General features: G+C 40.5%; 3 protein-coding genes across 3 annotated transcripts in view; all 3 read left to right on the top strand.

The window, feature by feature from the left end:
- LOC131462070 (acetylcholinesterase-like) overlaps nucleotides 1–5,287 on the top strand; it is an 8,185-nt gene extending 2,898 nt beyond the window's left edge. The window contains exons 3-10 of the mRNA XM_058632977.1: nucleotides 620–854; nucleotides 954–1,086; nucleotides 1,178–1,329; nucleotides 1,819–1,975; nucleotides 2,480–2,790; nucleotides 3,862–4,071; nucleotides 4,166–4,323; nucleotides 4,652–5,287. Of these exons, the coding sequence (XP_058488960.1) occupies nucleotides 620–854; nucleotides 954–1,086; nucleotides 1,178–1,329; nucleotides 1,819–1,975; nucleotides 2,480–2,790; nucleotides 3,862–4,071; nucleotides 4,166–4,323; nucleotides 4,652–4,743 (1,448 nt within the window). The 3' untranslated portion in view covers nucleotides 4,744–5,287. The remainder of the gene's footprint in view (nucleotides 1–619; nucleotides 855–953; nucleotides 1,087–1,177; nucleotides 1,330–1,818; nucleotides 1,976–2,479; nucleotides 2,791–3,861; nucleotides 4,072–4,165; nucleotides 4,324–4,651) is intronic.
- Nucleotides 5,288–42,908: 37,621 nt separating this feature from the next.
- On the top strand, nucleotides 42,909–51,837 carry slitrk3a (SLIT and NTRK-like family, member 3a). The gene is made up of 3 exons (XM_058634547.1): nucleotides 42,909–43,760; nucleotides 44,421–44,510; nucleotides 45,947–51,837. The coding sequence occupies exon 3, from the start codon at nucleotides 46,005–46,007 to the stop codon at nucleotides 48,714–48,716; it is 2,712 nt and encodes a 903-aa protein (XP_058490530.1). The 5' UTR covers nucleotides 42,909–43,760; nucleotides 44,421–44,510; nucleotides 45,947–46,004; the 3' UTR covers nucleotides 48,717–51,837.
- A 21,256-nt stretch (nucleotides 51,838–73,093) lies between these two features.
- Nucleotides 73,094–132,793, top strand: si (sucrase-isomaltase). The gene is made up of 48 exons (XM_058634016.1): nucleotides 73,094–73,187; nucleotides 74,443–74,566; nucleotides 75,367–75,452; nucleotides 75,626–75,746; nucleotides 77,231–77,340; nucleotides 77,581–77,732; nucleotides 80,567–80,738; nucleotides 81,421–81,520; nucleotides 82,031–82,143; nucleotides 82,246–82,371; nucleotides 84,578–84,709; nucleotides 85,480–85,599; nucleotides 88,460–88,573; nucleotides 89,506–89,590; nucleotides 90,442–90,559; nucleotides 92,492–92,663; nucleotides 93,526–93,642; nucleotides 95,690–95,844; nucleotides 98,748–98,832; nucleotides 104,348–104,404; nucleotides 106,397–106,521; nucleotides 106,635–106,723; nucleotides 106,982–107,031; nucleotides 107,724–107,897; nucleotides 109,204–109,353; nucleotides 109,444–109,650; nucleotides 109,846–110,000; nucleotides 110,423–110,591; nucleotides 112,353–112,449; nucleotides 113,506–113,618; nucleotides 113,879–114,004; nucleotides 115,472–115,600; nucleotides 115,745–115,861; nucleotides 115,976–116,038; nucleotides 116,179–116,295; nucleotides 116,389–116,479; nucleotides 116,579–116,717; nucleotides 117,379–117,512; nucleotides 117,671–117,705; nucleotides 118,305–118,421; nucleotides 123,260–123,408; nucleotides 124,237–124,321; nucleotides 124,435–124,491; nucleotides 125,061–125,185; nucleotides 125,513–125,601; nucleotides 126,952–127,001; nucleotides 129,558–129,728; nucleotides 132,368–132,793. The coding sequence occupies exons 2-48, from the start codon at nucleotides 74,443–74,445 to the stop codon at nucleotides 132,440–132,442; spliced, it is 5,457 nt and encodes a 1,818-aa protein (XP_058489999.1). The 5' UTR covers nucleotides 73,094–73,187; the 3' UTR covers nucleotides 132,443–132,793.
- The last annotated feature ends 11,386 nt before the right edge of the window (nucleotides 132,794–144,179 follow it).

Here is a 144,179-nt window from a genome sequence, read left to right as displayed (position 1 = left end):
TAGTACCTGCTCTGGCGAGGTTCCAAGCGAGCTTAGGCGATACTATGCGTGACATCACTAGACTGCCGGCCACTGATTGGCCAGAGTGCCGTCACAGGAAGAGTTGTCCGACACAAGAATCAAGCTGAACAATGCGGAACTGTAGATCAGTTAAAAAGAGTTAACAATCCTACATTTTTAATGAACTGATTCTAATGATTCAGTTACACTGAAAACAACTGCTTTATAAGTCTCTATCCACTCATTTGTGTGTGTCGTGTGTAAAACGAAGTCAAGGCAGTTTCATGCAGCCGTGTAGTGATGACTCCGCCCACATGGAGTAGGTGCTTTTTATGTAGTGGAAAACCAACTTAAGCCGTGCCGTGGTGAGTCAAGGCGAGTTGGGACCACAGTGGAAAAGGGCCATATAACACTCGATCTACATTGCACATTCTTATACTCTGTATGTTTTAACATAGTAATGGAAAAAACAGCCTAAATGCTCTCTGTGTTCTAAGGGTTAACATCTAGTCATAAAATATATCCTGCAATAATGTATTAGAGAAAACTATGCAATGCTGCAAGAATGTCGTCCTAGTCATTCTCTGTTGCCAATTATTGATGTGATCATTCTTTTCAGGGTTCAAAGGTGCAGAGATGTGGAACCCAAACACTCCTCTGAGTGAGGACTGTCTGTATCTAAATGTCTGGACCCCACATTTCAATAAAACCCAGACTCCGCCTCCACCGCTCGCTCCAGTTCTCGTCTGGATCTATGGTGGCGGGTTCCTGACTGGAACAAGCTCTCTGGATGTTTATGATGGCCGCCTCTTGAGTAAATCAGAAGGTGTTGTTGTAGTGTCAATGAATTACAGGTAAGGAAATCGAAGATACTGTTGTACAGTTATGTCTAGCCTAGCTTATCATTCATCACAATGAATATCTTTCCTCATTCTTGTGATTGTGAATTTTAGAGTTGGAGTTTTTGGCTTCCTGTCTCTTCCTGACAACAAGAACATCCAAGGCAATGCTGGTCTACTGGACCAGCGCTTAGCCGTCCAATGGGTCACCGATAATATTGCTGCTTTTGGAGGGGATCCTTCAAAGGTGAATTGTGTTTTGACCTTTATCTTGTTTAAAACAGGAATAAAAGGTGATTTTACTGATATAAACAGTTCTGATTTGCTGATCTATCTAGGTGACTCTGTTTGGGGAGAGTGCCGGGGCAGCATCAGTAGGCCTTCACCTCTTGTCCCCAGGGAGCCATCGTCTTTTTCACAGAGCTGTGATGGAGAGTGGCTCTCCCACTGCACCGTGGGCCATGGTTAGTCAGACTGAGTCCTGGAGCAGGTACTTTCTATATGTGTTTTTCAACTTGAAGCGTCACCAGAAGCATACTCAAAAACGGAAGTGCTTGGGTCTGTAGGAGCGCTCATTTTCGTGCAGCTCTACAACCAGCTGTTACGATGCTCAGGGACTACTTAATTCTTACTTTATTAAAAGACCTTTATTAAGAGGTTATCCTCCTGTAACCAGTGCTGTGTGTATTAACCCTGCAGACTTTTGTTACACCATGAGATCCGCAGCATTAGACATCCGGGTCCCCTCAGTATGATTACTATCCTGAAACTAGTTGGTACTACAATGTTGACATAGTTATAATATGTTCACAGCTATATAAATGTATAGCTAAATTTTTTGAAAGTATAATGGGAACATACACATGGTGGTGAATCAAACATTCCTGGAAACACTACTTAGTACTTGCTGTCCATCATTCACTGTCATTATGCCCATTTCTGTCATCCCTCCATTGCTCTGTTTATTGTCAATACCCAGGGCCCTAAGTCTGGCAAAATCACTGGGGTGTCCCACGTCCAACTCAGCTAAACTGGAGGCTTGTTTGCAACAAGTGGATACTGGAAAAATCTCATCGGCTATCTCATCACCTTTTATCCCTATTGTTGATGGGAACTTCCTCCCGGATAAACCTGAAGTAGGTGAACCCTTCTGTACATTTTCTCTTCCTTATCTCTTCTGACCTAAACCCATGCTAATCAGTTGAGAAGGATTACAGCCTGGGTGGCGTCAGGTGGGTAAGGAGGATATGGCTAATTTGATTGAAAAGCAAAATTCCTGGCTGTCTACAATGTAGTTGGAGTGTCTGCATTGACAGCAGCAGTGTGACAGTAAATAACTGTTAGGACACACTGGACGTGGAAGTGTCATGTTTGAAATAAGCACTCGTGATAGCCCACACTGGGCACCACTATGATGCTCTGCAGGGCACAGGCTCTAATAACCTACAATCAGTTTTAGCCTCTTGTCTTGCCATGTGATACGAGGTAATCGGACTAGAAAAATAAACTCAAAATCTCTTTTTAATCATTGCATTTCATGATATGATTAGATGAGATTCTGATAACTGATCGACTTACTCCTCCCCCCCATTTATCCATCCACAATATGAGTGTGAACATGTGTTCTGTTTGTTCTGTAGGTGCTGTTAAGGACTGGTGTACTTCCAAAGAAAGATTTGCTGATTGGCGTAAACAAAGATGAAGGGACCTACTCGGTGGTTTATGGGGTGCCTGGATTTAGCAATATTGGTCACAGTCTCATAACCAGGAATCAGTTCCTGCATGGAGTGAACCTCTCACTGCCAAACGCAAGTCATGTCACAAGAGAAGCAGTCACTTTACAGTACACTGACTGGACAGATGTGGACAACAGGGTGAAAAACCGTGACTTCCTGAGTCGTCTGAATGGAGACTACATGTTCGATTGTCCTGTGATGGAGTTTGCTCAATGGTAAACAGAAAATCTGGGATTTTAATGTTGCGATCTGATTGACAGTCATGAGTTATGATCATTTCTAGTGAGAAGACTAGAAATGAATGCATTTCACTGTGTGATACATGATATACATACAACAGCCTTTATGTTAGTTGTCACAAGAAAATGCAGAAACCAGTGATCGTGGTTTAATCCAAAACTCTCAGCACTCAGACCATACTCATGGTCAGCATAGTCCGTCTTTGCTTGGAGGACATTTTTAGCAAGTTGCTCAGCAAAAGGCACATAAGCCTGTTCTGCTCGCACTCTTCACATGAAAGTGATCAGGATAAGCAGTGGCAAAATGAATGGAAAAGAAAATATGTCAGTGCATTACTTGCACCTTACATCTTCAGCTCAGGAAACATGGTAGTTTAGATTCAATCAATTTAGGTTCAAATAATGGATGTGTGTCAGTATTGAATAGAAACTAAATGTGTGCCTAAAAATAAACGTAAAATGGTTCAATAATGTTGTTTCTCTGAACAAGTGGGATAATGTTTTAATGGAAAAACATTTTGTCTGTGAATATTCTACAGATTCAGCACATCCACATGTCATGAAGAAACACACTTCAGTCAAAATGATCATATGCTGAATTGTGGTTTAGTCATATTGAAAGAAACTCTTCTGGGACATTGGCAAATTATAGACTTAAATTAAACAGTGCACTTCCTGGTCTACAGGCCCTGGTTAGTTTACAGATTCTTCTCCCAAGCACTCCACTGTTGCAGCTTCTGCACTCTAGCAAATGCCTTTATTGATGCCAGTCCTCCACATAAAAACTTCTTTTTCTTTTGTTCCTTTTGGCCAGAGCTCTCTGCATTGGCGCCTTCACTGTGAGAGTGCAATAAAGTGCTAATCAAATTAATGAGGTTTTCAAACCATTTGTTTTCCCATCTAGCTGGATGTTTAGAATTAATGAATTAATTTTAGGGGGGGAAAAAAGGGCTGTTTTCATTCGTCCTTATTGTTCCTGCACTTACAGTATGTTTGTTAATTAACCCCCGACCATGTTTGACATAAGCCCCATGTTTTTTTTTTCAGGTATTCACTACGCGGTGGCAAGACGTTCCTTTATTTGTTTGATCACCGGTCATCTGTCAATCCTTGGCCAGAATGGATGGGCACGATGCACGGATATGAGATTGAATTCGTCTTTGGAATGCCACTGAACGCATCGCTGGGTTACACGAAGAATGAAGTGAACATCACTAAGACGATTATGAAGCACTGGACCAACTTTGCCCGGACAGGGTAAACTTAATCCAACAGTCAGCCACTCTGTCAGACGGTGTAAGAACCCTCCGAGCTGAATTGTCTTAAATTTGCTTCTTTTTTTTTTTCTCAGGGACCCAAAGATTGATGGAGCCAACTGGCCGGTGTTCACCACTGATCAGCAGAACTATATCACTCTGAGCTCCAACCCTCCAGAACAGAAGACAATGATGAAGGCTCAGGAGTGTCAGCTTTGGAACCAATTAGTAACAACTGTACAGAGAGTCTCAGGTTAGACACACACTAATTGTCTGTCTGTCTGTCTGTCTGTCTGTCTGTCTAGACCTTTCAATCACACAAACAAACATACACATCTGCACATTTTGCACACGTATCATTTTATGGCAATATTCACAGTACTTAATGCTTAATTTATTTAAAAATGAGTTTTGTATTTTTGGTCATAGAGGTTGTAGCCCTGATCATACAAAACACTGTATTGCTTGAGATTAATTTTATTCCAGAGAACACACTCAAGGACACACACACACAAGGTTGCATACCACTTTGTGCAGAATGATTAAGTGAAAGTCTCTGTCTCCCTTCTTTTTCTCCACAGATGATCTCCAGGCCTGTGTGAACGCAAGTGGATTTTTACTCTGTAATGAGTTACTTCTAATTTTACTGGTTATTGGTTTACTGGTTTACTAGAGTGTTGATTTTTTTTCCTCATTATAAGGTAAATAAATGGTCTGAAATAGTTAATCACAGTGGATCTTTACTACTTTTGTTTGACTACTGCATGTTTTTAAAATATACACAGTTTACCACGTTGTATTCAACAGCAGAAGATGTTTTTTGTTGTATTGTTGAATAAATATTACTTGAGTAATGTTTAGAAATTACTTGAATAGTCAGTAATTGTCAATTTTAACTCTACTGTCGTATGTTTGCAGTATTTTACATTAAAATGGAGTACAAAGTTGTTTTAAACACACAATTGAAAGTCAAGTACTTTAGAACTGCACTTGTGTACAGTTTTTAAATAAACCTGCCTATACCACTAATTACAATTATAGAGTGTGTTATTGACAAAGAAACACAAATCATTGCTGTGGCATGTGTTTGTCTTTTTTTTCCCAAACATGCATGTAAAGGGAAACAAAAACTGAAACCTGACGTTTGGGATATATTAAGAATGTTCTGGATTTGTATTCACTGTTGCCCTGATCATTAAAGTCCCTCATGTCAGTTCCCTCATGTTTATGTTATTTCTATTGAAGACTCATTCTTCCCATGCACTAAATGACTTCCTTTTACGCACTCTATTGTATTATAATGTTTACCACGTATAAGCAACGTGTCATGAAAAATGTGATTTTCATTGCATTGTTGCAGTGTAAGGGAACGGCACAAAAAACTGAGACGAGTTGGTCGGTCAGTCAGTCTTGTTAAATAACGCAGCAACAGAAAACATCGTAAAACCACACGTTATTTATTGTGTCACTATACCAAACAATCTCAGCGACCATTAGCGCTTGTTTATTCATGTCGTCGCGTGTGTTTCGCAGTTTAGCAAACAGCGTTATCGTGCTCATAATTCTGACACTGAACGACAGTAAAGTGACAATAAACACTGTCGCCTTGCAAAGGTCATGGTGTTACAAATAAAGCTACCGAGAGAAAAGAGCTGGTGGGAAATGAACTGCTATTTAAAATACTTTGCTGTGCATTGGAATTCAGGCACAATGAGAGCAGGGAAAACCGAGGCAGCATTTGGTAGGGATGACCTTTGTTATTTTTCTAGTTAACACAAGATTATAACATGATTTAGTGAAGTAATTCTTAAATCATAAAGTTTAACATAAGGATAGTGTTTAATTGCATGCAAATTCCACAAACCCTGTGTTCAGCTGATATGGACGGGGAAGCAAGATATTTACTCTGTACTTAAAAAGAAAAAACTTGTTTTGTTAACCATTTCATTGCCACACTCTCTGAACTGCTTCCACAAGCTTTTATGACGGGCCCCTTGAGTTACTAAGAACAAACATTGTCAGAGTGCTGAGAGAGTGAAAACATGCGTGAGCCAGAACAGAGGAGAAGTTCAGTGTGAGCACTCCTACTTGATAAATAAACAAGCAATTGTATAGTAATATAAAGTCCATAGGGCACAGTCTGCATAAACCACATCAAATGATGATTTTACTGCAGAGAACCGCTTTATTTTTGCCATTTACTGTATAGGTCATGCACACACAACCCCAGTGCGAGCCACTATGTAACTGCCATGTCGCTAAAAATTGATGAAATTTAAATTATAAGCAGGAGGTCAGTGTCATACAAAAGTCAAACTTTTCCTGCGCCTCACTCTTATCTTCATACATAATGTGTCATTTTAATGAAGTAGGTTTAAATGCACAGTAATGACCACATATTCAAATTGTGATCATTATCAGCCAACATTTAGTTTCAACTGAAACCTGAAAATATTCAGTGACTTAAGGACACACACTCATTTGGAGTGAGTATATACTGTATATTAAGACAGCCATGATGTGCCCTCTCTGATCGTAAAGTTTAAAAACAATAAATAAATGTTTCTGTGAGTTCCCTTCCTAATGTGCATATTCAGACCAACTCATAAAAGTTAGAACTCTAAGTTAGCTGCTTTGAGGTCACTGTCCAAAAAGGGAAAAAACAACTTAGCACCTTAGTCTGGCCCCTAATCCAATATAATACTTCATATTTTACTTAATTTTGTTGTACTAATGTTGATTAATCAACAAGTTTAGTTAATTATTTGTAAGAAAACTAAATGATGAATAGGTAAATAGGTAACAAGATAGTTAGGTAGGTAGGATTTACTGTAAGTACACCAGCTGTTGTGGCACTATGTAACTTTGATGTGTAAAATCTGGAGTTACAGACATGCTAGGTCTATTTTTGGAAAATAACATCGCATGCCAGTTGGACAATTTTTGAGAAATGTCATGTTTTGCGAGCTAAAACAGCAGTGCACAGGGCGTCATTTTTATAACTGCTGTAAGGCTCAAAATAACGTTTCGCTTCAGTGGCAGTGAGGAGAGGGTTCCTACAGACGAACCAAAGTGTACATAACTTCGCAAGTGCAGACGGACTCTAAAGAAGCCAGCACTTTAGCCAAAGTTGTTTTGTCTGACATCATCAAAGTCGGTAACTATTATCGGAAAATCTCAACCTGGAATGTTTATAACTCTGGATTTTTCCTTTAAGTGATTTGGGTCATGTGTTTTACTGACATTTATATATACAGTAGATACAGTACATAGACAGATAAGAAAAGACAATCAATTATGAATGTAATGTAACAATATTAAGACAAATAGCAGGCAGTGCAGTACAAAATGGTGAGATTGGGAATATGGAATAGTGTGACATGATGATATTAGTTTGAGCGTGAACTTCAATAACTTAAATATATAACAACTCGGAACAAATAATCCAATAATTTCACTAAGCTATTTCAAAAGTTAAGGACAGACCAAATAAATAATTGCGTTTAGTTCCCTAAAACATTACACATTAAAAATCTCTATGAGGCTTGTGGCCAAAGCCATGATGCACATGTTCATCTTTTGGGCCTAGAATAGTATACTTTAGTATCGTATAGTATAGTATTGAAACAAAATGCTCAAATACCCCCTTGAGGTAATCCAGAAAACACTGAATGAATCTGACCTCAGCTGTCACATAAGACAGAGACACCCATCATTCAAATGAGACAGGCAATTATGGGAAGGACAAAATCAGACAACTAAAGAGAAACAGAGAGTAGGAGAAGCACATATAGGAAAAGAGGCCACAGTGATGTGGCATAAAATCAAAATGATGGAAGTTGTTTGGAATAAAGCAGCAGCTGGTGAGGGGCTGACAGAACAGAGAAGGGTTGGCGGGAAAAAAAGACCAAGGTATTGAAGGGAGTTGGCAACATGTTGAGGATAAAGCCAGAAAATGCAAATAAACAAAAAAAAGAGAGAGAGGATGATTTTCTGGAAAAGAAAAAAAAAATGAATATAAAAGTCTGGGAGGAGAGACAAAGAGAGAAAAATATGTGATAAAGGAACACAAGGAGCCCATAATGAAAAACTACAAACTTTCAAAATAAGAACGGATTTAGTGAAAGTGAATGATACAAGGAGAGGCAGCCAGCTTTCATCAGGCTATTGACGAGTGGAAGTGAGAAAAATATAATAGCATCATTCCATGAAAATTGAAAACGGTCCTGAAAATGTTATTTGAAATCATTTCTATGCACATTGTGGTTTATCACGGGGCATGAAGATAATATTTAGGTGTGGAGAAGGAGAAATAAACACAACCTTGTCTGAAAGCAGATGTCAAAGCCTGTCATTTACCTGATGTCAGCTTTTCATTCGCCTCCCTTTCTCCTGAGCCAACAAGAGACATTCACAATTTATATATTCAGGATAATACTGTGGTGCTGCGGTGGAAGTGTCACTTCAGTAGCTCTTTCAAAAACTGATCATATACAGAAAGATGTTTTTTTTTTTGTTTTTTTTTCTCCTCCTCTCTGGGTGGAAACTTTAAGTAATTATTTCCACTTTACCCACTTTACAGACTGGATTGTGCGAAAGTGGGACTTGTGAAATGTGTGTATACGCTAATGTCTCCTGGGTCACAATGAAGGAGCATTTCCTCAAATGACTGATGTTTCAAAAATACTATTCTAGTAATACAACGCTTAATCCAAATTGGTGAAGCATTCCTTTAAGAGAAGTTAACCCATGATCTGATTATCACCCTTCCGGTAACTGCTGCTGCTGATCTGCTGTCACATTTCATTTATCACTCAATCTTGTTGTGTTTTAGAGGAGCAGTAGCAATTATTCCCCACAAGGCGTAAACCTGCAACTGTGCATAAGCCATCCTAATTATGCAGCATGCAAAATAAATTGTTCTCAATATCCTTAATGTCTAGTCGTGATGAAATTAATTTTCTTGTTCAATATTGCTGTTTTTGCATAACACTCGTACTATAAAAGGAACAGTGATTAATGAGTGTTGAACTCCCGATATAATATGTACAATATGCATCAACACAAATTGGAAATAGAATTGTTTTGCGTGCATATTTCAACACACACACACACACACACAATCTGCTTACACACACGTAGCTTTAGTATCTTTTTGTGCCTTGGAGAAAAGAAAAAAAAAAGAGTATGGCATTGCCAAAAATATACAATAATATAGCTTTAGTGTTGATTAATTTGCAATTGTTAGAGTTAAATTGGATTCCTGGAATGCAGTTTTTGGCTGGTGGTGCCAACCTCTTACTATTATGTGTTATCCATGATAAAAGGACACAGTCGGGATTATTAATGTTTCCCCACAGGAAAGCATCTTAAATCTAAGTAAAGAAGAGGAAAATGAAAATATAGCATATTCTCAATCAATGCGCACTTGTACACTTGTGTTTACCTCACAGGAGAATTGATTCAAAGAGTGGGACAGAACCAGGTCTCAGCTCTTTCTTTTTTTGTTCTCTTTTATCTTTTTTTTGTGACTTTTTCATAATCATTCCTTAAACAGCAGTAATTCAAAGTAAACTTTGCTGATGACAGCGCTGATCCCATTCATCATGGTCTTGGAGAAAAAAAAAAAAGTAACCTTTTTTTTTTTTTTCTCTTCACTTCTCTCCACGGAAGAGTGTTAAATCATTTTCAGTAAATCATTACAAAGAGCGGGGATGCATTGCTTCACCGGCTAAAGATGCCCTCTCCTTATCACTCCATCCTCTCCTCTCCTGCCTTGGCCAAGCTCTTTACTGTTGAGCTGCTCTCTTTTCAGTACCGCTGATTAAAAATGTCTGATGCATCAACACGACTAAGCTGATTACAGAATTAGTTTCCCTGGGCAAAGGTTCCCAAAGAGTGCTGAAGAAAAAATGGGAAGGAAGTGAGAAATAACAGAACACAGATGCACAGTAACTGGATTGCAAAAGCGTGTGTAATTTTCTTTTAAAGCATTTGCAACTGAGAGTGCACGCTCCTCTGTATCTGTATGAATTGCTTTGAGTGTGGCTGATTATAAAGTGTGGACTTTTAAAAAGCAAACCTCCCAGGCAGGGGGAGGTGAAAAGAGATTGTATGCATGCGTGTGTGTGTTTATGTGGGTAATGACTACTAGCCGAGAAGCCCTTTATTGTGGTCGTAGGGACCACAAATGTGACTCTACTTCCTTTGATCTTCCGTCTCTTTCAACCATTTATTTCAGGTGTTCAAGAGTTGGAAAAATCCAGTCAGAGAGGAGCGACTGAGCGATAGTAGCAGAAGATGGAGAGAGGTCAGGGATTAATAAACCATTAATAAAACAATAATAAAACTAACTGGGTGTCGTGGTCATGTCGTGAATTCCTCCACTTCGCATTGGAAAGGCAGAGAGTGCCCATAATATGCTGGCAGCTGCCCGGCTCATGACAAATGTGAATGTCTGAGTTTCTAAGGACATTCTCAGGTGGATTTTGTGGTCGTGATGTTAACACATGTTCTTGTTGCAATCATCCATGTTGAGCCTTTATTTTAAGATGACCTGGTTGAGTAGGCATTATTTTATAGTGGAAAACCAACCTAAACCACGCCGTGGCGAGGCAAGTCGTGTCAAGCTGGGACCATAGGTGGAAAAGGGGCTACAGTTCTATGTGTTTAAAAATAATATAATGTCATTTGTTAATGTAATAAGTTTAATTGTAAACTGGTGTCTGAAATGCACACTGTCTGATTCCTCATTAATTTAGTCATTAGAATAGAAGCAAACTTTTAATCGTGATTAATGTAGATGAACAAATTTCAAAATGTGTCATTAATTAGTTAATCTTTTTTTTTTTATCTATTGACAGCCCTAAAGTTTATAGATGCCAATTGCCATTAAACACCACTATTAACCAACCAACCAATACAACATTTAACTCCCTCTCCAGTGTTGTCTGAGTCAAGTGGCTTAACACTTGCTTTAACCAAAGCCTCCAACCAAATCTGTCAGCTTTTGGTGCCCCCGCAGTGCTGCAGCAACATCACACAGAATGTAATGTTGCATCTCTCCTGTTTCCGTAACAGCTGTGCTCCGTGGATCATGGAAAAGAATGTCATATGGCCCTCTGGCTAAAGAGGTTGGAAACAAGAAGCATCAGTAAACTCTGCCCTGAAGCCATGTGCACCCTGGTCCCCGCTCCATGCAGAAAATGGATGCTGCTGATGGGGGATGATAAGGGGAATGATCTGACCTATTAAACCCAACGTCTCTGCCTCCAACTCTGTTTGTCATTAAGTCGAAGGAAATTTTACGGGTCGTGCTCATAAATGTTGCAGATTACACGGCTCAGATTGTAACTCAGAATCCACTGTGATGGTTGTGATGCAGATTAAGGTAAAAAAAAAATATATATATATATATATGTATATATATAAATAAATAACAACAAAAAAAACAGCTATCACTTGGCACTGCCTTCAGCACAAGACGTGTTCACATGCTTTGTTTCTGAAATTGGACTCGCTGCAAATGACCCCCAGCAACGGCAGAAAATACGTTCATGCTGTTGTTAAAAGAAACAGCTGAATGTCATCAAAGTCAGCCTCCCATTCCGTTTGCTCCCTCAAGGCTTTGCGTTGGCAGGACATCACAGATCCTGTCATTACTGGCTGTCTATAAATGCTACATTGTGATATTCTGTCTGAAACAGGAGGGAAGGTTATTAAAATCTGGCAAATGATGAGATAATATGTTATATTCTTTTTTGTTAAGGGGTGTTACTTTGGAAGTGACTGTGGGGTCCAGCTTTCAGTGTGGAAAGCTGGTAAAAGTTTGTATAGTAGGGACGTCATAGTGCGTAGTATCACCGAGTGAGGCATCTCACTTTTCCCAAATCTTCGATGCACTGACAGCATGTGCGCACTAGTGAACAGAATGGGAAGCACCAGCATGGAAGCGGCTAAAGCGAGGCAGACGAGAAACAAGCGGTCCACAGATTGGGAACCGAATATATAAACTAGGGCTGTCACTTTTTGTTTGAATGTGGGATTAAAAGTTTGCATTCAAACTCTTATTACGTGTTCGAAAGCGGGTACATCACATAAATACCTGTGTAATACCTGCTCCTCTCTTGTGTTTTCTTATCCACGGGTAATAATGTAAATAAAAAGGTGCCAAACTCGATCCCAATCAAGTTGACAGACTTGGAAACTTGGAATAGCCGTGTAGGTAAGACGATCCAAAGGAGTGTGATATAAGAGTGGTCCCCTTTGTGTAAATGTTTGCGAGAGCACTGACACAGGGTTAATGATTGAAATAAATATACACGGTATTTAAAAACAAACAGCACTATAATTAAAATAAATACAGCAAACAACTTGGCAAGTGTTTCATGTGCGACAGTGGGCCAGTTTGTGCATATGTGCACGTCTTCTTGACGGTGGATTAAGTGACTTGTGGTTTCCAGAAAATATTCTTCGTTTTTTTACCCAAATCTGTGTTTTTTTTTCTTTTTTTAAACAGTTTATGAAAGTAAATATATACATGTGACATTGACGAATTAAATACTTCAGCACTACTTCACGGAAACAATGCATTCCGTTTGTCACGTCTACGTGCATTTTTCTGAGCCGAGGTTTTTATTTAATATCAGACAAGAGTGTTTTCTGCTACTTATTGGTCTAAGTGACAGATTACATTTTTTTGCCAGCTCAGAGCTGAACATTCATATTACAGAATAAACAGTGACACATAAACACAAAGCGTATACAGTTTGTGACAGATCGTATACTGCGGCAATAAAGTGCTGCTCTTCTGTGCAACAAGGGCAAAAAGAAAAAAGACCTAACCGTGAATGAGAAGAATATATCCATTTTAACCCTCACTCCATATTAAAGCACATAATCAGAAGAGCACTTTTAAGAGGGAAAGGACATTTTGTGTTAATTTGTGACAATGACTAATTTAAAGGCCTCGTGATGGGGTTTTAAGAGAATGCAGAAAACACAATTCATCAATGTAGAATCCCAGTTCTCTGGTAATTCATCACCATCTACTTCATTATCCAGGTCACTCATTGCTGAACTACTTATCAAAGTTTCATTAATTTTCAGGTCATTTCTGAATCATTCCTCACTTGTTCCTTGGTATCCATTCAGAATTTATGTTCCGTTATATTATAATAATCATTTCATAAGCCGTGATCCGGTCCGAAAACATTTGTAAGAATGCACACATTTCCATGCTGCCACTTTCTGGTCTGATTTTGACATGACCCAGACATGAAATGCTGTTTTTTTTGTTGTACAATGTTTGTGAATATAACTAATTGTCAATTAGTTCTACTGCACGATCAGAGATCAATGAAGTTTCTCCAGAAAATTAGGTTCTAAGCCATAATTCCAAATATGTCTCAATCTTGAATCTGTGAATATTTTCTACTTTTACTTACGGTAATAATGATTCCTTGCAATGTCAGGCTTTAGAGAATATCTTTGTGACTCATTCCCAACCTAAAATAAAACACTATCTCTGTCCATCGTGCATCTTTAGCTCGCTGTTATGCCCTTTCTTCTTATGCAGCTCTCAAGGCAACTCATGGGAATGATATTAATATTATTGATTAGTATTTCATGTGCACATTATTCCTATTTCATGGCCACACATTAGAGCTCCCCCCCCCCATGTCATGCCTGGGGCTCCATACTTATGGAGTATATTTGCACTATAATACATCCCTGAATGCATTTGAATGATTGTGTCACCAAAGACGTGTGAGGTCACAGTGACGTGAACAGTTGAACAGATGCCTATACTGTATGTCTTCTATTCTATGTGATGATATTGCAAATAGACTGATGGGCATCACAATGACTTGGCCTTCAACGCGACCTGTAATTGTCACAGAAGCGCAAAAAAATAAATTAGACAAACAGAATAAAGACCGAAGTAGCCAAGACATGGAAAGTGCCGATAAGTCAGTCACACAAGACATAGTCTGATGAAGGCCAGCACTGAAAAAAGAAGAGACCATGAGTCAGCCTCGGCCTCTTCTTCATACAGTATGTGAAAAGGAAATCAATTGTGCTATAGAAGCTGAGATTTCAGATAAAAGCTTGGCGACAAATGTAAATATGTTATAGCCATGCAGGGTTGTTGTAAAGTGCAGAGTGAAGGACAGAGAGAAATAGGACAAGGAAACCAGAATTAGATTTAGTGAGAGAGAGAAGGTAAGGGAATAGCTCCAGATAGAAAGAGTAAAGAAGACAAATAAAACAAAAAGAGAGAGAGAAAGTAGAAAGAGGAGAGGGTGTCTGTGCCCTCATCCCATCACCTGCTGTATAAAGTCAGGCTCTGGGTCATTAATCAGACTATCACAGCAAAATCTGAGCAAATTAACCATCTGTACAGAAGGGAACCTGAACACATACACACACATATCACAGGTTTATGTGGTTTAAGTCGTTTGCACTTGTACCCCTGGCTTCCTCGCTTGTCCTTGGTTGCCCTGTGTTGCCATCTCACCCCTAGGAGATGTCACAACATAAAGTAAAATCACCCCTGCAAACGGCTGACAATTTCTCTCTCCGACTCAATATAGCATGTATAGTAAAGGTTTCAAAGTGCTGCAATGAGTTTATCTTCTGATTTATAACAGGGATGAACTGTATCAGTGGAGACCCATCCATGTTTAATTGATGCACAAACCATTAATGAAACTTGTTTCACCAAGAACACAAACGGTAAATTGCCCGTGAACACACCTTCAGCTTTTGCTGAGCAGTGATAACAGTGGAATGTGCTGTGGATTCCCAGTGCACACAGTTACTCAGGATATTGGAAGGAGGAGTTTGTGCAGAGACAGAGATTATTAAACACAAATACAAAACGATCATCTCCGTATGAGTCACAACTGTGGTTGCACAGTGAACATCATCCTCAACAACAACACTACCGCTGTGCACTATGTGTACAGTTTTTCATTAAGTGGATGTCATAAATGTATAGGCATGAACTGACTAAATTAATTTAATCTGGGGCAAAGTTTAATCTCATGATGGCATTAAATGAGAAAGTTCACTGAAAATCAAACAGCTGTTGCAAGGTTCCACAAAACACACACACACACACACAGTAGTCAACAAAGCCAATAAGGAATCTTTATTAGTTCTATTGTATAATATACGCATATGCTTACATGTTCCCTTATACCCATATGGTCTGACGTACATATAAGAAATCAAATTAAATGTAAAACTCCTGAGGGAATAATCAGAAATGGTAATCTTGCTGATGCTGAGGTAGAAATCATGGTTCATGGTTTCATTTTTCAGAGAATAGACAAAGACTAAGACTAATCCCAATCTCCCGGGCTGCAATTTAACCAAACCATTGTCGCAGAGGGTCAGTGGCTAGATTTACAACTTAGATTGATGATACATGACGTGTTTATTGGGATGTTGTTATGCCGATTATTTCTTCCCTCCCGTACCATAACTTGGTTAATAGAGATGAGTTGGCTGAGTGATTTATTTTGTTTGGAAAATAGAAGCATATATTATATGCACTTTGTTCTTTTGAGTCGTTGGACTGATCATCTTAATGAACGTTTGTTGTTCACTGTGACTGACTGACAGTAAATATTTATGGTTATGCAAGCGGTTGTCCTTCAATCTAATACGTAGATGACAAGCATCATCTACTTAAGTACTATTATATGAGGATTGATCGGAGTGACGGCTCTTCCATGACGGACCTTAAAAAAAAAAGCTTGCGATATGTGGTGTATAACCAGGTACACCACATCTGCCCGCGTCTTTAAGTATTATTTGTGACCACTTAAGTGTCCAGTAAGGCCATCTGCTTGAAGGTTTGACATATTTTAAGATGATATTCTGGCTACCTTGGTTGTCACAAGTGGTTATTTCAGTTACTGTTGCCCGTCTATCATTTCAAACCAGTCTGACCCGTCTCCTCTGGTATCAACAAGGCACGCTGACCCTCATTGGATATTCTTTTCAATTTTCAGACTATTCTCTGTGAACCCTGGAGATGGTTTTGCCTTGTTCAGAGTCACTTAAATCACATTTCTTCCACATGCTGATGCTCAGTTTGAAATTCAGCATTGATTGCTGCCATATCCTTTGGAGACCCATCTTCACCTTCAGTCATGCAGCTTGTTTTGTTCTGGAGTGTTTGGAGTTCCTCTTCTCCCATCTCAGACTTGTCACAAAGGTTAGGTGCCCCTGCTAAAATCACGTCTTCTTTGGGGGTTGAAATGAAATCAAATTAATTTGAAAACCAAGTGTCTGGGGCAGCTTATGTTGTGATCAGGACTTAAGTCAGATCGTGTTGGAGTAGATGTTTTGTGATGGTCAGTGTCCATGAGCTGTAATTTATTTAACTCCATTCTCTAATAAATTTAAATGGTGCAACAAAGCACAGGACCATCAGCAAGAGACATTGTCCTTGAGAGGACATTGCGTGTCATCCGTTAACAACACCACCTCAATGGAGAGGAATGACAGCTAAGAGAACCACCATCATTCCTGGAAGTACTTTAGTGAGTCAAATGTATAGGTTAAGGAGATACATGGCTACACTCTGAATCACTGCTGTCATGTCAGACCTTCATTCCAGAAGACATACGGCATCATTGCATGTGATCAAATTATGGCTGGTGGTCGCCGCCTACATTTTCCTTTGTGCATTCGAGTGTGTCTGTCACTCTCCAATGCAAATTATTATAGTTCGGAGGAACAAGAAGGCTCGTAAAAACGGAATTTGCTGTTGGGGGGTCAGAAGCTAACTGTGCTAATCTTAGTGTGATAAAAAGGTTAACTATATGCATTTAAGAGTTGTTGAAGTACAATTGCTCTGCAGCCACAAGGGACAGGAACATCAGTATGTCTGATGTCTGATCTCTCTCTGCTATTATTCACAAAACAAACAAAAAACAGACAAGTGGATTGTACATAAAAGGGATGAGAAACATATCGACTGTATAACTCACAGAACAGAGGCCAAATGGTAAGAAGAAACACGTAAGAAATGGGGGAGATGTGGTGACAGTTTCTGTGCATGAAAGCATTCCTAATAAGCATTCAAATAAATAAAAAACCTCACACTGAATCACTGGTAGGCTCATAGACATATGCAGAAAATGTGGATGTCTAAAGGCAAGGCTGTTTGTAGCATGGCTAATGAAATACCAAGGCCGGGCTGACCTTTGTAGCAGCTTATTCTATAAATGATGGACCACACACACACACACACACACAACTGTGAGGGGCATGTGAAGGGATACACACACACACACAGGTTTAAACAGCTACTCTTCTTGGAACCTGCATTGACTTCCACTCACTTGTGCAGCCTTATGATAGCCTTATCCTTAACTTTAACCATTACAATTCAGTGCCCAACCCAAACCCTCAATTCACATCTGAGCCCTAAGACCAGGCTTTGACACACATAAAGCCATTATGTGGTCCGGTTTAAACCAGAAAAGGCCCTGGAGAGGTAACAAACGGGAGTGTTTACGCACACGCACATGCATGCCAGTTTGACTCGCGCAACCATGTGCCAACACGCACATATCGTGCACTAATACACATTCAGTCAAAGATGTGCGGATCACCACGTCCCGTCAGAGGTCTGGAGCATTTTAATCAGAGGGCTCTGCCAGCACATCCTTGTCACACTGCAGTCATAAGCATTTCTCTCCATAAGGATATGGACACATACAGACAAGCAGACACACATACACATACAGTAAGACACACACATAGACACACAAAAAGAAACTATTTACCACAAGTGGTTGCCAGCATAATATGGGTCACTGCTCTCTTTGCTATGTCCTCACTTTCGAGAGGCAGCAAGAGAGAGAAAGCGACAGGGAGAGTGAAAGAGGCGGAATTAGGAGAGCGAAAGAACAGATGGGATGGTGGAGGTGGTGGAGAACTTTGGCACAGACATTTGTTTTTTACCTGAGGGCCTGACTGTATGTTGCCTGGTTTGGCAAATGGGGAAGAAAAGTTGCACCGAATGAAGGAAGTTATGCAGATTAAGGAAAGGGAAAAGGGGACACTGTGGGAAAAAGTGAGATATACAAAACAAGTAGTTGCACGTATGTGGATTCTGTCACATTTATGCTTTCTAAATTTACATTGAGACATGCACACACTGTTAATGTCCACTCATCACTTCACCTAGAGTATTAACTCCAAAATGGGGGAAATGCACTTTCAGGAGTTGAGCAGTATAAGCCCAGAGTGTAACACTGTTGACATGATGACGGAATAACCTCACTAAGCCATTCACAGCAGGCTTCCTAAATGCAGAATGTGGCTGAGCTGAAGTAGTTCTGTCAAAATAATAATTTAAATTCCTCCTCAACATGTTTGGTGGTCTGATCTGCAGCTACAGGAAACACTTCATTGAGGTTATTGCTGCCAAAGTGGTTTTAAAAGCAAAGGTTCACTTGTTTCTATTTTCTTAAAGTTACTGAACAAGAAAGGAAAGATGGGTGATAAAGTCTGTGGGAACTGTCCATTCAGCACCACAATCAAATCTGCAATGGGAGTATGCCATTGTGTTGTTTCACTGCTCAAACACACCAAAAGGCTGTGGTGAAAAAGGCCCATCGCCTTCTCAGTCATGGAAAAAGTGTGTTTTTCTCACAACATGAAGAATTTTAAGTTCAAGGTGCACCATTTCAGGTCTGTAAACACCAGTAATCTTAAGGTTATGCAGTTGAGCACCAGATTCATCCATATTATATCCAAAGGCAATGATGTGCACTACATGAGGAAAGACTTGATCAATTATCTTGATTAATAAAAGGGTACATTGTAGAGGGAAGTGAGGACAATTTCACATTGGAGATCATACTGTTAGCTACAATCTTGCATTGAACATTGTGGTGCCGCAGGTGCACCCTTGGTAAATTGCCGTGGGAATAATACACAACTCCTTATATGGACATTGTTGGGGCGTGTGTTTATAGCTCACATATTGAGAATACAAAATGCATTTTTATGTGTTGTTGAGTCAAAGTTGTGATTTATTTTATATTGCACATTCAAGGACAAACTAAAAGATTAGAAGTCACAAAACAGACCGTTTTTATTTAATTTTTGTTCATAAAAACGTTCAAAGTGAACTTTGAACTGTGACAATTTTCCAGATTTCACAAATTCAATACTAACAATAATAATAATAAAAAAATTGTAAATAATTGTAAATGTTTTATAGCCTTTGTATATGTTTTAACATAGTAATAGAAAAAGCAGCCTACATGCTCTGTGTTCTCGTATTTGTGGATATATTCCAAAATAACAACAACAATAAGTTACTAGTAATGTTCATTTTTTGACTGGGGCTGTAAAACAGACCACTCCAAGTCAAACGTAACCATAGACAATAGTTGAATATATTATAGTATCTGCATTACTCCATGTCCTCATCCATTCACATTCCCAGATCCCTTCTTTAATTATTTGACTGTCGCCTTCATAATGACCTATCCCACTCACATCCTAGAGGCTTGTGCTGTAATTGTGTGCCTCTCACTTTTCTGTTTGAGATTAATTTATCTATTAAAAAATGCCATCATTCTCGTTATTATTCTCGACAACCAGACAAATTGATGGATGCAATTACTACAGAAGCCACACAAAGTGTCATAGGACGTTAGGCTTGCTTGTTGTTGTTTTTCTTTGTTTGTTTTGAAATATAGAAATGCTCTGAAGGAAACACGTGAGAAGAGCAACTCAATTATCTTCCAGAATCACAGCCTGATTAACTATGATAATGAGATTTTTAGACTAATACAAGATGAGATGTCTTATTATAACACAAGTGATGGGAACGTGAGAGGATATTGTTATAACTGAGTAATGAAACATCTCGTTTCCTGTTTGTTTTCTGACTGTATAATCACAACAACACCGTTAAAAACCTTTAACACCGGGTTTATCGCAGACGACATGTTTATGCAAGTGCAATTTGCATTAGAGTAATTACGCGATGGTTTGTGCAATTGGAAAGGTTCTAAAGGTTTCTGAAAGCTGAGAAGTTGCACTTCAAATTTCATTGGTGCTGTTGCAGGAAGCCAGCGAATCAGCGTCTATGTCACCAGAGAGGAGAGAGTTGGAAAAACGTCTGTCCATAGTTTCCATTTTCTGCCCTGTTTTTGGACATTGAGACAAAAGCTCAACTATATGTAACTAAATATGTTTTATACTGTTCAAATTTTAAATTTTGCATGCAAAATGTCTGAATAAAACTTTTTGTTTGTCTTCATTTTAAATTGTTAATTCACTATTTTAACATGAAAGTAAATTGTAAACAACTGCCAGATATTGAAAGTTACTCTGGAAAAATGGGCAAAAGCACTTGGTTACAGGACATTTTCTGGCCCCTTTATGTTTAAAATAAGCAAAACAAATTCCAGACGGACATTTTGAGGCTTAGGTGTTACAGAGTTAATAATAATAATAGGTAATATAAAAAAAGAAAAACTAAATTATACATATTGTCACACAATTTCTAGGCAAATAATCACATATGTCATGGAAGGTCCACTGCATTATTATTATCATTAATCATAATTATTATTTGATAAACAAATGTGCTGTGTTCAGTCACGTAAAAAAAAAAATACCCGCTGTCTGCAATAACATCTTGTAACCTTTTGACATCTGTGAGACCACACTAAAGGATGCCTCCACTGTTTAACAGAATGGCACCTGCTAAAAAAGATTGTTTTTTTTTGTAATTGTAATTTCCAGTATTAAATGTATGCTTTCAAATAAACCATTTTTTTGTACAGTGATGATAAATCCAAAGGGAGCATATGGGGGAAAAAAAGGGGATTCCCTCCATCCAATTAGTAATCACTGAGGCAGCAGCATTAATGACAATGTAGGTGTGCAGGGTCACACTAAGATTCTCATTGCTGCACATGTCAAGAGACTGAGTCTAATGCAATGAAGAGTGTTACTCAAATAGAGAAGTCCAACAGTAGGATTTCCCTCATAAGCCAGTATGTCCTTGAACCCTCTGAAGTACAAGCGTATATCCACAGCTCCCCTGAGGGGAACATATGCTTCTTTTGAAGAACATGAGAGATGCTGATTATCATGTGACACAGCAACCACTCTACCGCTCTCTCTTTCTCTCTCTCTGTTGGACTTTCTGTCTTTGTCCTTGTAGCATACTGTGTGTGTGTGTGTGTGTGTGTGTGTGTGTGTGTGTACTTGTATTTGTTCCCTCTTTAGGACCTTATGGGGTGCCACACTGTGTAGTGGTGAGTACTCTTGCTAAGACCCGGGTGCACAACCTGGTCGGAACAAGGGCCTTTCTGCATAGAGTTTGCCTGTTCTCCCTGTTTGTGCGTGGGTTTTCTCCGGGTTCTCCGGTTTCCTCCCACAGTCCAAAAACATGCAATATGGGGATTAGGTCAACAGGACACTCACACACTGAATTGACCGTAGGTGTGAGTGTGTGAGTAAATAATTGTTTGTCTCTATGTGTAGCCCTGTGATGGACTGGTGATCTGTCCAGGGTGTACCCTACACTGCCTATCGCCCTATGTCAGCTGAGATTGGCACAGTGCCCCCGGCTACCCTCCTGTGGAGGATAAAGCGGTAGAAGATGGATGGATGGATAGTCCTTATGGGGACCAAAACCTGGTCCTGATGAGACGGAACCTCATTTCTGAGGAACCGGTTACGTTGAGGGCTGTCAAACCTATCTGTGGTCCCTCAGGCTGAATAATGAGGCCCAGTGGTCAAATGTTGCTGGGATGCAAGCTGGGGACTGATCACCCCCGGCTGTGTCGCCTGGAGGGTGTTTGAAAAACACCCATTGACCCCAGGATACATTACTGGAGATGCATCCCAGTGCTTCCAAATGAAGTATTCCAATAGTTAGGGATACAATGTGAATTGTGGTCAGCATAAGGTCAGGGTTAGGCATAGGTTGTCCAAATGAATGAAAGGCTTTGGTCTCCATGTGGACTACTGGTCCTGATAAGGTCAGAGTTTGGTCCTAAAGAGGTAACAAACACAAACACACACACACACATACCATTTTGCCCGTGCAACAAACATCACAGAAGGTGTACTTTTTCAGTTTCCAGACCACTGAAACATAATATTGGTTTTAGTGTCCACTTGATTGTCTCATTTGGAGAGAGGCCTAAGTTTACCTCCTGAGCCCCTTGAGGCCTGTATCTCACAATGCATCTTAAACAAACTCGTAGCTCCTACATGACGGGGAAGTTAGAAGAAACTCCAAGAAAAAAACAAAAAACAATGAGCGTAAAGTCCAAACTTTACAACTCCTTTGTGGAACACTAATTCAGGTTGCATCGCAGCATTCCCTTAGAACAATCTTACTCAACTTGCAGTGGATAATTGCAGTAACAAAACTTTGTTTTAATCTTGAAAAGTCAGAGACAAGTACCTATACACTATCTGGTGCCAACATTATTCAGCTAAAGAACCCTTGCTCTATTTTAGTATGTCACAGAAGCGAACGACATGCCGTGTATAAAACTAACAGGGGAAAAGTTCAACATCCACACACACAGTGTTTGTTTTACTACTCTTTATTTATCTGTAGATTGCTTTGAAAATGCACTAAAAAATTATTTTAATATAAGACGCAGCATCACAATGATTGCAAAGCTTTTGAAATATCCACTCACTTCACGGTGCGCAATAAATTCATGAAATTGCAGACAAATATTAGGGTTATGTTTCTTCATATGACACACACACACACACACACACACAAAGAGTCTCCCTCCAGTCCAACACGAATAATAAATCCTCTCTCAGTGAAGCCACAAATGGAAATTTTAGAAGCGATCAGCATTTTGCCGCCCGGCTGAAATAAATGAGGAAGCCCATAAATAGCCATGCAGTTCCAAATGAAAGGGTAATTGTTGAGTACTGGGGTGCGTTGTGATCACCACTTTGCCTCTTTTGAGAGGGTTGGCGACGGGGTGGGGTGTTGGTAATGTGCTACAGACACAGTAACTGCAAGAGCGGGCAGACACATGCAGTAAACATCACTAAATATTTATGAATACAAACATAAAAGCAACTACTGACCTGTTCTGTACCAACATATGCAATACACAATGTTTAGAGAGATGCATGGGAAGAGGGCATGGACGAGGAGGAGGAGAAAGAGGAAACAAAAACCGGACAATACCAGTTGTGTATAGGGTGAATTTGGGTTTCAATATGGATGCACACAGACAAGCTGTGGTTGCCCTTATATTTCAGCACTCAGTGTCCTGTAAACTGAGGCTAGCAACAGATGAATAAATTAAGAAGTGGCTATAAAGGGTATAATAAGCACATGTGTTCTTAACCACTTTTACTGTGGTGATGTAAGCCACGGACCATTGTTCCTTATCTAACAGCCAGCTTATTTCTCAGAAAGTAAAGCCATTGTATCAGCCAAATCACAGTTGCTTGCTTTTTATTCTTTCAAAAATAAAGCCATTATCTCTTCCTTAGGTCTGATTTGTGGGCGCAACATCTCGACAACCCTGTTATTTGAAACTTCAGGATTCTTCTGGCTTATTTTTTCTCCAAACCCTTTAGAATTATTTTTCTCCACTTCTTCACACTTCTTTTCTTCTCCCGGTAACCTTACTAGTTACCTCTCCCTCCCTCCTCCTTTAGTCTCCAGATTCATTTTTCTCCGGCACATATTATGCCCTTGAGTGTGACTCACTCGGGGACATGAACTTCCTACCGTCAGCAGTTCTCTGGGTAAATAAAGAAACACACGTGGATACCAAAATGACTATTCCTGCATAAGCACCAATAACCGTATCATGGGTTCTGACTCCAGCATCCCTCACTGAGTTTGTGTGCAGACAGCATTATTATTATGATTACTGTTCCTTTTTTTATTTGGTAATTATTGGATGATATAACAGTACAATCATTATTTGGTATTATTGTGTTTATGGCAAAAGTGTAAGAATAGCCTTGTCAAGCCTTAACTTTGTCAACCTGGCTGAGGTTTGTAACTGAAACTGTGATGCTGAAGAAAGAAGAGAAGGAGGAGAGACTATTGTATTTGTTCATGGAGCCCACAGTTTCCAGCAGCACCCCTGCTTACATACACCCTGTACCCTCAATAAAATAATAAGGAAGATCCTAGTGGTCCATTTATAATACATTTGCTGGGAGTACAGTAAGTACCTTTGCATCATTTGGTACAAAAGAGTGCAGAAGGTCTGTTTCTCTTGAAACTTTACAAATGTAAAGTTTAGAACTTTAAATTGAGATTCCATTGCCAACTTCAACTATAATAAGTATGTATGTATAGGTACATTTTATTTATATAGCACCTGTCACAAAGTGCTTCACAATAAAAATATAACAATATAATAAAAACAACCAAAGTACTTAACATAATACACTACACTATATATATGTGTTTATATATATATATATATATACAATAAAAATACAACTGATCAGTTGAGGCATTAACAGATGAGGAGAGGTTGATCTGTCAAACCACATGTGCTCAGCCGCATCACGTGCTCAAGGTGGACAAATCCACATGCGTGCATTCGACGTGACATGTGATGTTGTGTTAGCCGAACATGAAACGCAAACATTAAGCGATAGAGTTGGGCACTTTGATGCTCTGTCTCAAAAACATTCAATGTATCTCTTTAGTGTAATCATGTTGACATGCGGACAACACTTTTACCACAACAAAGACAACTCACACGTGTGCAAACACGCTTCCGTGCCATGACTAATAATGTGCCATTTAGCCTCGAGTTGCACGAACCCTCATGTTCCTCATTTGTGTGCAAATTCATACAGAATTCTCAAAAAACAAAAAAGTATTCCATGTAAGTCAGTATTTTACGCGCAAATAAAACCTAATTATCAAAAAAAGAGCACTCCTTAGTAGCTTGATGGTTGACAAAGATGCACAATCAGGACAAAGTTCAAAAGCAGCAAAGGCCATGATGATCCTGATATTTCCAGCATACTGCTTTTGCCCGCCTCAACCTTCACTAACCTCCACCTTCACAAGTCAAGAAATAAACTGCAGTTGTGCTTCACAGAGCATACAAAACACCAAACTTTAATGTATGACATTTTAAAACAAAGCACCAGCGCCATTTGTATAAATTATGAACCTCTTTCAATGTGATCTGTCATGGTTTTAGATGACAGTATCTTCTCTCGCTGTATTTGCTCCCCTTGGGGTCCATATTTAAAAATCCATCTTTTTGCACATGATTTACTGGTGTTTCTTCCCTTAATGTTCATTCAGTCTCTGCTGGACTGTCCGAGGGACGTAAAGACATGGTTGGACTTCCTAACCCTCGACAAAAAGAAAACTGAAATGAGTTTATTTGGACAACCTGAGCTTTTAGATGTTATCACAGTGTCATTGACTAATTTAGCTCATTCTGTCACACGTGCAGAAAACACTGGTATGGACAGCACTTTTAAACTTGAGAAACAGATGAGCACATTTGTTAAAAAATAAAAAAAAAGCTTCTTCCAATTAAGGCTTCTTGCTAAATTGAAGGCCCACCTTCCCTTGAAAGATTTTTTAAGGGGGCAATTCACACCTTCATTATGTCTCGACTGGATTTAGCGTAATTCCCTCTACATTGGTCTCGATCAGTCAGCTCTCTGAAGCCTTCTGTCTGAGAGAGAACTTACACTTACTCCATGTCTATTCATTCATTAATTTTACGATCTTATTACTAAACACACGCCCCTTTGTCCCCCACCTCTCCTCTGTCCCCCATTTTTCCTTTTGTAATTTTTACCTTTTTGGTTTTATTGCACAGGCTTAGTCTACTTTAGCTTGCTTATTTAATTGTTCAATTGTTTGTCCTTTTGCTGCGTCATTCTCTTTGTGTTCTCGCTTTCTCTTATCTTGACTAACCTATTCAATCGTTTTACTGTCTCACCATTGTGTCATTATTATGTGTCCTTGTGTACTAAACTTAATGTCATCTCCCTTACAATGATTTTAACTTGCTTTTTTAATTGTTTTATTGTGTTATCATGTTACTGTGTGACTGTTATGTGTACTCCCTCTCTGTCTTATTGCTCCTTCTCTCTTTTTTCTCTCACCCCCCATTTTTTGTCCCCCACCATTTTTCATTTCTATTGCTGGTTATGTTGTGTAGATCTGTTTTAGCTTGATTTTGTAATTGTTCGATTGCTTTGTCCTTTTTGATGTGTTGTGTTTGGGAGTTCTTTGCACTGGCCTTGACTTGTTGATCTGTTTTCCCTCCGTCTCTCATCTCTACCTGTTGCTCCTATACAAGGGACTGTCCATTACTGTCCCGCAGATTGATAATGCATCATAAAGTATTCCATAAATCAATATAAAAATCTATAGATTTCTCTAAATTCCATAATAACCACACACACTGGAGGCAGAGAATGCACACCGTGTGAGCTCTGTGTTACATGGGGGCAGCTTTATGATGCCAGACTTGTACATGCAGGTTTCTGTAATCTGAACCATGTGATGTCAACACCCACAACAGGATTAAGAGGTAAAGACAGCACAGACGTGCCCTACATTCACACGGCTATATAAAAAAAAAAAAAAAACACAACATTTATGGCATATTTACAGTTTGTACAAAAGGAGAGATGTTATTATATTGAATATTTGCATCCTTGATTTACAGGATATTGAATCTGCATGAGTATATTTATAGGTCTGTGTGTCCAGACACTGGTCCAGGCCTCAGTCCTGCAACTGACAGATACTTCACTGGATGGTAAGAAAGCATAGAGTGACTCCCTTTGCTGTAATGAGCTATCTCACAAATGTTTCAACCGGCAAGCTTTCAGAAAACGAAAACGACCTCTTTTATTCACCATTAGATCGGTGATGTGTAACTGTGACTATGAGTCATTATCTCTGTTTACTTCGCCCGGTGAGATTGATCCATATCCATCTCAATAATCCCAGCATCCTGCGGCAGATATCAACTGATGGATTGGGAGTTGTTGTGCTATTATGGCGAGATCTCGCTGCGGATGCGGGGTTCTAAATGCACTGCTAAATCTTGGAAGCTGCTGGATTTACCCAGACAAATCTAATTTTAACCTGGTTTGACCTTGATTTTTTTTTTAATGGTGGTTTGCCATGTTGAGCTGATGATGTGAAAACTACATCTGTGTCACGGCGGGTGTTAAAATCAGATCTGTCTGGTTGCTCATGTCTAAATCCACTCTTGAGCCGTTAGGCTTCCTACTCTGGTCACCCCAGCATTCGGTTACACTCCCGCCGACACTAATATACTGCGGCAGAGAAGAGCACAGACAAGGAAAAGAGTCGGTTACTTTTACCTTCAACAGCCTTTTACTTTCATAAAGGAAATGTGCTGATCTTTAGGAAAGATCCTGATTCAAATGTAAAAAATTAAGTGGTTGATGGCCAAGCTACAGAAAACAGAGCAAGAGAAACTGTGGGTGGAGGTGAAAACCCTGTCATTGCAAACTCAACAGAGGTCACAGAGTTGGGATTTCTGGAACAACGTGACATACTTGTAATATACACTGGGATGGAAAAGGGCTAAGAAGGTCTAAACCCCAGCAGTACTTTTAGTATACAGAACAGCTTGTGGTGTTTGTTCTTTCTATACATGACAACAAATCACTGTTAAAGAACAAATACAGTAACTTTACCCTTCATGATGTGGCAATGTTGCGGCAATAGTTATTTATAATGGAAGATTAGACACAAATGTGCTTCCATTTAGAAAAAAAACAAGATAGCAGTTTTGGTACCGATAAGCCTTTGAGGTTATATGAAAAAGATCTACGTTAACCATGATGACTCGTAAAAAACGTGCCAAGAGGCAAGTTTTGGGTGTTTTCTGCAACTACATCGAAATACCTGAAGGCCCTTTTCTCTGTTTTTTCTGTGTCACAAGAAGTCGCCACAAAAACTGGACCCTAAACAGGGAGCTCAGTCCACATTTGACTAACAACAGTAGCTGTCTGTGAGCAGAAGGCCAAAACTGATCACAGCATCAACTGTAGAGAGTAATAAAATCAGGTTGCCCTCTGTGAAGACAGTGAGATGCTGTTATAAGCTAGCAGATTCACACTGCTATAAAAAAAATAACATATGGCATATTTACAGTGTAGATCTTATGTGATTGTAAATGCATCGGTTTGTACAAGGGAGAGATGCAATTCCAAGTCAGCATTGATGCTATAATGAGGATTTGCATCCATTTGATTCCTTGGATATCAAATGGATGGATGTGTGAGGGAATGTATAGGTCTATGTGTCGAAACACTTGTCCATGCCTCGGTCCTGCAACTGACTCAATACTTTACTGGATGGTAAGAAAGTATACAGTGACCTCTCAGAAAAAGAGAAACATTTATTTTATTCACCGCTAGATCGGCGATGTGAAACTGTGACTGGGTCATTATCTTTATTTACTTCTCTCGGTGAGATTGATCCACATCAATCTCAATAATCCCAGCATCCTGCTGCAGATATCAACTGATGGATGAAGACGGTGAGATGCTCTCATGAATTGAGAACGCTATCCCATCATACCCGGGCGAGCAGCCCCAGGCAGCCCCACCCAAACCCAACCAAGGGTTGGCTATAATTCTTACTGCGGATGTGGATCTGCTTTTTCACACAGGTCTGAATAGAGGATCAATGTAACTGGAAACTTAGGATGCCCTACTTGGTTGGCAGAGAGAGAGATTGGTGTAAGTGTGTGTGGGTCACTGCAGAGCCTTGTTGCTTCAACATCACGACTACAGCAGTGCAGGTTTGTTTATCAATCGACTTTATGTGATGTGTTCATTTTTACTGTCATTCTAATCATTGTGGCGAGCTGGGATAACAACGGGTTGGAGGCAACAGTTACTCAGGCTGTTACTGTAAGTCAAGCCCCTTTTCCACAAGAACGGCACGCCTCGCCTTGGCCCGACACGGTTATTTTGCGTTTCCATTAGCGAATCCTAAAAATGTGGATTAATCTCCAACAATTACCAGGGAAATGTCTAAAATCTCATCATTTAACAGAGGAGTCTGGTGTATTTAGTCACAGCATTGCTGAAAGCCTGTGACGGTGTCAGACGGAGTCTGTGCTCTGGTCATGGAGGAAGTATTGAACTAATCTTTTTATTTAACCGATTCTAATGATTCAGTACACTGAAAACAACTGCTTTACAAGTCACAAGTTTGTGTGTGTCACGTGTAAAACAAAGTCACGTCAGTTTCGCGCAGCCGTGCAGTGATGACTCCACCCACGTTGAGGAGGAATGGAAACACAACCAAACCGTGTAGCGGAAAACGCGGCTTTCGTTACAAAGCATCGTTATAGAAGCTGCTCACACTCATATTTTTTGTACACACATTCACAAATTATAATCTCCTACACAACGATTACACATCATGAGCGTTTGCTTTTGCTGTGTCTTTCTTTTGCTTGCATCATTTCCACATATCTGGTCACAAGCTACATAACTGAAGCATCAGTTGTGAACTTCAGTTTCCAACCAGACAAAGTCCAACTCTCTGGACACACACATATGGACACACATCAATTTTCACACTCCTTCCCCTGGGTTGTCATCACTCTGCTCATGTATATTCATGTGGAGCCCTGCAGCTGAACAGCACTGTTTAGAGTAAAGTCAAAAAATAGCTCTGGCTGAGACTCAGAGAGTCACGTGCACTCACACAGATGCAGGGCTGTTTTTCCTCATTGTCATTCTTATAAGTTCTAAAAGCACTAAGTAAAAGTGAAACCAATATGGATTTTCTGCCATGGTCGTATAGGGGGGTGAGCTGTACAATATCCACATGCCCTTTACTCTCCATGCAGAAATATTCCTACGGAGATTAATGACGACACTCTTTTTGGGTCCATTGTGTAAGATTAAGGGGAAATGATTTCCATTTGGCAGAAATGGCATTTTAAAATAATTGCACACACCAATGTTAGCATTTTGGCCAGAACAACAATAGTGAAGTCCAACACCCACCCACACCGTTGCAGACTCCCGTCTCTCCCCTCGTTCACACTTCGTCTCAGGTAAAACCAACAACCTGAAACAGGGAGGTGTGAATGCTCTGCATTGTTCAACTTAACCACTCTCCCACCAGTTATGGCGCGTTTCCACAGGCTCGTCTTGTTATTTTTGCGTTTCCATTAACGATAGTACCTGGTACTTTTTTTTTTAGTACCTGCTCTGAAGAAGGTTCCAAGCAAGCTGAGCTGATACTATGTGTGATGTCATCAGAGGAAGAGGCACGAGTACAGTCTGACACAAGAATCAAGCCGAACTATGCCGAACTGTAGATCAGTTAAAAAGACTTAACAATCCTAAAAATGTGGGTTAATCTGCATCAGTTACCAGGTAAATGTCTGAAATCTCATCATTTAACAGAGGACTCTGGTGTATTTAGTGTGTATCGCTGACGACACGTTTGTGCAAGTGCACTTTGCATTGCCGTACTCACACGACAGTTTGTGCTATCGGAAACATTCCAACTGCTTCTGAAATTTGAATTTGCACGTCAATGCCAACATGTGGTTATCGGTTATTCTGGTGATTTCACTAATGCTGTTGCAGGAAGCCGGAGAATCCGCGCCTTTGTCACCAGAGAAGAGAGAGTTGGGAAAACGCCTGTACATAGTTTTCATTGTTTGCCCTGCTTAAATCTGTTGAAAAACGTTTTGGTTTTCTTCATTTTAAAATTGTTAAAACACTATTTTAACAAGCAGTAAATTGTTATTAACTACCAGATATTGAAAGCTAGTCTGGAAAAATGGGCAAACGCTCACAGGACATTTTCTGGCCCTTTTGTGGTTAAAATAAGCAATAAAAAACAAAAGTCCAGACGGACACTTTGAGGCTTAGGTGTTAAAGGGTTAAGAAGTAGATTAGCAGTATAGGAACATTATGTATGTTGGGCATTTGGACACAAACCTGTTTTTTTCTACCTTTGGTTTCGCAGGAAATGTCTTGCAGAAAAATATATTTGTAATGCTCAGATATTGAATACAGTTCTCACACTAGTACAATAAAAAAAAATCACTTACTGTAGGCAGAGCCTAGCTGCATGAGTCACATTCATTTATTTGTTTCATTTCTCTTACCATAGCACCTTTCAACAAAGACCTCAGTCATTCCCTGATCTTCTGCCTCCCTCTTGTCTCTCTTTCTTGTTGTTGCGTCTGCTTACGGGAAGATAATCATGCAAATGACTCTTATACCTTTCATCTCGAGTCACACCCCTTTGGATGGGGATCACAGGACACCCTAGCGAGTCAACTCCATACTGGCCTGGGTATAAGTGGCTGCACTGTTTTTGAGTTAGTGTGTAGACTGTGTAGATTCATTCACACGAACATCTCCCTGGCACGCAGTGCAAATGCTTCTCTGCCACATGTATAATTCTAAACCCATCCAGACACAAAGTCGTACTCGTTTTTATATGTACATGAACCCATTTTTATGGCAAAAACCAGGCTTGCTATTTTTGTCATGACCTTCCCTGAATATAACTTGATTGCAGACATGATAGACCACTGTGCTGTTAAATGAGTTGTGACGTGCCACACACAGCCGATTTCTGTTTTTCCTTTTTTTCCTTTTTCTCTCACTCTCATTCGACCCTGCTGTGTGTGTGTGAGTCCTAATGCTCAGACTGGCTGGTTGAATATATACATAAGTACATCTCATGAGGCTTTTTTATGATAGATCAGTAACCAGAGACATGCAGTCAAACTGTTCGCGAGGGAACTCAGATAGAGGGATGCCGCCCAAACATGTTTTTCTTTGACATGAAACAAAAAAGAGAAGTAGTTACTTATTAAAAAATAATGCACCGCTCGTGTAGAGTATTACACATTGCTCCCTCGTGTCAACATTAAATCTACATAGTGATATTCATTAGTGTGTTTGGTGCAATTATGTCGAGGGGGATTATGCTAGCTCTCTCTGCTAATAAAGGATGACACCCACAGTCCATGATTCTTATATTACTGCATGAGTCATGTCGCCCTCACTGTTTCGGTCTCAGCACTGTGAGTGTGTGTGTGTGTGTATTTTGCTCCTACTCACTCCTGCTTTTCTTAGAAAGCATCTCACTTATAGATTGGACTAGATTGCACAAACAATGATGCTCACGATTTTAGGTGCCAGTAAAGTATCATACATCCAGCAGCACGTCAGTACCAGTGCATTTTTAGAACATCGACAAAAATACCCAGAAGATGGGCAATAATCCACTGACTCACAACTGTGACATCAACACACCGCAGCAATATAACCTGCAGTTAGACACAAACAACAGTTAGTGGCTAGTGTTGTACATTCAGTGGGATATTGCATGCATGCAAAAACATTGTGACAAAGATACAGGGGTGGGGTGGGGGTCAATGCATTTGCTATTCTCCTGCAGAACAGAGGACGGCAAAGTGCTAAATATTTGAAGAACCATATGTTTGAATGAAAATGCCGAAGTAGGCTTCAGCAAGTACTGCATGAATGTTGGCCCAAAGTATCAAATAAAATGACTGTACCCAGTCGCATCGTTGGCATATTTACTGGCACCAACCCACAGAGACGCACCCAAGTCTTATATTTTGACTATTTTAGAGCTGTAATGTAATACTACTAACTGCAAATGAAAGCTTTTATGTACATTGTCCTAAATAATTGACATGGATTTGAAAAATAGAATGTTTTAAACGTACTTACTTTGAGAAAAAAACTGATCATAGTAAAAAAAGAAAATATACGTGTGAGAGGAAATAGAAAGAATGGCACACAAAAGAGTATTGTAAGAGTAGAGGGAGTGGTTTAGACAATACATTGACTCAATTGGGGCAGTTACTGTAAAAGTGCTGATGTTTTCATGGTTTAGATCTAAAAATATGTGTCCTTGATTTTCATACTCATCCACAAGATATTTTGTGTGTGTGGTGGTGGGCTGTGGTCGTGGGTGTTGCATGCGTGTATGAAAAGCAGATGGCTGAAAATACTCTGTTAACGTCATCAAATTGCTGTTGGAGTCCAATTTCTTCACTTATTTACATTTTTTGCCATGTCGCTGTATACTTTATCGGTCCTTGAGTGTACAGTAATTCCATTGAACTGAGCAGTTTCTGTTGGTAGTGAGTGGTATTTATGCTGCCTATGTGATGTACCATCTTGTGCCAAACCTTTTCCTTTTGCTAATGTGTTTTGCACCTCATTGGCAAAAGCCAATTGGGAGTCACTGTGTCTTCAAAGATGCAATTAGAGTGGTTTGCAGATGCATCGCCAATTTGACTGCGAACAATTCAAGCCAACTTCAACTATAGGACAAGAATGCAACACGAACCCACCAGTCATGCAACATAAAAAACCTGGACATAAGAAAACCAGAGAACTCGTCTTTACTTTCTAGCAAAATGTGTCAGTTACAACACGGTCAGTTGGTCAGAAAAGGTACTGTATGTCATCCAGTCTGTAACGTTGGTCCATACAGATCTATAACAAAGCAGAAAGAACACTATAATCTACACCATCTACTGGCAAAGTAGTGGGGCTCAAATTGCCATTTACTTTCATAGTCCCTGGAGATTGGGTTTTTAGCCTGGTGTTCAAGACCACAAGGGCTGAAAGAGTGTTTGGAATGGAAAAGCAATTACCACCTCTCATGACTGTAGAAAGTATAATACAAACTGGGGGGGGGGGGGGGGGGGAGTTGCCATATATCTTCCTCAGACCAAATGGTTTAAGGCACTGATCACTGACCATTTATCTTCACCATCTTCCTACAGGCAACATATTTAAACAGACATCTGCTCTCAAGGATTCAGGCGCACTTTAACGAGTGATTGTGGGCAACACTTTCAAACAGCAACAACATCCACGAAATTCTCCACCCCAAAAATCAGAAAGGCGTAAGACACGGCACAGTGTATATTGTGGTATAGCTCTCGCTTACAACAGGTGACTGTGGCTTCAAATGACAAATCCTAATTAAACTACAAATATTTAATAATATTTATATTTAATTTTTGTTTTTATAAATGATCGTGTGGAATTTTAGCAGCGTCACTCAATGTTTCAGCAGGAGGAAACGCACAGTGCTTTTTATCCATTGTGAGATTATCCCGTTCTGTATGTATGTACTGTATGTGGGGGGGATGGGGGTTAGCTACAAATAATCCCTGGATTATAGTACTGAATTGTAAATCATTCTTTTTTATTTACAATAAGACATCACCGTAGATCAGCATAGACATTAACAGAAAAAAAAGTCATTTGAAAATAAAGCAGTAACATGAGAGAAGATGTTCGAATTTCATATAAATATAAAATAGGAGAGAGACAGAGGAGTGGAAAGAGAGAGGATTTGACACCAGATTGCATGAGGTTGCAATTCTGGGTAGTGAGGATGGGTTTGGCCCAAAGGATGGGCCCTAAGTGAGCCGGGGTCAGCGCTCTGATATCCAACTGGAATGCAAAAATGTACTATGTGTCATTGTGTCAGGGAACAATAAGACAAAGATAAGAAAGAATGAGATAGCAAAGCTTTAAGATGAAAATAAAAAGTGGAAACTATCAAAGCCTCTGACAATGTATCACCCAAAACCATTAATGTGCATTTACAGTGTGGATGTAAAATGGATTTGTTGCAAAAATAGTGATTAGAAACTAAGGTCCTCAAACCACTATGCTTGCTAAAAAATAAACACATACAACTACTTTGCAATTCCAGCCACATCTACATAATGCATTTCATAATGTGTGTCTGTCTGACCACTATGACTGGATTTGTATGTACAAAAGGCTCATCTGCAGAAAATGATCAACCATGGATTGGTAAACCATTAGCACCATTTAGAAAGCCCCCTTTTGAACTTACAGTATAATGGTTACAAACATGTTTCCCCAACATACACTACTTTTGAAACAACAAAATGCACTTTATTTGCACATCCAGCCATTTCATATATTCCAGCCAAATCCCATTTATATTCGGTCAGAGCAAAGTGTATCTATCTCTCTATCTCGCTCTCTCATACAAGCTCCATGGCAAGTGTTCTTATTGTTTGTGAGGTCAGTGTATATTATAGGAACTCTGGGAAATACAAACAAACAAGCGAATATTTCTTAGAAATGAACACTGTTTGCATGTTATAGGTGCACAAAACAACACAGGAATTTTACTGTATCAATGCTGAAAGGCAGACATTCAGAAATTCAATATGTTACAACTGAGTGACGGTGTATACATCACAATGATCCCAGCAACGGACGATTCTTTGCGCTTGACCTTTTTACATTTATTTAAAAAGGAAAATGATTGACACTGTGTCCTTCCCTAACCTTAAATGCACACTCTGTGATTCAAATTTAAACACATGGAAATTCTATGTGACCTGCTATCACCCCAAACAAATGGTTGGCTTTCCTAGCTCACAGTTACAGTTGATCCACATGCTGAGTTCATCAACCGAATGAAGTCTGTAGACCGTCAGCTTGGTCCAAAATGAATCTCACTATTCTGATACGTATAAGAAGTATTTTATTTTTTTTTCAATATTCATGTGCTCATAAGCCATCCTTCATTCCCCCGAATGACAAAGTTATCCGTCAGTCGATACTTTGCTTTTCTTTGAGTGGCTCCGTGGCTAGAGGCTAAATTCCAAAACCAAAAATCTAGTTTGAATCTAGTTCAACTGTCACTGTACTTGGTGATGTGTCTATCAGCCGCATGATAGACACAGCACCAATGTTCATGGCCCCATTTCAGCATATCCCCCTTTATCCCTGTAAAACGGCCAACTCCCAGAGCTGCTATTGCCACAAAGAGGTCACAGAGTTGGACGAGTTCTTCCTGAATCGGGATTTATTCCCTCTGTCAGAAACCGGGATGCATGGAGAAAACTTGTCAGAGAGAGAAAACAATGCCACGACCTCACATCTTCATCTGAAACCAAAGGAAACTGTGGCCACACATAATGAGTGAGACAGACTTTTTAGATTAATAAATACATGGTGGATGAAATAAGTCAGAAACTCCAATGTTTTATGCAACACAATCCAATATGCTCCCGTATCAACTGCGTGTATGAACACTTCAGAATAAATTAATTATTCAGATTTCTCTCCATATTGTGCTATATGAATAATGGGCTAAAAGCAATGCATGACTCACTTCATCATCTTGTCAACTTAATAATGGCAGTTATACAGCTTAACCTCTGAGGGTCTTGGGGGGGGGATCTGAAGGCAATCCCAGCTGACATTAGGTGAGAGGCAGTGTTCATCTTAGACTGGTCAGCAATCCATCAATGTACAGAGATAAACAATCATTCATTCACCTACAATGTACCCTCTCCTGCCTGAACCCAATCTCTCTGGAGGATGCAGGAACATCTTGAACAAAGACAAATCCATGCAAACAATGTGAGAACATGAAGACTACACAAGGAGAAAGTGTGGGAGAACCTCCTTGGTGTGAGGCACTTTGTGAACTATCGTGTTGTGGCACACTGTAAAAAGTAGCCTAAAGTAAAGTATTCGTTAGATTCATGTGTATCCGGGATACTTATTTAGTTTATGGTAATAGCCATCACGGCTTACTTATCTGTATGTGCCCCTCTAGCTCATTAAAACCGATAAAAGATTGGACAAAACCTGGAGCTAATCTCGTCACGGAGATATCAGACAGATGACACCGTTCTCTGTGCCTCCGTGTTCATTCTCTCCGTCAAAAACTGGGATGCAGGGAGTAAGATGTCAGAGGGAAAACAATGAGCAATGACAGTGCCACAAACAATCTAATCACTCTGTAAGTGTGTCACCAAATAAAGTGTAAAACTCTCTGATATCATGATGCCCCCAAAATGTCTGCCTGAGCTCTGATTAATCCAAGTTTAGGGCAGTGTAATCCATATACAAGGGCCACCGAACTACATCTGAGTCTATCACACTACCCGTTGACAAAAGCCCTTTTCCTGTGAGCATCAAATGTTGTACTCAATGCTGTTTTACTTGATGTGCTGAGGTAAAGCCTTTTGACACGCGTTGTCTTTTCACAGTTGTTGAAGAAAACATTGCCAGCGCGTCAACAGCGTGTCAACTTTGGGTTATGTCACAGACTACCCACTCAAGACTGTGATTGTAACTGAAGTAACTGTGCAGCAGTCTTGAAACATCTAGTCTAGCAGGCTGTCAGTGTTACCTGTTTTGCACCGTGTTGCCTTCTGTCAGATGCAGAACTCAAGGGAAATGCATCCAAGGCTAATGAGAACGAATGAACCAAGGAAGACAAGAGAGAGATTAGTCAAAATAGTAGCTCTCATGAATCCCAATGCCAGCTCCCTGACTCCTGCAAGATTTCGCTTGATTGTCTCATTTCCCTCTGTTTTCCTTTCATAGACCAAAGCCGAGTTGGCGTTGATGAGACGCTTGGCATCTATGCTGACAATGCTACATTTTAAATCAAAAGCCTCTTTGTGTGTGCACATGTTTTTTTTTGTTTGCTCTATCTTTACTTGACCTCTCTCCATCCTCCATTTTCTCATTTTGTATTGTAATGTATACCCAAAGAATTGAGGCAAGACTTAGCTACTATGTTCTACACTAGGGTTTCTCACTCCTGGTCCTGTGGAGCCACAACCCTGCATCTTTTAGATGTTTCCCTGCTCCAAAACACTTGATTCAAATAAAATGGGTCGTTATCAGGCTTTCAGCAGAGCTTACTGATGAGCTGACCAGGTGTGTTTGAGCAGGGGAAACATCGAAAACATGCAGGACAGGGGCTCCCCAGGACCAGGAGTGAGAAACACTGTTCTACACTGTTCTTCCTTTCTCTGGCTCTCGAGAGCGTGGGAGAGGGAGCATTGTGAGAATTAGGTCTCACTGGTGATATGTTGTAGGTATTTTTGATCCAATAGTTTCGATGCTATGGCATGGTATAGCGGGGCATACTATGACAGAGGGGAGAGAAGAGGAGAGAGGAGGAGAGAAAAGATAATCTGGCCATAGTCCAACCTCCGATTTGCATTGTTTTTTAGATCCATTATTTTCATTTCATTTCATGTGAACACTCACCCAAGTTTGCCAGTAGATTAGAATCTTCCAATCTCAGTCTACTTGGTACATACTTGTTAATATGCAGGTTTATAAGCCACTACTTAAGTGTTAAGAACACATGGAACATTATTGTCCTGCATCTTATCACACTGTTGGGCCATGTAGCCACTCAGAAATGAGTTATAAATCCACAGACACAAACACCAGCATGAGGTTTCACTTCCTCTGTGGTCTAGTGTGTTTGCTGTGACTGATCGTGTGGGAACCTGCCTCCACGACTGACAATTATAATATCGCATTCATATTGAAAGGAGCACATGTGTAAAAAGAAATAAGAATATGTATGCATGCACAAAATAATATTCGCCAATATTGTTGCAGTTCTGTTTTTCTATTTGCCATTCGCCATAGGCTACATTACCACTCCGGAAACACACCGATATCAGTGAAATCAGTTGTCCTCATGTTGATTTCTGCTAAATGTCAAAATAATTACTTAATCCAGATAATCTAGAATTATCTGCTGTGTATTTGAATGTCTGTGTGGAATATGAAACGCTAATATCCAAGTCAAATCGCCACGGTCGCATAAAGGAAATCTGTCAGAGTGGCAGTCACACTGAAAAGCACACAGACAAACGTGAATGGAGGAAAACCAGTCAGCCAAAATAGGCAGGCCATCAGGTAGAGGGACTTAAGACGAGCGGTCCAGTTGGCAGGCACTGATGTAAGTGGACAGCAAGGAAGGCACACCAGCATTCAGACATCCTGACGCCCAGGCAGTCAGGAAGACTGACAGGCAAAGAAACACATAGATAGACAGATAAGCCGACAGACAGATAGATGGGGAATTATTTGACTGGGCCTTCCACCATCCCTCGTGGTCAACAAAAGACTTAGGCAGGTGGCATGACATGTTACTGAAAGTCCTATTGACGAGCAGCGAAGAGGTAATGGAAAGTTTGAAAAGGTGACAGCTAAAAACACAAATAAGTTTTGGCTTCTTTTTTTTTTATCATTGGCAGCAAAACTTTCTTTTACCTTCAAACCTACAACTCTTACTTTTCATTAGCAAGTTGAACTCATAAACAATAAGTGACTATAAACATGTAATTCACATCATAATAGATCTTGCTCTGTTCTAGTCAGTTCTGTTCAGTTTTGTTAGGTCATAATTAGCATGGCCGCCAAAGGTCACCCAACAATAAAACATAATTATGCGTCGTAATGAGCCACTTGTTTAAGCGATCTATGGATTTCTTTCTTTTAATTATTATTTTTACAGGAGGACAGTGTGCAGTTACTCTGCACATTGACCTCTGCGAAGAAATGTGCAATTCCAGTTGTTACTGTAGTTGTAGTAATTTGCAACTTTTATTGTAGTTTTTTTTTTTTCCCAAACAGCACCCTTTTGCGTTGCATGCTGTCGTAGCGTAAGTGTGTAGCTGTGGTTGAGCTGTATTGACTGTCCACGCTGACAGAGTCGTCACCGATGTCTCTTCATCAAGCGACGGTGACCTTAAAATGTCACAGATGACTGAGCTGATGGTTAATGTCTGTTGCCATGTCCATGTCGAGACATCTCAGTCAAACATTTTGATCGTGCTTTTCTTGCTACTCCTGTCTTTCGCTATGGGCAAGTGTGTGTTCCCTCAGAAGCCTTTCCTAATATTTGGGTTATTTCCATTTCTTTATTTATGAATATTTGTGTCCGAAGTTTCTCTCCTTCTGATTGAACGTCTCTTTAATTTAACGGATGTTGTTTCCCTAACAGTGCTTCAGTTTAAATTAGAAACCACGAATTGTTTGTACAGTAATTGCTTTTTGCATAAACCCTTCCGACCTGGCACGACGATCTGCAATCGTCTTTTAAGTCCTTTCCAGTGTGACTGATTGAATTTGAATTTTGTTTCCCAAATAGCTATCTCGTCAAGTGTTCAAATAATAAACACTTAGTTGGGGACATACTTAAAGTGCATGTTTGAAAATTATTCGTAATTTTACACAATAATGGTGAAGATTTTCGACTGCAAAGACATCGCGGTATAACATGAAAAAGAACCTGCTCTCGCATGTAGAAGGTAACGGTAAAAAATATCGATTTAATCATTCAAAAACATTGTATTTTATTGTTTGAATATACACTTGTTCTTTGCGCTCCCTGAGTCGTGTTTTTGTTTTGTTTGCGAGTGGGCCTTAGGAAGCTGCCTGCTGATTGGCTACTGAGTTTTGGAGCAACAGCTCAATAATCCGGAAAGCCGTCACGGGTTTGGAGTCGCTGTCCATCTGGAACTCGCTCCCCAAGTTTTCCCTATCGACATCCGACAAAATAATTCTCTAACTTTGTCAGATTATAAATGTTAGATGATTAAATAGATGGGTTTTTTCTTGCTTCTTAAAAAGTGTTGTTTGTTTCGTGAAAAGTGTTGTTTGAAAATATTGACCCAAATGTAATTCCATAGGAAACATCTGAAACAGGGCAGTGGTTCCCCAGGAATAGGATTGAGAAACCGTGCTCTACACTAATTAAAACATAAACTCGATAGTTTTATTCAATTTCTGCCAATGGCTTGGACTGTTCTCGATCATCTCGATCATTGCATCTTCAGGAGTTAAGTTATAGGTAAGTGGACTTGCTTAAGTTGAAAACTTCATCTTAAATAAAGCAAGTCCAGTTACATGCGGATATCTTAACTCCTGAAGATTTCTGTCAATGGACTTTTAATCATTCATCATGGTGCTTCAAGGCCATTTGAAACAAACTAGCAGCGATGCAGTCAAATTCTCTCTAAATATACAATACGTCTCATTTCAACTTTATGATGGAACACTCATTGTCAAAAAACAGATTTGTTTTTCCTCTCACGTCACTGTCAACGAAAGACGGAGAGTCCACTGATCCCGTTAGCTGCGAATGATAATCTTTGGGTTCCTTAATGCTTCACCGTGACAAACTCCAACCAATCCGTGTCCAATGAGTTGACTGAAAGGTTTGTAGTGACCATGTGTCAATCTGTCTGCCGTAGCTGACAGGCCACAGGGGTGAATGATGGGTTTTCAGGAGGGCGAATGGCAGCTTTACAGACCGAGCTCTGCTCTCAAACACTCTTCTCTAACACCACTTTTGCAGCTTGTGTGAGTGTGAGCCATGCATGTGCAAAAACGCTCGTGTACATGGATGTGTATTTTACGTTGTTCTATTCCATTCATTATTTCTAATTATGATGGGCAGCTATTTATATATGTTGATCAATGATATTGTTTCTATTTTTTAAACTCCAATATGTGACGTGGGAAACATTTATGATCAATATCAGGTCAGCTGACCCCATAAGACGGCATACTGGAGCAGCAACAGGGTGAATTAAATCATCATCTAGATAAGGGGTGTCAAACATATGACCCCCGGGCCAGAACCGGCCCACCAGAGGGTCCAATTCGGCCCGCAAGGATGAATTTGTGAAAATTGAATACTATCTTTTTCAGTTCCAGATACCACATGGGTAAATAGTAAACTTAGGCATACAATTATTGAAATTGAAATCCAATTTCAGGTTGATCATAATGTTCTGTACAAAAGATAATTAATTAAATGTAAATCAAAGGGAACAATTTGGAGTTCTTGTTGTTTATAAGTTATTATGCCATTATTTCATTGCGACATACGATCGCACTGTATATGGACCCTGAACTAAAATGAGTTTGACACCCCTGCCCTAGATATTTCCATATCTAGAGCTACAGCAGGAACATCTTAGAACGCCACTGTATTCTGATTGTGAGGTTAAAGTGTCACCATGAGGCCTTAAACTAATTTCTTTATTGACTTATTTACCACTAAGTTACCACATTGCAGAGGCCATCCATGTGTAACCTATAAATCTATGGGAGCAGCTTGATGCCTCACATTTCATCAATTTTATCTCCTCCCTTGTGCTTAACTGTTGAAGGCTCTCTTGAGTTAGTGAATCCAACCCTGTAAACGGCTTGCGAGACACACAGCTCCTTTCCACGAGTCACATTTGATGTATAAAGTTTCTCTGACTGTAAATATGGTACCTGTACCAAAAAAAAAAAAACAATCCCAGTCGCCTGGTATCGTGGCTTTATAAAATAGCTCATTTCACGTTGTGTGTAATCAGAGACACCGTGGGGAGGTTTCAACTTTCCACCGCAATCAGCCCCCTCCGTGAAAATCGTGATGGTTCCTCCTTTGCTTGAGAGCTCCAGTTTGACTCGCTGCTCACAACACGGGCTTGTGTTGCCCGCTGGAGGCGAGGCAGGGGAAAGCACGCAGAAGGGGAAGGCAAGGAAGGAAGGATGAAAGCGCTCTGTATTCCCCCCACCCCCCATCCCCTCCGTGTGTCCCCCGCTTGCTTTTTTGGATAGTCGCGGCCACCCTTTTCTTCTCCACGGCAGGCTGAGGCGCACTAACGACACGTTTTACAATCCCACATGTGAAGCGCGTGAATTACCAACATCAGGGAGACTGACGTGGACCATGGTGATAATTATTAAACCTGGATGAAGTCTAAAGACAAAACGAGAGAGGAAGAGAGGAAGAGAGAGAGTCATCCACAGGTCTGGAAGTGTCACTCGCATCTCGCGGCGCGCGCTCCCTCACTCACTCCCCCATTTCATTTCATGTATTAATTCATTTATTTATTTATTTTTATTTGTGTGTTTCCCTTGATGCCCCCCCCCCCCCCCCCCACACACACACACCCACACACACACCCTCCTCCGTAGCCAGATCGCTCTTCACTCTCTCCTCTCGTCACTTCGTTTCCTCTCCTCCTCTCGACAGCATCCACAACTATAGCGCAACCGTCCCCCATCACTCTCTCCTCCTCCCACCTTCTTTCTCTCACTCAGTTACTGTCAGATCTCTCTCCTCTGCGTCTCTCACCCTTTCGCCCTCCCCAACCCCAGCCGTCCCCCTCTCTGTATCTCTCCGTCTCTCTCTCTCTCTCTCTATCTCACTCTCTCCAGCAGAGCTCACTCCCTCACTCTTCTGACGCACGACAGGGAAACGGACCCAAAGGCAGGAAGAAGAACAAGAAGAAAAAAAAGAGAGTAACAGCATCAGAACCAGCCGCTGATATGGTCCGCCGACTCCTGCTAATGCTGCACCGGACAGAGACACGGTCCTGAAGCCGAGAGGAGAACACTCTCTCCAGGGTACACTCTGGTTGAGCGCTCGCCCGGGAGGAGGAGGAGGAGGCGAAGGAGAAGAGAGAGAGAGAGAGAGAGAGAGAGAGAGAGAGGGGGAGAGAGGAGGAAGAGGACGCGGACGGGCATAAGTGGAGGACTTGCATTTTAAACAAACTGCTTTGGAGAAAAAAAAAGGGAGAGACGAAGAGGAAGAAGGGGAGAGAATCAGAGGCATCCGAGAGCGAGAGTGGGAGCCCGCATTCCTATCACGTCTTCATTTTCCCTCTATCCCTTTTTTTTTTTTGCTCCAGCCACTGCGAGAGAGAGAGAGAGAGAAGAGAGGGAGAAGAGAGATCTAACAAGATTCAAACTAGTGGTCTTTCCCCCGATGTTTTCCAATTGCAGACGGAAACTAAGGTGAGTAGATTTTGGCTGATTGAGTGCATCTATGGGGAAATCTCCTGCAGATGGGCGCCTAAGTGTGTGTGTGTGTGTGTGTGTGTTTATTGGTTTATTGGTGTCTGCATTGCCATGGACTTAAAAAAAAGGACATCCACCCCCAACGTACCAACGACAATAGATCGGATATAGGAATCTAGTCGCCTGATCTATAGTCAGTTTGTTTGATTATGTATTATTATTATTATTATTATTCACAGTTTTCCCTGCCGCCAAAGTCACGACATGAGAGGCTGCTGCTGCTGCTGCTGCATTATGCTTGGCGTGTATTTCAATAACCGCTCTCTCCACTGTATTGGTAGCGAGGTCATTTTTTTTAAGGGTACATTTGAGTACATGATGACGAGATACTGGAGTGTGTTACATGGCATGGTAACTTGAAAATGCAGCACTTTTCTGGTGTTTGCAGAGTGTGCAGGGCTTTGCAGAATCGCCCCGTTTCGTCTTTGAATCCGCGGCTCATTCACATGCGCATCTCTGCCTCACTCCCTCCTCGGTGCTCCGCATCGCTCTTTCCATCTATCTCTCCTCTCCGTCCCCCTCCTGTTCGTCTCTCTATGACGGCTCAGTCACCCCGATTTCTTCTTCTTCTCCTTCTTCTTCTTGTCGCTCTTTCAGCCCGGCTTTGGACGGTGAGCGGTCGCACCGGGCAACAAGAGGACACACCGCGGGAGGAGATGTGAAGTAGTTGGAATCCCACTAAACTAAGTACGTATGCCACCTGATATGATCCAATGCAATGAGATATGATATGACACAAATTCATTTTACTTGCTTTAAATGTTATTACTTTTTTTTAATGACATCATATCTGCGATTTTTGATCTCTAACCTTGAAGCGGAATACATAAATCCTGGAGGATTACGCTTTTTTTTTTTTTTACAACGAGCGGACTGTGTTCAAGGATCGTTATTCCCTTTGCTGTGTTTTATCGTTGCATCTATTTTTTTGGATTACAGTACATTACATTTTTCCCAGATTATCTCCCCTTTCTTGTCATCGGGGTATTTTTGATTTCAGCAACATGGACAGCGACTCTGGTGGTTCCACCGTATCCCCGGTTCCCCGTGGGTGTGCGCGCGCGAGTGTGTGTTAATCTAAATGTTCGATCAGCCTTTTTTAACTAACGCAAAAAAAAAACTTTCAAAGACCTTTTACATTTTCACTTTGAGTCATTTGCCCTTTCTACATCTATGATATCATATATTGATCATCTCAAACATGAAACACCTCTGCATCTTTGTTCCTAAAATGCTCATATTGTGGGTGGGATGTAATCATACTGTTTTTATTGAGCAAATTGTAGTTTAAATTAAGTTGAGTAAGCCAACAATTTCCCATATATTGGATAAAAAATAAGGCTATTCAACCTAAGGAAATGCAAATTATTCAAAATGTACACTGCTGAATATTCTAAAAACCACAATCATTAGAAATATTTACTTAGTACATTTTCATACAGCTAAATTAAGACCTTGCTTCACCCTGTAGGCTCCTTGGCCCCGATGACATAACGTTTTATTGTTTTAACAGATTCCATGCGTTACAGACCAGGAATATGTTGAGATTCATTTTAACGAGATGGACGTTCAGAAAGTCCCTTAACTGTCCTCATCTCGTCACACTAATAGTCACCACGCTGACACCTTTTATGCTCCCGTCCTCGTATTGTCTTAGACCATCGATGTACCCATTCTAATTTCCACCACACGTCTCTGGACTCTCATTTGCCGAAAGAGAAATTGAGTTCCCCCGATACGTGATAAATTCATCAGACGTTTACCTCACCCATCTGCTGGTTATTCATGTGACGTATGGCACATTACCAACATATTTGCTTCATTATAAAACACATCTCTACCTGTACAGCCATAAAGTGACAATAAATGACTAAGTCACCCATCCAGTGATGTATTGCAAAATCAAAGCAGGATCCGTTGTCATGTCATTAATTGGTAATAATTTAAAAAGCTGTCCTTCATTTGACTAAAACTCAAGCATCCTCAGTCTCCTTTATGTCTCTCTTCTCTGCCTGCGTCTCTTTCAACACATACACTCGGTGTGAGTGTGTGTACCTGTGTATAACTACTAATCCCATTCCCTGCTGCCTTTTCATTCTCTCTCCCCCTCTCCTCTGTTGCAGTGCTGTGAAGTGGCTCTGTCCCTGGAGCCGAGACTTCATCCCCTTGGTGTCAGCGAGGATGCTGTGGGTTACCTTGCTGAGCACCATAGCCTTAGGATGGACCACCCCAATCCCACTACTAGAGGACTCAGAGGAGATCGACGAGCCCTGCTTTGAGCCCTGCTACTGCGAGGTCAAAGAGGGCATCTTCCACGTCCACTGTGACAGTAAAGGATTTACAAATGTCAGCCAAATATCACAGATATGGAGCCGGCCCTTCAAGCTCAACCTGCAGAGAAACTCCATGAGGAAGCTTTACTTTAACAGCTTCCTCCATCTCAACAATGCCATATCCATTAACCTGGGTAATAATGCTTTGCAAGACATCCATGCAGGAGCATTCAATGGTTTAGGAATACTCAAACGGCTGTTTCTACATGAAAACAAACTAGAAGTTTTCCGGAATGACACCTTTCTGGGGTTGGAGAGTTTAGAGTACCTTCAGGCGGACTACAATGTTATCAAAAGGATTGAAAGTGGTGCATTTAGGCACCTTCACAAGTTGAGAGTGCTGATACTGAATGACAATCTTATCCCCATGCTCCCAAATTATCTTTTCCGGTCTGTCTCCCTTACACATCTGGACCTAAGAGGAAACAGACTAAAGACACTGCCGTATAAGGGCACATTGGAGTATGTGGGGAGGAGCTTAATGGAGATTCAGCTGGAGGAGAACCCCTGGAACTGTGTGTGTGAGATTGTACAGTTAAAAACATGGCTGGAGAGAATCCCTTACACAGCTCTGGTGGGCGAAATTACGTGCGAGTATCCATTCCACTTACACGGGAAAGACTTACGGGAAATCAAGCGCAGTGAGCTCTGTCCACTGCAATCCGACGCTGAGATCGAGGCCAAGCTGGGAATTCCACGAATCCCATTTAGCACCGAGAACACATGGCCTACTAAACCATCCTCTATGCTCTCCTCCTTTCACAACACAGCATCTTCTGTGGAATACAAGGAAAGAGTTGTCAAGCCTACCAAACGACCTCGGCCAACAAAGAACCCTCCAACCCCTCATAGCATATACCCAGGCATCAACCAACCCCCTATTGCTGGTTATCAAACAAGGCCTCCCATCCCCATAATTTGTCCGGCTGGATGTACTTGCAACCTCCACATAAATGACCTGGGGCTTACAGTGAACTGTAAAGAAAAAGGCTTCCACAACATCTCTGAGCTCCTTCCTCGGCCCCTCAACGCTAAGAAACTGTACCTCAGTGGAAACCTAATACAGAAAATCTACCGTTCTGATTTCTGGAATTTCTCAAGTTTGGATTTACTGCATTTAGGGAATAATCGCATATCCTATGTCCAAGAGGGCGCCTTTATCAACCTGCCAAACCTAAAAAGCTTATATCTGAATGGAAATGACATTGAGAGGCTCACCCCTGGGATGTTCCGAGGGCTACAGATGTTGAGCTATCTTTATTTGGAGTATAATGTCATACGTGAGATACAGCCCAACTCCTTCTCCCTAATACCAAATCTCAAGCTGGTTTTCCTCAATGACAATCTGTTACGCTCCCTCCCCACTGAGGCCTTCGCTGGCACCAACCTTGCACGCCTAAACCTTCGCAACAACTATTTCCTTTCCCTGCCAGTGCGTGGCGTTTTGGATCATTTGACCTCTCTTGTACAAATTGATCTCCACCAGAACCCATGGGACTGCTCTTGTGATATCATCCCCCTCAAACAGTGGGTGGAAAAACTCTCCTCTGTCATTGTTGTTGGAGAGGTCATATGTAAGACACCTGAGTTTGCATTTGGAAAGGACCTGCGCTCACTGGAGGTTGAGGTCATCTGTCCTGAGCTTAAGTATTCTTCAGGCCCTTCGCCAGCCCAGCCTGGTGGAGATGACCTCACCACAGGCAGCTCTGAAATGGGAGAAGCAGGTGGGAGAGGAGCTGTTCCACTGTCTGTTCTCATCCTCAGCCTACTTATTCTCATCATATCTGCTGTGTTTGTGGCTGCGGGGCTTTTTGCTTTTGTTCTCCGCCGCAGAAAGAAGCTGCCCTTCCGAAAACGTTCCGAGGTTGATCTGACAGGCATCCAGATGCAGTGCAGGATTTTTGAGGACCCGCCAAGACAGAGTAGCGCTGGTGACCCTGACACACCTGAAAAGCCAACACCCAGTATGCATACACATACTCACAGTAGTCACTCACATGCCCATGGTCATGTTTATGATTACATCCCCCACCCTGTGACTCAGATGTGTAACAACCCCATCTATAAGCCTAGAGAGGGGGAGATAGAGGAAGACCGAGCACAGTTTTCCGAGAAGAAAGACAATGGCAGCAGTAGCAACAGTAACTACAGAACCTTATTAGAGAAAGAGAGAGAGTGGACAATGGCTGTCTCCAACTCTCAACTCAACACCATTGTCACAGTCAACCACTCCACGGCTGACATGGCGGGATTTCATGAGAATGGAGGGCTCTGCCCTACAATGATTGACAGCCAGAGACCCACACCGACAGTGGGCTTTGTAGACTGCTTGTATGGGACAGTACCAAAACTAAAGGACATGCATGTGGCACATGCACATCCACCGGGCATGCAGTACCCTGATTTGCAGCAGGATGCACGGCTGAAGGAGACATTGCTTTTCACGGCGGGGAAAGGCTGCTACCCCGACCCGTCCCAAAGCGATTACCTCGAGTTAAGGGCCAAACTTCAAACCAAGCCGGATTACCTCGAAGTCTTGGAAAAATCATACCGGTTTTAACATCTCTAGCCCATGGAGAAAACTAAACAAAAAGCATAAAATCAATACATTCACTTTGACACCCTCACAACAAAGTCACCTAAAACAAATACTGAAAAATAAATTCTAAAAGCAGCATGATATAAAATAAAAATATTATACTACACTTACAACTTTTCCCCCAAAACCACTTTGGAGGAGAGGCCATTCTCAGATATTTCAATGAAGTGCCTTTTTTCAGAGTAGCCAGCAGTGTCAACAGCCGTTATTTTTATAATATATAAATATCTCTATATGCCCAACAGAAAGCAAAAGAGGAACAAGAGGGGCACCGGGGAATAAAACATACATACATCCTAAAATACATCTGTTACTAAAACCCCTTTTTATGGAGTTACCATGATTGATGATGACGATTCAGGACACACGGGAGCTGGACGTCTCCCTGACTTGAGAGTCTCCTTTACCCCTGACTAGGATGTACAAATACCCGGAGGCCATGCACATGAAGTTTGCAGAAAATTATCAAAAGAGAAAAAAAAACAAAAAAAAAAAAACATATATTAAAATGAACTGCAGTTTGCTGCATGCACTCGCTTCAGTGCAGGAAGCGAAGGAATTTATTCAGAACTGTCAAATCACATTATGAACAGAGATACTGCAACACATAAACCGTTCAGTGTTCTATTTAATTTTTATATCTTATTAATGTTATTACTATTAATGAGGACTTCTGTCTATATCAGGGTGCTTCTCGTATGGACGCACTGACGCACGGATGGTAAAACATTTGTGAATATTATTATCAGACAATGCTCAAGGTTTTTCTGGATATTTCCATGCACTTTGTTAAGAACCGCCCCCCCCCCACCCACCCTCCCATTGCTTCTGGATTCCCCATTATCACCCACTAACGGCTTTGTAGGAGGCACTTTTAATGTTTTCTCTCTCACAAAGATTTGAAGAAAAAAAGTGTGCATATATTTATTCTGTAATTTCAGTGAAGAGTTTAATTGTAAAGGTAATGTTAAATCAATGTATAGTGATTATGCGTCTGGTATAGCCTTCTTAATAAAAAACAAACTCTTCGATTAAATGATGAAAAGGTTGATGCCACGGTACCTTGTGTGTGGAGCACTATTGACAGGTTGTCCATTTGTTTTTTTTGTTAAAATGGCATATTGAAACGTTGGCTAACCATCATGAGCTATACTTATACGAGGATGTTGGGGTAGCTATTGAACCAGTCACGAGAGATGGGAATGTACCAGAGGGCGATGTCATTTAACCTGCTCCTCATTATTTCCAGATTAGTGTGAAATTAAACAGGGAAAACAAACGATAGATGGGGCGGAGGAAATATTTTTTCAGAAAGAGATGTTTATTCAGAGTTCTATCCGATCGCCCCCTTCTGGATATCATTTGTAATGTGCAATTTGTATCTGCCACTACACTGTCAGTCCTAAATGGATGCAATGTACAGGCACAAAATATATATAAAATGCAATGCCAGAACATGTCAAGTGAACGCTGCTGGTGTTGAAGTGGATGAGAAGAGAGGATACCAAATCAGTGAAGCATGCTGCAATTTTCATTATCTAAACGGGTACTACTGATTTAGGCTACTAAACAGTAATTGAGAGGGTGAGTGAAACGTGATTGGAAGTAGCTCTTAGAATTTGCGCATCTAATTTCTGACTCCCTCTACAAGTAGCAGTGTGGGTTCTTTCCACTGGGGGGTGATAAAAAGGCATTCAGGTTCATTGAGCATTTAGTGGAATGGATGCAAGTACAATGTGTGACGCTAATTGTCTCTTAGAAGTCATCGAGTCTCATGTTCATAATTAATTACTGTCACTATATCTATACATGTATCGTACACATGGCATAAGATAATTATATACATTTTGTTTCATATTTACCCTCGCCATTTTTAAAACCAACTATCTTAAAAAGCAGAATAAATCAGGCCATTTTTAACTGTATCCGCAAAATTAAAACAATTTAACACAGTGCTTTCACAAACTGACATTTCTTATTTTTGATGATTGCCGATTACTTGCACTTTGTGCGGAATTATTCCTCACTGGTCTCTTCCACAGCAACAATCGTTTGCTTATTCTTTTGTGCCGTGACCCTTCCCTACTCTGATTCTATTTTGGGACCAAAAATAAGGAGAGGAAAAAAAAAAAAAAAGCGGCTATGGGGTAAACATTGGTATTGCAGTACATTGTCATCATTGTGACTTTTTCCGCTTTCCAAACAAAACAATACGATGCAATGTTGATGTCTATTAATGTGAGATTAACTATTAAAAGGAAGGTACATTTCTGTTTTGTTTGTAAAATGGGCATGATATGCAATTTGCTTTTAACGCAATAGGTCTACTAGCAGTGGTGATCCTTATTTGACATGGGATGTTATAGTTTATCATGTGTAAACTTTCCCTGTGTGGAAGATATGTAGCAAACCGCATACTTCCCTGTTAAAGGGGAAGTCCCTTAGCTTAGTCAGAAACAACCATCTCCAGTACATATCATCAGTGATCCGGTATATAAGTTTCCAATATGAAACATTTTATCTTGTGTTGTTTTTAAATGGTTCATTCTTTGACAATTACTGATGCTTAAATGAGTGGAGTGCACTTTCATATAAATCCTTTGTAAACATGGTAGCGTTATGCCAAGGCTGTGTTTTTTACTGGCAGGAAGTTTCAAAATGCTGTACCCCCGTGTTCTGTCCTGCACCTCTTTTGCCTGCTCCACTTTTTTTAACACTTATACACACACACACGGACATGTACACACGTACACACATGGTTCCACATAAAGCTGTCCTTTCCTCAACCGAGAGGGTTAGACTATATGATCAGCATTTTCTGTATGCACTCAGTTTGATTAAAAACATAATGCATTGCTCTGTTAACCCCGACCCTCATCATCACCCCGAGCTCTCCAAATGAATAAATAAATAAAGTTTTGGGATCACTGATGATTTTGCTATAATCCTACATCTTGGCAAGCTTTTATCTTCTACCCTACGTCACCCACCCACCGTTATATATCACAAATGAGTGCTGGGCTTTGTCCCATTATATCATGCTGATTGGTTTTATCCCAATAAATCCTCTTGTTATCCTGCACTACTATCTCTAAGTGATTTTCATACTTTGATGAAATGTTAGCGAACAGCACATCACGGGATTGGCTAAATGTTTCTTTTCTTCATGACATGTAAACATGCACTGCTTGTTTGAATATGTCTCTATTATGCCAGTGGTATTTGAATTTCACAGTGGAGTTGCCCTTTTCTTCAAAATCTCTCTTGAGGTTTGTGCACTGGCAAGACTTCAGCATGGTGATTTCAGCGTGCATCTCTCTCTCTCTCCTTGTTTGTCTCCATCATAATTGCTTTAAAAATGTATTATTTTATGATTTTTTTATTATTATTATTTTTGATCCACTTGTATGTCCTCTCTGGTATAATGCTGAGTTTGTAGTTTATTGTTTGTACTTCATGATACATTGTGCTCCTCTAGTCTATGGGCACTGTGCTTTGGCTGTTGTTACATCGTCCCATGTACATTGGTCTGTTCACGTCTGTACAGTCTTGTTTAAAGTCCTTAAGACAATTTTAAAGACAAGTATGTTACGGGTAAGTCCCTTGTAGCTGTTGGCTGTTGTCTGCAAATATCAGGGTCTCCATTTTCAAACCATAAGACGGCAGTTTTTCTACTATGGAAACAAAACGTCAACCAATTCCATGCATCCTCCATACCATATTAAGACACACTAAGATCCATAATGTGTTCCATTTATGGTGGTTGATGGCTTTGATGGGTCACTGCAGTCACACTGATCGAATGACGCAAATTGCAATTAAACAGCGACAGTGAATGCCCTACAAGGTATTTTGCCTGAACTTGGTTTTGCTCTCCTCATAGTCGAGTGCAATTGAAAGAAAGCTTGACACTATACTTCAGGCATTCATCTCAAGGTCTCGCATTGGAACATAATGCACACTTAATGCCTCATTTAAACCATTTTGCCCTGACACTAGTTCACCATTCACAGTGGCCATTTTGCTGTCAGTTAATGTACGTGGGGAGATGGTAACCCAGATGAGACTGCATTGATTGAAGGTACGCTTATTAGGTCACCCTTGGAGATGTGCTTTTCAAAATGTCCAAATCTTTCCTCTGGCATTTTTGCTGGGTAAATTTATGGGCCCCGAGTTGTTTTTGTTGCCGTGACGGTTTGTGCCTGCACTGCATAATGGAATAAGGTTGTCGGTTGCCAGTCCACCCATGTCTGCATGTGCATGTTCATACTTGTTGTTTGCATAATGCAACAGACAGTCAGTCAGTGCACTGGCCACGTATTTTCAATGTTTTCCTGTGCTCATTCAGTAGTGGGCATTTTCAGAGTCTTAATTAGCCCAGACATGATTTGGAAGGGTGACAGAGAATGAATAGCATGAGGAATAAGAATGGGCAGAGGGATCAGTTTGAGAGCACTACTGATGGGAGGGAGAGCGCAAACTCCACAAACAGAGTAATCACTACAGGATTGAGACGGATGCATCAGTAAGAGAAAAGTAGGGATTGTTTTTGTCCAAGAAAGAAGCTGTACTTGTCACATTAACCAAATGTAAAGACAGTATGTTTTGAAATGAAAGACAGCGGGTTGTGACCAACCTACTTTTTGCTGTATCTGTGTCCCCATGCGTGTGGTTTGTGATGTGCTTTCTCTGCGTGGGAAACAGGGAATCATCTATACGTAGATTGCTGAAAAGGCCAATTTGCCTCTGACTGTGGTGCTGAAGTTGCAGTATACTGCAGGTGCTGCATACAAGGAGGTGCGTTCTACTTTTTTCTGCATGCACGTGTTTGTGTGTGTTCCGGCAGAGTTGCAGCGAAAGGCTCACTTTTGTGCTTCTGTGTTAGAGTGTGTTTGTTTGTGTATGTTTGTTTGGGACTGCATTTGAATTGTCTGTGATTATCCTGACGGTCCAACTAGCGTGTGGTTGTCTGCAGTGTTGCAAAGTGCTGCATATATTTAACTGCAAAGACAATAGCTGGCAATAGCTGTACTTGGATGAAGGCAGAGTGTAGTTTTTCTACTATCTCCTTAATTGTGGTGCTGTACTGCACACTGCACCATTTTGTCACCCTGAACTATGTTGACAGGGATCATCGGCAGAGGATTTCCTTTGATTAATTCACATACAAAATATTAGATTATTTTTTATGTGGCAAACGTTTCAAGGGGAGATAATAAGAATGGAGCTTTGTTAAGAAAAGATAAAAGCGTAAACATTTTTAAAAAAAAATTAACCAGTCCACAGTCAGTTTCCATCATCCTGAGTTTGTGTGTCGGGGGGGGGACAACCTCTTAACACATCACTCAACTGTGCTGCAGTGCAGGAGCTCAACTGACCCAGTATGTTGCAGAAAGAGCTTGTGAGGGTGGGTGTGAAAGAGAGTGAGAGAGAGAGAGAGGGTGATTCTCAGCCTTCTCCTACTTCTGCTGCCGTCTGCGCTGCAAAGCTCTGCATTGGTATTGTTTGCTTAGTGAATTTTGGGTCCCCTGAGAACGTGCCCCTCTCTCTCTCTCTCTCTCGTCTGAAAATACTGCGACTTCGGGAAAAGTTGCAGTCATTTGTGCTGCTCAGCAGTGTGCTACAGCCTTAGCTTCTTTGTGCGTATAAGTAAGATTAGCAATCTGTGTCATTATCACTCGCTTCCGAGCAGGGGAGGGGAGAATGGGAGGTATAATTTCACAAAATAAAATATGGAGCACAGTGTTCCTGGCTGGTGTTCTGAATAGTCTATCTCTCTAGTCTTTGTTCTGCATTGTGGGCCTTACTTTTTGCTTCACAATGGCCTGTACTGTATTTCCTCAGGACTCTTTCTGCACACAATGAGCTTGGCCACTTAATTTTTCATGTAAGCAATTTAGATGCGGCAACATTGCACAAAAAGTATTTGTCTCGTGAAATGTGTCTCTTTGCAATTTTTCTTCTTTTTTTTTTACCCTCGCTCTCTTCATACTTGTTATCCCTCACCTCCATCTATCATCTACTGTATCTACACCTATACCCACCTATGTGTCTGTCATTTAGTACAGGGTCAAACAACAGTTTACCTGCCGAGCTGTGCGATCATCTGGACGTGCACTTTCACTGACACTAGTTATGTTCAGTCCCGTGTTCTGTGTGTTTGCTTTAGCTGACGCGTGTGTGTGTGTGTGTGTGCCAGGTGCATTGCTTTTTGGAGAACGCTGCATCACATCTACAAGTGTGACCCTGCAAGAAAACTGGTTGAAACAAGAGTCTGATAACTGAGGAGAGAAGAAGCCAACGTACTGTGTGTTTTATACATAAACTGTTCAGCATCTCCTTACATTGCTTCAAAGGCATTTGTTTTGTTTATGGCAAATAAGAGTGCAGCTCAGTGGTTTGCAGAATATTACGCTGAAGACCAGCAATGCTGACTGTTGAGGCTCCATTTACAAATTCCTCATATTATTGGGACTAATATTGTTGTCTTTACACGTCTTCAATGAGCATTGCTTTTTTGAGATTTTTGAGGACTATAAAAAAGGGCTACTATCGCTTTTGTGTAGTGATTTAACATTCCGCTGCTCTACTCTGATTTTGAATGGTTTAGCGAGCCAAGGCCAACTGCTGGTGGCTGATAAAGCTGATGTGCCTGGTTGTTTTAAGTGTACACGGCTTCTCAGGTTAAAGCGGCCTTCAGGGGGGGTTCATTGCTTAGGAATGTTTGCTATTCAAAGAGGTGCTTTGTAAAAAAAAAAAAGAAAGAAGCAAGAGCTGGCTGCTGGTTTGAAAATGAAAGCGTCACAACACAGTTTATGACAATAAAACCTGAGTTGTGTAATGCAGACTGCAGCGTACGGTGGCTGCCATAAGCTTCAGTTATGGCACAAAGAGGAAACTGTGGTGAAGCGATTCAAGACGTATTTGCAAAGTACAGCGGCTGTAATCAGGTGGTTCTGCAAGTGTCTTAAACAAGCCTTCAACAACATCAGGCTGTATATCAAGTGTTTTACTGCTACTAATACATTTATCGCCCACTGCAATGCGTTTAAGAAGGTGCTTTAAAAAACAGCTGATTACAGATTTGCTTTTTAATGCGCTGCTGTTAGCCACGTCAACATGCTGGATTATACTGTGTGTGTGTGTGTGTGTGTGTGTTTGTTTGCATTATTAACCCTTAAGGAACTGTTCTGGCATAAACACTGCTCCTCATGGAGACAAAAACAATGCCTTAATAAGGCATTGAGTTTGGGATAGGTTCAGGTTAGGCATTAACTGGTTATGGATAAGGTTAGAGATGACATTTCATGTCGTTAAAGAATAGCAGTGTGAACATGCGTGTGTGGGTTTGGGGAGCTGCTGCCTTCCCCCCCAGACAGACCACTGGGTTGTTCTCACCCACTGACTGAATGTTTGCCAAACATTTCTGCCTGGTTAGTAACTGTAATGATGCATGATATGTCTGTGCATATACTCTGGCAGTGGCTGTGTGTCTACATGTGCATGGAGAGAGTGTGTAATGATGTGGATCTGTTGTTGTGCTAGTGAGAGTGCTCAGTAACCACTCCTGCAGCAGAGGGGGAGAGATTTGTGGAGATCTTTGCCTAATGAGCACGGATCACTCGCATAGTTAACGCAAGCGCACGAACAGTTATGCTCGCTTAATTATGGCTTGACTGCTTTTAGAGGATCAGCACTTACCCACACAGCAGCCGCGGTACATTTGAGACCTCAACACATTTAAAGCACAGATAGATTCTTTTTTTTTTTCTCTTCCCCTGCCTCCTAACTTCTCTGCTTCCTATTTTTCCATTCCACTTAACCCCAGGTCTTGTGAACATCACGCCGCCAGTGGCAGGTTTCACTGTACAGCGAGAGGAGATTGTGTTAAAAATATCAACGTCTTGAAACTTTTTGCACTCGAGTCGAAACTGGAGAGGAGCTTTTCACAGACAAAAAAATGTGGTGAAATGAATGGCTAATAAATTGCCAAACATCTGCCTACAGCAAGTAGGAGAACTCTACTTAAACTCCACCATAACGAGCGCATTTTCAATCTTAAGGAGAGTCCATAAAGTGCAAGTGGCAGTCAAATAAAGAAACAACTGCATCATCTGTGCCCGAGTGAAGACTTTCGAGACAAATCTGTGTATAAATGGAGGACATATTTTTTCCACACTGGAGTGCACTGGCTGCCTTTCTTTTGGACTATGGACCATCTCAACCGCATCATTTCTGCTGATGTGTTAGGGGAAAAGTGCAGCACTCTCCTTTGTTTGCGTTTAAGTGAAGGGAAGAGAGAACAAACTGCGCTTAACAAGTCATGCAGCTGCTAGTCGGCCCAGACATGGGTTTCATGTAGCATTACTTTGGTTATCCTTGCTGACCTCCTACCTACACCTAATCGATAAGTGTGAATGTTCACAATATACATCCTTTATGTCTTATCCTCCAAAGATGAAAAACAGCAAACTGAACAACACATTTGACAACAAATTAGACCAAACACCGATACACAAGCAAAAAGGAAAATGTGCTAATTCCCTGAAGGAAATAATTATTATGTTTGGAATACAAAAGCACTGCCGGCAAGTGTGAACACAGGATGCACGTGTGCTTTCTTTCTCTTCATGGCAAAGTCATTTTGTAATTACTGTGATGTAAAATAAGTCCCATCAGAGGAAAACTGAGCTAAGCACTTGTTTTTGTTATTATATGTTATATATATTTTCTCTGAACAATGTCTCGAGAGCTTGTAGAATGAAAGGAAAGTATATTATGTGGCCCTGTAATTCAGGAAGAACGCTATATGGTCACAAGCAGGGCCGAGCAGCGTGTTTGCTTTAGTGCACTGTGCAGGTGTGCGGATGCTTTTATGCATATTAACCTTTGAGCGATACACACCTGCTTTGCTTACAAGCAAATATTGCATTAATATATATTCTGTGGGTGTCTATACCGGTTGTTTTCCTGCAAGTGTTTAAGTATTAAGACAGGCAAGCAAAGGTATCTATCCATGCATGTGTGTGTGTGTGTCGAGTGTGCAAAGCTGGAAAAACCCTCTAGGGAAACAGATCTACACAGAGAACTGTGTCCATGTGCGCACACACACACACACACACACACACACGTCATTGAATGAGAGAGCGCGAGAGACAGCACGAGAGAGTGAGTTGGAGAGCGAGGTAGAAAAGAGTCCAAAAAAGAAAAAGCCCCAACCCTCTTCCCGTAAGCTGCTGTCACTCTTCTCTCGACTATCTCCACTTCCAACCTGGCCTTCTCTTCTTTTTTCTCTCTCTTTCTATCCATCTTACCTGCAGAGGAGAGGAGGGGAGGGCAGGATGTGATAAGAACCTGAGGGAGAAGAGGGGGAAGAGATGGAATGGAGAAGAAGAGAGGGGATGGGAGATGGATAAACTAGATGCTGCAGACAAGGACACACTGAAGAGTGACTGGGTGGAGAGGGGGAAACTGCGAGGTAAAAGGTGGAAACTATTTTTAAATTTGATGCGCAAGCGTGCCTAATGGCTTCGAGTAATTTTCCCAGGTCCTGTGAATAATTTGGTTTGGAGGATGACTGAGCGGTGGAGGGAAGAGCGGAGCAGGTGATGGACAGGCGGGTGAAGAAGTGTAAAATGTAAAGCTGTAACACTGTACCTTTTATCAGCGCACTTTCAGGCAGTGTAATTTGGACTGGCACTCGAGGCAAAACGCGAGGTGATTTATCATCATTTTCTCTGGTCATTACACCAAATTATTTTACGTTGGGTTTTTTAAAAAAAGAAAAAAAAAACCGGGATGGGTTGAATCGGAGCACTTTCCATTCTGCATCAGTTCTTGAGTGTGGAGAGAAATGAAGGCAGCGAAGATGTTGTGGAGAAGGAGCGGTGACGGATGCAGCTCTCTTTCACTTCCCCTAGAGGCAAAATAAATAAATAAATAAATTAAAAAAATCCTACCTACCTTTCCCTTAGCTGTGTCGTTGACTTGTTGTATCTTGGAAGCAGCACAAAGGCCGTCGTCCCTCTCTGACCTTTCTGACACTCTCAGTAACTCTCTTCTTTCTCTCCCTCATCCTAAATCCTTATCACTGTCTTCATCTCACGGAGCAGCAGCTGCTGATGGATCGTTCAGGTCAGCAGGGTTGACAAGCAGGTTAATGTAAGACAAAGAGAGAGAAAGACATAGCTGTGTGTGTGTGTGTGTGCGTGCGGGGGTATTTAGTTCCTTCATGATCTCTTCATCCCTTTTTTTTTTACTGTATTGTAAGACAACAAACTTCCTATTAACTGCAGATTGATGATATTTAAACAAACAGATTTACAGTAAATGTTTCCACTTTCTTGTAAGGAGTCAATCCCTCTTTCCTCTTTAGAGGGCAGGCCTTTCAAACCCCCCATTTACAATACACTGTGCCCTTCTTTCTACTATAACCTCTCCGATACCCGTCTAGATTCATTTAAAGGCTAGTTATATAATCTCATTATGGCCGCCTTTAAAAGGAATGCATATTTCAGCTTTCATTTAATCCTAAAGCTCCTCACTTTACACAATTAACCCCTTGACACGTATTTTCATGCATGAGCTGTAAGCACTGAGGTCTCACCAGTGCACAATTTCACATGACGCGATTCTTGGGTGCACTTATGCAGCGCTGATTTTAGGTGAGTCAAACCCAGAGTGGAAAATTACCAATTACCTCCAGGGACGGTTTAACCTATGTTTTTAATGCAGGAAAGATAAAACAGCCCCTTAACTTCACAGAACAGCGCCGGCATTTTATCTGCGGCGCTCCCCATCATATCTGAGGGCACTATTACAGTTGCACACTGAACAAACACGTGTGTAAACAGCCAAATATCCTGCGTTCCTCATGTTCTGACCTTGTACTCGATGAATACATGCTCGAGAAAGCTGAGGCGTTTAGGAGGATGGAGGTGAATGATATGGTGATTATGGCAGATATTTAAAAGGAAGAGGGAATGGGGGGGGAAAGGGACAGAAACTCCAAAGTAAAAAACATCATATCTATATATAGATATATATACATATTTATATATCTATATGTTGGGATGTTGCAGGACCTGCATGAATAGTCAGATGTTCAAATCTGTAGTTAAAAAAAAAGAAAAGAAAAGAAAAAAAAAAAGGTAATGGAATGCAAAGGGACTGCCTGTGAAGTCAGTCATAAATTGTACATGACTTTTTGATAGGACATACCTGTTCCTCAGGCTTCAGCAAATACCCAATTTGGGATCTGGGCAGAGGGTGAAAGTCTGTGTGTGACTTTTATGTAAAGGTTTAACAGTTCCCACATGTGTTCTCAGAGACGAGATAGCTCCGCTTAATATTTATTTTCAGTTTCATTGAGCGAGTGTAAATAGATAGTATCGTTCATCCAACTCTTCCCCCCCCCCATTCTCTCAAGCTTCATATCTGGCCTCACTCGTTCATGTTCTGTCAAATAAATAGAATTTTAACACAGGCAGTTTCACTTTGTGAGTATTTCAATGGCAACGCAGTGACATCATTAACATTTAGTGGGTTTGATGAAACCCGTTTGATTTTAATTTAATGAGACTTGGCTCACCTAAAGAAATGGGGAAAAAAATAAGTCCGCTTATAAGCGCACGCAACACTAAACCACTCCTCTGGATTGAACTAGACGTGACAGGGCAACATGTTTATGCATACTGCATCATGTATACTGAAGTCTACGCGTCTGTGTGTGTATTTAACTATGTTTCACAAGAGTGTGTACGTGTGACAGTATTTGCCCTGTCGTGAATGAAGAGACATTTGGTGTGAATGCGCGCGCTTGTCCGCACAAAACGTGTAAAGTCGAGAGTCTGGAATTTATACACGGTATTTCCGCCGCAAGGACAGTGATGAAGTCAAGATGAGAATTAAAATGAGGCGTGCGTGTGTGTGTCTGTATTTATAACACAAGGACAGTGATGTGGGAACGGGCTGCATACTGATCGAGGGGAGTCGAAGAGAGAGCCTCTGTGTTGGCAGGCAGAGCCACAAAGCAACAAAAAGTCATTCACCTAATTTAGGACACACACACTCACCAGGGGCAGGGGGGGCGGGTGGGGGGCTTCACTTAAAAACTCTTTGATAACTTTAGATCTCGATACTGCGCCGCAAAAACCAGAGCGCTGTACAGTATATTCAGTTTGACTTTCACTGGAGACTAATAGGTTTTTCTAATTATCATTACACGCATATAGAAACAGAGATATGCCATAACTCTTCATGGCCTATGAATCAGCAGAGAGGTCATTAAGGATGGATGGAGAAAGGAGGATGAGTGTCTAACGAAAGAGAGGATAATGGATGGAAGGAACACAGACAGAGAGAAAGGGAGGAGGAACAAAGATCAATAAAGTCTGCACTGTACTTTTAGAGATGAAAATCTGCATAACATGATGCACAGGGCGAGGGAGGAGTGTAGGTGTGGAAAAACGACAAAGAAAGTACATTGAATTTCTCAATATTTTTTTTCCTGGTGAACAGCTAGACACGAGACGAGGCGTCCTCTTTAATTAATTTTCTGTGAGGAGGAGAAGAAACGTGCAACGAGGGCGTCTGAAATTTCTGTCACCCAAGTCTTGGATATCCAATATGAGTTTGGTCGAGGGCAAACAAGGACACTGCTGAAAGAAAGATAATAGGAGATACCAGAGGAGCTGAGGAAGAAAGACACTTGTGCTGCAGGAGTTACAGACCAAAGGGGGATTTGCAGTCCTCCGCAAGATAAGCACAGTGCTTTCTTTCTCTCCTGCAAAACCTCACAGTCACAGTGGCACCATGTGTGTGCTCACACATGCACAAACTAACACACACACACACACACACACGAATAACCAACACTGTTCAATTGCAGCAAGCTCTTGGCACCTGACAAAAGTTCACCCTCTCAGAGTTGCCATGGCAACGAGGATATTCGTTGTTGCTACCCATACAGCCCGACTTCCAACCTGATGAAGGAAGAGAGAGAGAGAAGAGACAGCGGGAATGAAGAGATAAAACAGCTAATTGATTTTAAAATAAGGACGTCAATTTAATTAAAAAAAATAAATAAAAAAATGGGAAAATTGGAATGTCATTGCACGGAATTAAAATATTTGTTTTAATAAAAAAAACATTAATTGTTTGATGTTATTTTCACAACATCAAACACGAGCTGCACCTTTGTGTGTATGTATGCCATTATCAGCATCTGCTGTGAAGCAGTTCTATCATAGATCACACATTGTAATCCACAAGCACTCACTAATGACTTTAATTCTAATTTCTGACACTATATTTAAGTATCTAGTATTGTTTATTATTATTATTATTATTATTATTATTATTATTATTAGTATTACTATCATCAATAATAATAATAATACTTAAACATGTCAGTGTATCAGTGTTCTTTCGTAGTTTTCCTTGACAGGCAGAAAGTATTGACGAGGCTGCACAATTCAAATGAACAGTGGATAAACCCCAACGTAGCAAGAAATACAAATAAAAAAAAATAAGAACACCCAATGCTGTGTTTCACAAGAAAGACATAAAATAAAACGCAAGCTTGGATGACGGAGAGGATCAGCTGCACCACGGCACCCATGGATGGCGCAGGACAGATGTTTGCCAGGACATCTGTTAGATTCAGGTCTTTCCAAAGTGAGTGCCACTGTGCACCCTTTCACTCCTGCCTTTGCCACTGCTGTGAGTGAATGGCAAATGCTCCGTGTGTATAGTCTTGACGACCACTCAAAAGCAGCTATACACTACAGTTTTGCCATTCATTCACACATGGTTCATACCCATTCACATGTTGCCGGCAGAGCTGTCTGGAGCGACATAAGATTAAGTCTCTTGCCCAAGGACACGGCGCATGTAGACCAGTGGAGCCAGGAAACGAAGCCACAACCTTTCCAGTTGAAAAATGACTTGCTCTACCAGTGAGCTACTGTTGCTCACTTGTGCTTGCCCATGGGAGAATAATGTAGTCTGTCTATGTAGGGCTGTACCATTCTGGAAACAATGTGGACACAATTGTTTTGCTTAAAAACAATTGTGGCATGATTTTTTCACACATGGAAATGTTTATTGCACTCATGAACAAAAGATTAGTAACATTCAAAAGTAAAGTGCCAAACAGTGTGATTTCTTTAGGCCCTGGACACGGCCCTGCATAATGGAATTATTGTGTTATTATTATTGTTGTTATTATTATTGTAGGGGCTTAAGTGACATATAGCCTGTTTCCACTAGCTCGACTTTTGACATAACAATGCCAAAATGTAAATCAGTTAAAAAGACTTAACAATCCTGAAAATGTGGGTTCATCTTCAACATTTAGCTGGCAAATTACATTATTTAACAGAGTCTTAGCGACAGCACTGCTGAAAGCTTGTGAGCCGAATGCTCGGGTCGGTGGTTGTGTGATTCTCGTCACCACCACCTGGGTTTTCATCACCATCCATTTTGTATTTACTTCTCCTTAGCACGCACTTTGTGCTGTACCACACTCACTCAGCGCCGCTGCTCGTAAACTCTCAACTGCAGACGGGCTTCCACCTCCACGGAATCACGTGACGTAAAGGCGCTTCATTTTGTTGAGAGAGAAGGCAGCGACGAGGGGAAAAAGGAGCGTTTATTTGTGATGCAGCTCATGAAATACAATGCAGAAAAATCGTCCTCATTAAGAAATGAGATTTATTAACGATATCGTGCAGCTCTAGGTCTATGTATAATTTTATTTCAAGTACCCTGAGATAACCGCTCATCTTTTGGCTCCATCCTGATAGAATGCTTTTTACTTGGCTAAAGGGTTTACTTGTGGGTAATGTTTTTGTCTGCCAACAAAACTTCCAAATCTCAGTGCATCTCAAAAAAAAAAAAAACAAGACTGCTGATGTGTTCATTAAGACACATCTGTCCAAATGACTAATGCATGGCGTGTTTTAATGGGGGAAAGAGAAAGGGGAAAAAAGTGAATTTAATAATGATGCAATAATTATCTATGGGTGACTTTGAGTTCTCTCTGTGCAGTGTTTATTCTTTTATAGCATGACTTTTTTTCTTGCTGTCGTTAGCACATTCAATTTTAGATAATTAGCTGTCAGATGATATTGGCTTTTAAATCTCCCCACGCTGTTGGAGAGCAAGTCCTGGGGTGGCAGCCCAGGAACATTTCATTTTCTGTACGCAAACAAGCACACACAGAGAGCCACGTCCACAAATGCTGCTTTTCTTCCTCACACATAGATGTGAAATCATAAAATATTGATACTCCATAAACTGTGAAGCTCAGCAGTAGTTGTAAAATTGAAACCTCAAAACGTGAAAAAAAGAGCAAAAAGTTATTTTGTTCTTGTTTTGGGATTCCTTCATTATAATTGTATAATACAATTACATTTGTATATATACATACGCATGCATATACATCCACAAATGTACCTATAGAAGCATGATATCCATGTCCATATTATTCAAGGATGAAAGACAGGGCATGAAGGAGAAAAAACTACTGGGGCTGAACAATAAATCCAAATATTTATAAAATACGGCCAACTGCAATTTTCAAATAGCAGGAGGTGCAATATTTCATAAAGCCAACATGTGTGTCAAATTACCAATCTGGATCAAATATTGTCCTGACCTTTACACGTCGCAGCCTATAGGCTGGAGAAAACATTGTTTCTCACCGATCTGCACAAATAATCACACAACAATCATTTTAAATATGTTATTCAAATGTTCAAAAACACCCATTTCCTCCAATATCGCAAATCAGATTTTGCATATTACCAAGGATCACTTGATTTATTTCAAAGGTTCTGTCCCAGTTAAGAATATGAGCCATTTCTTTTTTACTGGCCAACAGTGAGTTTGGAATTCCCGAAAACAGAAGAAGAAATTTCCTATTAAATCACATCATCTCCAACAAAAGGAATTTGAATTACTGTCATATCTGGATATGAATAATGGTGTTGTAATAAAATCCAAATCAATTCCTCCCAAGTTGGGAAACTCAAAACTTTATGTCAGTATATCCAAGCTTATGATGTTGGCCTCCAGTTGCATTTTTTTTTTTTTAATATCCAATTGTGTTGTCCGTCAAATCCCTACAAATTGCTTTATATAGACATGATATTATTTTCTTCAAAGCACATCGATCCAGTTCCGCTTAAAATTGCTCAGAGGCCGTTTAATTCGATCACATTGTTTATGTGAAACCAAATAATGACGTACTTGAAAATGACCTGAATAAGTGTTCAGAGGTAATGCGATATGGGAATTTGTAGCTGAGAAAAAAAGATTTGATGGTTGTGACCTTCAAATAATAATAATAATGATTCACTGTCATTAGACCCATCTCAGCTCAGCCCAGCTCTGACGTTCTTTTGACAGATAATAAAAAACTTTTATTAAAAGTAAACTTTGCACCGAGCACGAGTGACAAAACAAACCCAAATAAATACTGCTTAATCACTGAACCATATCCATTTCAGTCAGCTATCCAAACATAAAACAGATACCTGTTATCACATTATTAGTCTATGTGTGTGCGTGCATGCGCGCATGTGGGAGTGTTCTTTCCCGGCAGAACATGCACAGTAACCGATATTTCCCTTAGGAGTGACACAGCAGAAGCTCAGTGAGCGCATGTGTGCATAGTAAAGTTGTGTATATGCATTTTCCCTCTTCATTCAGCCTGTTTTTCCCCTGTAGGGCCGTAACATCTGCACCATGCTTCTGGCAAAAACTGCATAACGGGAGCGCTTAAGGTAGACCACCTGCATATTGTGGCTTGTGCAGCCATTGGAAAGACAACAGCCCCAGACAGATGCACGACGCAATCACAAAGTGCAACACTGCTGTATAATTACTTGATGACATGTAAGCTGAATTACTGTATCAGCATGGATCTTTATGTTGGCTTTTAGGGCTGCAACGTATGATTATTTTGGTAGTAGATGAGATTGAACCCTTTAATATTATTTAAAAAAATAACAAGGACAACTTCTCCTGTAATTTATTGCACTTGACACGTAAGCAAACATGACTGGTGTGTTTAACACACCATTGTTAAAGGAATACTTCACCGATTTGCATTTAGCTTTGTATTAAAAGTTATGCTAACAGGACCAAGTGTCACTGGTGGGCATGTAACAAAAACAAAAAGAAGATACTTCTCGACTCAAGGGACACTGAGGTTGGGAAGCACAATTTTTCAAAAATACTACCCCTATTCTGGTAATGCAAATCTGAATGGAAATTGGTAGTGGACAATTTTTTTCTGCTTGGTGGGTGGGGCTTAATACTCCACCGGTGGGGCGGAAATTTAGTTAGCGCATGTGCTGTCCACCCAACACGCTTGCGTCACACGCACAATGCGGGCTGGGTCCAGGCGCGCTGTGCACAGAAGGATACCAGGGCCTTAACTAGGAGTCCGCCAACGTGTAACTCATCAGGGACATCTCTGATACGATGGAATATTTTTCCAATATTAAATTATATATACAGTATGTGCAGAGGAGACATGCTTTCATTCTTTTATCTCAAAGAGCATAGCGGAGGAGCACGGAGGATACTTCCAAAACACTACAGGGCTCAAGTGGTGGAAATCTTCAGGGTTACCCCAACATACATGAACCTAACAAACAATCTTTGTTTTTCTTCTTTTTTTTGTTCCCCAATTACATTGACTAATTGCCTAGTTGTTATTTTTCAGACTGCCTCTAGGTAGGCAGAAAGCAAAGGTAATACTTTATTTACCACTAAACTTAAAACTGTGCTCAGGAACTGCCCATTTGCCATGCCAAGCCATAATATATAGTAAGTGTGGGCACATTTTGATGCAGTGGGAGACCCACCTTAATGTAATGTGAATCAAATGCCAATAGTTACACAAATTAACACCCTGAATGACACAATTTATTGTTTGAAAAGTACTGCTATATAGATCAGTGTCTCATTTTTTAATGTCACATTCAATGAGAGTTTTGTAATTAAGCCGTTATGCCATCACTGGATGGGCTGGACCTTTGCCACCATGGATCGAGCCAGTGTAGTTCTCACTGACCAAAAGTGTATTACGCCTTCATTTTCTATTCGCTTCGGTCGGTTTGAGACACTGATGCTCAAGCCATCACTTATGAAACTGTGGAAGTACAGCATCACTGGAGAATCAATAGCAACTGGTACAAAAGTAGCATTATCATAGTCATCACAATCCAAATTCTATAATTACCTCTAGCTCTGGCTCGTGTTATATGGTGTGTCTGCGTGCATATGTGTTTTGAACTCATTTTAATAGGTCCAAAATCACACATTTAAAAAAGGACCTGTGTGTAACATTTAGCATGGCCTACTGGCAGAAATGCAAAGTACTTCCTAAAAGTATGTTTTTACAGATGAATTATCACAAAAACAACATGTACTATCAAAAACAAAAACCCCCGTTATTGTGCAGCAATGTTTCTCTTATCTTCTGTGTACAAGATTAAAAAAATGCCACTTACGGTGTCCCTGAGTTTTGGTTTGCTCCGTCACTGGGGATTCATTTTCTTTTGACTCACTACACTAAAAACCTTCAACATAACTGTTTCACTACAGACATTTGTTTATTCAAGAGTGATACATATCTTTTGCCTAGCGCAGAAAAAATTGGCAAACGGAGACAGTGTTTTGAATGATTTCCGTTGGATGTTATCCACTCTTCCCAGCCCTAAGCAACAGGCTGTGATTTACACGTACAAAAGCCCAGGACATCAGGCTAATTAGTGGCGGTGGTGGTGGTGGTGTACTGAGTGTTAAGTAGAATGTTTGCATGAACTGTAATTAGACTCCTTCACAAAGCTGACAACAACAAATACAGTCGATGCTTGTTAAGGAGGACAGAGTTACATTTAAAAAGGAAACAACGTGCTAATCTTTCGGTCGTTCAGAAGGCAATGTGAATGCAACATAACATAAATATACTTATTACCGCACTGTAATTATTTATTAGCTTTTTGCTGAGCAGGACCACTGTGGAACACTGCTGTTTTGTTCCCTGGAATCAACAATGCCCAGTTGGCAGTTATGGTCAATTATTAATAGACTTGCCATTTATAACTAGATAAGTGAGCCAAATAGGCAGAGGGTGAGATTAAAATCGATATGAAAACTGATTATCGAGACCTTGATGAGGTTTTATTGTGCTTCCGGGAGGCAGTTATGAAATGGCAATGCAAATGACAAAACATTGCAAAAGTGATCAAATGCAAAAGAAGTGTCTAAAAATAAGGTAATGGCGAAAACCCTCAGTAGCAGTAAAGCAGTTAACGTAAATTGTGAAAAATAGATGCTGGTGAGGACCCCTCGTCATGTGCACAAACACGCACACAATAAACACAAACTCACACACGTGGGCACATCCATTTTGTGGTTGGCACCTCTCAATGTAGAGTGTCCCGGTTTAAAGTGACTGGATCAATACTCGGGAGGGAATTGCCAATTTCAGTTTTTTTCTATTGAAATTGGCCAGCTCTGCATTCTAGAGGGACAGCACCTGAAACAGTGGAATTGGATTTGAGAGGACAGGAAAACTCAAGAGTAAGCAGAAAAGAAAAGAAAAGAAAAGAAAAGAAAAGAAAAGAAAAGAAAAGAAAAGAAAAGAAAAGAAAAGACTTGGATATCTATATCTCAATGAGCAAATACACAAGCTTCAATGTACTATATCTGAATTATGGAGACAGTCATGTCAAGTCCTTCCGTTCTTTGTCTTTCACAATCTCTCCAACATGCATCCAGCCATACACATTTACCCAGAGCTCATTTCTGCTTCTTCGATCGTAAAGTCCATGGCAATCAAGCTCTCTGCTGGAAGAAGAAGAAATTATTGCATCTCCAGTGAGTTGCTAATTCATTTGATCCTCTCCATTCTGTTTAATGGGATGAGATGGACTGAAGCTATCACCAGACTAAAGGGTGTATAGGCAGTGGCGGATGAAACAATAGCCTACATGATTTCAACCACAGCCAATAGCCTCCCAAGTATACTTCAGTGGTTACCACAAAATATGTTTTTAATTCACAAAAAAAGGAATAATGTAAAAAGAAAGACAATATACCCTTTTATGCGGGCTAGGGGTTTGACTTTGGCTCTTTTTTTGTGGTCATAAAAAGGTGGAAAACAAACTAAAGCTAAAAGTAGCTGTTGCCAATTTACCTGAACACATTTTGGAATATTCATTTAAGATGATTTTGGAAATGTGATGTGTGTGTTATTGTCTCAAAAAGTGTATTATTCAGTTTAGTTTTAAGGACGAAATGAAAATCACAGTTATCAATCCTATCAAATCACGATACAAACACAATGCAAACTGAATCAGCACACGCAAGTATCGTATTGTGCCTTGCCATGGGAAAAACCAGGAACAAGTCTCCCGAGGGACATTTTGAGTTATTTACAGATTCTCAAAGTGTGATTTCTAAGCTTTCCAACAATGTCTAACAAATGAGCATCTGAACATATTTGAAGATATGGCAATAGTATTGTTCCAGCATTGTCATATGTGCAACAAATTACTTATGAGTCTTTGGAAATAAAACTGTGTCGCATTCAACAGGACTTTAAAGTACTTTCTGCTTTTGGTCTTATTCCATGGAGAACTGGATAGAGCACCGCCCCCTCTGCATTGAAGACAATTTTTCCAGTGGCCACTGGCGGTACTGCAACTGACCACAATCAACAGAGACGTCTGTAAAACTGTTCATAGGACACCTCGAGACATGGACGTAGGCATTTATAGATCTTTATATTCTATATTTTTAATTCACGGACTTTCATATTCGTAAAACCCTTGTAATTTCTGCGCTCTCAACATCTATATTTTCATGCTCAAAATCGCCCGTCGCTCGATCAGGATAGTGGCCCAAATGTAACGCAATACGCTAGTGGCTAGCACTGTTGCCTTACAGTAAAAAGACTTGGATTTGCAAGCCAACCCGACTTCTCTATGAAGTTTCAATGTTCTCCACACGTGCATGTGGGTTTTCTCCTGGTACTCCTGTTTCCTCCAACAGTCCAAAAAAAAAAAAAAAAACAAGTAGATGTTATTTAATCGTAGTGAATGGGAATTAATGGCTGTTTGTCTCTGTGTGTTGGCCGAGCGAACTATCCAGCGTGTACCTGCCTTTTTCCCTGTGACAGTTGGGATCCAGCGCCCCCCTTGGCCCTAACGTGGAGGATAATGTGGTAGACAATGAATGAATGAATAAATATTCTACAGCCAGCTCAACAAAACAGGGGCCCTACTTCCAAGATACAGGAGGAGTGTGGTATCACCCTCTGCTCAAGAACTCAGGACTCACTCAGGACACACTTAGTTGTTTCCTGACATTCCCTAACTTTGCAAATTCAACCTTTAACACTCCAGTTTTCACATTTAGCAGTTCTCACACACACACTCATTCATAAAAGCCCATCTATATGCTTTTATTATCATACATTATTCACACCAGCACAGCCATCAGGGCACTTTGGCATGTGGACTGTTGAGCTGGCGATCAAACCGCTGACTTTCACATTAGTCGATGACCCGCTGCACGAGAGACCTTTTAGAGAAGAGACAAACAGCTTCCATTGAATTAAAACCTCCATTATACTAAGGATGGTGGAGTGTGACACATATCCAACCCCTTGCTCCCAGAAGCCAATCATCTGCTGCACTGATGCAAGCATGCAGATGCCAGTAACAACATTTTCAACTGATTTGGCACCAATGGATGAACTGAAATTAGATGATATCAATCAGGATAATACTTGATCTATAGATTGAGCCACTACTTTGGCTCTACCTCCCAAGTTACAGCCAATATAACCAAGTAGTTTAAGCTAAGCAGTTGCTCATTTTTAAGCAGATCATCCCCAAGGGTTTGTTGCTTCATACAAATACCTCATGAAACTCATAGTATGCATTTGAGAAGGTGATTTGCATGAATCAAGCATGTTAGTTAAAAAAGTTGAATTCAGTATCACGTATTCTATCTTAGACTTTTTTTTAAATTGGGGCTACTTCAATAGTCGGCTAGTTATCGACTACTATTATTAACAGTGCTGCTAGTGTTAGGAGTATTAATGACATACAGCAGTCAGTAGAGAGTGATGAAAGAATCCCTCCCGACTTTCATGCTGTTGCTACCCATTCTGGTCCCGGTCACTAGCGCGCATGGGCTGTCAGTGTGTCAAAGATTTGGTAAATGTGAGATGTCTCACTCTGAGCTACTACAATTGGCTACGGTGAAAGATTGTTTAGTGTAGCATTGCATGCCGTGGGATTCACACGATGACTTCACCACCTGTCGACTACTATTTGACTAGTAGTTGCAGCCCTAATGAAAATACAAACAGTGCACAGTGTTTTTCAAGTCACCAATACAGTGCATCCATAAAGTATTCACAGTGCTTCACTTTTTCCACATTTTGTTATGTTACAGCCTTATTTCAAAATGGATTACATTCATTTGTTTCCTCAAAACTCTACACACAACACTCCATAATAACAACGTGGAAACATTGTTATTTTTGGCATTTTTGCACATTTATTAAAAATAAAAAAAATGAGAAATCACATGTACATAAGTACTCACAGCCTTTGCCATGAAGCTCAAAACTGAGCTGTTTCTACTGATCATCCTTGAGATGTTTCTACAGCTTCATTGGAGTCCACCTGTGGTAAATTCAGTTGGTTGAACATGATTTGGAAAGGCACACACCTGTCTACATAAGGTCCCACAGTTGACAGTGCATGTCAGAGCACAAACCAAGCATGAAGTCAAAGCAATTGTCTGTAGACCTCCGGGACAGGATTTTCTCCAGGCACAAATCTGGGGAAGGTTACAGAAACATTTCTGCTGCTTTGAAGGTCTCAATAAGCACAGTGGCCTCCATCATCCATAAGTGGAAGAAGTTCGGAACCACCAGTTCCTGGAGCTGGCCGGCCATCTAAACTGAGTGATTAGGGGAGAAGGGCCTTAGTCAGGGAGGTGATCAAGAACCCGATGGTCACTCTGTCAGAGCTCCAGAGTTCCACTGTGGAGAGGAGAACCTTCCAAAAGGACAACCATCTCTGCAGCAATCCACCAATCAGGCCTGTATGGTAGAGTGGCCAGACGGAAGCCACTCATTAGTAAAAGGCACATGGCAGCCCACCTGGAGTTTGCCAAAAGACACCTGAAGGACTCTCAGACCATGAGAAACAAAATTCTCTGGTCTGATGAGACAAAGTTTGAACTCTTTGGTGTGAATTCCAGGTGTCACGTTTGGAGGAAACCAAGCACCGCTCATCACCACACCAATACCATCCCTACAGTGAAGCATGGTGGTGGCAGCATCACGCCATGGGGATGTTTTTCAGCAGCAGGAACTGGAAGACTAGTCAGGATAGATGGGAATATGAATGCAGAAATGTACAGACACATCCTGGATGAAAACTTGCTCCAGAGCGCTCTTGACCTCAGACTGGGGTGACGGTTCATCTTTCAGCAGGACAACGACCCTAAGCACACAGCCAAGATATCAAAGGAGTGGCTTCAGAACAACTCTGTGAATGTCCTTGAGTGGCCCAGCCAGAGCCCAGTCTTGAATCCGATTGAACATCGCTGGAGAGATCTGAAAATGGCTGTGCACAACGCTTCCCATCCAACCTGTTGGAGCTTGACAGATGCTGCAAAGAGGAATGGGGTAACTGCCCAAAGATAGGTGTGCCAAGCTTGTGGCATCATATTCAAAAAGACTTGAGGCTGTAATTGCTGCCAAATCTCAGGTATCTCAGTAATGTTTTTATGTCAAAAAAAACGTTGTCATTAGGGGGTGCTGTGTGTAGAATTTTGAGGGAAAAATGAATTGAATCCATTTTGAAATAAGGCTGTAACATAACAAAATGTGGAAAAAGTGAAGCGCTGTGAATACTTTCCAGATGCACTGTATATCATAACCAGATGTTCAGGGGAGTTTTCCTTTTTAAATTATGATCAAGCAAACACTTCCATGTGTGCATGTGAGTCACAAGTGCTGATGTGTTCACAGTGCCACAAAGGTTACCGTTGCCAAGTCGCAGCTAATATAAAACAATAACACACTATTCTACGGAAACATTAAAGCGCGCACACACAGCACAGTCATGGGTAGTGTGATGAAAAACTTGATAGGAGGATTGCTTGTTAACGAGCTGATATTTGGGCTCCATTTCTAACAGTTCATGCTTATCTGACCATTTATGGCTTTAGGGGCCTCATGCTGAGACTGTAAAACACATACTAACACAACTTGAGCAGTAAAGGAGTGGTTAGTCCCTATGGCCACAACACATCCATTATATTACAAGATCCTTCCTGTCTTGATTCAGAAGAACTTTGACTTGGTGATAGAACAGAGCTAAGGTAAGACTTGAATTACAGGCTTTTCAACTCACAAACAAATCTTCTTAATTTGATTTTAGTGAGTAAACAGATTATACCATTATGATGACACTCAATAACTGGATCATTTAATAACTCATTTTGACATTCAAAATTATTTTGCATTACAAAAAGAGATTTGTATTTATATGCAGTTTCTTAAATCGTGTATTCAAGCACTGTACATTTTACATTTGAATGATGCACTTTCAAATGTCTCACAATCATGTGACTTACATGGATCGTGACCAAGTTTTGCAATAATAACAATTATACGTGTACAGTCAGAGTACGTCATCCATAATCTGTAAATTGCAATTCAGCACTTTAAGCTTTGGATTCAGACAGTTGAATTTCAATTTTTGTTGGTCCATACTTTTTTACGGCCAGTCCTAAACATTACAGGTGACATCAGGATATGTCTCAAAGCAACCAGTTAACTAAAATGTATTAAGTAAAAGACCAAATGAAATAGCAGATAATATTATAAACTGCCTGTCCTCATGGGAACTTTCTCAGTGCCATCATAAAGTGCCCCCAAATGGTGATGCTGCCAATGTGTGTGTGTGTGTGCATGTGCATGAGTGTGTGCAGGCCTCAGACTGTCTGGGAAATGTAAAATGACACTTTGCTATGAGTGGAAGCTATTTTGAGGCACAGCTGAATTGGAGAGGACTTAAAGGTTTGTCCAGTGTGAAAGCCCATGTTTGTATGTGTTTAAAAGCATGTCTGCAAGTGCTTTGCAGTGTCCTTTTTTTCTAAAAATGTGCAGTGGGTTGCGAAAACACGGGGCATGCACAAGTTTGGCCCAATGTAGCTCTTTTTGCCCTCGCCTGCTCTTCACAGCACATTAAACAGGATGGCTATAAGCCTCTCATTCACCCAAATTGACACACTCACTCACTCACATTGTTTTTTGTACATTGGTGTGAAGCCTAATTGCTCCAATGACATAATGGGTTCCTCTGTAAATACTACATCTGGCTCGAGTTTTGTCATGTTTTTTTTTTTTTCACATTTTTTTCCCATGAATTAGTTTACTGTGTTTAGTGTTCTCTACAGAATTCAAGGTCATTAGAAGGACAATATTTGTGTATCTGTCAAATCTTATATTTCAATTTCCTCAGTAAGCAGGTGGTTATCTGAGAGATCTAAAAGACCTCGCCTTAGTAAACTATGTGCCTTTAATGAGAGTTAATGATGTTGGTGGTTTTTTTGTTTTGTTTTGTTTTGTTAGATGGGGAGAAAGTTCTCAGGGTTGGAGGTGACCCTGATGGTACTGTTCACGCTGATGTTAATCGTAGCCACTGCTTTCGTAGTTCTGTTCGCCACTGGACACCCTGGGGTCATTAAAGATGAAGGTAGGTGAACACATAACCCGATTTTTGCTCTCTATTATGAAAACATACCCAGATTTAATTACATCTGATTCCATTAAAAATAATCGAAGAATCAACTATAAAAAAAACAAAAACAATCTAGTAAATGCAAAAACTCAGAAAGGCCTGTGTGGTATTGCCATTATGCGTGTTGGGGGACAGTGGCTAATGGACTGCAAGCAATAAATGACCTCAATATACAATTAACTCTCTTTAGAGTGAGGTGATATTTACATCACAAACCATAATTTGCAGCGGTACAAGTATTAAAGGGTTTAAACAAAGATGGGACGGTGACCAGCTTCAGTGAAGGATCATTTTCAGACGCATGATACATTAACAACAAAAGATAATATCAAAGGCCGTCTTCAGCCAATGCTGCAATCACTCTGCCCTTTGCAGTCCCTTATTTCCTCTCTCTCTTCTCTTCGTGTCCCTCCCTTTCTTTTCCATTCTATTTACAATTATAAATACCAGCTCATATCTAAAGAAAGGGAACCGCTTATGAGTTAATGTGTGATGTACTCATGTCAGGTCAGACGGGTACGTGCATCTTTGTGAGTAATAATCAAGAGACATATCGTTTAGAAACCAATAACTAGAATTGCTCTTTTTCATTTTGATACCTGATGCGTGTTACAGGCTCTGATGACACATTGTTGAAGTAATATGTCTAAGTTACACTCATCTTCAGTTGTTCACTAAATATTGTGATGTAAAAGTTTAATATTTTGTGTTGTGTGGAGGACTAAATATTTCTTCTGTGTTTTTTTTGTTGGCAGAACCTACAAAGCCGTTCATTGCAGAGTGCCCCAAGATCCCCGTGGCTGAAAGAGTAGACTGTTTCTCTGATGGTGGAGCCTCAAAGGTATAAATGACTATTGGTTCCAAAGGTGCAAGTTTATGTTTGTGAACAAAGACAAAGTTCAGGAGGTGAAGATGTCTCGAGAATTCTACAGGAACTGCTTTGTAGAAGCAGGGATGACAATAAATGATGTGGACGATGACATGAATAACATCAACAACCATTCACTTCAACAGTTAAAATGTGAACAGCGTGGATGTTGCTGGAACCCACTGGAAGAGAGGAATGTTCCCTGGTGTTTCTTCCCGACCAACCATGGGTACACAGCGGAATCAGTTGAACAGCGAAGTCCTTATGGTAAATCCCCGTTTGCTCACTCATGTGCTCACTGACCAGTGGAAATGTGCGGCTTTCTATTAAGCTTACTTTCTAATTCCAGCCGCTCCACATTCCTTCAGTGTGTCCGTCTTCCTCACATCACATTTCCCTCTTCACTCACTCTGCCTAAGGCACAGTTTTCTATGAACTATGACATGGATGGCATATCAGGAAACATGATTGACTTTGCGCCATGCAGGGTTTTCCATTTTCTGCTTGATTTCACTCCCTTATGTGAACTCAAGTTAGAGCGTAAAGGCACAAAGAGACATTGAACATTTTATCATCAAGTGTGAACTACATGATTTCCAGCCACATTATTGGAATAGCATGAAAGCTATTTTAAAAACATTATAAAAATATAGTGGGGGCTTTTTAAACTGTAAAAGTGCCAAATTCTTCGACTGAGTGGAACATTGTAGTTTTTTTCCAACAAGGGCTCCTTTAATACAAGTTTAATTGTCAAATATAAGACCAAATTTCTGCCATGGTATTGCTCAAGGCTACGACGTAAATGAACAACATTTACCTCGAAGCGACCGAGCTGTGCAAGCATATTTCTTCCTTTGATCATACTGGTGAATGGCTCACGTGAAAATACAAACGTGTTTGAATGAGTTCCCATCCTGGTGAATTTATGGAGTCCTCGGGCTGAGAATTGCCTTTTTTATTGTTGCAATTCACTCATCATTGTAGAGAATAAATATTTGTCATATTATGATAAAGTGCTTTATCTTTTAATGCTTCTGCTCATGTTGACAGAATAATTAGTGCTGTGGGTGCAGGGCTCACCCAGCTTGGATATCAGTAGGAAACAATGGGATTATAACATCCTCCTGTTTAATATCGGTACAGAAAAATTGTCAGATTAGCCGAACAGGTGTGCATCTGAATATAAAAGTCACATTTGTAGAGTCATGTTATCAACGTGAGGCTGCTAGGAAACTACTCAATAATGGCACTGTGCCTAGTCTTAGAAAAGAATAATAAGCACAATCTGAAATCCTCTGAAAAATCACAACATGTCCTCCTTCTTTTTTCCAATAAGGATTAATGGAAGAAAGCACACCACATAACTTACTGGAAATTGGTTGGCAGATTCTATTTCATTTAGACGGACACTCATACTTGCAAATGTTTATATGAATGGCACTGATCTCATCAAGCCTAAGAACTTGACGAAATAAATCTCTCAATATGTTGATTTAAACCCTTTCACCCGACTAAACTCGGGCCTTGAGCAGCTCTCATTTTAAAAGGCCCTTTTTTAATTAAACTGCTAAAAAGAAATCTAGAAGAAACAGTAATAAATTGACTGAAATAGAAGAATAACCACAAAATGATCAGTTATAATACAGTGCTACAGAAGCACTGCTGTACAATTTTGTGTCACATTTGGTAGTTGAGTAGTTAAATGTGAAGTATAACCTTTAGCCGTCTCTCATCATGTGTTTGACTTGCAGTGATGAAAGCCCAGCTGAAGAGAATGGCGTCTCCTTCTTTATTTGGGGCTGATATACAGGAGCTGTCATTTCACGCAGAAATGCAGTCAAGCAATCGACTCAGATTTAAGGTACACACCGACAGACACCATCTCTCAGTCTCCATTTCCCCCTCTCTCTCTCTCACTCTCACACACACATATGATGGAGGAAAGTGTGAGTCAAAAACAGATTCTTCTTTAAACCACAGCATGTTGAACCGAACTACTGTACAGAACAGAAACAGGACAAAAATAGCAATGTGCACAACAAAGTAGGAACATGAACGTGAGACACCCTCACACTGCCTGTGATCGCTTCCTTTCCCACAGATCTCCGATGCCCACAGTCAGAGGTTCGAGGTCCCCCATGAGCACGTCAGCCGCCTCAAGAGTGACCCGTCCAGCCCCATCAGCAACACTCTGGAGATCTCACACAAGCCCTTTGGTCTTACTGTGCGCAGGAAGGAGAACAACAAAGTCCTGTGAGTGCTTACTGTGCATGTTCCACATATTTTGCTCGCCTGAAATGGAGACGGGGGCTGTTTTCAAAAGGCCATACCATATTATCTATTATCTCACCATGTGAATGTTGAAGCAAACGCATAAGACAACAGACTAAAAACTATAAACTAAAACTAAAAACTGCGTATTCAAAACTAATTACATTACTATTATTCATGAAGAAAAAACTAAGAACATCTTTAGTATCTATTGTGATATACTTCACATGCTGCTAATATAGGGTGTATACTATAGCTGGAACTGGAGAGGCCATAAAGGTACTCCTTATTTAGTTAAAACAAGAATTTAAAGGAACACTTTGCCTATTTGCATTTAGCTCTGTATTACTAGAGTAGGGGTTGTATTTTTGTGCTTCCAAACCTCAGTTTGTTTAAATTGAGAAATAGTTACAGTACGTGCCCACGAGTGACACTTAGTCCTGTTAGCGTAACTGTTAGCAAAGATGGCGGACACTGTTTACATTCTGAGAATGAGGTCCCGTCCCCCTACGAGTGGGGTCTAAAAAGTGCGGAATTAGCGTTGCAGCTTCAAGGCTCGGACCAAGTGTGGGGCACGTGACAAAGAAAAGAATGAAGGTATTTCTCGACTCAGGGGAAACTGACGTTGGGAAGCACATTTTTTTTTTAAATGCTAGCCCTATTCTAATACAAAGATAAATGCAAATCAGTGAAGTGTTTGTTTAAGATGACTACTGTTGTGAATTTTAGCACAAGATTCTTACAAATATTATGCGCAGCACCAGCTCCCACAGCCTCTTGCAGTAATCTCTCACACATACACACACACACTTGAAGTAGCTATTGAAACGTGGCACTTGTCAAGGTCCGGAAACTAAACTCAAATGCAATAAAACGGCTATAAACACCATAGGTGTACCATTGCACTCATTGCGTCGACACGACCCAACACGTACATATCTACGTATTATAACGTCTGTGCATTTCAGTGTTGTATATGTTTATTTGACAGTAAAGCTAGAGCATAACACAGTATATATAACATTCTTACAGTGCATGGAAAACCTTTGACATGCCTCGCTAACTTACATCATTTACAGGTATATGAAGTAGGTCAGTCGTCTTTCTCAACACTGCACGACCTTCAACCTCGAGCAGTGAGATTGCCTTGAAGATTAGTGGTCAAAGATTAATGGCCGATTAGTTATCAGTAAAAATTCAACTTCTTTCCACTTACACGCCATTGTCATTGTCACAACATTTATTTACTGGTCACGTGAATGACACGGTTCATGTATGTATTTTGTGGCATATGCAGGCGAGTGTAATAGTCTTGTGATGAATTCAGGACCTTTGTTTGTTTATTTTAGAAAAAAAAATTATATTTGCAGACATAATAATGTTTAATTATCTTTAAAAAGCCGTATCAAAGTAACCCATTACCGGAAAATAATTACTAAGCCGTGACAGGTGAATACAGACCTGTTTTAGCATTCTTCTCTACATGCTACTTATAATTGAACACAACAGAACAGAACCCACGTCTAAAGAAAGAAATTAAAAGGAACTCATGTCTGCCATTTGAGACTGATTGTGCATTAGCATTTCATGGCTCATGGACAAATATTTTGAAACTGTACTTGGATTCAGGTGGAGTTCAGTCACATTAGCAGTGCCATACGAAGTAAGTGTGTGGTGCCAAACACATTTTAATTTCACATCCATGTGCTCATTGGCTGATGACTTTCCACTGCATGCATCTGTTAGTAAGGAAAGAAAAGCAGTAACCATGGTAGCACCTGCATTTAGGGTAGAACACAACTCAGTTCGGCTTACATTAACAGCATAATATCTTGGGTTCTGGTCAGGTTTAAACAGAAAAATCCGACCCAATCCAGGAATATGGTTCTACTTTAATGTAATGCTAAAGTGCTGCACATGAACAGCTGCAGCTGTTTCAGTGTCATGACTGACTCTGTTTTTATGGCGGTAAAATATACAACAGTGGTAAAATAATGCAATGCCCATAAAAACATGTGCAAACACGGTTTTAATTTGCCGATCATATTGTAAAAGCAGCACCAGATCCACGTCTCATTGATAACAGGAATGATCAGCCTGGTCATAATCATTCTGTTCTTTAACCGGTCAGGTTAAACTACAACCTGCTGGTCTTTTAGGTGTTATCGTCTTGCACTTGTAAACAGACATGGTGACTGAACACATTCTCCCTATCACACTACGTTATATTTAAATCATGAATTTTAAAAAAAAAAATGTTTTATTCTGTTAGGGTGTTTGTCTGTGTTCATGCATCATGCCAATTGAAAAAAAGAAAGAAAGTTCAGTATATTTACTCCATTTGCAGCCTCCATTTGTGTATATATATATAGATATAGATATAGATAGAGAGAGAGAGAGAGAGAGAGAGAGAGAGAGAGAGAGAGATCTTGAATCAGCTAGGCTCAGTATTTCATTTAGCACATGTCTTATTTTAAAGGTGAATATATGTTACCCAGAGCAGCCTCATTAGAAGCCGATGCCATGGTCTGTCTTCTCCCCAGGTTTCTTCTTTTTACTTTCTACATTTCAAGTCAATTTCTGCAGAAGTCCATCTCATTCCCACTCCCACTCTCTATTTCTCCCTGCATGTCACTCTCACCTTCCTCAATATGTCTGTCACATTTGCCTGTTCTCTCGCCATCCTTTACTTTTGCACATATCTTTGTTATGTCTCTCACATCAGTCTGCATTTTCACTCCCCAGTGGTGGTGACCTGTTTGTGTGTGTGTGTGTGTGTGGTTTGTTTGTTGTTGTTGTTTTTACAATGCATCCAGGTTTGACACTACGATGGCTCCTCTGGTGTTTGCAGACCAGTACCTGCAAATTTCGGCTCGGCTTCCTTCCCATAATATTTATGGTCTAGGAGAGCATGTGCACCAAAACTATCGCCACAGGACAGACTGGAGGACTTGGCCCATCTTCACCAGAGACGCTTTCCCGAACGGGGTGAGAAGTACATTATACTTGCTTTGGCCACAGATATACAGCGATCAGCTGTATATTAGTCGATTAAAGTCAAAACAGTTCACTATTGTGGCCGATAAGTGCAGGTTTTTTTTTTAACTTGGTTAAGCTATTATGTAATGCAGAATTATTGAATATTGAATGACCTTCTTTTAAAACTGGACACCTTCAATGTTCTGCCGTAACGTTTGAACCAGTTTCGTAGTGGCTGTCAGTGTATGTGCACATGCATGTTACATGAAATAAACACAGAGAAGTTGAAGTTACACAGTGCAAATCAAATATCTTTCTCTATGATGCAACTTCTATTTCTTACTTTAATAGTTTGTTAAGTGCCTGACACTGTGCTGCTGTAACACAATCCCTTCCCAGTTTTGGGATCAATCAATGCATCTGACTATGTTTTCAGTTTCTTCTTCATTGTTAAACCTGACTAAATGTGTGTGTAACGGTTGACCGCCTACTTGAGTGTGTGTGTAAGCATGTTGTGTATCTGGCATGTTTACACGAGGTCCCTACATGTGTATCATCTCTCCCCAAAGGGTTTATGATTAAATGTCTTAGAAGCTGACAAGGCTGTGAAGTCAACCCCTTCAGATTCAATATGTCTACTACTTCTCTTCTCTCACTTCCATCTATCACCATCTCTCCACCTTCCCTGTAGGGAACACACAACCTCTACGGACACTATCCCTTCTTCCTTTGCCTGGAAGATGAGAGTGGAAAGTCATTCGGGGTCTTCCTCATGAACAGCAATGCTATGGGTAAAGATGAACACAAACACATGCCGGTCGACAGAAATGGACTAATACACGTGTGTGCACGCACGATTATGGAGGCTGAACATAAAGCATATAACATGATGCACATAATGTCACCAGGGCCATGAAACATCAGGAAAAGAAAACCATTTCAGAATTGTACAAAGGTTTTCAGGCAGGTGTCATTCTTGTACACAAATGGACCAACTGACAAATCAAAGAGAATATTGCATAACCATTCTATTCTATAAAAGGAAATGACTGAAAGCACTGGGAATGCTCACCGACATGTTTCACCTGCTCATGTTTACAGTCTTCCCGCACAAAGGCTTCTCTTGCCTCTCGTGAATTGTTTTGACTGATATATTGATGGTTTGTTGGTTTACGTGTGGAAAAAAAGTCCTCAGAAGAATAAAAGTGATATTCAAAATACACGTTTCTGCAGATAGTCTAAGAAGAATTTTTTTTTTTTTAATATATATATATACACACCTTTTTGTATCTTTTGTGCAGAGGTGACCCTGATGCCTGCTCCAGCTGTGACATACAGGACAATCGGAGGAATCCTCGACTTCTACATTCTCTTTGGGGACACACCAGAACAAGTGGTGCAGGAGTTCCTTGAGGTAAAGAATGTCTTAAAGGCAAAAAAAAATGCAGGGTTGAAATTCTCTGTGTGGATATTTTGGAAAAGTACAGTCATTAACAATCGGTTCAAATTGTTCCAGCTCATTGGCAGACCCGTCATTCCTCCCTACTGGTCACTGGGATTCCAGATTTCTCGGTGGGACTACGGAAGCCTGAGTGAGGTCAAGAAAACAGTGGAGAGGAACCGTGCTGTGAGCCTCCCATACGTAAGCGCCATTCTACATGCTCCTCTTTATCCTGCTGTTTATTGCAGGAAGCACGTCTGAAATTACTCTTAAAGCCCGTCTTAAAGTGATATAAGGATCGTCAGGTTTGATTTACACTTACAAATTGCCAGTCTCCAATTGTTAATTTTGAGTATGTATTTTTATTCCCATTCCTTTACTTGTTGCAAAGCAGGCATATGATCCTGTGCTCGAGAGACAGTGTGACAAAACCAATCCAAAGTATCAGCAGCAGGAGATCATTATCAAATAATCGTATCTGCGAAAATAAAAAGAACAAAAACATGAATATCATGACAATTTATCATGATAAATTATGTCAGTAATTGTTTTTTGTTGCCATGCAAATGTGTATTGGGGTGAAGAAAAAAAAGGGAGACCAGTAGAGAAGAAATCAATACATCACGATATGCAAGCCTTGTTAGAATGTGAACCAATCACAAACTACTGTGTTTCCAAAGGCAAGAGCTTTCAACACGAGGCTACCTGTGAAGGCGTGATATGAAGGTTGAAGCAGGGGTTCAACAGACATTCAGAGTGATAGGGATGGCCTTTCTCTTAGACGGGGTAATCTAGTTTTCTGTCAAATAGCGGAGAGTCTGCTGGGCTCCATAGGTTCAATCTCACAACCACTATTTTTCAAGCGCCACTGATTGTTAGTGCTGAGTGAGACCAATCGGCTGAGTTCCTTTCATTATCTCATTCATCTTGATCTGAATGTATTACAGAAAAAAAGAATTTAATATTCCAAAACTTGAGAAATAACAGTTCTGTTTGATATTTATTTGGGAATGGACCTTAAGGCCCCTGGTGTACTTCCACACTCAGCGTGAACGGACCTAACGTGCATTGTGCAGCCACGATTAAAGATCGCATAGAGCGTGTTGGGTGCGCATGGACAGTGCATGTGCGAACTGAATTTCCACTCCACCGGTGGATTATTAAGCCCCGCTCACCAAGCAGAAATAAAACCTGCCTGACAGACCTTTTAGCTGACAAGCAGCTCGAACCAGATGTGTCCGAGGGAGCTGTAACATCTTTCTCTTCTTCGTTGGTGGGAATGCTTCCTATTCCCTGAGTCCAGACTTGTACCACCACCAGATGGTGAAGTCAGAAAACACAGGACCCCGAGTATACCAGGGTCCGTGACATGCAACATGATATGCGTGCCACTTAGGCGATGAAAAACAATGTTGAACACATAATCATACATAATCTAATCTGGGCATACCGATGGTTACTCTAAGAGCTCCCTTTCACAAAGACAACTAATGTTTGATGGACTTTTTTTTAACGGTAATTACTGAGGTAAATTCCTAATCTTTTAATGCCCCCCATAAAACAAATGAACTGTATCACAGTTCACCAATGCACCAATAAAAGACTCAGTTTGAACTCGGTCTTATCTGAAAATCAAATACAAACAAATGTCCAACCCATCATAATATTTCAATATATAATCTCCAATCTCTGTTTCACATTCAAAGACATTAGTGTGCAGCCGCTCCCCCTCCTGCTATACTCGGGGACATATTTGATAACCATTAGATAGACCACAGAGGGCATTATCACATTTCCTCTAATATGTCTGGAACTGATTACCATTAGAGGAAGAATCTGGCAGGGCCTTTGGAACCATCTGCTCCGTCGACATGTCGGAGATTTTGGCAGAATGACAGCAAAAGAACAAGCATGAAGTCACATCCTGGCAGAAAATAGAAGAACTTGTTAACATTTGCCTTATACTCCTAAGGTTTAGCAGCACATTAGCAGATGCACTATACTGGGAGGATACATTCAAGCCATACCACAGATGCTTAAGTCTGAGTGGTTGTGTCAAAGATGAGGGCAGAAGAAGAAGCATGAGTGTATACATTTAAGAGGTTTTAGCGGTAATTTTGAATTTATTACCCTCAAGCAAGATGCAAATGTGATTTTAATGCATGGAAGTAATGACAGTGTCTTAGCATCTGGAATTAAGTTTTGAATATCTATCGAAAATTAAGTTTAATAACTTGTGCTGTAAATTTAACATTCTGTATAGCAAAAGATAATCTCAGCGTACGAGATATGTGTTCAAGAGCATTTTATATTACTTTTTTCCCTGAAATACATTAGAAATACACAACTGTATGAGTACAAGAACACAAGTTCCACAAGTTCAACAGCATGTTTTGACCCTATGCAGGACATCCAGTACACTGACATAGACTACATGGAGGATAAGAAAGACTTCACCTATGACAAGGTCAAGTTCAAGGACCTGCCTCAGTTTGCCGACTACCTCCATGAGAAGGGTCAAAGATACATCCTCATCCTGGTAAGAAACACATCATTTTTATGTAGTGGTTTAACAATTTGACCAATCGCAAACTCTGCTACAAAACAGCTTCTGGTAATGTACCTTATATTTTGGGGTTTGGTCATCTTCTCACATTTACAAGCCAAATGTTGGTGTGATGTTGGGTTACATAGTCATCCCTCCGTACATCCGTCTTCTGCAACACATCTGGTGCCAATTTACTGTAGCTGTGCTGGCAGCAGGTCAAGCAAGGTAATCCTGATGTCCCTCTCCTCTGCAACATTTTCCATTTGCACTTGAAAGACCATTACCAGGTCAGATGAGATACAGTATATAGTCTCCGTGTATTCAGGGTCTACTCTGGAATGTAGTAAGATACGCAGGAAGAACTCACATGAAAGGTACTCAAGTAAATATCCTAATTTAGAGATGCCTGAATCACCTTAAGGGGAGCAGTTATTAGCTAGATGCTCACTGTCACATCCAAATTAAACTATGGCCTCAGAGTTGGAGGTGCTGACTTTCATCCAAGCTGTTTCATAATTAGCTGCAAACCATCCCAGTGCATGATGAAGCGAGCAGAATAATATCATCTGTATGACTATTCATAGGCACTCACTCAAACTGAATCTACAACCCAGCCACTGCACCTTGTGGTCCATGACAAATTGAAACCCATCTCTAACCCAGCAATAAATAAGGGCAAATTACTGTTCACCAAAAGTACATTTGAAATACAATATATGTTATTACACACTGTATTAATATGTATATTCATTTGTCCCCAGGACCCTGCAGTGGCCACCAGTAAGCGAGTAGGAAATGCTCCATATGAATCATATGACCGTGGGACTGAGAAGAAAGCCTGGGTCTTTGACGCAGATGGGAAAACACCTCTGTTGGGAGAGGTGAGTTGTATTTGGTTTCAAGTTTCAGAAGCACAGCTGAACATTGATGCTGAAAAAAATTGCCAATAGTAATAGTTAGAACAACAAACACTTAATAATAACAACTAATCACAAAAATTACATCAAGATAAGATGGGTAGATATTGAATGTATATAGCGAATGCATCATGATGAGGGTCAAGGAAGGTGCTGGTGCCAATCCCTGCTGACACGATATAGCTTGTATATTGGGATCTAGCCTAAAAGACATCATTTATTACCCATACCCAACCTCACCTTGAAGCTCGAGAGAAATATTGATTCATATGATTTATATTGTGATATTATGCATCAATATTGAATGAAATGACATAAAAAAAAAAGTCTATGGAGATCAGATTTTTTCCAACAGTGCCAAGACCAATAGGTCACCTTCACATAATGCGGGTGAGGTAACGACTCATGTAGATTTATTTAAGAGTTTTACTGATCATAAAATAAATTAATATAACGTGTTTGGGACTGGTTCATTACAGTTTCCATCAACACTTTATACTCAGTAATCACATTTCAACACAACAAAAAAAAAAAAAAAAAATCACATCGGGAGTTAAAGTTCAGTGCCCCAATGCTTTCACGGTGTTACTTTCGATTACATACTCGATTAGGCCCAGACCCACTGTTAATCCCTTTTTCATGCTGTTTATATCAGGTCAAACATATGCATTGATTCCACATTAGTGTTTAATCTTAAAATGTTCTGCTTCACCACATGCCAGAGTCTGTGTGTGTGTGTGTGTGTGTGTGTGTGTGTGTGTGTGTGTGTGTGTGTGCACATAACTTTGTGTAAGAGTCTGTTTCACTGTGAGTCTAAGCATTTCCATTTCCTTCAAATGAGAAGTTACTCCTTTGTAATTAATTCCAGTCCACCACCACCACCACACAACTTTGTGTGCATGCATGTGTCCCAGTAAAACATGAGGGCGACCCTTGACGAAAGCTTTTGTCTTCTGGCCCAAATGTGTGAGAAGTATTGTAGAATCAACCTCAGGCAGAAGTGAATGGACGTACAAGAGAGCTAGGCTGGCAAACCAGACCTACATCAAGATGTTCAAATTAGCGCTACAACCAATCAATGGAACGAAGAAGGGGATGTAGTCAGAGCGACGGTAAAGAGTCCATGGGCAAGCGTTCCACCTATGGTGTGTTGTGGAAAGGTTTGATGGAGAGATTCCTGTAAGCCAACAAATGTAGTGGTCATGGAGACTGTTGCCGTTTTTGAGCAAAGAACATGAGAATTGCAGGCGTGCTTGCACATTTAGCAAGCATCTTCGAAAAAACTGAAGAAACCCCAAAGTATTGCTGAGAGATTACTGGATGTTGGAGTGCAAAGTCAAACAGTATTTGTCAGCGGTGTCTCACCCTTTTATCGAGACTTGAACGCGACTTGCCGGAGTACTGGAGATGCGTTGAGGATTAAAAGAACGAGGAAGCCTCCGCAGTAGACCTAAAAAACTACATCTGTCATTAGAAGAAATGACTTCAGTGCCGTTATTTTTTCATTTTTCAAAGAAAAGCTTAACTCCAAAGCCGATTCGAAAGACTGCTGTTCGCCAGCAGGAGCCATTTTCTTTATTTACATGTACCAGAGACCGGCAGGGACTACACGTGCAACGGTCGCAGCTCTGTCGCCATTATGTTAAGCCCGCCCACCGACTTTATACACAATGTGATTGGCTATACCAGAGTTTGGATTTTGCAGCTCGCGAGCCAAAGACGGGTTTCTTGACGGAACCCTGGCTGCAAATTACTTGTGCTACCGCCAGGTTGCGTCTAGCAGAGATGGAAAAAATAAATAAAAGGAGTGAACAGATTTAAAAGTGAAATGACAAGATGGAAACGTAGGCTGAGAAAAAGGTAGATACAGGCAGACAGACAAATAACAGATGTTAGGGAAATATACAAGGAGACAGACTGGCTTTGTGTACTGAATGGAGGAGAGTGACAGGGCAACATGCAGGAATCCAGCTGTAAAGAGAGACAAGAGGCAAAAAAATGGAGCGGTAATCCAATGAAGAAGATTTGTTTGATGCGTTTACTCGGGTGTCGGTATCCACAAACTGCCGAGATGTCAGAGGGATCAAATCTAGAGGTAAAAGAGTGGAGGGATTCACGATTGGAAATAGACAGGTGGAAAATGTGAGATCAGCTCTGACCTTGTGGGAGTTTTGACCACATACCAAAAGCATCTTCCTATAAATCCATGTGTGAATGCATGTGTGGACACATGAGCACACATGAGCATGATTTATGCCTTTGCTATAAACTGAGTTGTAAAGTTATTGGCAGTGGAAGTAGCGGGTAAAAAGATAGCCAACACTGTGGCAACCTTGAGATTTAATATCTACAATGCTCTAATGATTCACACGCAAAAATGCACGCACACACACACACACACACACACGTACATACACAAAACCTCTGCTTTTCTCTACATAAATCATTTTTTTCTCAATACAAGTCATTAAGGATGAATTTTAACACACAGTCACGTCTAAAGATTTCTATTGCATTATGGATTTCTCCTCTGTTCTCTCCCCTTGTCCTCTCAAATGTCTCCCTCTCTCACACACATCAATCTCACCCCCTCCATCCATTCTGTTCTCTTTTCATTTCCACATGTCTAAGCTTCATCTGACATTTCATAGTCCTAGTTTTTTTGCTACGTGGAGCTCGCTACACCTACGCCAACTGATCATGCACAGAATTAAGTAGACAAGCTGCTCGTCTGCATAAGGACAAATGGTGAATGCATTTAGAATTTTACTACACAACTATAAAAAAAACAAACTTACAGCATATCATGTTCTCTCATCTTCAGGTGTGGCCAGGAGAGACGGTGTTTCCAGACTACACTAGCCAAAACTGCATAGACTGGTGGGTTGATGAGTACGAGCGATTCTCCCGGGAGATCAAACATGATGCCCTCTGGATTGTAAGTCATTTTTAGACCCATTAAGTGATGATGTGCATTCACTAATTAACTGTTCACCAACAGAAACCTCTGAGGCAGACTTCATTCTGCAGTCATTTGCACGCAAACAGGGACAGTAAGCTTGAATTCAGTTTATACAAGATAGATATGCATTAGGTTCCCTCGTTTCTTGGGGCATTTACCGCAATCAGTCCAAGGCATTTTACAACAGTTAAATAACGTGAATAAATATATTTTTTTTCTTTATCGATACACAACAGCTGCATATTGTCAGTGATTATTAAAGGTGACATAGAATGCTTGTATCACACATATATGTTAGTTATGGAGGTCTACTTACATATATTAACTTGTTTTCATGATTAAAAACCTCCTAATCGCTGCAAACGAGCCGATCAAAATATCTGCTCACTGACGCTCTCGTCAGCCGCGCTGTTTCAGACTAAACAGTTGCTGTGATTGGCCAGCCAACGAGAGCTTTACAACTGTCCTGTGATTGGCCAGGTACCTGGAAGTGACGTAATAGATAGGCCAGCTCTCAGATACACAGATCCCCCGCTGGCACGGTGGATGCTCTGCATCTCAGCAGCTACAACGAGAGTAGTTCTTCTTCTTCTGCGGTTGAATGTACGCAACCGGATATGCCCGGACTAGTACCCGCACCGGGAGGCGCTACGGTGGTGAGGATTTCTGATGACGACATCAAATTAAGGAAGTGTCGATCCGCTTCGCAGAGCCCAGGAAAACAATACAACACTATTTTCTCAGCAGTGGCTGAACTGTTTGTTCTGAAACTTTAGGGTTTCATAAACGAGGTAATGACGCAGATACACACACAAACGCAGCGTTAATTGGAGCTTCCGGTCTATGTCACCTTCAACATCTTACTGATAGTGTGAATAGGTCACTAATACACTATAACACACTTGCAGGACATGAACGAGGTGGCCAATTTCAAGAAAGGTTCAACAAAAGGCTGCGCCGACAACAATCTCAACTACCCTCCCTACACTCCAAGTAAGTCAGCGTCAAAATAATACTTTGTATGTGCTCTACGTTCTCATACAGTTTTATCTTCCATTTTGTGACATGGTCGAGTCTTAATACTTTGTCATCACTAGAGGTCTTTAAAAGAATCTTCAAAGGCACTTCATCAATATCATTAGTACAGGTTGACCGGTAAAGGTTCATTCTAAGCATATCTTTATTGATTATAATATGGAAAATTCAATAGTAATATAAATTCTTAACAGCACATATATTATATATTATAATCCTGCACTTCATAAATGTGTAAACTTACATAAATATGTAATAATAAGGTGACCATTATTTAATCTAATCAGTCTCTCTTCAGTCCCCAAATTTCTTACTTTGCCCTCACTTAAAAACAACACAATTTGTAAGTTATAAGTATATAAATAATAGTAACTATTTAATTGGTTACTAACTTTTTAAGCCCTGTACCAAGTTTACTGCATTACAAACAAGTTGATAAAATGGCCACAAAGGCTCAAAAAGTAAGTTCAGGTCCAGAAGAAAGTTCATCTAAACTAATGAGTCCCTGATGAAAAATTCTGAAAATGACTCTAAAGCCGTGTCTTTTATTGGGACGGTGTCTCAGACAGGATGATCCTAACTGGAAAAAGCATGTTCCCCTGATGCCGTTTTATTGCCCTTCCTCCTAAGTCATCCACTTCTCCCAATGCCATCTGTCGCCTTGATTTCCTCATTGTTCCCACTTATTGCAGAAAATACTGTACACCAACTTCCATTGTTCTCCGTCCCCTTCTTCCCCTCTCGCCATTTTGTTGTCCTCAACAGCCTCCTATATTTTGTATTCACTTCTATCTCCTTTCCCCCCTCAGGGATTCTGGATGAGGTGATGTACAGCAAGACTCTGTGTATGGATGCCAAGCAGGCCTGGGGGAACCACTACGATGTCCACAGTCTCTATGGCTACTCGATGGTCCTGGCTACTGAAAAGTGAGTGCATTACCAATTGATGATGGAAGTACTGTAGTTTCGCAAGCTTGCACTACAGTGCAGACGCCAACTTACTGCCACCCTTTGAGTAAGACAAAAAGAAAGGTTGTGTGAAAGCACAAAATCCTTCAAAATCATCCTTGACTTTTAGTGATACTGCAGATTAAGCTTGGGACTCGAGTTGAAGGTGATTGCAAGCAACTTGTGCAGTTTTTGTGCTTCACAATTTCAAGTTATGTTTTTTTTGCATATTCAGATTAGTTTGGAAAGTCTAGACAGAAAAAAAAATTAAAAAATCAGACTTTCCAAAATTTGATTTTATCCATAATGTGATTCAAATCAGATCTCTAGTGATACTTCTCAGCCTGGATGCTGTGGCTAATTAAATTGCATTTGACATCGTCCTTCATGTCACGTCCAATACAAGACAAAATGATGACAAAGCACTTGAGCACAGCAAAATCAGCCATGACTAGAAACACTGCAATATATACCTCGGTCTCCTCGGTCACACAAAAACAAATCTCAGCAAACTCTGCACCACGACCTGACAGCGCAATTTCTTGGAAACCATGATGATGCAACTCAATTTTTCCTGCATTTGTGTTTGAAAGCAACTGTTGATTATCTCTTACACACAAAACCGATTTGCAATTAACAAATGTCCCTGTAATCTGAACATAATCTCAAATGCCAGAGGGTATATATTCTTGTCGGATTTACTGCATTTCTGTCATTTAGCGGTAATGAGCTTACACAAGAATATGGTTAACACCAGCTAGAACTGTCAGACACATTAATGGAGAAGGCATAGAAAACATACTCTTTTTTTGTGCCCGATATGATACTAATATCACAAACTCCAGTATCTACATATACCGATATTAGTCCGACACAGTCATGTTAGGCCATTTATATCCAACAATGAAGCTCTTAACACATGTGCTGAGCCACTTCTGTCTAACAAATATTGTTCTCCCAAAAGGAAGAAATAAAGAGCCCAAACCTGACTCCGCTAAAATGCTTATGCCAATTTAAATTTACATTTTAACAGTCTGTGCATAGTGAAGCATTTGGGATTGTATCGGATTTTACATTTTTATCTGTCCAATATCTGATCCAGTAATTTTGACCAGTATCGGATCAATACAGATTCCCACCCCTACCAATAAGAAAACAGTGCACGCCTGCATAAGACTAATTCATTGTCAAAGAATTGAAACATTCAACTTTACAGGTCATATATCGCATGTCCTAATTATAGAGGGTCCTCTGCCTCCCCTGCACACACACACACACACACACACACACACAGGGGGTTAGTGTGCACTGCAGCTATGTTATGCCGATTCATGACTGTGAAGAGCACTGCATTTAAATATAATGACTAGCATTTCACAATGATATTCTGACCTTGTTCTCCCTGTTTTTTTTAATCCATGTTATACTAAAGTGGCATGGTTGAAATGGTATGTTTGCTCTCACCTATCCCATCAATAAACAAGGAAGCACATGCAGAAAACGCACTTTAAAAGATATTTACAAACGGTAACAAACTGGACTCTTTCACACTCACACATACTGCTGACTCATTCCTTTGGTATTAGAAAAGAAAGTATGGGCCCCCCCACCCCTAAAATGTATTATTTGCAGGAGACACATCTGTAAACATTATCAGCATTGTGTATCGCTATAGAAATCAATACTCCATCAATTTACCTTCATCAAAAAAAAAAAAATGTTTTGCAATAAAGGCAAAGTATGGCTTTGTCACAGTTTTGCTATTAATCTTTACACCGCCGAGGATATTTGTCCTTGTGTGATTGATAAACAATTCTCCATCATATCGTTTAAATCTCTCGGTTTCACTCCCTACATACTTTTTCATCTCAATAACATTCTCTCTCCTGCATCACTCTCTCCCTCTCACAGAGCCCTGCAGCGGGCATTCGGAGGAAATCGTACCCTGATGCTGACTCGCTCCTCCTTCCCAGGTGTAGGGAAATATTCGGGTCACTGGCTTGGGGACAACGCCGCCAACTGGAACGACATAAAATGGGCCATTCCTGGCATGCTGGAGTTTGGCCTCTTTGGGGTTCCCTACGTGAGTAACCTTCAGAGGGGCAAATATCATTAGTGTAATGCTTAAATACAGAGAGTTTGACATTTTCAACCTGGGTTGACATGACTTAGGGCTGCAGGGCTTCATTATTTCTGTTTTAGTCTCAGCTTAAGGCTCAACAATAATCCAGTAGTAATAATTTTTTTTTAATTACTATTTAATATAAACGTATACGGACAGAGGACGGACGAGAGCAAGAGAGTGTCTGGAGTTACAGTGCACTACATGCTTTTCAGTTCCCAAGTGTGTTCTCTACTGTGCATATCTACGGAGCAGAGAGCACAAATGGTGGTAAGAAGCATACCCGCTGTGCATTTCGGGTGGTCTCATAGATTGTCATGTACATCCTGGTGAGACTGTGTCAGGCTGACTTTAAGCTCTTCAGTAGACAAACACACAAAGAAAGCAAGAAAGAGAGAAAGCAGGGCAAATGGGATTTGGATCGATTCCCTCCCATGGAGTCTGTTGGAAATGAAGCCAGTTGTAAACAATAGAAAGCAAGCAGTCACCATGGACTGGCCTTTGACTTACGTAACTTTTTTGGATCCGACTGTGCAATTAATGTAAATAAAGATCACTACCCACGTCAAATTGCTGCTGTGACCAAAGCAATAAGACATAAAGAAAGACACGATAAAGAGACAAATGTGTCACCAGGTTTTGCATCAATACCACCCTTTCTTACTACTACTTGACATTTGTAGCATGCCCTTTTCTTCGAGGATGTAAAGTGGCGCATCATGTGTATGATTCCAGTACAGTGAAAATAACATTTAGGACAGTGGCAAATACATACTGCAAGTTCTGGCTGAATGTCAAGCCATTGTTCCCTGATGATTTTCAGATCGGAGCGGACATCTGTGGATTCTTTGACAACTCCCCCGAAGAGTTGTGTCGACGCTGGATGCAGGTGGGAGCGTTCTACCCCTTCAGTCGCAACCACAACGCTCAGGGCTACGAGGTACTGTAAAGACATTTTGGTCTATCGTTCTTATATTAGACTGTCAGTTTTAGATTTATGTATCACAAAGTCATTGTTTGGTCTAAAGTGCTGGGGGGGGTGAACTCTTCATTTCAACACTGTAGTTGCTACAACCCAAAGTGATTAAAAATAGAAACTTCCTTTGAGTATCCATGGAGATTGTCACACCGGCACAACTGTGTTATAAAACGGTTGCAGTGGGACATCTGATTTTGGGTTTAATTCTAAACATAAACACTGCCAACGACATTGGGCATTGGCAGTATCTGATACTAGTTGTAATAAATTCCTTCAGGAGTTGGAATTGGTGGAGTGTAAACTTCCCAAATCCAATAGAGCAGGACAGATCCACTTGCACTGACCTGAGCTCCCACTCAGAAGTACTGTATGCAAAAAGACTTACATACAGTCCACTTACTCCACAACACAGAATAGGTAGAAATGCACTTGTTACAGGAATCAATGGTGCATTAGTTGTTAGCGGTGGGTCAAAATATCGATTTGGTGATATATCACCATCCTTCCACATGCAATCCATGATAATCGATACGGCAGGGGAAAGATTGATGTTTTAATAAACAAATGAAGGCACTCTGAAGTTAACAGTCCCTGCCTGTTTCACTCGCCAGGTGTTGCTACTTTATGGGATAATGGCAGAGAAATGACACAGATGCCCCATCCACTTTAAATACATAGATTAATTAATATTAATCGATTAATTAATCGATTACTAAATTCAATTATTATTTTGATAATCGAAGTTTTTTTCATGTTTAAAAACAAGATTTCAGATTGTTTAAGCTTCTTAAACGTGCATATGTTCTAAATTTCTTTGCTCTGGGTAACAAAGAAATCATTAAAAGTGAATCATTTTGGTCTGTGGACAAAACAAGACATTTGAGAACATCATCATTTGCAGGTTTGACAAACACCGATCAACATTTTTGAAGGTTTTCTGATATTTTCTGGACCAAAAGATACGTCGATTAATCAAGAAAATAATCGACCGATTCAGCGATTATAAAAATAATCGGTAGTTGCAGCTCTACTTCTCACGCACGCTTTGTTGTCTTCAGTTAGACAGATATTGAGATGTACGACTCCATGATTGTCTTGCGATATATTGATACATCACAGAATCACTGCATCGTGATATTATTGGTATTACTTGTGAAGGTATAACCAGGCATGCCGACAGATTCAGAGCACAGCAGACAAAACAGAACTTTCAAAACACATTCCTGGCCCTGCAGTTCTTGTAAGGACAACCACATTATGGCTTTCGCATGCAAATTCCTCTCGCAACATATTGCCATATTTTTCATTTGCTCATCACTGCTGCAAAAGTAGCACAGCGTTAAGGTAGGGAAGGGGGGAATGAATGATATGGTGCGTGTGTGTGTGTGTGTTGAAAGAGGTGAAGCGTGTGAGGGATTGGTGGTTGCTGGAGGACAGGAACATGATGATGATGAATTAGAAGTACGATTTCTGCTAAACGAGACAGCTAATGTGTGACCTTTGCTTTGCCCTAATCATGGCTCTCATCACACAGCCACACAGGCCAATCCAAAACACACACATACACACACACACACACACTCTCGGAGGTGCTGAGGGCATAAATAATTAGCCAGATGAGAGGAAAATGGCCTGTTAGCAACTACTCACCCTTTCACTGTACAGTATCACAGAAATTAAATCATACTTCCGTTCCTTTCTCACACACTTTTCCCCTTTAACTCTTTAATACACACTCCCTTTTCTTTTCTTTTGTTGAAGAAAAATGTGACCTTTAAAGAAGTTCTCAAATTTTTCCAATCGACTAAATAAAACTGCGATCGTACAAGCAACCTCTGATTTCTTCTTTCACTCATTTTGAATGAGTTCTGTCCTCCGTCCTCTAACCTCCTCGCCACATTTTTTCTTGTGAATAAAAGACAAATCGTTATTTTTTTTTTCCCCTCCCTCCCCCTGCCTCTCTTTCCATTTTCAATGACATCTCGTTAATCCATCTTTCTGTCTCCAGCCCCAGGATCCAGCTGTGTATGGCGCCAATTCACTGCTGGTGAAGAGCTCCAAACATTACCTGACAATCCGTTACACACTCCTGCCTTACCTCTACACACTCTTCTACAAGGCACACACCACAGGAGAGACCGTTGTACGTCCGGTCATGCATGAGTAAGTCATTTCAAAAAAAAAAAAAAAAGTGTATGTATACTGCCAGATCTTCATAAATGGTGTTTTGTCAGAAACATGCAAGTTGAAACAATGCCTATGTTGAAAAATGCATGATCAATCTTCATTCAAGCAACTGTGCAAAAGGTCATGAAGAAGGTTGTGGTGGTGCACAGTGTTGGCATGAACATAAAGTTAAAAGTGATGGGTTATAATATGCACCTGCATGAATATGAATGTTCATTAGCAGCAGCTCAGTATTAGTCAGTCGCTGTAAAGCATATTGTAAACAGGTGCTGCTAATCAGCGCATACAACAAGCACACTTGAAGCCCTGCCTAAAGAGTTTCATTGTAATCACAGAAACCAAGAAGCCAACCAAGAATTGACCATTACGGCAAATATGGAGCCGGAGGAAAAGTCTTTGTTGTCTGAGGAAGCTGCCGATGAATCCAAGTAGTAAAATAAAGATTCTGCATAGAGAGCAAGAGCTAATCCTCCAAAGCAAAAACAGTATTGCTCCCAGCTTAATGCGTTTTTTTTCACCCATGGAGTGCAAGCATGTTGCAATTTCCCCCGAATAATGGCAAAATTCTTTTCATCAGCAGCGAGAGGCTCTGAAAGTATGCTGGCGTCAAAACATCCAGATTCAAGGGAACTTGTCTTAACTGTCCCCACAATGCATGTTAACTACTGAGCACCTGTGTCGACACTGGTCAGATTTATGTTACTTCCCATATGTGGTCATCTGACACAAGTGTTCTTCGTGACCTGCAGCGAAAGCATGCATCTGCACTGGCAACACAGCAAAGCCAAACAGCTCTTTCGAGTGAAACTTTACATCACAAATTAACACGACATGTCTCATCTCGCTCTTCAATATCGAGCAGTGCAACAAATATGACATTTTGCTGTTGTTGACGCATGTGAAAAAGGTATCAACGTGCACACGCGTGCCATTTTAAGAGGACAATTACATTCACATGAAAGTCAGACACAAAACACTTGTAGTAATGACTGCGAACCATCAAATCTGATCTGTAATGACTCGGAATTAAATGGAGCTGCAGCAAAGCCCTGGTGTTATCCTGACAATGCAGAGAAACACATATCACATGATGAAGCAGGGCCGTCTCACAACTTGGCAAATGACATTACAATATTTGAAACCAAGTTTGGTTTAATTAATGATAAATTGCATGTGTGAGGTAGTAAGGTAAAAAATATGCCTAAAACCCAATCAGCACAAAGAATACTAGATACTTTAAATTACCACTGGTAACAAAGGTAACAACAACAACAACAACACCCTGACTTCCCTTAGGTGAACTTAACTGTACATAGTGCATGAGCAGCACTAATGTTGGATGTCTCCTTAAACTTTACAGAAACTGTATTATCTGTAAAGATATCAAAGAGTACACCTTATAGTAATCCCGACATGCAGAGAAAGACGTTGCATTAAAGCTTATCCTGCACTACTTTGCTTAAGTATAGATCACAATAAATGAACCAGGCTTGTGTAAAACAGAAAACAATAATACAATGCATTATGTGCATTATATTAAGTATAATTTGACCACAACTAAAAACCCTGTAAACTGGCAACAAGACTAGTTAACACCAACAACTAATGAATAATTACACACTTTGTGAATGACAAAAAAAAACACTGATTCATGCAAATTTAAACAGAGAAGTCAAGTCCAACGAATACAAACAAAGTAAACGTAGCAAGCACTAGTTCAGCATCACATGCAAACGGCCAGCAGACATAACAACTCTAATAACTCAGCTCAGTTATTATTGAAGAGAAACAGCACAGTAGCAGCAGTCAGGTGAAAACGATCAAAAACAAGCAAACACAACTTGAATCGTGCCAAACGCGCGTTGTAAGCAGCGATGAATGTCAACAACAAAGCAGCACAGACACTTAGCTCACATCCTGGGATGACGAGTCCTCGTGGTTGCGGTCCCGACATCAAACACAGGAAAACCCCAGCTCCATCTGCTGACTTTACTGACTCCTGACACGCGGATCTTATACTCATCGTCCGGTGTTCCCACACGAGCGCGCTGAAAAATCGACGACGTGACGATTGTTTGCTCCGGCGATTACAAATGACAGGTTAAACTTCCCGCAGTGAATACATGCACGTGTGTGATTGGTCATCGCTGGTCACGGAGCCGCAGAATAAACCAATCAAACATCTGATATCGATCAGCCAAGGAAAGCTCCACTGCACTTCTCTATCTATCGATAGCAGCGCTTAACTGCACGCTTGGATTGTTTTGCGCATTACGTATGTACATATATGATCGTTTATCACTGATAAATATTCATCGATATTATTAATTCATTTAATTATATACGGTGCTTAACACATTTATGAGACCACCACCCAACGCTGCCCTAAATGAACAGCAATATAATATAATAATATTATTATTATTATTATTATTATTATTATAATAGCAAAAGTCATGTTGTATGATTCTGTAATGGTTAATACACCAGTATATAGAAGCTCTTTAAAGAAAGTGATATTTTTATTATTAAAATATTATTATTATTGTCATCCATGAATTTTCAAATGTACAGGAAAGCACATTATTATTTCTTGATGTCAAATTATAGTTATTTATAGGCATTTCTGCACAGAAAATGTAAATCAAGTTGTGATAGCACATAAGCTTTATTGGAAACTTATATGGGCCACAACCTTGTCATTCTGTGTTGAACACATTCAGGATAACTTATGAAGGATGAGGGTGTCAACAGGCTGTCTAAGAGGAGGAGACAGACAGGAGGTTACTGATGGATCAAAGAATATGGCATGGTGGTGTTTTTTGTATCTTTTTTTCTTTATTAAAAGAATCACCAATACAACTATTGTTATTCCCAAGGTTCTACTCTGACAACATCACCTGGTCAGTGGACCGCCAGTTCCTCTGGGGAAAACACCTGCTCATCACACCTGTACTGGATCAGGTCAGCCAACACACACACACACACAGTTTCATCTTTGCAGTGACTTCTGTGAGAGAAAATTCCAATCTTCAGCCAATTTAAGTTTAATTATGCACATGTTCTTATAACCAGACCTGATGTGCAATATTAAAAGCCATAACTTATGATAAGACATAAACTACGCAGGCATCTGGACCGGATACACTATATCAAGAACTATATGTATCAGAAACTGGCACGCTGCTCGCCAGAATCTGCGATGATGCCTTACAGTTCAGATGCCAGGTATTGTCTCAGTTCTCCTCGGATCTGAGCTGTCTTCAATAAAAATCTTCCAACTTAACTCATCACTGACTCCAGAGGTTCCATCCTGATCAAAATCTCAGTCACAACTTCCATTTATTTGGACAGCCTAACCAAAGCCTTCACTTTGACCAGTACCAGTTGATGCCTAACTTTAACCAAACCACAATTCAAATCTTAGCCCTAAATGTGGCTAGTTCCTCAGAAACACGTTTTGGTCTTTCAAGGCGAGTGTTATGGTGTATTTCCACCGGCTCTACTCGCCTCGCCTCGGCACAGAACGACACGGCACGATTAGGTTGCATTTATTTCCTAATCTTCATAAAATCATTGAAAACTGAGGTATTGAAATATAACTTTATTTATAGAACAAAGTGGTGTAAAATCACATTGCAACAACAACAACAATAAAAGTATATTATATTGCACAGTAAAAAAACATTTCTCTTGGTGCTGCACCTGCCAGCTGACCCGTATATTATATCTACGAGTAGACCAACGCTCACTTTCTCTGAACTGATGCGCGTTCCCGTCGGAGGCAGTCATTTTTTGGCAAGCAGTCTCTTTTTGGCACAACACCGGCGCTGTCCCTAAATACACCAGAGTGCTCTGTTAAATATAGAGATTTCCCTGGTAGTTGTTGGAGATTAACCCATGTTTTATGATTGTTAAGTAGTTTTAACTGATCTACAGTTAGGCACTGTTTGGCTTGATTTGTGTGGGACATCTCTTCCTGTGACGGCACTCTGGCCAGTCAGTGGCCGGCAGTCTGACCAATCAATCATAGTACCTACTCAGCACGCTTTTGGAACCTCGCCTGAGCAGGTACTATGCTAGTGGAAACGCTACTTAAACCGTGCCGCGGCGTGGCGTGGCGTGGCATGGCGTGGTGAGGCGAGTAGAGCCGGTGGAAATACGCCATTAATGCCAGAAAAGGTGACAAGTAAAAGTAAACAGACACGGAAAAACACATCCTAGGATACTGTGCAAACAACTTCTTAATTTTAATATGCTTTGCTCTTTAAAGTACAAACACTCACTCAAACTGCAGATAAGAAACACAGGCTCTTACATAATACAGCACATAAACAAACAATCATGTAAGTGTGATATATAGAAGATGATGCACTAAAGTTACACACACTCTTTCAGTCTCTCTCTCACACACACTGTGACCTCCACTGGGAGAACATGACATGAGATTTTCTTTGTTGCACTCCCTTCATCCCTCTTTCCTCTCTCTTTCATATCCTCCCCCCTTTTCTCTCAGCTCTAATGAGAGCACTGACCTCATTACTACCAGATTAGAAGTGTAGATAGAAGTGTGTATGCGTGTGTTTGCGCATCTTTTTCCCGAGTGTGCGTGTACGAGTTTCCCTGCATGTGCACGTGTATGTGCGTGCGTGTGCAGCGATTGCGGTCATGTCAAAGTGGCCTTATTAATAAGCTATTTAGTGTGGCCTCTTGTGAATTACAGAATCGTCAAATGTGAATTGGATTGATAGAAGGCCAGGGGATAGAGTAACTTCAGCTGGTGTGATTGTGGAAAGTTTCTAATGCAAGACGTTGGCGTAGTGTTGTAGTACTCGAGATCGGTCTTGGTCTCGAGACCACTTTTCAGTATCATCGAGGTCTCAGTCTCGATACACTGTGGTCTTGGTCTCGACTTGGTCTCAATTTAGGTGGTCTTGACTACAACACTACTGCACCCTATAACTCTTTGTTGCAAGGAGCGATATTGACCAAATTCACTGTACATGCACCTGGTTTCCTCTCCTGCTCATGCTGAAAAGATATAGAATGTAAGTCCTATCAATCTAGAGTTATAGGGTGCAGTCACTTTTTGGCAGGTCCTGCCGAAAAGTGACTGCACTCTATAACTCTTTATTGCAAGGAGCGATATTGACCAAATTCACTGTACATGCACCTGGTTTCCTCTACTGCTCATTCTGAAAAGACAGAGATCATAACTCCTACTTATCCAGAGTTATAGGGTGCAGTTTTTAGTGGGTGTGTTTGCAGCTGAACTCACTCACTCCAGCTCTCTTTAAAAGCAATTTTGCCCGTATCACAGTGTGAAACATTTGCAGTAGAAGTGTGCATCATCTAGGAGGACAATTATGACCTCCTGGCTTGTGATGGTGCAGAAATGCCATGAAAACTTGTGTAGGAAGTAGATCAGCTGTTTCGGGTGACACAGATGAATTCATCCCTACAATTCTTTCTGAATCCATCAGTGCACATTTATGTCACCATCGCATGTACCAGTAAAAAAAAAAAAACATATATACAAACTGTTTTTCTCTGTGCTTGAAAGAGTTCAAACATAAAATCAGCTTATCCACAACTGTCAGGTCCACATCTTAGACAATTAATACCCACAGAACCCTATGTTAAGTTGATGGCAGGCAGAACATTATCAAATAGATACACGTATTCAAGCAAATATTCAATATTAATCATATAATATGGTCACTACAGTTACAACAGTACAGTGTTAGCCATTGACAACTGGTCACTGGTAACATTCAGTTTACCTGAACATGCCTCTATCTATGCATTGTGAGGGTTAACAAACGGAGTTGTAGACCTTTATTTCTATTTTTTGTATATAAATAACACCTTCGTCTGCTACAGTATAGGACAGTAAATTGAGGCCCAGAGTGGGAGCACTGACATGGAAAAGAATCTTTCCCTAATAAGTGATCTGGTGAGGCTGAATATTGATCTATGATGGTAGCAGTGTGCAGCTGAGCTCTGGTGGGTTAAGCCAAGAAAGAAGAGGCCATGCACACTGAGAACAGAGTGCCTGCTATCTGTTACAGATGCAACAGGCTGTGAAGGGCCACATGGAGAGATAGTGTCAGCTGCTTGTGTGGGGTCACAGGCTGAGCTTTAACGTCTTCTCACATCCTAGCTTTCCTTTTTCATTATTCTCATCTCTCTCTCTGTGTCTTTCACTCTCTATCGTTGTGTCTGCTTTACTTTTCCCCTTTCTCTAATGATGCTCTTGCTCTGTCATTCAGATCAGTTGGGACTTTCACCTTGATCTCTGTGTTGAACTGTGAAGAGCTCTGGCACTCTCTCTCGCTTTATGTCATCCTCTCTGGTCTTCATCCACATCTCCACTCTTCGCCCTCTTGCCCAGAACTCCCTTTCCTTTTTACCTTATCCTTTCATCAGATGTTGGCTCCCTTATCTCATCTGCATTCCCTTAATCAGCTGCTGTCAAATCATCCTTTTGATCGCATTTAATTTCATTCCATCATTTTCACCCACTCTCTGTCTCCGTGCCTCTCTCTTTCAGCTTCTTTCATTTGTCTCAGCTACCATCTGATCATTCTGCCAGTATAGATCTTTGGTCCACCTGATCAAATCTTCCCTTTGGGCTAACTGAGCTCCACTACTCTAAATGAGGATACAGGCCACATGCCTTGTCCCTCTCAATCACAGTTAGCAGCCATGCTAAGCCCGCGAATCCCTTCCCATTAGTCAGCAGGGTGAATGATAGGCGCCACAAGCAAATCAGACACCAGAAAACGAGGTATGGGAACAGCATCCATTTTCCCAGGCTGTCATTCCGAAGGCTGTGCAGAAGTTGTGACAGGTGATCCACCTCAAATTGTAAATGTAGGCCCTGGAGAGGACAATAAATCATGTCATTTAAATAGCAGGATACAACAGCTACACATCATTATCACATTTATGATTTTTAGTATTTCACATAATCCTTTGCTCACATTTGTTTAATTGTCCTTTGTCCCCTTTTGTCTTTACCCTGTCCCCACTGCTTAAAAAACAATTTAATCCATTAATCAGGTTTCTATAAAAGTGTTAATATCCTAATTTCTTCTTTGTCTGTTCTATTTTGCCAGAGCTGCACCACGTTCAGGTGAAATGCTATGATACACATTCATCTTCCATCAGATAGCATCGCCTTACCTTTTCCATTGTGATTGGCAGTGTCCTGAAACACAAAAAACATTCTGGCAAGAAGTAAAACAATGCATCCAGAACATTTGACAGATTCAAGTACCCTTAGTACCACAGCTGTTTATATTAGGTTTATACCCAGGTCATTTTTAAGATTAAAAAGAATCAACACATATTTGTAGGTTTAGGCATTTTATTGGCAAAAAGATTAATAGCCCTCTCATGGGGAAAAACATCACAAGACCACGAGTAGACAAATGATTTGAGCTACAACTCTCCCTTTTCGAAAAAAAAAACCCTACACAATAAAACATCAACAACATAAATTTACTACCTAACACGGATGTGATGCGTGTGATGAAAGTGCCAGGTGACGTGTAAACAGTAACCCTCGGCAGTGACTAATACAACAGAGATGTGTCTTGATCTGTTTTTTCTATAACATGGACTGACATGGAGTATATCTCAATAACTGGGGTCTGGGGTCTGGGAGGAATTCAATTTGACATGTTTGTTCAATACATATAACTGTGTTTTATTTGTTAAATTATGTTGTGAAAACAATAAAAAGATAATAGATGACATTGCCGGTAGCATCAACATTAAGTTTTGAAGTGATCTCAGTACTTACCTGAGACAGCATTCAAATGCATTTATTTCATCAGTCAGATTATCTTAACAATTGATTTAAAGATTATCACTGGCATCAGGTATCAAAGGGCCAAAAATAGGACATGCAACTTTAGAGAGACAGGTTAGAAGTGACGGCCTTAGTATATTTTTGCAATTCGTTTTTTTTTATTACTATTATTCTGCAAAGGACCTAGTTTTTTTTTTTCTTTCTCTCACTGTGTTCTCTCTGTTTATCTATCTCCTTCTGTCCTGCGCCTGTCAGAAAGAGCAGGAAAGTGCCAACGCTATCAAAGGGTTGGTGATCCCCTATTGATTGCTCCTGTCTCTCTGCCACCTTAAGCTATCAAAGCCTGTCACCTATCAGTCATCAACTCGCTGCTGTCTTCCCTATCATTTGTTGCATCAAAGCACTGTAGACAGAAATGTTAAAGGAGCTTTGTGGAAACTTTATATCAGATGATAGGCAGTTTAAAATGTTTTTTCTTGGACGGGTTCTTATATAATTTGGCTGCAGTGACCATTGTTTGGCCTTGTAAGATTTGAGTGTCAGCACTGGTACAGTGGGCTACAACAGGTGCCACGGAGAGATTAACACACACAAAGAAACACAACGCTGACACTGTCACAAACAAATATTCCATGTGCTGTTCATTCTTGTTTTCTGCAGGGCGTGACCAATGTGGACGCATATGTACCAGATGCTGTGTGGTACGAGTACGAGACGGTGAGTATATCCCCCTGCTTGTTTTATTCAGCCGGTGTAGATAAGTAAACAGAAATCCTCTGAGGCACATCCTTGCCCCCCCAACACAATTCACCAGAGAACTACTCCAGAGTGTGGAGTTTCTGCTAAAATTACCATTGTTGCATAATATTCATACTCACAGCAGACACTTCACCTCATTTAGGTTAAAAGGCTGTTGAAATATTTCATCATATAGATAAAAAAATAAATAAATAACTTGAGACAATTAGGGTTCTCCAAGTGAAATGCACCCGGCACATTATTTTTTTTATGTCAAAGTGGCCATATAATGCTGTTTAAAAGGCAATGTAAGAAAAGATTATTACAAAGCAAAGAGGGAGGGTTTATTTTGTTTTTATTACCCTATTTACAGACGGCAGGCAGAAAAAATATGCCGCCAATCTCCGCTGACAAAGTCAAATCTACCTTAAAAATATGGCATAAAAAAGCAAGAAATCAATATGTCTCTGTTACAAGGTCAAGGAACAGATTATCATAGGTTAAACAGAGGATTTGTGTCAGATTATACCTAAATTAACTGTAAATGTTCCGTGATCAACACAATGGATTACACTTATGACACAGTACTGAAGCGGCTTATCAGTACTGTGCTACATGACGCGCGCATAAAAAAACATGTATCACATGAAAGTCTTTGCCTCAAGTTCTTTGTTTGAGACGAGAGAGATGAGAGCGATAAGACAGAGCGAGAGAAAGGACAAAGATAGAGTGAAAGAGGGGACAGAGGAGAGAGTCTATCTCTCTGACGGAGAGATAAAAGAGGTGTTGAGTTCCTCTGGGACTTTATTTGGGCGTCACAGTGGCGATGTAAAGCGCCCGTTGATCAGATGAACGATTAGATTGGTTGTCTTGCCACTGGCCCCTTGTCCTGGTTGGTCCCCTGCGATTATCGGGGTAGGAGGATGGAAGGGTTGGGAGGAGTATTGATGTAATGAAAAAGACTATGAAAAACAAGCTACTGAGCCAAAACAAAAAGAGAGGAAAAATGAAGGGGTGAAGAGGTAAAAAAAGAAAGAAAGATGAGAAACAGGGGTAAAGAGGAGACATACATTGGGTTGAATAGAAGAGTAAAAACAGAGAGGAGATGAAAAGAATGAAAAGCAAGATGAGAATTACTGTATATAGAGGAGTGGGAAGATGGGTGGTTTAGCCAGAAGGAATAAGGGGAATAGAAGACAAGGCAAGAAGAGACCTCCTTTACGCAGACAATGAGGGGGTGATAAGATCTGAAATTGCTTATACGCTTTGCTAACTCCAACCCACACTCACACACACAGACACACACATATTCCACTGTACAGCATGTACTTTGCACAAAGACACACTAAATGAGAGTGAAAGAAATTGGGATAAAAAAAAAAGAAAGTAAATTAGAGCACCACAAGAGAGAATAACAATAGTAAAGAGGGAAGTAGGTAGATGCAGAGGGGATGGATAGAGTTTGAAATTATTTTAGGCTGGTCTGAAGATTCAGTCCTCACGGGATTAGAAATTAACTCCACTCTGTCTGGAGCCTCAAAGAAATGAGTGTTAGGGGCACAGAGAAAGTCGGAGTCAGAAAGAAAATATGGAGGAATTTACATGTTCTCTGCTGTGCAGCTCATAGCGTCGCAGCCATTCATTACACTATCATTTTTTTAAAGGTTATGTAATTCAAGAGTTAGTATAGTTTCCTTTGTTTATTGTGTATGATTGCAAAGTCACTTTGGTGCCATTTAACAGCCCCGGACGAAAAAACTCATATCCGTTCAGACAGTTGAAAGCGGTCTTTTATGGGACACAGGGAGTCATACTGCATATGGTATAGCAAGTATTTTAACACGCACTTTTGTGCAAAATAATAATCTCCTAATAGTCCTAACTGTAAAGCAGATATGAGAGACATTTTCTTGCCAATCACAAGCAAAGAATTTGTGTGAATTATTAAGATCCTGATATTCTTCTAATCAGATGGTACGGATTGCTGACCGTAAAAAGCACGTCAGCATGTATCTGCCTGCTGACAAGCTTGGTTTGCACATCAGAGGTGGTGCGATCCTCCCTACTCAGAAACCCGATGTCACCACAACATACAGGTATACACACACAAACACACATACACACATACGAGTTATTGCCTTGATAAACGTTAAAAGATTTCTACATGTGCACAGATGTGTTTCATATCCACTTGATCATTAAATTGTAGTCGGCGTAACCCCATGGGCTTGATCATTGCTCTTGATGACAACGGCAAGGCGGCTGGGGAGCTATTCTGGGATGATGGAGATTCCCGAGGTATGTTTGCTTTCCTCATTTTGTGCCTGTTAGGGTGCAAATGTCTTTGTGCGCGAGACAAGATCATTTGCATCCTGTCATTACTACTCATTACAGGTGTCCTTTTTACGCGCATCAAACGGAAGCACTTATCTTGTCAAACATGAAGCATCAAATGAGTCACTGTGACTTTGCAAACAATCCGTCAGTTTATACACTCTCGGGCTACTTTTTCAGACCTGACCTTGATTTGTGTTTATTTGTTGTTTTTTTTCACAGATACCGTTAAAACGGGGAACTACGTCCACTACACGTTCTCCGTTGTCCAAGTAAGTTTTTCCTCACATGCATCACTTTTCAAATCCTGCTCACGTTTTCCCTCTGATCTGAACTCAAGTTCAAAGTTCAAAACCACCAGAGACTTCCAACATTCCCAGTCGAGAACACTGAGCATGGCTGATCAATGCTATACTGGCGGAGCTTTGTTGGATCAGGAAGTTCCTGCGCCGAGGATTTTCTTGTTCTTGCATGTTTAATGCATGTCGATGACGTATGTGTGCTGTACATTAGCATTACACTGGGCTTTGGGGTTTACAGACAGGATCACACGTGACTGATGACGGTCCTAATTTTAAATAGCTGAAAAGCAGGTTGTTTTTTACTTCCTTTAAACATATTTTTGCATGTGAATTTGTGAAAGATTTGGGGGCCACTGGTGTCTCACCAGATGTCACCGGCTTTTGAATTTATTTGCATTTATATGCAGATTGTTGTCAAGAGATTCGCCAAGAACACCTTGGGAAACAAATTTGGTTGTCGCTTAACTACAACTTTATTATATTGGCCTGTATATCTGCTGTCGACACTGGAAACCACAAAATACCCCCTGTTGCCCAGAGGCTAATTTGGTATAATAATGTACTTGATTTAAGTTTATATAAGCTGTGACTGCGACATAGTTTATCAATCTATAAATCTAATTATAATTTGAGAGCATAATGGTGTGTCCTCTATCTTACAGGGAGTACTGACAATGCAGGCAACCCATGCTGGCTACAAGGATCCGAACAACCTTAAGTTTGAAACCATTACCATCCTCGGGGCCGCGACTCCTCCTCTATCCGTCACTGTCGGCACTGGAAACACCACCACAGTGCTGCCAAACACCAACATCCAGTATGATGGCACCAAGCAGGTAAACTCGATAATGCTAACAGACATGCACATAATATATGCAAAGTAGAAAACGTCCTCTTTTCCATGCCAGAAGAAAAGATGTTTGAATGTTGCACAAAAAACAACAACAAGAAAAGTATCAATGTAAAATGATTTGGGATTTCTGGGATTTACGAAGGCATATGAAAAGTTCAACTAAGCGCTAATTATTATTTGTACGCTAACAATGGCTTGAATTGCCGTGTAATTGTTTTGTTGTGTGAAGGGTTCAGTTGTCGTGAAGAACCTGTAATTATGATTTGGTTCTGCTGTTCCCCCTCAGCGATACAAAGCATTTTTGTGCATCTTTGAGCTCATTTGCTTGATCGGTTAGAGCTTTGTTTCACGCAGCAGCAGGCAGCTTTGTTTCGCAGAGAAAATGCTCTGACAAATCTACTATACACTCATGACCAGCACCAAACAACAGAGAGGAACTGACCAATAAGTGTGGTTGGGCATTTAGCTGCAAGGAACTTGAGATATTTCCCTCAGGAGTTGATGGAGGCCAGAGCTAGACCAACATTGAGTGGTAGACTTATATTTCAGTAGGACCAGGAGATAAACCAGTATAAGAAATGATATCAGTTTACATTAGGTGTGGGTGCAAGTGTGTGGAAGTGAGTTCATGTGCTGATCAACCTACATGTAAACATGTTTATCAGTCGTTCTACTGTATTCCTTGTTGGATTGGGCTTTAAGTGTAGCTAACAGCCACAAAACATGATATACTCTCAACGAGAACAATGTTTTACAATTCATGGATCAAATTGGGTGCTTTTTGACGTGAATCGTGTCTACAGTACAGTTTACTCTGTTTACTGTTTACTCCCCTGCCCATTTCGCCCTCCGCAGTCTCTTTTCATCTTTAGTAGTATGACTTTTCCAATGTCTATGTGCCCCCGCATAATGCCTTTTATACAATACAATTACCGTCACAATTATTCCACAATAAAAGGAGCCATGACATGAAAGAGAGACCTAAGCTGCATATCCTCTCACCTGCTGAGGAGACATCAGATGTTGCCTGTAGTGTCTGGTGCTTGTACGCCAGCAAAAAGAGCTACGTTATGAGAGTGACTCACAAGTCCCGGCGGGGGCTGTTGAAACAGCAAGGGAAATTAACAACTGTGTCTTCATTGAAAGCGCACAGAAACCTACATTCTCAAGCGGGCATGCCTGTGCTGACTTGCATAAGGAAGTCGTTCACTTTCAATGTGAGACAATTTGGGGAAAGTGCTACCACAGTCCCTTACCCCTCCGTTATGTACTTTTCATCAAATACAAAGGTTCTATTCCTGACCGGACTCACCCTGGCTCTCGGGGAGACCTACGTGTTGCAGTGGGAACTGGCGGAAAAGGAAAAGAACCGTTTTGACTGCTATCCAGAGGAAGATGCAGACGAGAACAAGTGCAAGGCCAGAGGATGTATCTGGGCGGTGAGAAGTGATTCTAAGGACACGCATTAAATACATTGTGTACACCTGTGTCATAAAAATGCCCACGCTTTCCTTTTTTTCTTTGCTTAGCCAAGCACCCATGAAGGTGCTCCATGGTGCTACTATCCAAAAGACCACGGTTACACTGTTACAAAAACCACAGAAACCAGCTCAGGCATGACGGCGGACATCACTCGTAACAAGAAGTACAGGAGCAGTGGTCGCCCGGGGTCACCGGACATAGACACACTCAGTGTTAAAATCGATTACAACACCGGTGACATGTTGCGATTCAAGGTTTGTATTTGTATGTTTGTGCCAGTTGTGGTGTATTCTCTCTTCCATATCAATGTCAGTGTCTCTATCTCTTTCTTTGTGCTCTATTATAACCAGTTTCTTTGTTTTGACCTTCAATGAGTTTTGACCATCTTTTTCGCCAGCTCCTCTTGAACACACACTCACCCACACACTAACATCGCCTTCCTTCTCCAGATTTGGGACCCCACGAAACCTCGATATGAGGTTCCTGTGCCGCTGTCACTCCCTCCTGCTCCTGAAACCGATGAGAAAAAAAGGCTGTACAAGGTCCAAATAACCAAAAACCCATTTGGCATCCAGGTCATACGGAAAAGCACAGGGACAAAGATGTAAGTGATTTAATTTCATTTTTAGTTCAGTTGGGGTTTATTTGTTAAAACAAAATTGAGTGAAAAACATTTAAAACAACAATATCCACAATAACAAGTGAGAAGTTACAAAAAATATATTTGATTTGAATTGAAAATTGAAGTTGGTTACAGCGAACCTGAGCATCTGAGAATTTTTATATAAAAATAAGCAAGGGTGACGTTATTTGTAGTGAAGTGTTTTCTTTCAGCGGTGTCAGTTAAAATTTCACTAATTAAAATGTATAAAGTGTGTGAAGGGATCCCCGCAGTTCCTACTGGTCATTATGCTTATTTATGTCAAACATTTCATGAATAACTCCATTTGACTGTAATCCCTTCCCTCTCTCTCTCTCTCTCTCTCTCCCGCTCTCACTGATTTAATCCTCTGTCACTTCTCTCAGTTGGGACTCCTCTGTGCCAGGTTTTACTTTCTCAGACATGTTCATTCAACTGTCAACTCAGCTGTCATCCGAGTTTGTCTACGGCTTCGGAGAGACAGAGCATCCTACCTTTAAGCACAACCTCAACTACCACACCTGGGGAATGTTCTCCAAGGACCAGCCTCCTGGTGTACGTATCACACTGAAGCACATGATGAAACTTCATACAAACAAATACATACATTAAAAAAAAAAAAAATGACTCCAACTATTGCCAAATATGTGCTCGCTACGGCATCAGCAAAGCTGGGTACAGCATGTAGCATTCGATGATGTGGTGTATTAACATGTGTCGAGTGTCATGATGTTTCTCCTCGCACTATGAATGAGCTCCATGATGTTCAGACCCATGTTATGATGCTGCCATAGAGCAAGGAATCAAAGAATAAAACCAGCGAAGACAACCTATTAAAATCAAGTTTGTCACATATCGGTTGGGTGCAAATTCTTAGTCTTATTTGGAGTAATTATAGTTTCATTACGTCTAATCTATCTGCCACTCTCGTCCTTGCTACATCAACACAAACCTCTTTAAGCTCATAGGCAGAAAAAGGTCAAATGTCTCTGAGCCACAGTTGTATCTGTCGATGAAGACCTTTAACCCTTGAACACCTGAGCCTCAAAATATCCATATGGACTTTTTGGATTATTTTAACTAGAAAAAGGCCAGAAAATGTCCTGTAACTATTTGCTTTTGCACATTTTTCCAGAAAAACTTTCAATATCTGGCAGTTATTTACAATTTACTGCATGTTAAAATAGTGTATACAAACCACGTAACTATGCGCAAATGTGTTATCTGCAATGTGCTAAAGGGTTAATGTTACCTGGTAAAAATGATTAGTTGTGTGAGTCAGTTTCCCAGTTGTTTTTATTCAACATCTGCACCGATGTGATCCGGTTTCCTCCTAAATCATGAAAACATGGTTAACTAGTTAACAAGTTAACAAGTTAACTTGAATCTTTTCAAGAAAAGAAGAAAAAAGAACTGGAGCTCATTCTCCTCCCTCAGACCGTCATACAAGGACACATCAAAACTGAAAATTGTTATGTTAAAAAGAAATAGAGCTGCTCCTCAGGGCAATTATATCACAGTTTGCCAACATCTTATACACCAAGGGTGCAGGAGGGTGTGGACATCTAATGGAGTCTGACGTGCCTGTGAGTTTCCCTCACAGAACAATGACATCTGAAAGTGTCAGATTTCCTGTCCCTCGCCACCTTTTCCCTCTTTTCTGACTATTCCCCTCCTCATCTAAACCTTGTAGACAAAAGTAACAGCCTCTCAGTAGTTAGAATAGGAACACTCATGAGGTCAAGTCTAAACACTCAACTCACTCCTACCAGGGTGTTATATGTGTCATTACTAAGGCACAGTAATATGACAAAATGTTCTTTCAATCGTAATAAACTGTCAGATATAGAAGGGTAAAAAACTAATAATAATAATAATAATAATTATAAATAATAAATGTAATGAATCTAAAATGGTGTAAAACCATAAACCTTTGATAAAAGCCGTGCTGTGCCGAGGCGAGCTGGGACCATAGTGAAAAAGGGCCATTAGCTATCTGTTGATGTCTTCAAACTCAGGCATGTCTAGATTTTGTATTTCCACTTTAGAATTGTGGGTACTCAGGAGGTCTGTTTTGACAAAAATACTCATAAGTTAACACACAGTATAGATGTAAGAATTGATTTTTTGCTAACACTGTTGAGTGTTTATTGCAGGAGTCCAAGGACGCAGTCATAAATACAAAGAGATGTAAAGAAAATGCTTGTGTTTAATCACAGTGGCTCACTCACCACAGCATAAACCTCCTATTTAAAGGACAATCCTCCAATCTCATTTCTTTCCCTTTGATTGTTGCTCTGTGTCTCTCTGCTACAGTACAAGATGAATTGCTATGGGGTGCATCCCTTCTACATGGGCTTAGAGGACACCGGGGATGCTCATGGTGTGCTGCTGCTGAACAGCAACGCCATGGGTGAGAGATGAGACACACACACACACACTTGCTCACACTTTTACACTGTATTACTTACATGCCTCTGCATCTGCATGCATTTTAAGCACAGGATTTCTCCATGTTTTTGAGCACATGTCCTCTTGTATAATTGCAGAAATATGAACATGTTCTACTTATCGCCACTTAACATATGATGTATTTGCATATTGGGCAGTAAGGCAGTTGAAAACAGTTGAAACAGAAATCTATTTCATCATCAGAGTAACAATGCAGTGTATCCTGTTGTATACACTGTCTAATTCAACTGTGTAGTAGAGAGAGTATTAGGACCACATGTATAAAAATAATGAAGAAAAAAAACCCAGCATGAATTCTGAGATTAATATCACAATTATGAGATTAAAGTCAGAATTCTGAGATTATAAAATTCAGAATTTTGAGATTAAAGAAAAAGTCAACAGTTTGAGATTAATGCCACAATTCTGAGATTCTGATTTGTTTTCCTCAGAATTATGAGGAGAAAAGGTCTGAATTCTGAGATTAAAGAAAATGTCTGAATTTTGAGATTTAAGTGAATTCTGAGATTAAAGAAAAAAGTCAGAATTCTGAGAGAAAAAAGAATTTGAGATTAAAGAAAAACTCTGAATTCTGAGATTAAAGAAGAGGTCGGAATTTTGAGATTAAAGTCTGAATTCTGAGGTTAAAGTCTGGATTCTGAGATTAAAGTCAGAATTGAGATTTAAAAAAAATCTGAATTATAACTTTACTCCCAGAATTCTGACTTTTTCTTTAATCTCAGATTAAAGTCAAAATTCTGAGATTAAAGAAAAACTCAGAATTCATAGAAAAAAGTCAGAATTCTGATTTTATTTTACATGTGGCCCTAATACTCATCTGTAAAAAATAGAATAGCCTTTACTTGACCAACAATAGATAGAATGACAGTAACTACTTGATATTTGAGATATGAAAAGTCTCTTCACACAAAAGTTGTGCAACATGTAGAAAAAGAACACAAACATGTACATACACAGACCATGTCATTGTCATCAGTGTCATATTTCCTCTCTCCAGATGTGACATTCCAGCCTAATCCAGCTTTAATCTATAGAACTCTGGGAGGCATCCTGGATTTCTATATGGTCCTGGGACCCACACCTGAGATGGTGGTGCAGGAGTACACTGCAGTAAGTCTTCCGGTTTGTTTGTGCGTAACTGTGTGCATTTGTGTGTGTGTGTGTGTGTGTGTTTTGAGTCTGGCCCTGGGCTGCTGTTGATGGACTACAGCAGCTGGGAGTTCCTCGCTTCATTGCGCTCTCTCATTTAGCCAATCTAAACACACACCCACACACAATTCAACACTTTATGGACACTGTCCTGTTTTCCTGCAAAACAACTTTTTTTTTTCCCTGTGCTGAACTTCCTTGTTTGTTTTTCTCCTTAACAGCTGATTGGACGTCCTGTGCTACCTGCCTATTGGTCTCTTGGGTTCCAGCTCTGTCGCTATGGCTACTCCAATGACAAAGAAATAGAAGATCTATACAGAGACATGAAGAAAGCGAGGATACCCTATGTAAGTGCACACACCAATACTTTTCTCCAAAGAATTAAAACAGCAAAAGAGGACTTATTACAGTCCTGAAGCATAAAGGACAATTCTCATTCATCAAAATGGTCAACTCACATGTTCCCATCAGGTTTCAGTAAATAAAAGCACAGACAAATGCAGTGTCCGCTTAATAACAATCACTGTAATGAGTCACAAATCTTAAAATAAAATAATTCATTGCTGATTCATATAGAAAATATCGCTGTCATGTCACCACTGCATAAATGCATCTACTACTATGGGTCGTTTATAGGCTATATACTGTAATGCTATTAAAAACACCTATAAAAATGGTATCCTTTGCGGAGATGCTGATTATATTTAGTCAGTGCTGCAACACAAGGATCTTTTTTTATTCATTGCTCTCATCCAACAAATGCAATCTGATCGCTTCCTCTTGTACAACGTACATGCACTCAGTGGAATAGACTAGAGAATAGAGTTCAATCCAACACAGATTTGACCTAAATCTAATTGTTTTTTTTTACAATATGGTTAACTGTATGTGGACAATAACTACATAACCCTAAATTAAATAAAAATGTATTGAAATAAGCAAAATGGAGGCACTGACTTCATGGATTTTTTCTGGATACATCTTTTTGACCTAATGGAACATGACTTCTAATTTCATATGAAATCCATTCCATTGTGGGAGCCTCGGCCTCTAAATGCTTCGGGTTTGTACCACAAACAGTAAGTTTTTCTGACAGCAAGAGACAGACTTTGCTTTTGAATTTTAGTACCATACAAGTATCCAGGTTTGTAACAGAGTGATATTTATCTGCGAGAGCACTGTGTGCACCCAATGTTTTCTGTGGCAACGGGCCAGAATGTGATCATGTTCTCACAGAAGAGAATACGAGAGTTCCCATTGATAATCAAATGATCCCAAGAATAGGATTCCACACAGGCCTAACCTGCACTGAGCTGACATCAGCCATAAAGAAGCCTGCATCATTAACCGGAGTGAAAGAAGTAGAATATGCAGCTCCTTACAAAAGCTTCACATCAGCTGGCTTTACAGACTAATCAACCTTAAACTGCCACAGACACACCAGGCATCCAAAGCAGATGAAGATTTGTTCTCTATGGAATAGATGAGAGCCAAAAGCAAATCAAAAGTCTCACTCCTCGTATATTGCATCTCATGAGTAGCGAGCAAACTTAGCAGATATCCATATTTATTAGCACGAGTTTAACATCCTTGAAGCAAAATGGGGTTAACAAAAAACTAGTGATTTTTCATTTCAGAGATTAATTACATCCACGCATGAAACATTCTTGCGTGACAAGCACCAGCAAAGGAAGAACTACAGGACCATTGCAAACATTCTCCTTTAATTCATTGTTGTTAATGGTCGTCTCATTCTGAAATTGACCATAAAACACAAACATTTGAACTACAGCTTCAGTTGCCTTCTTCTACAGGATGTGCAGTACGGAGACATCGATTATATGGATCGTCAGCTGGATTTTGTCTTGGACCCAGAGTTTAAGAACCTGCCTGCCTTGGTCGACACCATGAGAGGAGAGGGCATGAAGTTCATCTTCATCCTGGTAATGAATTTACTGATACTGAACTATAAACCTGGGCACTGAATGATCAGCAACCATAAGATTACAAGATCTGTCGAGGATATCATCTGAAGGGACCACTCTCTTCTACTAAACACACATGCTTTTGTGTTTATTTATCTCCAGGATCCAGCCATTTCAGGCAATGAGACAGAGCCTTACCCTGCCTTTGACAGAGGCGAAAAGGCGGACGTCTTCATCAAATGGCCCAAAGAGCTCAGCAATGACATCGTGTGGGGGAAGGTGGGAGGAAATGGCTCGCCAAACATAACCAAAAGACACTGAAACTACCAGAAATAATTGTGCTTAACTTTCGTAGTTATTGTGTAGTGAGTTGATTCTTATTCCCTCATGCAGGTCTGGCCAGATTTTCCTAATGTCACTGTGAATGAATCTCTGGACTGGGACTCACAAGTGGAGGTACACTTGGATTTTCACTTCCCTGGCAGATTACATTGGAAATATGTCTTAACATATGCCATCCTTTGCTGAATATTGTGATGGACAGATTGGTTTGGAGCATTTGATTTGCTCATCATTACGACTGTTCCCATTTCTAGCTCTACAGGGCTTACGCTGCATTCCCCGACTTTTTCCGCGAGTCGACGGCAAAATGGTGGCTTCAAGAAATCAAGGATTTCTATAATAATGTCATGAAGTTCGATGGCCTCTGGATTGTAAGTGACTTGAGGGGGAAAAACAGTTCCATTTTGCACTGAGCCTGGTTTTATTTTGAAGCCCATACCTTACAATCTGTTAAAAATCTGTAGGACATGAATGAACCTGCTAGTTTTGTCCATGGCACAGTCGGGGAGAAGTGTCTGGGTAATCCACTTCTGGAGAACCCTCCATACATGCCACGTAAGGCACACACACAATGCTATTATATATTATTCAGACGGTTTTAAAGTGATGACGTTAATGTTAACAGTGTGATTCTCTGTGTGTGTGTGTCTACAGCCTTGGAGTCCAAACATCTCGGCTTAAACCATAAGACTCTGTGCATGAACAGTGAGCAGATACTCAGTGATGGAAAGAGAGTCAAACACTTTGATGTTCATAACCTTTATGGCTGGTCCCACACCAAACCTACCTATGAGTATGTGTTTTCATATGTATGTGTTAACCAGCGCAGCTGACAGACGTTCACGTTCTAATGAATTCTGTTGTATTTTAAATGCAGCACCAGTGTGTGTGTGTGTGTGTGTGTGTGAGTGTGTGTGTGTGTTGCTCAGACTACCTTAAGAGGAATCGAAACATCCCACTCCTGAATAATCTGATTGCAGATTAAATGCAGTTGGAAAAAAAAGAGAACAACGTGAACGGGGCTTTTCATCGCAAACACATTTAGAAGGAAAAAAGCTGCCACAGGAGACGTGGAAGTGATATCTCCCAGCTATCCACCGAAATATGGTCCCATCAAACACTTTATGGAAATTATAACAAATGTGAAACTTCATTGGTCCTTGTGGTGAAATTATACTCTCACCACGGGGAGACTAGATTGCAGAGTTAGTTACAGAGGAGCCTTAGACGGCTTGGCACCAGTGGCCTTATAGAGAAGGTAGTTTCGCTTCGGAATGATTTCATTCACAGCACCGTGATGAATTTAACAATCACAATTAACTGGTTAATTTGCTCCTAAAACAAATGTACTTTATTTGGAATTATTATTACTCTAGCCGTGGCGAGTGTGAATGTTCCCATGTGTAACACAAATCTCTCTCTTGCTCTCTCTCCCTCTCTCTCTCTGTGTGCAGTGCTCTGCTGAGTGTGACTGGTAAGAGAGGCATAGTGGTGACACGATCCACATACCCCTCTAGTGGGAAATGGTCTGGCCATTGGCTGGGAGACAACACTGCCAGCTGGGACCAGCTCTACAAATCCATTATAGGTATACTGTACATGAAATTTATATACAAATATTAAGTACATAATAAGCATAATTATGACAAAACGCTGCATGCTTGGATGCTGTGTAACACAAAGTAGGACATGGTGAAGGGAACATTTTAAAATGGCCATAAGTCCCATTTTTGCTTTGTTCCACAGGCATGATGGAGTTCAGTCTCTTTGGCATTCCTTATGTAAGTATCATAATCTGATCTTGAATTTGACAAGGCATAATCTTATTGATGTGACCTTGTCCTCTCTAAGTAGATTACAGCTGCCAGAACGATGTTATTTTGTTTCTTCAGACTCTTTGATCAAAGGGCATCTTAAAATGCATTTCGAGGCATGTTTTACAAAACCCATCCTAACCAAGAAGCCTTGTGTTTATCTGCCATGAACTAAACTGTTTTTTTTAATTATTATTATTTCGTATGTGTTGTTTTGGTTGTCTCTGTCTCTTCTTTGCCCCCGTGTCTCTTTGTCATTATTTCTGTCTCACTTTGTCTGGCTGTCTTCTTTGATTTCCTCAGTGTGTCTGTTTAGAATAACTATAATCTGACACTTTATCAATCCCTATATGGAACCCCATGTACAGTCTCACAAAATAGCCACAGTTTTGGGGACACAACACCATCCCCTCACTCTGGTGGTGTCTTGCTCAAGGACACTTAAGAACATTATGCTTGTAACAGAAATAGTTTGGCTGCAGATTCAGTGATCGGACATTTCTCATTGTTGTCACACACCCATATCAACCCCAACTCACCCCTAACTCTCTCTCTCTTTCTTTCAGACTGGGGCAGACATATGTGGCTTCTTTAATACGGCTGAGTATGAAATGTGTCTTCGCTGGATGCAACTGGGTGCCTTCTATCCATACTCGCGCAATCACAACGGCAAAGGAAGTCCAGTGAGTTAACAGAAGAAAAACACTTACAGATACAGATGCCCCAAAGCTGTAAATCAATTCAAATCCAGTTTAAGATGTACGCCTGGTTGATTATCTGGATGATTATCTCTTATGTGCTTATGACCAACTATAAACCATAACCAGAAGACAGTGAAGAAAACATTTATTTATATCAAAGAAACTGCCGAGGGTTATTAAAGCTGGTGTATTTACATAAACTATAATGGGTGTTCACTACCATATAATTTAAAATAATCATATAAATTCAACAGTTTAAAGGAAAGTATATATATTTATTCAATAACTATCCACAATTCCAGGCTTATTTGTTTGAATGCATCTTTTATTTATTAGTTAAAACTGGCAAGAGAGTTTTGCTTAAATATTAACTCAACAAAACTGAATGCTTTCAAAGGCTATCATTTGCTGTCATGACCTTAACCCTTCTGTTACCAATCCTGTCGTCGCAGACAGGATTTGCCGTGCGTACGTCTCATTACCGTAACTCCTAGACCGTTTGTGATGTCTAGAAAATTCAAAAACTATGGACTGGCGATCTGTCCAGGGTGTGACTCCACCTTTCAGCCTATGTCAGCTGAGACTGTCACAGCACCCCGCGCGACTCCTGTGTGGAGGAGAAAGTGCTAGAAGATGGAAAGATAGATACTGCAAAGCAGAGAAATAGAGTTTGCGCCCATATACTTGTCATTACGGTAGCCCAATCACAGACAAGATTCACCAGTGCGTCACACGTTTGTGATGTCAGCCTCTCAGTATCGTCATTTCTAAACGGTTGAATAACTGCCAGATATCGAAAGTGAAAGTTATCATGGAAAAAGGGAGCATTTTTTTGACAGTTCTACAGCCATAAAATCAATATAAATCCAGGCTGCCTCATTATCTTGACGCTCATCCGAGGGTTAAACGACAGCAAGGCCTGTTGCTATAGCTGTAGCACAACAGAAGAAACAAATGCTGCTTTAGTTCTGTCACCAGTGACTCTTTGTAGACTCCTTTTACACAACTAAAGTGTTACAGGAGGGAAAAAAAACATTTACCAACACTCCTACAGTATTATTTGCAAGAAATACAAACCAAGTAGCTTTCTCCACCTGTCTCTCTCTTTATCTGTGCCTGACACATTGTTACACACACACACACACACACACACAAACACGGGAACGCACAACAAGATAGACCTGTTTGGTGGTGTAGTGTCGGTGGCATTCATTCTCGCAGTGACCTTTAAGAGTGTTGGAACACATCTGAGAAATCCAATAACGCCCGTCCAGAGATCGATCCCACCGGGCGAAATTTCTCTGCACTTGAGTTTGCAATATGAGACAGGACACAGAGTGTGTGTGTGTGTGTGTGTGTGTGTGTGTGTTTTGGGTGAGTAGGGATATAATTGAATTCTCAAGGTGATCTGGGCACCATTGCACACCACCTAACCTCAGCTCAACACACACATATACCCCAGGATTCCAACCATTTAACATTGGCTTGCAAATGGGTGTTTAAACATGGGGAAAATTGAAAATTGAGAAAGCGCGCACACATGGAGGAGGAGACGGCATAAAAATGACATACAGTATGAGAGGAAGGAACAACGGTAAAGGGATCGAGGGAGAATTGAGGAAATCATATCGGAGAGCAGGAGGAGAGCAGATAGGAAGGATACTGACGAGCAAATTCAGAGAAGAGAAGTGTGAGACGGACAGAAGATGCAGGATGAAATTGGAAGGAAATTAGGACTGTTGTTGTGTCATGTGGTTGTGACTGAGACTAAAGTAAATGAAAGGAAATAACCCATTTCTTTGATCAGTCAAAGAAAAGTCAAGGGTTTGGTGAAGGCCATAAAAATATTCATGACAGATATAAGAGACATTAGGAAAGGGAATATATTTTTGTTTAGGGTACTGTAAAAAAAGAAAAAAAAAAGAATTATTAAGCCATCTAAAATGCCCAATCATCACACAGTTAGAGACTGTATTCTCCAGTCTGCTTAACAAGGCATTTGACAACAAAGTATTAACAGCACAAAGCAGACTGGAGGGTACACAAGGTCAGTGACAGTGGAGAGAGAAACAGAAGGGAGCTTTTGCAGAGTCATTCCCAGAGCTCCATCACGCCGAGTGTCTCTTTGCCCTCAGACAACTTTCAGTGTTGACCTCGAGATAATTTCACTGCAACAGCAATATACTGGTGTCCACAGTCACATCTGACCAGCGCGGAATTAATTAAACAAGATATATTCTCCACTGAGCCTGTTTCAGCAGCACACTCAGAGTGGAGTCATGTATATTATTATTCACCCGAAGGGACGTATCACTGTTGGTCTAAATATATTTTCTAATTCTGATGCGAGCTCTGCAATGCAAAACAGAAACTCGAAGGTTTATGAGATGAGCCAGGGGAGTAGATTGCAGACAGATAAATGACGAGAAAGAAGAGAAAATTGATGAGAGGGTCTGACACAGCCAGATAACCTCTTCTTCTTATGGCTGTGCGTGTGTAAGCACATGCACATGCATTCATATCGGTCTACAGTCAGTGTGTGTGTCACAAGGCTTTTTCCACTAGAAATTATAAATTAGGTGAATTCATGAAATAGATTCTCTGTCTGCGTCTTTCTCTTCAGCACTTCCTGCTCACATCACTTTATCAATTCCCCTACTGGTGTGCCACAGATGAAGAAGAAGCAACTGTCAGGCAATGCAAGATTTGTCAGACTGACAGTAAAAAAAAAGTGTTATAAAAGTGATATTTTCTTGTTGGTGAGCTTAACGTTCAAGTAATGACAGCATCACTTCTCAAAAATCTCAATTATTTTTTTTCTCTGTTGATTGATCTAATGAAATTTTGAAAAAAGGTTAACCAAAATATTGGTTGCAATTCCCCGAAGCTCAAGGTCGTATCTTCAAATTGCCTGTCTTGTTTGAACAAATCTCAAAAACCCAAAGATGTTTCACTTCAAATACCTAACAGAGAAAATCTTCTCTTTTGAGTTGAACCCAGATACTTAAAGCAAAGAGGGGACCAACATAACCGATCAATAGCGTTCCAGTTTTGGGGACCCTTCTGCCGGCATACCAAGCAGTGGTCCAAGTCTTTCAATGCAGTGTGCAGCCTTCTATCAAACAAAGTTTGTCTCCTTTTTGTTATAAACAGCCACATACCAAGAGGAAATAACACAGAATGCCAAGTGTCGTCTATTGTCGCCCTGTTTACTTCTTCTTTGTGGAATTTATTGGCGCGCTACATTGTGTGATATTGGAATGACGTCATGCAATTTACGTAGCTGAGGCAAGTGCAAGGCAAGCTAAACTGCACTGTACTGTTTTATGTAATCCCATTATTGTCCAGCCTTTCACATAATCTAGATAGACCTTGGTGAAGAATATAGTGTCTGTCTACTTTTAAGTGTCAGGGTGTCTGGGGTACAGCGTTGCTGCATAGGCATGTGACGTCTGTGAAGTCGAGGCGGCAGCAGCAGAAGCAGCAGCAGCAGCAGGGTGCACGATCAGCAACAATATCTGAGTTTTGATCAGTTTAACATGCAACTTCATCTTCAGCAAAGACGCCAGCTGCCACTCTATGTTTTCAGTAGTATTCCTTCATTTTGGTGCAGCAATATTGTAAAAGGCATTATCACGTACTGTAGCTAACCATGTGATGAGCCTCAGTCGATGCATCGATGCAGTTGTGCCAGAAAAAGACACCCATGCCCCCACATCAAATCCTCTGCAATATAATATGTCAGAACGGGTGAACTTCACAATAACACAAAAACAACACACAGAAAATAGAGAAATGTCTTAATAAGTCATTTTTGCCAATAACTGGAAATGACTTGAGCCTTAAACTTAAAGCAACAAGCCAATCCATCCATTATCTATAGCTTATCCTTTGAGGGTTCTGCAGAAGTTGCAATCCATCCAAGAAGACACTGGGGTTGAGGTGGTGCGCTGTCGCAGGGGCAACAAAAAGACACAAACAAATATTCACACTCACATTCACAGCTACTAAAACTAGTCCAGTTAACCTAATCCTAATCTTCTAGTCAAAAACCAAAAACCCTCTCCCGCTATGAGACACCAATGCTCAACATTTGCCATTCAGTGCAGAGTCATACTCGCTCATTTGAATTCATTTGAACATCTTTATCTCTGTGCTCGGCACACACATCTTAGTGTGATAATGAGTGTGACCGAAACGGGAGGCAGGTGGAAAGAACTCCCGAGTTTCCAGATAATTACAATCCCGTGAATATATTCAGAAAATTACACAATAATCTGGAAAACTTCTGAGGTCACAAGATAATAGAAACATTCTAAATTCAATCATGTGCTGTTAGGCCTGTACTTAGTAACCATCAGGCTATGGTTAATGATCATTATCAAATCTGACAGCACACACACACACACACACATAGATTATCGTAGGGAGGAGCATATGGAGATGACACGCTTGTGGAAATTTTCATGATAGTCTCTAGGTGGGTACGTGTGTGTGTGTGTGTGTGTGTGTGTCTCATCATCCCCTCAGACTGAATATTGTTCCACAGAAAATGAGCTGAGCATCATTTCCAAAATGACAGCACGTCGTGCCCTCTATTTCTGTCCTTGTTACATTTTAGTTGCAGTTTAAAATTAGGCGAATGTCAGCACAGTGTGTGTGTGTGTGTGTGTGTGTGTATCTGTGGCAGAATAGGCTGGGAATCATCTGGAAGACCACACAGGCCATTCGCAAGAGTTGCTCGTTTGCGGTCTCTCTTAATCTTCTTATAATCTGTCCACAATCACTAATGTTTTTTGCTTTTAATACATTTCTGTCAGAGACAAGACCCTGTCGCTTGGAATGAAACATTTGCTAATGTGTCCCGGGACGTCCTGAACATCCGTTACACTCTCCTGCCTTACCTCTATACACTGATGTTTGAGGCTCACACCAAAGGAAGTACAGTCATCAGACCACTGTTGCATGAGTAAGCAAAGCCACACACACACACACACACACACAGGTCTTATATTTCCTGCTTACGTCATGGCCCCTGCATTGCAAGTAATGACTTAATCAAGTAATTTAGTTATTAACAGCATGGATCTTTTATCTTGATTGCTGGCAAGAAAACCTGATCCTATACTCCATTATTTCTCATTAGTATGCAGAATGATACATGTGGTAGAGGCTCGACTGAAATCAATTTGAGTAAAGCTTTCATTTTAGTGCCTCAACGTGTTTTCGTCCCCACTCTCTATTAACGGCCACCTCATTTCCAGCTAGTTAGAAGACAGTATGTTACCATCAAAGCCTCCCTTTTTGGCTGCAGATGTTAATTTAAATACGGGGGGGGGGGGGGGGGGAATCACCTTCCATTTATATATCTTTATCCTTTTCACTGAGGTTAGAAAAGCTGATTTGTAACATTTGTTCATTTAAATATCTTAATACGGTTTTAAAGAGAACAACTGTGCTATTAAAAAGCCCTTGCACTTCAAATCCAGTTATGTGTAGAAAATAAAAAAAGCACCTAGATGTGACTGTGTGAAACCTTAAGAAAACAAACAAAAAAAAAACCCCACACCATATTCATTCATTTTAAGTGAGAGAGAGAGAGAGAGAGAGAGTATGTACAGATGGTATTTAAGGAGCTGGCAGGGTATGACTGGCAGAGTTGTTTAGCTTGCATCATCAAATCACTGAATTCTGAGGGAGTACTTCAACAGTCGACTGGCCTGGGGAGACAGAAGAAATCATTAGTACTTTTTTTTTCAATTTATGTTGTAATGGCTGCTCTGTTTGTATTTCACAGGTTTGTGAATGATAAAATGACATGGGACATCCACAAACAGTTCCTCTGGGGACCTGCTCTACTAATCACCCCTGCCCTTGACAAGGTATGAACACACATATACAACATGCTTTGGCTTTTTCTCTCCCTCCATCATGTCAGCAAGACGACACGTGTTCTGTATTCCTCTCTTTGATGAACTGACTTTGTGATCGACAGGGAGTCACCACCGTGAATGGCTATGTTCCTAATGCCCGCTGGTATGACTACCATACGGTGAGTCTATTTCCGTTACAGTCAGTAAACTGTATTAGAGCGCCAACACCTTCAGTGACGACAAACCCTTCATCAATGGTGCTATCGTCCATCTAGATATCTCTGAAGCAAAATTACATATCAAAGACCGTCTGTGTTCCTCCTCTTGGGATGAGGATTCCTGAAAATAAGAAGACTAAATCCACAACTGCAACAAAAGCTTAAATGACAAAATAATAAGGATGTGCCACTTAACAACCACGGGAGACACAAATATGACAAAAGCAAACATCCATTCAGTCTGTATTTCTTTATAGCTCGGGGATTCCCCCATCTGTTAGACAGCAACTCAAAGCGTAACAAAACTCATGGAAGAATATATTAGAAGGGGGGGGCATGAGATGCTGGAGCAGAGCAGCTACTTGTTCCCTTATGGGAGCAGACTGTTGGACAAAATGGGGAACGCTCACTTTCCACAGTAGATTACACGAATGGTTCACATGTGTATGGATGAAGAAGATGAAGAAAAATAATCAACGTGTAAAAACGTATTGCATCTTAAGCAGTTTCATTGTGTGTCATTTTATTAGGCCAAAGACGTTGGAGTGCGTGGCGTGATGCTGAGCATGCCCACACCCTTGGACCATATTAACCTTCATATCAGAGGAGGCTATATCATCCCCTGGCAGAAACCAGAGACTAATACATTTCACAGGTAGGTGCTCACATATCATGGCTGACACATTATAGACACTTGTTTGTCTCTCTCTGCCTGTGCAGAGAGGTAGAGTGCTAATAGGCTACAGTCAAGGTATATTCATGCATTGCTGCTGTGTTTGAGTGTCCACTGTATAGAAGGACAGTGACAATGTAAAGTACAGAAAGTTATCGATGCTGCGCAGTGCTTGTGAATCCGTGATTGTTGCGTGGAGGTGTAGCTTCGGAATTCAAAATGTAGCCTGCTCGAACAGTTTTTCTCATGTTTTTCTGTGAATGCCTCTCCTTAGACATCATCATCTGATACTACCTTATTTTGTTTTAGTCGGAAGAATCCTTTAGGGCTGATAGTTGCCTTGAACGACAATGGAACTGCTCAAGGATCGTTCTTCTGGGATGACGGAGAAGGAATAGGTAAGTCACAGGTCTCTCTCTCTCTCTCTCTCGCTCATTCTCTCTCGTCCATGTTGCACCAACAATGTCTTTTTCCTTGCAACTATGTTCATTAAAAAAAAGCCCCCAAAAACAAAAGGACACTTTTGTTTGCAAGTGCATAGGACTGTGGTGTCAGGACTCAGAGGACTCAATAACATTGTTGATGCAAGTTAGACAGTGTGTGTGTGTGTGTGGGATCTTATTGTTTGTTACTTAAAAATAAAAGCCAGAATAATTACCAAAATTTGTGCACAAACAAAAGTAAATATTTCAGTAAATATCTTTTTATTTTACTTAAATGTTTAAATGTTTAGGTGGCATCAATCTATGTTCGACAAATGCTGTTTTGACTGAATATGAATGTGTCCACTGATCTTCTCACACTGACACAGACAACTCCAAAGCAGGGTCGTTGATACTCACTCTGTGTGTGTGATGTATTTGCATACTGAAGAGCAGAACACGGCGGCACAAACATAATTCATCACAGATGCTCACTCACACACACACACACACACATACACAAAAACACTCACACACTAATATAGAAACAGAATCTGCCTCCAAATTGCTTGTGTGAGCAAATGCAGTCCTCTATGAAAAGTGTGTTTGTGCTAGGACGAAAGAAAACAGAGACAGACAAAGGACAAGGGATGACAGAGAAGGGGAATGACAGAAACTATTACAGTAATTCTGTGTGTCGCTGCCCAGGGATATGCTCTCCATCAGTCCTCTTTCATCTGCTCCCTCGCTCCTCTCGTCTGCCACTTGCTGTCTGTCTACTGCGAAGCCCCCCCCCCGTCTTTCTTGTTTGCTCTCCCTCTCTCGCCTGCTTACCTGCACCATCTGCTTCTCTGCTTTTTCAAAGTTCTGCAATTGTGACTTTTACTTCAGAAGGTTAGCTTGTCCCTCTGCTGTCAATCACACTGACTCGTATAAGCATTTTTTTTTTGGTCACTCATTCATCATCCATTACCTCATTTATCCAACCACCTAATTACCCAGTCTTTTGTGCAGTTAAGAAGTGTAGCCGATGAATTATTTACTTTACTCACTACCCTAATTACTACTCTTATTTAATTAACCAGTAATAAGTTGATGTAAAACTGTGAGATGAGTCACTGCATGGGAGTTTAAATCGACTCTCTCCCTCTCTCCCTCTCTCCCTCTCTATCTCTCTATCTCTCTATCTGTCTGTCTGTTGTCGATCTCTCTGTCTATCTGTCTATATATACATCTAAACTGTCATTAATTCAGGTAGTCACGCCTATTGTCTCTGGCGTACCATTTCATGCTCTGTTTGTAATTCACTCTCACATCTCTCCTCAGACACCGTTCCGGGAGGAAAGTATCAGCTGACCTCCTTTGCAGCAGAGTCGGTGAGTTCATGGAGACACTGCATGCCACATTAAGCCCCCCCCCCCCCCCCCCTCCCGCCCACCCCTTTTGTCATTGTTGTTATTAACACAGCAAGACTGGAGAATATGTCCATTCTTTACTATACAACACAACAGGTCTGTGCAATTGGAGAATGTTGGAAACCGGTTCAGGTTCAAATGTCACTTAATATTAACACTGATACATTTATAGATGTATGATTATGTGTACACACACACACACACACACACACACCCACACTGCAAAAGCTGCTTTATGGATATACTACACTTACAATGACTTGTTCCCGTCCTCACTATCGACGTTTAGCAGTCCTGTGCATGTCGTGATGACATTTGAACAATTTTATGAGCTGAAAAGACAATGGATACTGTAGGGTAGAGATGACTGTCATTCTCCAACCAGATGCTCTTAGAGTATAAACCCTTTCCATCACTGTGCTGGTGCATCTAATGATGCAACAAAGGCCTCCTTATCAGGTGCAAGGCTTTTGTTGTTCACAAAACGCACCTGCCTAATATTTCTGTTGCTCACATCTAACAAACTGGCACATGGATGTCTGGAGTAGAGCAGCTGTGGTTGTGTTGATACAGATCACCGTGTATTTCTGGTTCTGGTTTTGGCAGAAAATCTCACTTTACTGAGTACTCACAAAAAAAAGAGATTGTGAGCCTTACAATTCTTCTTTTTTGTGTGTTGTTGCACCTGCGTCATTAGGTTTAATGAATACCGAAACACATCACCGGTGTGATTAAATCACTCTTTTCTTTTTTTCTTAATTCCGACAAATAATTTACAACTTACAGACGTTGCCTGGAACTGCACGGTACATATGGGGTTGAATACAACATCAGCTTAATCCCACTGAAGCCATGACTTTATCAATTGGTAGAAGAAGAAAAACAAAGTTGAACAAAAGCTTACAATTATCTTTACAAAACTGGGTGTGTAACATTTTCCATGTTTACCAGTCCACAGCTTGATCACATTTTGACCGAAGAATGACATACACTCACTAATCACTAAGACTAATGTGACTAACCTGGTTTTATTTACTTCAATGGCCAGGCAAGAGCACACAATCACACACAGACACACATTAGCGGGCGGGGGTTTAATCGCAAACACGCGCACCCACAGATACATTATAGGCACACATCTAGGGTATACACGTACACATATAGTGCTACCATAGCCAAGCATCTGTGGCTGTCCTCTGCTTACCATCAGGCTCATTCCAAAGCAATTTCACGCAGCGATAAAACAGGCACACTGTCTGACAGCCAAAGGGGGAGAGAGAGAGAGAGAGAGTGCATAAGTGTGTGTGATTATTGTATTTGAATGTGCCAGTGTGTGTGTGTGTGTGTGTGTGTGTGTGTGTGTGTGCAATAGGCAGATGTGGGAAGATGAGGATAAGTTGGGCAATGAGGCCAGTGCTGCCTGGCAGATTAGCAGATCGTATGTCATTTTGGATGGCTATCTGAGTGTGTGTGTTTGTGTGTGTGTGTGTGTGTGTGTGTGTGTGTGTGTGTGTGGACTTGTATTTGCTACCTCTTTAGGACTTTTGCCATTGACTCAACATTAACCTTGTCAGGACTGGTTGTCCTAGTGCAACCTGGTCATAATGAGGAACCTTATTTCTGGGGGAACTGGTTGAGTTTAGGGCTAAGATTTGAATTGTTGTTTGGTTAAGGTCAGGCCTTCACTGGATATGTTTAACCCTTAAGGCTCTGGTATACTTCCGCGCACATGCTGCGGATCTGTGCCACAGGTGCACCTATGGTCATTTGCCATGGGAATAATACACAACAACTCCTTATATGGACATCCTGGGGGGGGGGGTGTTTATAAGTCACATATTCAGGCTTTAAAACATGTGTTCTTTTCTTCTGTGTTGTAGAGTCAAAGTTATGATTCCTTTTATATCACATTTTTAGTAGTGATGTAGAGTAGCAATAATTGTGCAGAAGTCACAAAATAGACCATTTTTCTTTTCTTTTTGTTAAAAAAAAAAAAAAAAAAAAAAAAAAAGCAGCCGAAATGCTCTTTGTTCTAAGGGTTAATGTTAGGGAAAACACTTTTTATGCTGTCCAAGTGAATGAAAGTCAATGCAGTGTCCTAAGAAGAATAGCTACACAAACCTGTGTGTGGTTGAGAGAGATTTAGAGCCCTGAAGACAATCACCATCTACGTGCAGATGATTATCTACTAAAATGGGCAGAGAACAAAAAAAATAATACAATGGGTATAAAACTAATGATACGGAGGAAAGATACTCAAATTCTGGATTTAAGTAAAGAGATGAAGCAAGGAGTAAAAGTAATGCATATTATAGAGGGTGGTGGAAGCTTATGGCTCAGCTCACTGCAGCACCGTTTTAAGCAAACTGTACAGAATATATTGTGTGTCCAGGAGTGATGACGTAATAGGCAAGTCCAAAATAAATCACATTTAGCAAATGTTATTTAATATACAGTAAATCACAAATGTATTCCATTTCCAATCATTTTCTTCATCTCTTTGTTTTATTCTTCCAGAGCACCTTGACCTGCCAGGTCACCCACAACACCTTGGACCCTGCTGACCAGTTGATCGTAGGCGTGGTGAAGGTTTGGGGTGCAGGCAGTGTTAAAATCACATCAGCGACCTTAAGAGACAAAGCTGGAAAGGACTATCCACTGACACCAGAGTACATCGCTGACACTCAGGTCAGAATTTTTAAATGTTGATCTTTAAGTTACCATCTCAGAAGTGTTCATAATACGTTCAATGACGGTTTACAAGCCAATTCAACGATGCAGAAAGTGTCCTCACGCCTCTTGGTCTTGAAATAGACCAAGAGAATTACCCGCTTGTGAAGCTGTTGTGCACTAGCTTCTCTAAGATAAACAGAATTCATTAACCCTTTAACACCGAGTGTATCGCAGACGACACGTTTGCATTCCCACAATGACACAGAAAATTCCAGCACTTTCTGAAAGCTGAGAAGTTGCACGTCAAACTTCCACTTGCGCTGTTGCAGGAAGCCGGCATATCAGCGTTTCCAGAGAGGAGAGAGTTGGAAAAACATGTATGCATGTACTGTACATAATAGTTTTTTTTTTATGCCTGTTTTTGGACATTGAGACCAAAACTCAAACAAATGTTACTTTAAATATGTGTTATACTGTTCAAATTTCAAATTTAACACGCACAATCTGCTGTCGGTGTGTTTTTCTCAATAAACCTTATTGTTTTTCTTCATTTTAAATTGTTAAAACTGCATTTAAACACGCAGTCAATTGTAAATAATTGATAGTTATGATGGAAAAATGGGCAAAAGCACTTACTCACAGGACACTTTCTGGTCCTTTTATGGTTAAAAATAAAGTGCAGATGGACATTTTGAGGCTAAGGTGTTAAAGGGTTAAGTGCAAGAAAAGGTCTAACTGAAAAATATTGTGTGGTAAGCTATGGTTTTATTATATTCAATTTAGCATTATGCATAGAAAAACTGACAAAAAACACGTTTACATTTAATGGCCTCACAGCGTTTTCTTGAAGTCAACATTATTTTTGTGCAGCCACTGATCTTTAAGAACCTAGATACTGTGCAGCGCCATCTGCAGGTAAATTGGTGATATTAACACAACATCAACTGTTATAACAGTATGTGCATATACATGTACACATTCCATAGCATCCCACATGTGAACTCAATCAAATTCCAGCTTGAAGAACCGTTCAATTACTGTCTGACATGCAGACAATTAGTGTCATTGCATTTAATAGTGGATTTGTGCAGTGATGCAGTCGCTCAGTGCGCCTCCTCCATCAGTGCATGCACTCGCCTTCATAAACACAGCCCAGCTTTCAAGTTGAACGAGCATTATCCTGCCAGTGGAAAAATGTCACACACACACACACACACAAAAAAAAAAATAATAATTTAATCCCACTCAGGTTCATAACCCAACCCCTGCGGTGACACTTTTTTGTCATCTAATAGCTGTAATCAACTCTGCATCCCTCCTGACACTGTTTTTTTTTTTAGTGAGGACAAAAAAAAGGAAGTTCCAACTCAGGGGCGATGATTTTAAAGCCGCTCATGTAAAATGATTTGTCTTTTCCTCTCGCTCACCGAATCATCTGCTCCAATGCTCGATGAAAAAAAAAGAACGTGACAGAAGGAAATAATGACGCGAAGCACAAAGCCACATTCCTTGTAACATTACTTTCTCCAAGACCGAGATCCATGTGTCTAAAGTCTGAAAACTGTGCAGCTGGGTTAGGGTTACATCAAATGAGTTTCCTTATAGCATACGTGTCCATATTCCCTCATTAGTTCTCTGCAGGGAAACCTGTGTCAAATGCAAGGTCCTGCTGGAATTTTTTTTTTAAACCATGATAGGGCTTGAGCTCCAGTCATGTGGCTTACAAGAGCTTTTCCAATCATTAGTCAAGGTTGCCATGAGATTTGTTACAGCAGGAAAAACCTGGCATGTAAAAAAAAAAAACCCACATAAGGGTTAGTAAGAAGATAGGAGACCACAGGAGGAAACGGTGCATGTCACAGTTTAACAATGACGTTCAGTAGAAGAGAAAACAACGGCAACTTTAAAAGGATAGCATGCATTTCCACTTCTCATTTGGCCTTTGATAAAATATTCCTGTCAAGGTTGTGCACTGTACTCAGTGCACTTATCAAGAGCACGAAAATGATAGCTACAGCAGCTCCATAAATAACCACAGGTGAAAAAGCCCGGAAGACTTAGATTTATACTGCTCTCGGAGAAGACAGACAGAGAAAGTCAGGAAGAGCGGGCAAGAATTGCAGATGAGGAAAGTCAGAATGACAGAGGGATTTTGAGTTTGTGCGTGTGCGTGTGTGTGTGTGTGTGTGTGTTGGGGATGCATGGATGAGCTGAGAATAATAAAAAGACTGGAAAGGAGGGAAGGGCGAATGCAGCAGAAGGAGGGAGAGAGAATACATCACAAAAAAAAAAAACAAGTGGAGGGAAGAAGAAGACAGAGGTGAGACGGATAAACAGGGAGAATGAAAGATGGGTAGAGAGGGAAGGGAGAAGGGTAGACAGGGAGGAGAGCGAGGAATGACGACGACGCCGTTTCCCTGCTGTAATAAGTGTTTTGTTTTGAGCACAAGAAAATTCATCTCCAGGTGCACGAGGACTGACACCTCGTCTGCACTCTGAGTGACATGTTATAAGTAACATCACCATGACGGAGAAGACAAAAACTTATTTGGAATTCTTCATACATGACATAGAGTATATAACACAGTTGGTGTGCGAACAGTGTTTGGTTTTATAACAAACATTTCCCCCTTTCATCTCCCTTGTGTTTATAGGAGCTGATTATGGATGCTACTTCAAAGTCTGTTCGTGTGGACCAGCTTTCCACCATCACATGGAGTAGGAACTGATCAGACACCCATTTTCTTTTTCTTTTTTTTTTCTCTGTTTCACTGACAAACAAGAATATATCTGTGTATAGGGTTTTGTGTTTTTTCCTTGTCATAAATTATAATGTAAGCAAATGCGGTCTTCACGGGAAATACTCTTAACAATCTAATTGAATCACAACTCGTGTGTAAATGCTCAGTTTTTTGGTTGGAAACATGTATTTGAAATATGACTGTGCTTTTAAAAATGACATGCCATCGCTGTGGATTCACGACATGATGTCAAAACACATTATGAATGTATAATACCATTGTGGACTTACTGCCTCAGTGCAACATTTCAAATTAATTAAAGTGCTTGGTACTGAAAAATATGATTTTGTCCGTCTTTAATGAGATTGAAAATAACATAAATTGGACATTTACTACACACACACAATCTCCCGAACTGGAATACATTAAACTTAGTTACAACTTTGGTAGCTAATATTTTTAGTTCACAGCTCAAAATGACTTTGTCACTGAATCATTCTCAGCTTAATTTTAATACATCTTGTATTGAACGTGTATTCTAATTCATTTCAGGCCCTCTTCCATTTAATAAACAGATGGAAACGTTATTTCCGACATAACCATGGAGTCCAAAAAAAAAACTGAATTACCTAATAAATGTCGACAACACTTTCCTGCAGAGAGAGAGTGGTTTCCTAAAATTTCGGGCCTTTACTTCATCACAGACTCATCAGTGGGCAACAAACAGCCAGCAGGTGTTTACAATAACGTTGACAAAAAAAAGCTGTCACAACTGATGATAAGTGGAAACAAACACCTCTGCCTTTGACAAATGGAAATCCTTTGATTCGAGAGTCGCTCAAAGCTGTGATTGGGCGCAGCAGCTACCAACAAAGTGACAGCGGCTAAAGTGGAAATATTAAGTGTCAGACGCACGTTTTTTGGGGGCGCCTGCTTCCACGGCTGCATAAACACAGACGTCTCTACATGTATGGCCTTGCGTGGGTGCGACAGGAAATAGATGCTAATAATAAATCTCACCTGCGGCAAGCTGTCTACCTTTGCTTTGTCTCATCCCATTAGTTCCCCATACAGTGATACCGTCATCCATTATTCAGCCTGCAGTAAATGTAATGATATCAATTTAGCCACCGGCAAATAAAACTGAGTGCCACCCTTATTACCACTTTACTGAGGGGAATGTACAGGGAGAGTCACTCCTGACTAGTGAAGGGATGTCAAACATACGGCCCGTGGGCCAGAACCGGCCCGCAAGATGAATTCGTGTAAACTACTGTTGTAAGAATGCTGCGGCCCCTTTAAGAGCCGAGCGGGAGGGAGTTAGAGAGAGAGAGAGAGAGAGAGAGAGAGAGAGTGAGCGAATGGGCAGAGTTGGCATCAGTCACTATGAAGTGGAGTAAATATGTGTTGTGCTCCAAGCCTGTTGAGAGAAATAAACGCTCAGACTCTTCCAGATCACCCAAGTGTGCGCCTGTTCATCCCCTATCTGTAGATGTAAGGGTGTTAACCTGGGGGTAATAATATCTCCCCTGCTCTTCCCCGACCACTGTCCAGAAGCAAAGCACTGCATAGAAGATAATCAACTACAATGAGGTAGTTATAGGTGCTTACTAACATGCATATAAGAAGCATACCAGACCTTTATTAGTCATTATTAACCACGTAATAACACCTTAATCAGGAAAAATCTTAATTCATGTCGTAATAGAGGTAGAAAAAGATTATGTAGATTAAGGTGTTAATACGTGCTTAATAATTACTAATAAAGGGCTAGTGTGCTACTGTTAGTGCATGTTAGTGAGCACCTAGTTAATAGTGAATATGTGTTCCCTAATCTAAAGTGTCACATGTTCTAATCTTAATGTGAAAAACTAGAATTTGTAGTTCCAGATACCTGTGACTAAAAAGTTATTTGTTCCTTTGTAGATCCACTGTGATCTGTAAGTTGCAACGCACATGTGTAAATGGTCAACTGAAGCGTAACATTTCCCGGTTTTACATAATACGGTTTGTGAAAGATTCATTAAATGTAAAACAAAGGGAAAACATTGGCATTCTATTATTTATTAGTTTGACACCCCTGGACTAGTGTGTAAGTTGCTGTTGCTGTTTTTTGTTTGGGTACATGTATGGATCATTCATATGGATCAAGTTTTTTTTTAATGTCGAAGCAAAGCTAGCCACACACTAGTGCCAACAGTGTCTAATTGTGTTGGTACACACACACACACACACACACGGACCCAAAAGTCTGATTTCTTTATGTCATACAAAGGATATTCACTTGTTTTCCACACAGCAAAGTAACGTGGCCCGGCACTCCTCACATACATATCTCTATCTTATTGTCCACAGATCAATGTGTTCTTTGTCTGACTCTCTGAAAGAGAGCCCATCTTACCAGACAGCATGCTTTTAAATGAGTCGCAATCACAATGTGTTTTTTTGTTATTGGGTGACTGACAGATGCAAGTGTGTCGTAGATGAAGGGGGGAAACAAAGAGATAAAACAACACGGGAGAAGGAAAACACTTTGACGACATCAAAGGCTGTCAGATGCAGTGTGTGTGTGTGTGTGTGTGTGTGTGTGTGTGTGTGTGTGTATGTGTGCATGCATCGTGCCTGTGCCATGTGTACACTGCTGATACATTGCTGTGTGTATTAATAAGTCAAATCAGTCACACTGGTTTACAAATATTGATTAAAGCATGCACTTGATGAAAAGTGGTTCTGTGGATGTGTGTGTGTGTGTGTGCGCGTGTGCATATATAACGCCAAAATAATGTTATGAGCTGAATAAATTGCGTGACTCAATTGTTTTATATGCAAACTTATTAAACTTTTTCAGAACTTAGTTATTAGAGCGTACTCGACCTTATTAGAATGAACAGATTGCATCCGTACATCATAAAACAGGGGGAAAAAAAATCATTTATATTCTGAATTTCATATCACTTATGTCAAGCCGAACTGCACTGTGGGTCCAAAGTTGAGAAATGTTCAACCGTCCAAGTAAATCATGCAAATATACCAACACAGGCTAATCAAATCAAGTTCATATTTTAGCCCAAGCACTAATCAGTCCATATAGAGCCCTGAGACCAGGTTGCTCTCCCTGTTACCAATATTTTTTTGATGGACAACGTGCGCCCAACAACGGCGGACATGATGGACATCACATCATGTCCGCCATCTGCTCTGCTCAGCTCCGTCATCCAAGCATCCAAACTGCCCCGGGTCAAGTGCTAATGTGACATGTACATATGCATCCTGTGTAAGTAGCTGTTTGTGTAGCCGCTGAAAGGATTTCACCTAACGCGATTCTCACACTGTAGCCACCGTCTGTCATCGAATGACATGCACACCCACACTCGCACAACCACAGGAAGGCATGCACACCGTGAATCATCTATCGAATGTTGCTTTTCACCTTCACTAATTCGTCTAAAGCAGTTGTGCCCGGCAGTGATTCACACTCCCACTAAGAGCCTGCTGTTGTTAATTAGTGTATCTGTGGTGTATTAAAGGAGTGGTCCCTGACCCAGCCCGAGAACCCGAGAACGAAAACCTTCCCCACGTGTTCTCACAGATCCTTAGATGAGTAAGAAAGAAAGAAAGAAAGAAAACAACCCGTTCTTACACCGAGAGCGGCATATACTGCTGCTCTGTCACATCCCATCCCAGCACAAGGTATCCTTCTGCGTCTGAAAGAGATGCACCATTCAATGCATATAAATAATACAGCATTATGTTAAAAACATGCAGATTTGGGGACAAATTGGACACTTGAAATGTGAGAGTGGATTGTTGTTTGTCTATCTCTATGTGTCACTGAGGCGGGGTAACCGCCTTTCAACCGCCCTGACCCTCATGTGGAGGATAAAGATGGACGAATGGAATATGGCATCATATGTATTAGTGACTGCTTGGTTACTGGCTTGATGCTGACATTAAGTGTGTGGCTGAACACTCAGAGCAGCTACTCTGAAGGTCTAAATGCACCACCCGGTGAATCGCTTTCACATGTGGACGTGTACTCTGTGTGTCTGTAAGGTGACGCCAGGAGAAGCGGCAAAATATGATGGTCTCGGAATGAGAACAGGCTTGAAAAAATATCCCCATCGAGAGGAAATTCAGAGAGAAATATTTTCTCCACTGACAAGATGCAGATGAAAAAAAACAAAACATTTCTTTTCAAAGAAATATGAAGTCTTATCTTGCCATTACAATGGAACCTGTCAAGTGGTGGGATATTTGGCAAAAGTGAACAGTAGGTTCTTGAAATGGACTTGTTGGAAGCAGGGAAAATGGTACAACGCTGAGATCTGACGAAGACCAAATTGTGATGACTTGGACAGTTAGTGTTGGTCTTGTGTCGGATAAATAGTGGTTAGTTACTCCCTACCCATGATTACCAAACAAGACAAAAACAGTGAAAACCTCTACGTTGGCTAAGAAAAATATGAGCGCACATAAAGCAAAGCAGCTTCCTGCTTATTGAGATGCAGAGCTGCCGATTAGTCACAATGCCCGTGATTGTTTATATCCTATAACACCAGTGTGATTCTTTAAGCAGGAAACACACACTACATTTGAGTGGCTGTTACTTAGAAACCTATACTGTTTCATAGCAAATTACAGTGGAATGCTGTGAGGAACATGACAAAAAAGTTTCATGAGACCTGTTTGTTTTTAACTTTGCTGTCCATGTTAACAGATTAGAGTGTTCACACTGCATGTGTCTCATCTATTTTTGAGTTTCGGCACTTCTATTGTTCCACACGTGACATGCCTGGTTCCCGGCTAAAAAAGATCTGTTGATCGGGATTTTACCAGCAATATTATACAAACTGACAACGTTCACAGCAGTTTCAATGTCTAGTCTGAACATGAATAGAAAAACAAAACATAAATAGGCTACTATATTTGTTTTACAACTATTTTATCAGCTCTGTAGAGAAAGTGGAGGCTACAACTACAGGAAAATCCTTGTGTGGGTTTCAATTATATCAGGTGAAGGGCAGATTATCTCTGTCTTTCTTTCTTTCTCTCACACACAGAAAGCCCGAAGCACATGACAGTGTGTCTTCAAATTGGACCCGCCCAAAGGATCCACTTCGAACAACGTATTGACAGGTCAAACCCTTTATGGCAGGAGAGGTGGTTTCAATGCTGTGGCTGATCAATGTACATCATGTATTGACATGAACAGACCAGCACCACATTGACCATGTGTACGACAGTATAAGGTGATATTAACTAAAAAAGAACCAAGAAAAAGAAATGTACAGTCCACCACATGTGCTTAATGAAAGAGCATGACAGTGAGCCGTCTGAGGAGACCTATAACATTAAAGGGAGCTGCGAAGGTGTGATGACGGTGCAGATGACAACTAGTTATCCTTTAGATCACTTGCAAAGGGCACGAGCAAAAAAAAAAAAAAATGAACATTAATCTGCACCGGAGAGCCGTTTTATTTAAAAGTGAATGATTATGATTAATGAATGCCGTTAAAACACATCTGTCAGCACCCATGCTATCCCTTCAGGTGGCATGGCAATCATTGCTGTGACAATCAAAATCATCATCGTAATCACCATTGTCATCACTCTAAACCTTTCCTCAAATGACTCGCGAGAAACAAGTCAAGGAAAAAAGGGGACATTTCTTGTGATCGCAGCAGTATTATCATTATTATTAGGTTGTGAAAATGCACATCAAGTGTTATTTGATTATCTTTTTTAGCGTTGAAGGGTTTAAAAGAAGAAAACCACGCTGTGGCAGCCGACTTACACACAGTGCTCGGCTTGTAACTCAGGATTGGGCATTGTTTGGACCACAGGATCTTTCGTGGAAGATCTTACTGTAAAGAAGGGTAAAACTGCAGAGCTAATTATGAGTCAGTGGGGGTACGGGGCGGGAGTGGTTTTGGGCAATAACACATCTTTCTGGCAAAGGGCAGATTAAGCACCAAAGGATAGCCACACGCACGCATCTTCACAAATCACATCAAATTGCCACAACGGCACACCCACACATTTACACAAACATTCCATACAAATCAAATCAAGACGGGCACATGAGAAGGAAGAGTGATTTGCCAATTGGCCGGGGCGTTCGTGCAGAAAAGGATTTAAATATCACTGGAAATGGGGCCAGTGTGATTGCATCACTTCCGGTTCAGCAGAGCTAGTCAAATGCCTCTGGTGGCGATGTAATTCAATACTACAAATAGTATTCATTATACCACAACTCACCCGGCATGCATGATCACCACAAATCGGTCAAACTCGGGGGCCCTCAATTCTCTGTAATCATTTTCCAATTCAAATTAGCTTCACCTGAATTCAAGAGAACATTTATGAAAGTTGCTTTCTGTAGCGATGGTCTCATAAAATTACAGACAGCAGAAAGGGAGAAGGTCAATGAATATAAGTGATTATATAAACAGAAAGGAATAATGTCTGTTTATTTTGTTTCACTCCTTTCCTTTCGTAGTCGTGAATGCAGCACAATGAGAACACAATAACTCACTCACCCACCTCTTTTTTCAAGATAGATCAAAATCCCATATTCAAAAAAACACAAGTGGGGTCCGATTCAGCCAGTCCATGTCCATAAGTCTAGCAACAAATGGAGCACAAATACGACTAAACAACGTTTAGTTGGCATATTGTCCTTTTCCCAGTATACAAGCACTGGTGGGGAGTCGATTTATTGAATGAAGTGTGTCCACCTAAGCTCAGTTTAGGTTAGTATTCAGTGGTTTCTAGTTTAACGCGCAGCTAGTTGAGAGGTTAGAGTGCATTACACGTCTTCCTACCACACGTTAACGTAATAATGTCCAAATTCTTTAAGTTGACAGAGCATTGGTCTTCTCATTAGTCCAAAAAAACGTACCAACCAAGTTTTGTCATGTTCTTATTCCTCTGTGTACCAGCTTCTCCTAATATTTCTGGGTATTAACTGCGGGAACTGTAGTGCATGCTTGACTGGCAACACAATAATTCATTTTTGTTTCTGAGGTCATTAATGATACATAGATATGTGGTTTGACCATTGTGCTTAAAAAAATAAATAAGATGAAGATGTAATCTTATTTTGGCAAATGTTCTCAAGTGAGAGAGGAAAGATACTTTTCCAATTCAGCACCACAGACAGCACCAAGCCACCTGATTTTGTACCAGTGGCTTGGTGCTGTCCGTGGTGCTGAACCAAAGCCGTGTTATGTTGCTATGTTGACGGCCCAGCAGGGCAGCAGCAGATGGAGTTCGGTCCCCATGATAGGACGGAATATTTCTTTGCAAACCAATGCTTTATGAAAATGTCACAGCAATGCTAATAACTTTGTTCAATTTAAAATGTTTTCTTTTACCTAACATGTCATGACACACCAGCTCCATGTCAGGCTGAACAACGCCACTGAGGAGTGATATAATCAAAACATACCATGATCTGTTGTGAGCCTTTGTGTTATGTAATTACAACTTCAAACAAAATTGAGGACAATCCAGAACTTTGAACTGCAGCCTTCTCTATAAAAGTACAGTTTTCTTTTGCTCACAGCTGATGATAGCAGACTCAAGAGTTTCTCAAACAAGAGAGAGAGACAGATCAGCATCACGGAACAATGCAGTCAGTGATGACAAAGCCAGTGTGATCAGTAAAAGTGGATAGAGGAAGATGAGAAATGACGTAGAAGGCAGGGGAGGGAAAATGAGAGATGAGGAGCACTGACATGGTGACTCAGTAGGTCAGGGAGAATAAAAGATGGTGGCTGAGAGTCAGGGGTACACTGAGTAGGAGGGATGGAGAGAGGGAATCAGAAAGGGGGACATCCTCTTGGTAGAATAGTTCTGATTGAGGTCAGTTTTCCCACCAGATGAGACTCCACTTTAATCACCCTCTGTCTGTCTCATCACCATGGAGGGGCTGGCCTCATCAGGGAGAGAGAGTGCTCAGCATGAGTGAGCGAGAGAGCAAGAGAGAGAGAGAGAGAGAGAGAGAGAGATCAACAAAAGAAAAAAGATGATATGTAGAGAGAAATACAAAATACAAACTGGATGTGGTGAAAAGAACAGTAGGGTAAGTAGATTTACCATGAGAAAATGCAAGCTAACAATAAAGTGAATGACACGAAGAAAAAATAAAGAAGTAAAAGCTACATTACATCATTCTGAATTACTGTAAATGCCGTTTTTCCCTCTGTAGGCTTGACGTTTACAGTGAAATTAAACATGCGCAAAGTAAATGGACGATATGCAACATGAAAGGACAATTAGCAATAATAAAATATTAAATCTACACTGCATTATACAGGGGACTATTTAATAATCAGTGACCTGGAAAGAAGATAGGGCCACAATTTGACATATTTACATGTGAATGTTCATTAATGTACATTATCCCAATGTTCTAATATACTGAATAATATTGAATTAACGTTTAGTGGCGCAGATGTAAAGAGGTGACATAAAACCAGCTTGATTGGTGCCTATCTCCAGGTAAAGTAAGTATATTTTTGTGTCTACATCCCAACACTTTACACATGATTGCTTAATAATCAGCAGGGAGGTAATACGTACACGTCCTCTTATAACAATGCTGCAATGACACATGCATGCAAAGTATGGAAAAATGCCCCAGTTACTTCTTCAAGTGCACAGGGTGGATTGAGTTCTGGTTTAAAAAAAGTTTTTTAGATGTTTCAATGCATACATAATTGCTCAGTATGAAGGCACAGCCAATTTGACTGTAGCAAGGATAAAAATGGAGAGATGGAAAAATAGAAAGAGATCTGAGAGAGAGAGAGAGAGAGAGAAGCTGATGAGAAAATAGGATTCTAGTTTCAGCATGAGGTCTCCCATTTTGTCTGTAGCAAGAATGACACCTGCTTAGCTTTGATTGCAATTTTCACACTGAATTCAAAAGGAGGTGTATCACACACACACTTAATACGAGCAGTAGCACCATGCACATCTCATATGTTATATGTCACAGAAATGTACTATGTTCAGACCTAAAATGACTGTGACGTGTCATCAGAGATAGAGGAAACATGTCAGACTGGCTTCATTGATAACAACCAGTATAATTCACAGAACACATTCTCATTTGCAGGATGCAAACTGTGTTCCATCCAATAACAGCACTAGTACTTGAACACACGGGATGCGACCAAAGTGAGCAGAGAGCAACTCGAGAGCATCATCAAACCTAACAAGCCACACGACACCTCTCAAAATGTCTCAACCAGAGAGGAAGAAAAAAAACAAATGAGGGTCCGCAATGGAGATGCCTTAAAATATAAACAGCTGACAGCAAAGCGGATGTTGGTGACAGACAAGGAAAGAACAGTTTTACCTAGATGGGGAAGCAAAATAGAAAGTTTTAGCTAAGTTTACATAATACTATCTTTCTACTGCTTTCACATTCCCTTTGCTGGTGGATATTTAACACATACAAAGTTGTTACAGTCCATTATTGTCACCTTGTGGTGACAATAATTCACATTCACTCTCCTCCTGGTGCTGGCATACCAACGTGAACCAAATAGTTTCAGGGAAAAATAATACTGATGGTGGAACAGTGGAGTGTGTGTATGTGTTTGCACATGAACACAGTTCAACGCTGGGTATAAGTGCACTTTGATTTCTCTACTTTTGAAAAAATTTGTCAACAACATCCGTTTAATGAAGTCAACTGGGATTGCAGGGACCGCTTTAAATCCTACAGGTCACTGTTGTTCAAATTGTTTGCATATTGCACTTTTAAAATATGCACTTGCGTCACTGAAAGCAACTGAAATCCAATTAAATAACACGAGAATATACAATCTTCTACAAAATTCCAAATCCTATCCTGTTTGACCAATGAATGCGAGGTGATTGTTTATATTCTCCTGAGGGAAAGGGGATGGGCCAAGTCTGCAGTGTAGGATCTGCTGTCCTATAACTCTGTTCCCTCCAACTGGCAGTCTGAGAACTTTCTCAACACATAAACCTTCTCTGTCTCAGTGTAGATCAACGTAGAGATCGTGGTAACTCGATGGGGATGATGGCCAAATCCCTCCTGAATGCAGCCGTGACTTCACGGGAAAAGTATAGTCGATGTTCTTGTGGTGGATTTACAGCAGCGACTTTGTGAAAGTTGTCCAAGAGGTCACAACAGTAAGCAAGCAAAAAAACTGTCAGCTGACTTTTATTTTTGATAACCTTTGGTTGCTGACCTTGAAGAAGAGACTTTATTGTTTACTCTTCTTTGTGTTTGTGTTCACTTTATGACAGCTGACATGATTTTATGCTTATGAACAGCTGTAAGCTAATGCGTGTGTATTTCATTTCATGCATGGCTCGTTCGGCAAATAGCATATGGCAGCGTTTGTATGTTTTGTGCGAGCGTGTCACTTGTTGTACAATTAAACACATTATCTTCATATGCATCGATCAGGTTTAATACGTTTTTGAACTCCATGAGTGACACAAAGTCGCACGGCCTGTTTGCTTCAGATGATTGTCACAAAAAAAAAAAACAACTTCATGCTCCTCCTGCATGTAAATGCAAGTCTGTGTTGAGCCTGAGTGTGTGTGTGACACCCTGGTTTAACCTTGGGCCCGATGTCATCCCAGAGATTGATCGGTCTGGGAGGTACCACGGGCACCACAGAGGCATTAGAGTAGTGCAGCTCTGCTGCTGAAGGATTGCTCTGCACAACAGGAGCCTGCCTTAAAATGTGTTAGCATAATGCGGGAGACAGTTAGGCAGCGAGAGAGAGAGGGAGGGAGAGAGTGGAGGAAAACAAGAGGAAGAGAGGGATGACAAAGAGAGACAACGAAAATGAGAGACAGATAATGTGACAAGAAGTTAACAATATTAAGTAGAGAGAAAAAAGTGTGCTGGATAAAAATGAAAAAAAAAAAAAACAGCCACGAGGTGCACTGATACGATATATATGGACGGGAATTAACATCCCACATTAAACAATAAAGCAAAGCAATTTCAAAAAGAAATGTGTGGGTTTATTTTTACAGGTCTTGACTAATTATTTTCAAATTAAAAGGCCATTACATGCTACGTTTGACTTGGTCTCTTTTGATTTCTCCTTTTTGCTCCCTGTGAGTCCCTGTGAGTCCCTGTGTGGATGAATAGATGGATAGACAGAGATGCAGACAGACAGGCTTTTGTTTACACATCTGCAGATTAAATCATGTATCATATTTTTACCATCTACGCAACGCTCTTAATGTTTGTCGGTGCAAATGAAGCGTGGAAACTCCATTCAATTGCTCTGTACAGAGTGAAGGGACTGTTATATGAAGCATTAATTAGCTGCAGGGCGAAAAACTAGTGGTTGTGTACTAACGTTAATGCGACGAGAAAAACAAGCATATGTTAGGCATATGCATGCTGTGTGTGTGTGTGTTTTAGATCTTTAGACTGAACCACATGTTGTACTGGCAAGAAACAATAAGTGACAACACCGGATGAGAAAAAGATCATGTGGATGCAGTGTAAGAAATCATCTTACAATCTTTTTATTATTTGTATTCATGCCATGGTCCTTTTGATAACGTGCCAGCAAATGTGCATGTGAGTGTAGTTGCATGTGAACTACCGAAGTAAATATCACTGTGCATGCATTAATAAAATGTGCATTTGAGTTAATTTGCACATAATGGGTGGATAGTTTGGCTAAATGTATCCATCTGCTTAAATAAACTGACT

Source organism: Solea solea, chromosome 7, assembly GCF_958295425.1.
Source record: "Solea solea chromosome 7, fSolSol10.1, whole genome shotgun sequence".
Lineage (NCBI taxonomy): Eukaryota > Metazoa > Chordata > Actinopteri > Pleuronectiformes > Soleidae > Solea > Solea solea.
This window is presented reverse-complemented; position numbering and strand designations above follow the sequence as displayed.

Bases quoted from the DNA above. Each gene is read 5' to 3' on its own strand.
- slitrk3a (XM_058634547.1), top strand. From the start codon at position 46,005: ATGCTGTGGGTTACCTTGCTGAGCACCATAGCCTTAGGATGGACCACC.
- si (XM_058634016.1), top strand. From the start codon at position 74,443: ATGGGGAGAAAGTTCTCAGGGTTGGAGGTGACCCTGATGGTACTGTTC. The intron at 75,453-75,625 runs GTATAAATGACT...TCACTTCAACAG, and splicing joins CTGATGGTGGAGCCTCAAAG to TTAAAATGTGAACAGCGTGG. The intron at 95,845-98,747 runs GTAAGTCATTTC...GTTATTCCCAAG, and splicing joins GTACGTCCGGTCATGCATGA to GTTCTACTCTGACAACATCA.